The sequence below is a fragment of the Passer domesticus genome, chromosome 16 (genome assembly GCF_036417665.1).
Source record: "Passer domesticus isolate bPasDom1 chromosome 16, bPasDom1.hap1, whole genome shotgun sequence".
NCBI lineage: Eukaryota > Metazoa > Chordata > Aves > Passeriformes > Passeridae > Passer > Passer domesticus.
This window is the reverse complement of record NC_087489.1, coordinates 4,636,320-4,743,749: the sequence shown is the minus strand read 5'-3', so window position 1 is coordinate 4,743,749 and position 107,430 is coordinate 4,636,320. Positions and strand designations below refer to the sequence as shown.

At 49.9% G+C, this 107,430-nt stretch overlaps 5 protein-coding genes and 1 long non-coding RNA gene across 13 annotated transcripts; 5 read left to right on the top strand and 1 right to left on the bottom strand.

Annotated features, from left to right (window-relative positions):
- Positions 1 to 2,249: 2,249 nt before the first annotated feature.
- Positions 2,250 to 30,516, top strand: LOC135282191 (uncharacterized). The gene is made up of 9 exons (XR_010348488.1): positions 2,250 to 2,315; positions 2,416 to 2,501; positions 11,860 to 12,620; positions 13,095 to 14,857; positions 23,356 to 23,510; positions 25,245 to 26,005; positions 27,785 to 27,909; positions 28,799 to 29,021; positions 30,158 to 30,516. It is a non-coding gene; the product is annotated as an uncharacterized LOC135282191 (long non-coding RNA).
- A 3,864-nt stretch (positions 30,517 to 34,380) lies between these two features.
- Positions 34,381 to 41,471, top strand: SLC32A1 (solute carrier family 32 member 1). Of its 2 annotated transcripts, XM_064391479.1 has the most exons (3): positions 34,381 to 34,655; positions 37,757 to 38,517; positions 39,321 to 41,471. In XM_064391479.1, the coding sequence occupies exons 2-3, from the start codon at positions 38,146 to 38,148 to the stop codon at positions 40,506 to 40,508; spliced, it is 1,560 nt and encodes a 519-aa protein (XP_064247549.1). In that variant the 5' UTR covers positions 34,381 to 34,655; positions 37,757 to 38,145; the 3' UTR covers positions 40,509 to 41,471. The 2 variants fall into 2 exon arrangements, with proteins under 2 accessions (XP_064247549.1, XP_064247548.1); XM_064391478.1 differs by lacking the exon at positions 34,381 to 34,655 and having other exon boundaries at positions 37,705 to 38,517.
- Positions 41,472 to 45,102: 3,631 nt separating this feature from the next.
- Positions 45,103 to 64,152, top strand: SGK2 (serum/glucocorticoid regulated kinase 2). Its single transcript, XM_064391580.1, is given in 16 exon segments — positions 45,103 to 45,228; positions 45,230 to 45,472; positions 49,209 to 49,362; positions 54,543 to 54,612; positions 55,792 to 55,849; positions 56,294 to 56,343; positions 56,916 to 56,973; positions 57,559 to 57,642; positions 57,948 to 58,079; positions 58,908 to 59,020; positions 59,500 to 59,536; positions 60,086 to 60,172; positions 61,436 to 61,531; positions 61,802 to 61,957; positions 62,320 to 62,409; positions 62,617 to 64,152. Coding segments are annotated over 16 exon segments (1,695 nt in total). The 5' UTR covers positions 45,103 to 45,117; the 3' UTR covers positions 62,773 to 64,152.
- A 421-nt stretch (positions 64,153 to 64,573) lies between these two features.
- Positions 64,574 to 73,369, top strand: IFT52 (intraflagellar transport 52). Its single transcript, XM_064391335.1, has 13 exons — positions 64,574 to 64,829; positions 65,686 to 65,773; positions 66,027 to 66,156; positions 67,031 to 67,106; positions 67,195 to 67,266; positions 67,603 to 67,729; positions 68,291 to 68,377; positions 68,649 to 68,717; positions 69,328 to 69,482; positions 70,497 to 70,584; positions 71,734 to 71,842; positions 72,336 to 72,481; positions 73,060 to 73,369. Exons 1-13 carry the CDS (start codon positions 64,711 to 64,713, stop codon positions 73,105 to 73,107), a joined length of 1,314 nt encoding a protein of 437 aa, XP_064247405.1. The 5' UTR covers positions 64,574 to 64,710; the 3' UTR covers positions 73,108 to 73,369.
- Positions 73,370 to 75,526: 2,157 nt separating this feature from the next.
- On the top strand, positions 75,527 to 92,253 carry MYBL2 (MYB proto-oncogene like 2). Of its 6 annotated transcripts, none has more exons than XM_064391333.1 (14): positions 75,527 to 75,626; positions 79,490 to 79,583; positions 80,693 to 80,764; positions 81,135 to 81,227; positions 82,834 to 83,054; positions 83,212 to 83,368; positions 84,112 to 84,381; positions 85,593 to 85,979; positions 87,409 to 87,548; positions 87,812 to 87,911; positions 88,497 to 88,610; positions 89,129 to 89,245; positions 89,399 to 89,545; positions 91,530 to 92,253. In XM_064391333.1, the coding sequence occupies exons 3-14, from the start codon at positions 80,708 to 80,710 to the stop codon at positions 91,656 to 91,658; spliced, it is 1,932 nt and encodes a 643-aa protein (XP_064247403.1). In that variant the 5' UTR covers positions 75,527 to 75,626; positions 79,490 to 79,583; positions 80,693 to 80,707; the 3' UTR covers positions 91,659 to 92,253. The 6 variants fall into 6 exon arrangements, with proteins under 6 accessions (XP_064247403.1, XP_064247402.1, XP_064247401.1 ...); XM_064391332.1 differs by lacking the exon at positions 75,527 to 75,626 and adding an exon at positions 77,652 to 77,738; XM_064391331.1 differs by lacking the exon at positions 75,527 to 75,626 and adding an exon at positions 77,675 to 77,812.
- LOC135281959 (uncharacterized) lies at positions 75,794 to 77,664 on the bottom strand. Of its 2 annotated transcripts, none has more exons than XM_064391336.1 (2): positions 77,518 to 77,664; positions 75,794 to 76,842 (listed from the first exon to the last, which is right to left on the bottom strand). In XM_064391336.1, the coding sequence occupies exon 2, from the start codon at positions 76,790 to 76,792 to the stop codon at positions 76,040 to 76,042; it is 753 nt and encodes a 250-aa protein (XP_064247406.1). In that variant the 5' UTR covers positions 76,793 to 76,842; positions 77,518 to 77,664; the 3' UTR covers positions 75,794 to 76,039. The 2 variants fall into 2 exon arrangements, with proteins under 2 accessions (XP_064247406.1, XP_064247407.1); XM_064391337.1 differs by having other exon boundaries at positions 75,794 to 76,813; positions 77,518 to 77,626.
- Positions 92,254 to 107,430: the final 15,177 nt, after the last annotated feature.

The window sequence follows — 107,430 nt, the reverse complement described above, 5'->3', positions numbered from 1 at the left end:
ACCAAGGATTAGTGACTTCTGAAGGAAGAGGAGCGGTGGTTCAAGATTTCAGCTTGAGGAAATGTGTCCATATCCCGTGAGAAATCCCCTTCCCACCCCTCAGCCCTGCTCAGCTGAGCTCTGCCCAGCCAAGAACAGCAGGAATCCAGCCTGGATCTTTGGTTAAATCACAACTAAAAGTGTTCAATAGTGATGAAATGTGGCATGAACCTCTGTGAACTGTTTAAAAGCAGTGCAGCAGCCTGTCCAGCAGTGCTGCTGGAAAAGCAGGGCTTGCTCTCCTACCCAGACACAAAAAGAAAGGGGGAGGAGGATCCCAGCAGCTTCAAAAAGCTTCCAGAGCAATTATCTGAGGAAAACACCAGTTTATCAAACTCATTCCACCCATTCATCTTCAGTAGTATCAAAGTGCTAATCTCTCCCATCCCCAAGGGCTTTTGTGATTGATCATTACACAGCTCTCCCCTGCTCAGAACAGAAGCCCGGGATTTATTCTGAATGCAACTGTATGTTGTGCTGAGATAAGGGACAGAGCATAAAAGAATCTTGCAAATGCTGGTTAAACGTAGTTGTGGTTGAAGTGGAACTGAAATATCAAAATAATAATAATGATTTTTAAAAAGTAGATTGCCTTAAGTATTTGCAAAAATATCATCCTCAGAGGAATAAGTGAAGCTTCAGCTCTTGGAGGGAAGTGTCACAAGTAAACACATTTCCTGGAGCAAAGTAAGTGACAGCAACTATTGTAAATAAAATACAACTGCATTTGATTAAATCTATTTCTTTACCCCTGTGCACTCCCCAGTGCTGAAAACAAGACAAATGACATCAGTGGTTTTTCATGCTGGGAGGATGGAACCCTAAAGTTCTCTCCAAATGCTGTTTGCACATGAGGGCTGCACAGGTCTTCATTGTGGGGGGAAAGAGAGGCTGAAGTTCAATGTTTTAAGTCACTGGAAAAGAAAATGCACTGCCTTACCAGCTGGGAAAAGGCCTGGGCAGTCTCTAGTCCCTCCAGTCTCAGGTTTGTATGGGTTTTTTGCTGTTTGTGGTGGCAGACACCCTTTGCCAGAGCAGCTTTGTGCTGTTGTCCTTCCCCAGGACAGCGAGGAGTGGTGACCTCCCCTGCCAAAGTCCCTCCCCAGCACCTGGACCTGGCAGAAGTCACTGGGCTCAGGGGGTTGAAGCCTTTCCCTCCACTCTAAGCTCTCTTCTGTAGCTCTGGCCAGAGCTGATCCAAAGAATGGGAGTGGAGGAAGGTATTCCTTTTCTCCTTAGTCCTTGGAAGGGAATTGGAAGTGGTGGTGTTTGCATCTCTGTGACCATCTTTGTCCTCTGCTCTTTTCTGGTTGGTGGAGTTGCAGGGGTAATTACCAGGGGATAAAGCAGGAAAAGAGGAAGAAACCCAACAGAAATGCAGGGTGTGGGTGTACCTCTGTGGGTTGTGTGTAATTTTGTTTGTTTTTTAGGCTTTGGAAGAGACACAGATGCACACAAGTTCTGCTGCCCTCTCCTCACTCATCCCAAACCTTGCTCTTGGCAGGCTGTAGTAGAAACCTGCTTCAGAAATTCCCTATCCTGTGCAGGATGAGGAGGAAAGGTTGGTTTTTCCCTTGCTTCCAGCTTTTGCCAGTGTGTCCTTTCTGTGCTGGAAGGGTGAGGTGAGCCCTCCGTGCTGGATATATTTCTTGTTTGCCAATGTGTGTGGATGGAAGCTCCAAGCTGAGGATGGACTGCTCATGCTTTGTATTGAAACTTAATCTTTAAAGCCTTACCCAGGGTTTTAGAACTCCCAAAGACTGTGGTTGTCCATAACCCACTGGTGTCACCTCCCACCTCAACTTTCTGCACATTCCCAGCCAGTGCAGGAGGAAAGGGCCACCCTCACCTGCCCTGGTGACTCTGGTTAAACCTTGCCTGGACACAAGCACAGCCACAAACTGGAATAATTGCCTTTTACTTACAACAAACTGGCAGAGCTGTCTCAGGGTTTCAAGAGAGACAATTAAAGATTTTACATTGTTTTCTTCAAAAGGAGAAATAGACCTGGGGGTTCCCTAATAGTCCTCCTGATTCTGCATCCCCCTCTCAGAGCATGTTGTTGTGGGTTGCATTTATTATGAGCCACTTATTATCCCTAATTATTGAGCAGGGGGTAGGGCTCTCGGTAACAGGCAGAGTTGTGACTTGATGAACACTCAGCTGTCTCTATTTAAGATAAAATTACTGTAATTAACAAATCGATCAACCCTACTTTCGCTTTGCCTGCCTGGGACAGAACAAATGGGCTAAATGAGACCTACTTAGCACAAAAAGTAAAGAAAGGGGTTTGCAGACCTCAGGATACACAGGCTCAGAGCTTTTTTTGTCACACACTGCTTTTAATGGTAATGTCACATAATTGTCTCTTGTTAGGCAATTTTGTCTCCGAAAAAGAGGCACCCACGCTGCACTTTGTTCAGCTCAGCCCAGCAAGGCAGAGTCAGCGGGTGAGCAGCCAGGTGGGTTGTTTGGTTAAAACCTCCCCCTCCAGCAGGGCTGGGTTGGATTCCCTGGGTGCTGTGCTCACTTGTGACTCATACCAGGCTGTTTGCAGAATTTATGTCTTTGAGAGTAAGGTTGATTCCTTAGGTTGTCTTTAGTCGAGCAGATGTCACCTCCTCCAGCTCCCCAGCTGCTGCTCCTCACGTTGCTTTGGTGTCTGAGGGTATCTGTGCTTTTAGCTCCAGGAATCCTCTCAGCTCCCTGGTGTAGGAGACACTCATCCCCAGCCCTTCTTCCAGAGCCATGAGCTGTCTGAGAAGCATTTGGTGACAGGAATTTGTCCCTCTTTATCAGTTCCTCGAGGTTGGGATTGAAGGCACTTGAGATGGGAGTTCATGTTCAGACTCAGGTATTTATTATTTCTTGTCAGTGAAACAGTCTCACTACCATGAGTTCTTCAGCCTTTCATTAGCAAGGCACAAAATGGCCAACTATCTTTTGTTACAAGGTCTTTTAAGACTAAACAATCCAATTAAGAAAGGACACCTAGATTATTTTCCCTTTTAACCCAATAAGTGATCTCTGGAAGCATGAAATGCAGACTTTCTGTCCAATTACAGGACATCACCCAAACCCATGAAGAAGAAGGAAGAAGAAGGTAAAGAAGAATAACCTGCCTCCACCCTAAAACCTCCATCTTGCTTCATATCTATTTCTATATTCTAAAACCCCCAAACTCTTACGTTTTCTACCCTGTGATATCACACACTTCTAACCAACTACACACCCATAATCCCACTGCTATCAATCAATTTTTGAAGTCTTCTCCACAGCCTCAGGTCAAATGTAGTGCTCTCTTTTGAGTCTGTGCCTTTCAGCACAGAAAGTTAAAAATTCTCAGCATCCAGGATTCCAACACCTCTTGAGGCTTTTGTGGTGTGTCTGTCTCTCTGGTAAGCTGACACTCCACGTGCTGTCACCTATCCGCCCTGCCTGGCCACGCCAGGATGGTGTCACATCCACACCTCTGCTGAGGGTGATCCCATTAAGGAGGTGAGATGCTCCAAGGAAATGCTCTGTTTCACTGTGTTCTGCCCTGAGGGAAATGAGCTGGGAAAGAATAGGTCTTGCTGCATCTGGAGAGGGTCTGGAGCACAATATGGGGAGCAGCTGAGGGAGCTGGGGGTGTTCAGCCTGGAGAAAAGCAGGTTCAGGGGGGACCTTATCCCTCTTTACAACTACTGGGTATGATGTAGCCAGGTGGGGGTTGGTCTATCTTCCCAGGTAACAAGTGACAAATAAGAGGAAATGGCCTCAAGTTGTGTTAGAGGAAGTTTAAATTAGAGAGCAGGAAAAATTTCTTCACTGAAAGAATGGAACAGGCTGCCCAGGAAAGTGGTGGAGTCACCATCCCTGGCAGTGCTCGTGAGATGTGTGGAGGCAGCACTACAAAAGGGGTCTGTGTCAGCCTCGGGTCTCTCTGGAGGATGAAGCTGCTGCTCCTGCCAGCTGTGGTTGTTCTTGCTGTGCCAACTCACCTAGGTTTGCCTGCACGTGATATGTGGGGCCATCACAGAAACATTTATTTCAACAGATTGTTAAAAAAATAATCTGTAAGTGCTTCAAGGAACTGAACTGCTTAACCCGGAGAATTGTTTTCATTCTGGCCCTCTTTGTAGGGCAGAGGGAGTTCATCCTCCCTGTCCCCACACCTGCAGGCAGCAGTGAGGTGTGATGGGGTATTAGGGCAGATATGGATAAATGGCAACCGGAGTGTGTCTGCCTTGACCTGTAACACTGGTGGCTCAGCATTTCAGAGGGCCTGCTCACCACTGCCTGGTTCTGTGGCTCTCTCCACTGTGGGGCTGCTCTGCTCTGCCCCGGGCATCTCCATCCTGCTCCGGAGCAGCCCTGGCCGGGAGGGACAGCGAGTGGCTGCTGTGGCTGTCACATAGGAGCAGGGAAAACCCGTGTTGAACCGTCAGAGGCAGAGCCGGGAGCATCTGAAAGCTTCATTAGCCGGGCTTTGTTCTGACGGCGCAGTCAGGCGGGGAAATAACGCCGGGAGTGTTATCAGCCCTGTGCAGGAGGCGGTTGCATAGCAACCCCGATGGGGGGACCGGGCCACCAAAAGAAACACTCATTTTCTTCAATTTGGAGGCATTTCAAACCGGAGTTCATTGCTGATGGAGGATTCGCTTAGGTTTGACATCTCTTAAAGAGATGGCAGCTAGTGTTGGCCTTGTTTTAGCATCATGTGGGTGCACACTCACCAGGTAAATGAACGAGAAAACCCAGGTTTTGTTTGGGTTTTCACATGCTGGTTTCTATCCCTTTGTCCTGCTGGGGCTTGAAATGGGATGAGGATGGGAAATTTCATTGCTCCTTTCAGGCCTGATGTGAAGGCACCTCCAGGGAGCCCTTCCTGGTGCCACACTGGTTACTGCAGGTCAGGAGGGTGACCATGGTCCCTCTTCCCTCTGAGCCCTGTCCAGAGTAAAGTGCAGGAAGGGCAGGGTTCTGCTGCTGCGTCTCCCTGCCAGGCTGAAGAATTGGTCAGACTTCACAGAAACCACAAACGTGCCATACCCGTGGGGCTGTTAAGGAGAACTGGATGTAAGGAGAGGAAAGAGATTCATCAATCTGCTTTTGTCTGCACCCAAAGATGTTGAGATTGAGGCAAACAGAGGCTGCACAGGCCTGTTTTGAAGGGCAGAATAATTATATGGTGCAAGTAAGAAAGAAATCCCAGCTCTGAGGGGGATTGCCAGGCGTGCAGGGTGTGCAGGTAGGGCAGGGCATCCTGTGGTCTCCCTGTCCTGCTGCAGCTCTGGCTGTTTCACACAGAAGGGGCTCAAAGAGCTTTTTCAAACTTTAGCTTTAGTGTGAGCTGTGCAGTAAAAGCAGTGGTGTCGAGTCAGTCTGCCCTGGAAGAGAAACTGGGATGCCCAAACGTCATGTCCCTAATGGGTTTGTCTAGATTTTGGTAGAGGCATTCACATGCTCCATGTGCCACTGGGTGATGAACCTGGCTGTCCAAAAATCTGTGTGGATTTGCACCCCTCACCTTGTCCACTCCTCTCTGGTGCCTAGAACACACAGGGTGTGCCTGAGTACCCCCAGCTGGAAAGATTAATTGGGAATTAACAACTACAAGATATTTATTGTGCTTCTGTGGCCCCAAACAGTAATGTGGAAATCCCTGGTTTATTCTTTGTTCACCTGTTGCTGCCTGAATTGCCAGGATGGGCAGGTACCAGCAGGAGGGTGCTGGCACTGGCACTGGGATCCTGGTGGAGGAGAGATTAAATGAACATCTTCTGTGTGGCCTCACCTGCTGAGAGTGTGGAGGCATTTTCTGCCACTGAGCAGCTTGTGCATCGAGTGACAGCAAGCCCAAAGAATATTATTTGTACATGGAAAACTCCTTTCTTTGGTCTGTCCTCTGACTTCAGCCTTTCAATATTGAAGAATAATACATCTTCCCTTCTTATTAAAAATTCAGTTTGAAGACTGATTCAGATTAACTTGGGTTCTCATTGTATTAAGCACTTTAGGAAAAAAAAAGCCATAGAAGCTCAGGATGTTTATGAAAAGCAATTTCCTCAATGCTAGGCAGTTTAATAACTCCACAGCCATGGCATTCAGGCTCTCATTTATTTTAAACTGTGTTTCCAAACTGTGACGGGTCAATAATAAATAAGGCAGGGTGACAGATTTTGTGTGGAAGGGAGCTAAAAGGAAAAAGACACATTCAGACAGGAGTGCAGAGAATAGTGTGGCTCTTGGGTCTGACAAATTAAAGGCTCATTTGGAAAACAAATACTTCTTATAATCAATATTTCCCCATCGAACTATTGAGAGCAAGTGAAATTTTGGAGCTATATACAACAAAAGAGAGAAAATTCTGATCCTCTCTCATCCAGAGTGTTTCCTTGTAACAGTGAAATTATTCTTCTTCATACTGGTCTGGATCTTGCCTTTAATCAAGTCCCTGGTGGAAGGAGACACGTAGCCCCAGGCAGGCTTTTGCACCTGAGACCTCCAATCTACTCAAGCAATAAATACAAACATCACAGAGTGTTTCAAATGACTTGTTAAAATATTGGAAATCAGTACCATGTAGGAAACAAAGGGAGTTAATAGTATTTGTTGAAAACACCTTTTACAAACCACGTGGGACACCGAGCAGGTCAAGTGGAATGTGTAGCAACATTCACCCATCTCCTGCTTCCCTCTGTGGATATTCAGGCAGAGGTTTTGGTGGGTTCAGATTTTGTTATCTCCCCTTGAAGCCTGGAAGATGCAGAAGAACTGAGCTGAATTCCTCTGTGCTGTGTCCTACTCTGCTTATGTGAACTTTGGGCTCTCCAGCTCAGGAAGGGCTTTTCCTCTGCATATCCCATGTGCAGGGCAGCAGGTTCAAAATGTAAATAAGCTTCAAAAAGCTGGAATACTCAGATTGTTGTTAGTGTACAGGGACTGGAAAATTGATTTCTGTTGGTCACATACCCTTTCAGATTCCTCCTGGTACAAAGATACCCCCTTCTCTGTGTGAGGCATGAAGTGCTGTGGATTTTTCCTGGATTATCCAAATATTGAACTTGATTAAACTCAACAGATGTATCTGTTGGATAACTTCTGTGAGTAATTGGGCAGGGAGGTTATCTCTGCCATTCCCACCCAGCTGGAAGTTGGACTGTGGCTGGTCAGGGAGCTGAGCTGCTTCTGCTTTTATTTTGGTTAAATGGAATATTTATAAATCAGGTGCTCAGTCTGAGTGTTTATTTAAAAGTCCTAACATTTTCCTTAATGTTCCTGAGTGCTCACTCATTAGAAGCTCACACTGTGAGCCCTTAGGAATTCATGAGATGTTTTCTGTGTCAGGGTACTTTAAATAAATCTCACAAGTGCAGGCTGCAGGGCCTGGGTAGATGAACTGCTCTGAACAGGCTTCCCACACTAACCTTCCCCTTCTCCAGCTTGGCAGGAGGAGCTGCACCAAAATATTTTGCCTGTTGGTAATTTTGCCTGTGGAATTTCATATTTGAAACTGAGGCTTTGGTGGTGGTCAGGATGACACTGGAGCTGCAGGTGATGCTGTCCCCAGAGGTGAATAATGGAGTGAGCTGGGGTGGGTTGGGTCTGGCTGGGTGTCAGATGTTCCCTCAAGCTGCTCCATCACTCTCCTCCTGCTGGGCACGGGAGAGAAGATTCAGCAAAAGGCTTGTGGTTGAGATCAGGGCAGGGAGAGATCTCTCTCCTTTACCACTACAGGAAAAACAGACTCGACTCAGGGAAATTAGTCCAGTTTATTACCAACAAAATCAGAGCGGAGTAATGGAAAACACAAACAAATCCTAAAAATACCTTCCCTCCACTCCCTCTTTTTCCTGGGCTCAGCTTCACTCCTGGATTCTTTCCCTCCTCCCCACAGTGGGGCAGGGAATGGGGCTGTGGTCAGTTCATCACACACTGACCCTGCTGCTCCCTCCTGCTCTGGGGGGACTCCTCACAGTCCTCCCCTGCCCCATCACGGCTCCCTCCCATGCAGACAGCTCTCCCTGAGCTTCTGCAGGACTTGCCTTTCCCACAGGCTGCAGCTCTCCATGAACTGCTCCAGGGTGGGTCTCCCAGGGGCTGCAGCCCTTCAGGGACCCCCCCAGCATCACAAGGGCTGCCCCAGCACGGGCTCCCCTCTCCATGGGGGCACAGGTCCTGCAGCAGCTCTCTCTCAGTGCTGCAGCACTTCAGTGAGGCTGTGTGTGAGACCGACACCTGGATCCTCAGAGAAACAAACCCCAGCTCCTGAATGTCTCAGGAAGGTCAGGCATAAAAATATCTCCACCCCTGCCTGCTTCCTCCCTCCTGCCCTGAAGCCCACGATCTCTCTGACCCAATGAGTCAGGACTGTGGGCAAGGATCTCTTCCATGAGAGTGCTGCAGCTGGCAGGGTAATGAGACAGAAACGTGATGGACCCTGAGCTGCCATCCCCTCCTCTGCCCCTGCTCAGTGCCCACACACTGCCCTGGCCCTGTGGGCACCTGCAGCAGGAGGCAGTGATGCACAGGGACACACTTCCCTCCTCTGCTGCTCCAAGGACTTGATTTTGTAAAGCTTCCGTAAGAAAAGTGCTTACACTGGCAAGGATTAAGTGGGAAGAATGTGTTATGCCTCATCCTCCTGCAGTCCTGTCCTCAAGCATGTCTCTGCTCTCAAAGCCATTTCTGAGTCATCTCTTGATGGTTTGGCTGCAGGGGCTGACCAGGGGCTGCCAGGGTGTCCCAGTGTGGGGAGGAGGGATGCCTGCATTGCTGCATCAGTGACCACAGCCTGCATTGCTGCCTGCTGCTTGGCTGCTTTTGTGTTCCCTTGATTTAAAGCCATCCTGCAGCATCTGGGGATTCATTTTGCTCAGATGTGCTATTACATTTTGTAAGATTTGTAGAGAGTGAGAATTATCATCTAAATTCATCATAATATTTCCAGGCAAAGATTGTGGGTGGGTTTTTTTCCTTGTCTGTTCATGTTTTGGCTCACAGAGGATTTGCTTTCTATCTGGGTTTGGAGGGACATGATTTCTTTGTTTGATTTTCCTTCCCAAATATCCTGTCAGCTGCATATTGAAGAAAAACTTCTGTCTGAAAAATAGAGTCATACCTTATTTTAGGCTTCCCTGCCCTAATCTCCGGTCAGGTAGCTGGAATTGTATGTAAAAATGATGGAGACAGGAGATAATCCACCAGTCTCGACAGTCTTCAGCCCTGGTGGTGATGTCCCAGCTGTTTCCAATCTTCACCTTGCTGGAGAACCCATTTCCATGATGATAATCATTTGTCAGCTTTTAATCTCCCAGTGCAGATGTGACAAAATAGTTTCATAATCCGCTTGCGTGCATCAGGCTGCTCACTTCTATTTTGGGAGAGCAGGGCTGACTAATGTACAGCTCTGGCTGATGGTGTGTGACACTGCTGTGCCAAAGGCTGTCACGGTGCAGCAAACGCCTCCAGAAAGGGGGTAAGTGCAGGGAGATTTTAGTATCAGTTGGAAATTCAAAGCAAAACCATCACACAAACCCGGAATTGTGACTCACAGAAGTCGCTGTGGCTGTGCAGTCACCGGGGCAGGGCAGGGCAGTGACATCCCCTGCTGTCCCTCTGCAGCCTGGCCCATCGCAGGGCTGGAGGGAAACGTGGGCCAGGAGCAGGGGCTGGGACTCTGCTGCTCCACAGGGGAGCAGAGCAGGCTGGGGCTGTCCCCTGCCACCAGGAATGCCAGCAACCCCCAGCACCCACAGGGACAATTCTGTGAGTCACTTGTGGGATGAGAAAGTGGAGGGATAATGGGGAGCAATTTGAGCATCTGAAGTGTGCTTTGCTTGTGGGAAGGGGACAAAGCACTAAAATCTAATGTAGCTGCATTGAGTGTGGGGGAATGTTGGATTATATGGCTGAATATTCCATCATCACTTGCACACGTGGCCGTTTGACTGTGTGTGCTTATCTGATTTGCTCTCATTAAAGCTGAAAGACTTGTCCCAAGTAAGAGTCTAGACATTCAATTGTTCCTAAATAACCCAGTGTGTTTAATTTAAAAAATAATTAAAACTTCAATAAGTCTCAATGTGTCGACAGTTTAATATGAAGATGAAATGTGGCTGAAACATAATCAATATCTTGATCAATCAAGGAATTTAGTTTTGGAAAGTAGCAGTGAGCTGTACAGGGGGAAAATGGCAAAGCCCTCATTGTCTTGAGAACATATATGGTTAAATCAGAAAGTTGGTAGGAAGAAAATTCATTTTCCAATTGTGCCTCGTGAACCCACTAACAAGCTTGTGAAATGTGTGCATGGAAGGTCCTGACAACATTGTTTTCCTAACACTAATAATACTTAAATATAAGTAAAGATGAGAACTAGTCCAAAGCAGAGTCCAGGCATAAATCCTACCATTTATCATCTGTGTTCTTCTGGAAACAAGAAGTGACTGGCACACATGCTTAATTCAAACTAAATAGCCTATAAAACAAGTTCCCTAAGGCTAATAATAATAATAATATCAGGAGAAATGAATATAAGGATGATGGAATACAGGATATGCTGAGAAGTGAATATGGGATATAGATACATATCATGGACAGGCTGCTGTTTATGGTATGCTGGGAACTCCAATCCATCATCTGACCAGAGAATATAATGCAGTTAGAATCAAAAAAGATGCCTCTGTCTGAAGCAATGCATGGATGTTATAAACCAGCAAATGCAAATAATTTATCAAAAGCAGCGAGCAGGCCAAAGTAGAATATCATCAAGCAATAATTCAAATCACAGCTGTGATTATGAGAAATAACCTTAAATCTGCTATTTAATTAATATTAAGCTCCTGACACCCTCTAGGATGGAGCACACAAGCCTTCTCAGGCTAATATGATAATAGTCAGAGAAAATATTATGTCCCTTAGAAATTTCAGGAAGGGCATTAACCATGGGAGGCTCTCAGAGCTGTGTGTATAAACCATATTCTCTGCACCCAAACACTGCCAGCTTTCCTGAGATCAAACATTCCTTGTGAGAGACCCCAGCTCAGGCTGGGGCAGGCTCTTCCTCTCCTTAGGGGTCCCTCCTTGGTGTTGCCCCATGGCTGCTGTGCATCCTGATCCTTTTTGCCTGCCAGGGAAAAAGAGAGCTCCCCTGTGAGACCTTGCTGAGCAAGGCTGGCTGCAGCAGCTCCTGCTGGCTGAGGCTTGGTTGCCTCAGTGTGGGATGAGGGTGCCCAAGCGAAGCACTGAGAAGAGATCCCAGAATGGTTTGGGTTGGAAGGGCCCCTAAAAGCTCATCTCCACCCAACCCCTGCCATGGGCAGGGACACCTTCCCCTGGAGCAGACTGCTCCAAGCCCTGCTGATGGTCTGACACCCTCAGAGCCCAAGGAATGTGCAGAGAGGTGGCTTGCACTTGCTCCCAGAGCCTGGGTGTCAGACACAAGCTGATCCACATGAAGCTTCTCCAGCCAGGTGCAGATAGAAATATCTTGTAGTAGGATTGTGGGTTTGCTTCATTAATGGAGTGACTGACTCCTGTGCCTGGGAATTGAGCAGCTTCCTTCACCTTCCCCAGCTTTGTGAGAGTGTGTGTGTGTGTGTGGTAAATGACCTTTGGAATGAAAATATTAACAGAAAAGGAAAACATGGTTGTAATTTATGAAATGTTAGCCCAGCTGCCTCTGGGGGGGAGCAGACCTTTCAGCCCTGCACGCTGATACATTGCTGGGTGCCTGCATTGACACAGGTGCATTTAAAGAGTCAATTAGGGGGAAGCTGTGTATTTACACAGCCTGGATTCATTTCACTTTTTGGCAACTTTCTTTTTAAACAGTTGAGACTACTGATGCTGCTCAAAGAGGTTGCTTGTTGAGAAGGGACTGGAGGAGGTTCCAGAGCAAGGAGATGAAGCCCAGACCTCTGGTAACAAAACATTTGGATGATCACTGCACCTTGAGAGAACATCAGATTGGACAGCCCCTGCCTGTGCTGGTGCAACTCTTGATGGTGGGATTTGGGTCTTGAATGTTGGCAAATGGCTGCAAATACCTGTCAAAGTTCCAGGGCTGTTTTCTGCAGGAGAACAACCGAAGTGGGTGCTCTCTTGGCAGTTGTTTTGTGCAATTTGATTTCCTAGGTAAAAACCCCGAGTTTCTGTCTTCATTACTGGCCAGGTGCTTCCACATAGGGCTATTAAAACCTTAAAAGACTCTCTTTGAGGCTGATCAATACAAAATGAAATGGAGGAAAATTGCTTATTGCTGAGGAAAATGCAGCACTGTGAATAACAAGGAAGAAAATGCAGCTGAAGGCTCAAATTGAATCTCTATTATGCCTGTGATTAAAGATAATGTGCTACGAAAGGGGACTACTGCAGGGTTTCTGTGCTAGGTTGGATGGCTGAAAACGTGGTGATTGTGGTTGCTGGGCCCTCATTGGCCTGGGTTTGATATCTAAATTACAGGGCTATTACCCAGAAATGGGTTTGATGCTCTGTCTGAAAGGCAGAGCCCCTCCACAGCCCAGCTGGCTGGGGGCACTCGTCCTGCCTGGGGCTTGGAAACTCTGTCTTTCTATTTTCCTTGGCAACTCAGGGTTTGTATCTCTTTGCATAACAGTTTTGGGGCTCTTTTAAGAGGCTTAAGAAATTAAATGTGGATAGGTCCTTCCAGTCACCTACATTCCCATGGAAACTTCCAGAGAGTTCATGAGGGACTGCTTTGTTTTAAAGCTGAGAATTTTTCTTGTTTATTTTAATGAAGTTGATGTGCTTTATTGATGAGGGTGATATATGGAGCGACAGCACAAGATTTGTGGTGTTTTCCAGAATAAACTTTCATGTTTATAAGTAGCTGATGATGTAAGCGATGGTTGAAGATTTGTATTTGGCAAACTTAATTACATTTGAAATCAGTTTGGGTTTGAACTTGGGAGAAACTGCTTTCTGTTTAAAACAAAACTATTCTCTAGGATGAGAAGAAGATTTCAGTGACATGTTTGTATTTAGTAAGCTCAAGGCACTTTTCACAAACTTCAGAACCATTCAGCATCACAAGTTGTTTTCTGCAGGAAATCTTTGCTGCTCTGCATCCTCAGCCCCCACAAGCCTGATCTGGGAATTGCTGCTATCAGCTGCCTGCAGCGTCTGCTCCTGGCTTATCTGCTCCTGGCACAGAAAGGACACTGACAACTGCTAATCAACCTCGAGCACACAGATCTCCCTGAAACATCAACAGCATCTGCACTGCTCCCTCTTCTTTATTTCCTTCTCTTCTGACTGGAGGGGGGAACATCCTTTGCTGTCTGCAATCTCCTAAGCTTAAAAATTGGAGCTCAGTTAATTATGCTTATTGAGCTGCTGCATCTGCATTTAGCTGAACCTTAATTTGAAGAACATAGCAATTTGAATTTGGAGGTTTATGTTGCCCACCTAGCTTTTAACACTAAGGCCAAGTCTCCCTCTGGCACCAGTAACACCAGTGTTTGTACTGGTGCTGGGTGGTGTAGCCCTGCTTCCAGCCCCTTTAATTTTGGGGACCTGCTGCAAATATTCTTTCCTTGGAGCTCCAACCTGGTTGCTGGCTGGTTGGTGTCACCTCTGGGCCAGTCTCTCTGTTAGTGCCAAGGGGTTTTTTGGTGACCCACAGAACCCAGTCAGGACCACTGTAGGTGCCAAGGGGCTTGTGTGACAAACTGCTCCTCAGCAAAGGGCAAGAGGTAAGATGCTCTGGTGACATCTACATCCTCTGCAGGAGGACAGGCCAAGCTGGGATTTGGTCTGTCACCCACACAGGTATCTTGGAGCTGACCAGCTCTCTGACCTTGGTGTTTCTTGGATTATTCAGTAAAAAAACCCACACAAACAAAACTCAGATTTTCTTTCAGTATTCCTGTCACCACTCCTATTTCTCCTGCTGCTCTGGCTGTCATTGTCTGTGACATTAATATCCCGGTTGTCATCAGTGCACCAAAACATGGTGGGAACAGCAAGTGTTTCTGCAGCAGTGTGGAGGCAGGAGAGGACTCAGGGTCCTGGGGACTGGAGGCATCTAGGGAGGGTTTGGCTGAAGAACTTAAACATGTGTTTGGTGTTTCTGTGACTTTACTGAAAAATCACATAATGTGTGCAAGGCAAACCTCCAGCTCTAAGTTCTGTGCAATCTTTACTGCCCTTAAAGGAGGAAAAGAGATCTGAAGAGGAAGGTGCAGCTGGTGGCTCCAGGGCGGAAAGGCTCCAGTCCCTGGTAGTGCAGCACTCTCCAGCATGGCTTGGGTGATGTTCAGCTCCGTGGTGAGGACAAGGCAATGACTCCTGCCTTGTTCTGTGGCTCTTGTATGGCTGGTCCATGTGCATTTCCCAACAGCTCTCTGTGGCTGATGGAAAAGCCAGTGTGTGTCCACAGAGAGGTTCAGCCTGCCGTGTTTGGTTATTTAATGTGAGCAAACAAGGTCAAAGATAAAATAACTCCCCCTCCCCCTTTCACAATCCTTCTACTGTAATTTTTTAAGAGCCAGCCATGTGTGAGATCAGGCAAAGGTTAAATTGTCAGGCTCCCTTAGCAAAGGAGAGGTTTGACTCCTAGCCTGAGGCAGGGTTATCTACCCTGAGCTGTTACATTGCTTGTTAGATCCTGCTTTTTCATAGCCAAAACACATCCACAGCACAGCCCCACTGGGTGCTGGGTTTAGTCAGGCTGTGTTAACCTGGTCTAACCCACCCTGGTAACCTGTAACCCAGAACTCATCCCCCTGCAGGCTGCTGGGGGCTGGCATTGCACTTTTATTGGCTCGTGCCAGGAAGAAGTGTTTTGTTTCTCTGCCTCCAGTGTCTGGTGAGTGGGGACTGGGGATTGTTAGAGGTATTTTCAGATTTATGCTGCTACAGATGGACAAAGCTTGTGCTTCTTGTGTTGTGCACAGGGCACAGAGTAGACTCGTGGCATGGCTGTGAGTGCTGGCTGATTGCCTCTGCTTCATCAGGGAATTGAGAAAATTTAACTCCCATTGCATAAGTTCACCTTCATTGAAATTTATACAGATACAACCTGGAGGTGTATTGCTGTGAGGGGCTGCTGAGGGGGAACCTGTAACAGCAGATTTTGCTGGTCCTGGCAAGCCTTGAGGTGGCTTTTCTTACACAGAAAATGAAGTTGCAGTGCAGTAAAAACTGCATTGCAGCTGCAGTGGGGACCCATCCATCTGGACCATCTGGCAGAGCCAAGAGTGGCTGAGCCTGCAGGCTCAGGGTCCTGTGACACACAGAGGGCAGCCATGCATGAACAAAAGCACTGCTCATTTCATCAGCAGGAACAGCCCCTAAACACAAGGAGGATTCTGCAGTGACAGTCATTTCTGTGAAATCTATTGCAGTTAATTCTGCCCGGTGAGGAAGGCAGATCTCACCTTTACCACAGGCTGGATTTCTCTTGACCCAGCATAGGTGTTGCCATGCTCCATTTTCAGGTCCCTCATCTTGTGATGAAGGGTTTCTTTAGCCCATCCTTCCAGATTTCCTGAATATGGAGTAGAATCAAGCAGGAAAAATTGCAAGAAGTCCAGAAATGTTGCATCAGTCTCGAGTATCCAACAGACATTGGGTGGTTTAATTTCTACCTGGTTCTTCTAGGCATTCCTCTCTAACTAATATACTCATAAAATCAATATTTTGGTAATCAGCTCCCAACTGCTGTTACAGAATAGCTCCAAACTTCTTTAAAAAGCCAGCAGACCCATTTTTATGTGTGTTATGAGTGGAAATGTGTTATGAGAGTTGCAGTGGAAATGTGGACAGTGGTACAGCCACAGCAGGTCAGGGTGAAAGCCCATCCCTGTTTCAGCTGACGTTGAGACATTGATAGGGACCTCATGGGTGATTTTCTGCATTCTGGGTGCCAAATTAAAATATCTACCAGCCCAAAAGAGTCAGTATTTAAGGTATTTAAGGCATGTCAGTGTTTAAAGTGGATTTTGGAATAAAGTGTAGCTGATCTATACTGGCTGGATGGGTCTATAGGTTGGATGGCACTTTGAGCAAGCTCTTCTAGTGGAAGTTGTCCTTGCCCATGTCAAGGGGGTTGGAGCTAGATGGTTTTTAAAGATCCTTTCCAACCCCAACCAGCCTGTGATTCTCTGACCTTTCTTTCCCTGACGTGGGCTGTTTGTTTCTCCAGTGTCTCTATGTCCCTGCAGACAAAAAACAATCTTTGCTTTCACGTTGGGACTCAGATAAACAAAGGCAGCAGCAGCAGCCCCCGAGAGGCTGGGCTGTAATTGAGGTTATTAGCTTTGCTATTTTTCAGAGCACAGAGCAGGCTGGCAAGAAGCCAAGCCTTCCCTGAGCAGGCAGCATCTCTGCTGCTCCTGCAGCCACTGCATTCCACACCTCCTGCTTCCTCCCCAGCCCCTGCTGCCTCTGCTCTCTCTTCCCCACACTGCCAATCCCCTGCTCACCAGGGGGCTTTTCAAATGGTAGCGTGTCTGGCTAAAAATAAAATGAAATTTTAATGACTGCAAAATATGCCCCTTTTCAGCCAATTGCTCTCTGGAGGAAAGGGGAGGGCTGGGAAGTGGGGGAATGCCCAGGGGTTGGTGCAGGGGTTGATGCCTCTCACCTGCTTTACTGGGGTGGTAGGGAGGAGTGAAGAAATAGATCAAATTCTTTAATTAATCATTTAAAAATTCATTTTATTACCTTGTGGTGTTGTGGGTGAAGAAAATTTGCTGGGAATAATGTTTTTGACTCAGAAGTGGCACATGCAAGCTCATGGTTCTGTGCATACAGCTGCAATGTAACTGATACTGATCACAGAACGTGTTCTGGGCTCTGACCAGCACCTCCAAATCTGCCCAGGCTGGGGCACTCTGGGAGAGCCAGACTGGCAGAAACTCCTGAGCACCAAGCCAGACCCTCGTGGTGGAGTCCCATTGGCACCCCTGGACCTTGTGGGTGGTTTCCAGAGGGAGCTCAGTGCTGCAGAGCCTGCTCAGTCTAGGGAGAATCTGTCACTGTCCCCCAATTTTTCCCACGGGACAAGACAGTGTTATAACACTTGTGGTTTTGTTCACTTATCCACATTGCTGAGCCACTGCGTGGCTTCCTCACCTCCCTGAGACCAACACCTCCCCTTCTCTCCTGGCAGTACTTGTAACCTATTTAAGAAATTATATGGAGACACTGGATTAACCTGTAAATCAATAGTAAGGCAATATATTTTACCAGGATGGGGCTGGGAGGGAAAACAGCCACGGGTGCTATGATCCTCACAGTGTCTCCTGCAGGAAAAAGCCTTCCCTGTGGCACTATTGTAGCATTATGATGACTTTCCTCATGTGAAATCCTCCTCTGGGGATTTGCAAAGCCCAGAACTTTCTGCTCAGAGTTGATAAAAACCTTTCCCTGCCTGTACATCCCTGCTCAGAGGGGCACAGAAAGCCTCAAGGCTGGAGCATCAGAGCTGCTGCAGTCCTGGAGCAGGATGGGGCACCCCAGGAGCTGAATCAGCCCCACAGCACCTCACTGTGCTGGCTGCTGGGAAAGTCAGAGGGAATCCCGGGGGTTATCCAGCCTCCCTGGCTGCTCCTCTGCCAGGTACACGCTGGCAAAATCCCAAGGGTGCAGCTCAGCACAAGCAGCAGCCCTGTAGGGGACTACAATCACATCACCCTGCTGGGATTCCCCTCTTTCCTCAAGAAAAACCCCATCATCACAGTCACTTTTTCATCCTGTGTTTGCTCAGTCAGAAAAGATAAAGGCACTCATTATTTTTATGTGCTGTGACTTTATAGATGAATGTGACATTTCTGACTGCCATAGTTTGATGAGGAAAAGAAGGTATTGACATCTAAAAATTAATGATGGGTGCTTTACAAATGTCTGGATGCCCAAAAATAGCTGCAGAAGGCAGTGCTGCTTGTACATTTTAAAAACAAGAATGAGCAATGAAAGCACTCCCAGAACTGCTCGAGGGAATAGCAGACTTTTCATTTAAGGCTGTATTATTTAATTGGATAATCTGATTAAATATATAGGTTATGTGAGGACCTGATGCTATCCCCTTTAGGAAGTGCTGTATATAGACAGAAATAAAATAACAACCAATTGCATGGGAGGGAGAGCTGCAATAAATGCTATTTTTGTTCCAATTGCTCTGGAGAAATTGGTGGAAGATGCCTCATGCTGCTATGTTGTTAAAAGAGCTGCTTTCTCCCAGATGAATCAGTTTATGAACTGTAGTGAATTGTTGTAGTGAATTATTTTGGCCTTTGCCAAAATAATTGATTAAGTCAGAGCCATTGATAGGGGGTATTTTGTTGGTATTTCCATGTTTTATTTATCCTGTGCTTGATTTAGATACGCATGTATAAAAATGCCAAATGTACGTGCCTTGCCACGGCTGTGCTGCATGAATGGGTGTCAGTGAGAGGTGCTGGAGCTGCCCTTAGATCCCTGTGGTTCTGGGTTTGGAAGCTGTCACACTGGTCCTGGCAGCTGAGTAAGCTGCATGTATTTCACTCAGCTTTTCCTGTGTCTGAGCAGGGGATTTGCCATAGCCTGTGGCTGGCTGTTTATTAGCATAACTTAATGGCTGGCTATAAATAGAAATGAAGGGAGGTGCAGACAGAGACTTGCTTTACTAACCTGTCTCTTGGGCCCTTGCCTGTGATCTTCCTTTTTTTCTAGATTTTCCCCCCACTTTTTCCACAGCGATAAATAGTTAAAACGCAATTACAATGTTAATTTGTTGTGCTAATGTGCTGCAGCAGGAAGCCAAAGGGAGCTGCTGACAAACTGGAGAGCCAGTCAGCTCCCATTAACCACCCAGGCTGCCGGGGGACTCCTCTGCCGCTGAAAACCGGGAAACACAATCAGCATCTTATCGAGGCTGACACCGAAAGTGATGCAATCAGCTTCAAGTGTCCCACAAGGACCACGGCACTGAATAAAGATAAAGCCACTCAGCCCTTTCTTGCTTCACCAGGGTCATTGGGAAGGGAAGGATGTCATTAACCAAGCAATAAATCTCATTCCTGAGGCTTCCAGTTTTGGTTTTCTCCCCTGCAGCTCTGGGCTGCAAGGCAGGGGATGGCACCCAGCTCCCCTTGTCCCTGCTTGGAGGCACCTCTGCCTGTCCAGAGGGAATCCTGCTGGGGGCAGGTCAGGGCTCCATGGGCTCCAGCACAGGCTGCTGTCCTTCCCTAAAGTCCATCCTTCTTTCTGCTTCTGCTGCTGTGTTATCCAGGGCTTCAGTCCCCCTCCCACAGGGCTTTTCATGGCTCTCCTCTGCCCCACCAGCAGCTGGAAGCTGTCCAGACCTCCCAACTGGATTCCAGTGCTCCTTAACACCTGGTTCTCTAAGGGACAGCAGGTTTTTCATCTCATCCCTGTTTATCTGACACTCCAGGTTCTCTCTTCGCATCTTGTGAAGATGGCAAGAGGCAGAAGTGTTGTCTTTTCTGTTCTTGAAACTGGAAGGGTTTCTCCTGCCATGGGCAGAGCCCAATTTGTGAATTAAGATCTGAAATGCTTTTCTTGTCTTGAGAATGATCTGGCTGCTGCTGTTCTTCCTATGGGGCCTAAACCACTCTATGTGTGTTTCAGTGCTCTCAGCACATGGAAATTATATATATACCAGAGTGCTGGTAGGAATGCTCAGATTTTTCCCTTTGGCTAATATGCCTATTCCATTCCACCTCTCCTTCCTTATGAATGCTTACAAAGTACAGCCTGCTTCAGCAGCACCCCTTAGAATTTATTGGAAGACCAAACACAGACTTAATCAAATACCTTTTTGGTCAGGTCTTACATAAATAAGTAAACCAGTCTCCAAAGCAAATGATTTGCTGGTAATAGAAAACTATATTTTTATTGCAGTAGCTGGCTTTTCAGGGAATTAAAACTCATTAGCCTCTACCATTTAGGGGGGAAAAAAGCTTTTAAACATCAATTTAGAATCCATTTACAGGCTCTCTCAAGGCCCTGTGTTACCACGTGGATCCAGGGTTATGTCTTCTTAATAAAATACTGGGGAAAAGTGGAAAAGCAGTTGGTGAACTGGAATTTCTGAAACATTTCCTTCTTTTTTTAAATGAAAATATATGTTCAGATGCTAAATTACCATTAAAACAAAACAAAGACAAACCAAAACAAAACCACAAAAAATCAAAAACAAAAAACCCCACCAAAACTCAAACCCCAAGCCTAACAAAAAACCACCCTCACAAACTGTTGTAAACAGGAGAGAAATAGAAATTCACTGCTAAAATATGCAAATGATGTAAAGTTCAAAGAGGCCAAATGCCATATTCCTGTTTGTCATAGCCCTGGCCTGGCACAGTGCTCAGTGCTTGCAGAGAGGGTTCATGAAAGATATTAGCATTAAAATTAATGTTATCAAGATAAAGAATATTTGCTTTTCAAAAACTGCTCACTAAATGTTAAAGATCTACATTGGCATTTCACAGCCTGATACTCTGAGACCTGATTTTTGAGTAGTCCAACTCCTCCAGTCTGCAATTAAAGCCAAGTGGTTTGGATTTTGAAGACACCAGAGGTGGGAGAACATGAAAGTCCTTTGAAAAACCAGGAGCTGCTGAGTGCTTTGAGCTGATTACACAGCCAAGCACTCTGCTGCCAAGGTGAGGTGGGACTGATGCTGCTGTGTCCTACTGAATCATGGGCAGATGTATTTATCAGTGCTTGACAAATCTGGTTGCTCTATTGGCCATGAAAAAACAGCCTGTGGGGAAACATGAACTCATCATTGAGAACAGTGTCTACCTCAGTGCAATGAATGGAGCTTGAGGCCACAGAGTGAACAGCAGAAATGGATGCTGCTGCTGCTGTACTCCTCCTGGAGCAGAGTCCTTCCCATGTGAAGCAGGACTTGTGTGCTGCCATGGGAGAATACAGGGCATGGGGAAACTTTCCAGGGTAGAGATGAAATGAAGTTAAAATTTAGATTGGATATTTAAATGTGGCAGGAAGTGTTTAAAAAATATTAGTGAAGACCATCTACCAAAGTAGCATTTGCTCCTCCTAAAGGAGCCTGGAGAGAAGGGCACTGTAAATAAGTCAATATATTCCAGATTTACAGAGATCATGCCTTGAGGGAGCTCCATGTGCCTGTGCTTTCCCCTTGTTACACCTCATTGTGAAGCCTTGGGTCCTTTTCCCTCTATTATCCTCACACTGATGAGCTCATGCTGCTCCTGTAGGTTCTTTTACAGTGTCAAAGGCACCTCACACATCAGGGCTGAAGACCAGGATCCAACAGCAACCCTTCCCCCTGGTGAACTTCATGAAATCAGTGATTGCTGACACAGTGTTGGTGTTTTCCTACAAACTGAGGGGTTCACAGCCTGAGCCATTCCAGTGCTCTCCCCCCTCAGTATAAAGTTTTTCTTCATGTTGAGGTGAAATTTCTTGTATTTTGGCCATTGCTCCTCATCCTGTCACTGGGCACCATCTTCTGACATCCCTTGGAGATGTTTATATGGATTGATGAGATCTCCTCTCAGTCTTCTCAGACTAAACAGCCCCAGTTTATTTCCCCTCATAAGGGAGATGCTCCAGACCCCAAATCACCTTTGTGACTTCCACTGCACATCTCCAGTAGCCCTTTCATGTTCTGAGGAGCCCAGAACTGGACACAACAATCCAAAGGTATCTTTTCATGTGATTCTTTGCTGTAAAATCCTGTTCAATGGTAGTATATCACCACTGCCAACAATTTTTAAAGAGTATTTCTCATTATATATAGATTTAAATACTTTGCCATATTTGCCAAAGGAGACAGATTGTTAAAGGCCAGAAAAACCCTCTCCCTCTCTTGGCACTCCACAGGGCCACACAGCTGGAGTGAATTTGAATATTATTGTCTCCAATAAAAAAAAAATTAAACTAATTTTAGGAAAAAAATTAAGGATCAGGATTTTCCAGTAAGCCTAACTCATGCCTGCCCTTTAAAATGTTATAAATAGAAAAACATCATCAACAAACTCCTTCACTGTGCAAGAGCCTAATTTCTTCCTCTCCGCTGGGATCTGGTGTGTTTTTCAGTCTGTCATTAATTGTGCTGTATTGTGAGCATTTTCTGCTTCACTAGTTAGTCAGATAGGCAGCAAATGGAGTCAGCTCTAGGTCAGAAAACACAAAAAGCCAACTCCTGCTGCCTCCCAATCAGGTAGGGATATTGAATTGGCCTCCACATAATTGAAAACATTAGCAGGCTGGACAATAAGCCAATTCTTAAACACACGAGCATGAAACACAACAAAGAGGCAAGGTCTGAAATTGCCAATGAGCCTGATCCATCTGCCCATGAAAGCATTAGAATTTCCCCCACCTCTGGCAATGGGATCAGAGTAGGGTGCCTGGAAAGAAACACCAAGGGCCCAGTGATCTAAAGGTAGAGATCAAAATATTTAACTTCCCCAAAACTGTGAACAAAAGTAGGCTTAGCACTGCCAGTTTTTGAACAGGAAGGCTGAGACATAGAGAAAGATTTGGGGTATTTTGCCATGTTTTTAAAAGTGGATGCATAAAACCTTTTTCTATGTATGAATAAACAGGCACATCTTGCCCAGAGCATCTCCTTCCCTAATTTCTTGTCTAGAAGTTGCCTTTAGCCTCTTTCCAACAAAGAGAGGAGTTCTGAAAGGCAGAAAAGACCCCTCTGTTCCGTGGTGTGCCTTTCCCAGATGCCACCTCTTATTTAAACGAGACCTGGACCTCCAGCTTTCCTGGATATTGTGGTGTTTTCACCTTGGCTAAAAGCACAAAAGCTCAGGGATATCGCCTGGTGCTGCAGACATGATACACACAATATTTGCTGGCTGGGGCTTCATCCTAAAAAGAGCCACACCTGAGAATCAGACATTGGCCACTGAATGAGTGATGGACACGTCTTAGCCAGCCTCCCTCTTTTCCAGCTGAGGAGATAGCACAGGCTGACCCTTCTTCCCCTGGACAGTCTGAATGCTAACCAGGGGCTCTGCAACAGGGACTGCAGAACCCAGTCCGTGTCTCTGCTGGGCACAGGCACAATTTGCAGTAGCTGAGTGTGTCCCTGCATGGGGCACAGAAGTCCCCTGGACCAGGGACTATTTGGATGCCTGTAGGCAAGAAATATCCCTGGGTAAGCACACAAATATTCTGTGCAGGATGTGTAGAGGAAAAACTTCCCACGTGGATAGCTATGACCTGCCTTTTCTTAGCTTGCTTTTTTTTGGTTTCATTGTGTGAGTCAGTGGCAATGGAGATCACTCGGCCACAGGAATGTGCAGGAAGAGAGGTGACAGTGCCTTAAAATGCTCTGCTGTTTATTTACAGTGTAATGAAACTGGAGGAGAAAGAAGAGGCTCCAGCTCACCTGGGATGTGCAGGGAAATGGTGCCCTTGGGGATGGGCTGCTCTCTATGGAGTATTTCAAACTCCCACTGAGGCTCACCTCTGCTGCTAAATGTGGGGAAGGGAGAGACAGAGAGGTGAGTGCTCACCACATCTTCTTACGCAGACAATATTTTTTTTCTGAGGCAATTATCATACTGCTTCCCCTCAAACATCAATTTGCATGTTATGCTGTAATATCAGGCCTGCAGGCCTGGTCCCCACTGTGGATGCTGTGACAGCAGCAGCCTACACATGCATTTTAATCAGAGCCCATTGCATGTGCTGCCTTCCATGTGTCTTCTTGTATAAGAAATGCAGAATAACAGTCGTGGCTATGCAAAATATATAAGGAAAGGAACTGTACAAGCTCATGTGACACAGCTTCCCTTATCAGGTGAGCAGCACTGGCAGCCACGTCCTCTGGGACCTGTGAGATCAGGGATGGTGACATGCACTGAGCAGAGGAGATAAGGCAAGGAATGATTCCCTGTTGCCTCCCACTGTTTCACTGTCTCCTATCTACACAATCACAGCCCCTCGCTCTGTGTTTGCCCAGCGTTTGGCACTCGGCCCAACAATACCCACCCAGCGTATCAGCAGCACAACAGAATGTTCCAAATCCAGAGCTCCCAGTCGGCCCCGCTCGACCCCTCTGAGAGCTGTGAGCCAGTGCTGGCTGCTCCTCTGTGACTGACCCAAAGGGCAAAGGGACCTCCTGAGCAAAGGGCAGCTGGAACTAGCGTGGATGGATGGATGGATGGATGGATGGATGGATGGATGGATGGATGGATGGATGGATGGATGGATGATGGATGGATGGATGGATGGATGGATGGATGGATGGATGATGGATGGATGGATGGATGGATGGATGGATGGATGGATGGATGATGGATGGATGGATGGATGGATGGATGGATGGATGGATGGATGGATGATGGATGGATGGATGGATGATGGATGGATGATGGATGGATGGATGGATGGATGGATGGATGGATGGATGGATGGATGATGGATGGATGGATGGATGATGGATGGATGATGGATGGATGGATGGATGGATGGATGGATGGATGGATGGATGGATGGATGATGGATGGATGGATGATGGATGGATGGATGGATGGATGGGTGTTGGTGAGTGGCTGTACCTCCAGTATCTGCCCAGGAACCTACAGAAACTGCCCTAGAGAGAGTCTGAGGACCTAAAACCTGAACCAAATCACACTCTGCTGTAACTCCACAGGGAGGAAAAATTAATCTCCTGTAGCCACTGTATTCTGTATATAATAGATGAATCTGTGTCAGCACTAAGGCTGCCAGGGCTCAAGGAGGGCTTGGACACTGCTCTCAGGCACAGGGTGGGATTCCTGGGGGTGCCCTGTGCAGGGACAGCACTTGGACTCAATCCTCATGGGCCCCTTCCAGCTCAGGAGATTCTTGATTCTACGTGCAGGACATATGCGTACATTTCTCCACCTCCACGTTTGAAGACAATTCATTTTATTACATCTCAGGAAATAAACTTGCTTCTTTCATAATGCCGTACTCTGCTGAGGGGGGTGTGCCCATTCAGAAATTGCTCTTTACAACCTCAGGCATTGTTTTTTGCTGATGTAAATCCCGCGTCAGAGGCACGGTGCAGCAGCTCTGCAGCCTCACCGTGGGCACAGAGAAGTGCTCCAGCTGTACAAAGCACAGCTCAGGGAATGCCTCATCAGGCACGGGAGAAGCACAGCGGGTTGTAAACGCCAAGCTGACGAAATCTGAGCGAGGTGTTAAATGTTCAAACAGTAAAACACATTTTAGCTCTTGATTTTCTTCAGATTCACTCTGCACGTCAGAGGTGTGTCCCAGTTCCTGAGAGCAGACGGCTGGGGAGGAGGAGGGGGAAGCACGGCTCTTATGTAGGTGAGGGCTTGAATGCCACCGGTGACGGCAGCAGAAATCCCTGGGATGCAGCAATGGGAATGGGGGATGGGAACTTCTGGAATCAGCTCCTTGGGATGCTGCTGCTGCTGTGCTACTGCTCATACAGCCACAGGGGTTGTGAGGATCACAGAACAGCTGTGAGCAAGCAGCACAGGAACAGGGGTCACCTGCATCGAGCTTCAGAGCAAACACCTCACAGGGATGAAGGAGGCAGTTCACACCGCTCGAAGAATCGTGAAAGAAAATTACTTTCAGGCTTTGCAACAGTTTCAGAAAGGTGAAAATGAATCTGTGCCTCTCCCCAGCTCTGTGCTGTAAACTGACACCTTTAACAATGTGCTTTTACTCCTGGTGCTGTCACAGCTGAGGCCCCTCCACCTCTCCCTGCGTGTCATGCCTGTGCTCAGGTCCATGTGGGAGAGCATTTGCCGCCTCAGCAAACGAGACAGCTCTGCTGGCAGGGGAGGGAGCTTTGTGCTTTTACAGGTGCTGTAAATTTGATGATGACCCTGGCCAGGAGTGAGAAGAGGACCCTGCCTTGTTTCCAGTGACAGGTTTCACTTTGTGGGCAGTGACCCTCCATCCTCAGCACATCCCCATGTGTGCTCCTCATGCAGTGCTTGGGGTCTGACCAAAGCCAGCCCTCAGCCCCATGGTGAGTCTGTCCTGGGACACGATGAGTGGAAAAGGCTGAACTTCCACTGCTGATGGAGGACGAGGCACAGCAGCAGAAAAATCCCCTCTGTTGTTACAGGTGTGTCGAGCTGGCCCCACATCAGGGCACTCCTGCAGAGCCCCCCATCCCTGGAAGTGCCCAGGGCCAGGTTGGACAGGGCTTGGAGCAAACTGGAATAGTGGAATGTGTCCCTGCCCATGGCAGGGGGTTAGACTGAGATGGTTTTCAGGTTCCTTCACACCCAAACCATTCTGTAATTCCATGAAAACAATATTTTCTGTACTATCACTAAGACTTGGGTCCTGGCAAGGTTCTGTGTGTGTGCTGGCAAAATAGCATTGGTACTACCTGAAATTCAAAGGAAACAATCTCAGAGTGATAAGAAACCTGGAAAAAAACAGAGAGAAAGATACAGAGTTTGATCATAAAATAAAACTTTAATTCTTATAAAGCCCTAAATGAGACACAGGAATGGCAAATATTTGTTCTGCTGCTGACCTTCTCAGGCAAATAGCACACCAGGCCCTGTGGGGCTGGAGGCATCGTGCTGCTGGGGAAGTGAGAAATCACCAAAAGCCAGAGAGGGCTGTAGAGAACCAGCTGATTACTCAGGGGAGTCAAATTCCAGCGCAGTAAGAAGTCCTTACCTGGATGAATGTGTCCAAATAACAGACATATTTTTGCCATTAATTTTTGCTGTTGGAGAGAGAAGAATTAATTTCCAGTGTATGTCTGGAGTTGAAATTCAAACATATTTTCAGCATATGTATAATTTCCTGCATATGATTGGTCCTGCTGTCTCAGCTAGAGAATAGATTTTAGTATTTTAAACAGAAAAATTATCTTAAAATTTTTGGTAGGGTTTTCCATTCCATCACACTAAGATTTGGTGAACTCTGTGTCTTCAAGGGCACAGTACTGCTGTCACGATAGGGAAAGGTGCTCAGTGGCACAGTCACAGAACCACAGAGCGGTTTGGGTTGGGAAGGACCCCGGGACCATCTCATTCCCCCTCCTCCATGGGCAGGGACATCTTCCATGAGACCAGACTGCTCCAAGCCCAGCCCAGCCCGTCCTTGGACACTGCCAGGGACAGGATATCCACATATTTGTTTTCAGCCCCAAAAGTGATTTTTTTTTGCTCCTACCTGGAGTGTGTGCCTGGGGGGCTGGCACCAGCCAGCCAAGCAGTGCTGGCTCTGCTCTGCCCAGCCTGGAGGTTAGGACAGGCTTAAGATACAAAGGGAAATACTACCCAGGAGATGAGCTACAAAATTAACCCCTGGCTGATGGGTTAACAGGGAGAGGGGTGGGTGTGCTGCTCCTGGCTTCAAGACTCTTCCTCACATCCCTCCTCCTCCTCCCGAGAACACCCCTTCCCCGAGCCTGTCTCTGCTGGGGCAGCCGATCACCTCGGTAATGATGCCGTTTGTGACTAATCTTCCCGGATTAAAAATGAACTGTAGCTGCTGCAGCTTCCACCTTTGCCGCATAGCAACGAGAGCAGAAAGTCAATTAATTACCTTCTCGCTGGAATCCAGGGGCCCTTTCGTCCTGGGCTCAGCCGAGTGTGTAATGGAAAAGAGATGGAGGCAGGCTGCAGCTGGCCAGCTGGGAATTGCATGACAAAGTGAAAGATGAGCTCTGGCAAAAAGAGGAGAGGAAGGGTGCCGGGGGAAACCCTCATCCCATAGGTTCATTAAAAAAAAGTAAGATGCTACTGATTACACAATTATTGACTTATTTCCCTGCTTTCAGCCCTGGTGATGGTTCTGCAGACAGCCTGTGTTGTTGCAGGGCACCACCTGAGCTCCTGGAGACACGGAATTTTCTTCTCTGACACCTCCCTGCTTCAGAACTGGGCTTTCAAGGAGTTTATTTGGGTAATAGTCCCTTTTTGGCTGCTGTTTCTTTGGGGAATGGTCCCTTTTGGGCTCTTGTAGCCTCTCACATTGCCCCAGAGTTTCCAGCCAGCAGCTGTTTAGAGCTGGTTTTGAATGTGAGTGTTTCACTGCTGCTCCTGGTGGCTTTCTGTGGTGAAGGTTAATGGGAAAATCATTCTAAAGATTGAACTTCCTTGAAAAGATGGAACTGATGGGTACAAAGTGAGAAGCCATGGGTGGGGATCTGAACAGATACTGGGTTTGACTCAGCAGGAGGACATGCTGCTTTTAGCAGCTGCTCTGGAGACAGGGGCTTGTAAGGTCACCCTCGGTCCTCCCAGACAGGACTCTGTGACCACTGCTCTGTTCTGAGGGAAACTGGAAAAGTGAAGGAAGATAAGGACTATTTTAATGTCCCTTTATCAGATCTGACAGCTTGAGAGCCCTGGGTAATTGCCTGTTAATGAGAGCAAATAAATGTTACCTCTGGCCCCTGTAGTTCTGCTGTGTCACCCAGGTCACCTCGCAGGGGCTGGGAGAGGGGACATCAGGATTGAGACTTCCTGGGGAAGGAAAGAAGGGACAGAGCGAGGGAGGAGCCTGAACTGGGACGTGCAGGAGCCTCCAGCATGGCTAGTGGTTGGGCCATGGGGTGAGGAGGGGTCTGTGTGCAGGGCTCTGCTGCAGTGACAGCCAGCGAGGTGACAGAGGGAACGTCAGGGAGAAATTTGACATCAGGCGCCAGGAAGGAATCCTGGTTTGTAGGAAGGATCAAACCTAGAGAAACCAAGGAATGTGAGACCCTCTAGTTTAACTTTCCCTCTGGGCACGTCTGTCCCGTTGTCAGCTGGGATGTGAGCTGAACCAGGCTCTGGTGATTTATCTACAGTGACAGAGCTACAGCGACGGAACTGGAACAAGGAAGTTTAATCTCTGCCCTCCTGCACAAGTGGGAAATTTGGAATCCCAGGCTGCCCTTTCCCCACCAGGGGTTTGTGCTGTGTACAGAAGTTTTTGGCAAAAGTGTCCAGCTTGAATGGCCAAAGACCCTTGCTGTGGCAGGAAGGATGTCAGCTCTTCCTGGGAAAACTGAGGCTGCTGTGCCCAGCCTGGTGAGTTCAATGACATTTGCAAGCCTTAGGAAACAAATCTTGAGGATCTTCTCCCTGATGCACCACCAAATGTTTATTTAATAGCCAGTCCTCAGGTGAGGTGTTTCAGTATGGGCAGAGAGTTGTGAATCACAGTCCTGCTGTGGGACAGCAGTGCCCTCTCCTTTCCCAGCCTTGAGTCTCCTCTCACTCAATGTTCTCACGTGGAGAAGGAGTAACTTTAAGTCTCATTATTAACCTCATCTGCAGTTTACATGCGTGCAGGGGGAGGTAATCACAGAGCTGCCTTCCCTGCTGTTCTCTTCCTGAGGTTTTATACTCTCCAAATTTCTTTTTGTCATAAATCAAATTAACTAAATTGCTTAAGAAGTACTGTTCTATTAAAAGCAAATAGTGCTGTGATGCCAAAAGTTTATTATGAGAATGATGTTTTTAATAGCAATACTTTGGGATTACAGGCTGCTAAGTTCAGAGTTTCAGAGTTTGAAAGTTTAAAGTCTGCTTAACACTCCCCTGTGAAATAAATATTCTGGTATGTATTTACAGAGGCCTGCAACATGGTACAAATGGATTAAAAGCTATAAATGTGGTTCAAATATTAATTATTTTACTTGCTGAAGACCCTTGGATCCCCACAGAAAGCTGTAGAGATGTCTGAAGTCTTGGTGGTCCTGAGTGGGTTTGGGAAGCTCCTGAGCCACAGAGTGAGCCCAGCTTGCACACTCATGCCCTCTTTCATGGGATGCAGTGATGCACTTCAACAGCTTGCCCCTTTTCTTAGGAGCTGTGCCAGGAGGAAAGAGGTGTGGGGGAGCAGCAAACCAGCACAGCGAGGCTCCCCAAGGTTTCAGCTTCCTTCCTGCTGGAAAAGCAGCAGCAGGGGAGGGTCAAGCCCCTCCATAACCTGCAGGGTGTCCCACAGGGATGCTCCACACTGGGCTGGGCTCCTGGAGTGCTCAGTGCAGGGTGCTGCTGGTACCACGAGCATCTCCGAGCCCTGGGCAACCACCCTGAGCTGCTGCCCTCAGCTCTCTGCGAGGATGGAGGCAGTGGGCAGAAATGCTGCTTTAGTGCCCAGAAAGTTCTTATTTGCAAGTAATTTTTAATCTCATTTCCCTTCCTCTCTTAATTCACAGGCTTAAATTAATGGAAAGGCAGAGAATCTGTCCCTGTAATACACATGAAAGAGACCCTCAGGCTCCTGACAGAGCAGAGACTGGGTGAGAACCACCCTGCCTGCACCTTGCCTAGTCCTGGGCCCATTTCTGCCTCTTATGGAGCCCAGCATCCCACCAGGGAGTGACCAAAATCCCCACAGGATGTTTGCTGCAGTGGTAACCGGTGAAATTTCCATTTTGCTGAAATATTTGCTGTGTGTCAGTGTGAGCTGCACAGCTGGGCACTGTGCTGCTGTGTCACCAAAAATACATCCTCTGCTGTTTCCAGCTTATGGTCTGTTCCCTCCTTATTGTCTCCTGGCAAGGGGTAATTTCAGTCCTGCCCTAATATCTGTTCTCTTTCTGTACATTATCCTAGATGAAAGAAGAAAGACTCCTCTGCAAAGGTCTGGTCTTCTGCCTGTGGGGTTGCTGCTGAGACCCCCGAGGCTGGCTGGACTCCTCTGGTGCCTCTGGACAAAAAACTCACTGCTGGCTTGGTCATGAGGACAATAAATATTATCCTGCCCCAGCTTTGCTAGTCTGAAGTGCTGACAGGAAATCTTTTCAGGCCAGAGTATTTGAGAATCTCTGTAGAAATGCTACATTTAGGCTGTAATTACTGAGTGCTGTCCCCGTGAGTGGCTCTGGGGTCAGCACTGCCTGCAGTGTGAGCTATCCAGGGTTATGATGGGCACCCCTGCAGCAGCAGCAGATAAAGACTCTGTGATGAGCTGACCTCTCTGAGCCATGTAAGACAGAGGCAGGTTCTGCATTGCTTGTGTTGGGCACAGGTAACTGCATTTCCCTGTCAGGGCTGGCTCTGCCCCGTGCCAGGTGCCCCTGTGGCTGCAGACAGCCGGGCACTCACACCCTGCCTGTGCTCCAGTGAGTTTCCCAGCACTGTGCACTGCACTGCTCACACAGGCACAGTGGGATGATGAAGGGGAATGATGTGTGTGGAGCTTTCTAGCAAAAAGAGGTTTTTTTCTTTTTTCTCTTCTTCTTCTTCTTTTTTTTTTTTTTTTGTTTTGTTTCTTTGCTAGAAGCAGGACTCTGCCTGCAGTGCAGAGCACAGGCAGTCGAGGGGAGTGCAGCATCCAGTCCTTGCCCACAAGCAGCAGTGTCCCCTCAGCTGGCAGTGGGCATGCAGGGGACACAGGCAGCAGCACGAGGTGAGGCTTTGGGTCTCCTCCTCTCCAGCAGCACAGAAAGTGTTGCTGTGGGCTGAGCTCCCCTTTGGATCAAGCTGTGATGTACCTTCCTTTCCCTGTGGCTTTCCTTGGGACCTACAGCAGCTTCACGTGGTGCTTTTCTGGGCTCAGGTTTTGACTGTATCCTTTACATGGAGTTTATTTTTGGTCTCTAGGAAAAAAAAAAACAACAACAGATAAATGGACGATATCTGGGTGCAGAGGCTGCACATCCAAATCCTGCTGCTGGAAACAGCAGCCTCCATGTGTGAGGCTCCACAAATTGGTGTGGGAGTCATGTTCAGGGAGCCAGCTGCAATTTTGCCAGTAACTCCAGTCCCTGGCTTAGGTGAACCTGGCTTCTGTCACTCCAAAACACTGAGAGGGGTCCTGTTAAAGGAAGATACACAAACCTGTGCCTGCTGCCTTGCCTTGTTAGCTTGGCTGAGCTGTTGGGAATATCTCAAAGCAGGATTTGGGATTCCCCAAATTGCTCCTCTTGGCTTTTGGATAGAGCTGGAAGATGTTTGCAGGAGATGCGAGTGACTGTGTGTTGCTGACCTGCTTTTGTCAGAAATAGACACAAAAAGGAGAAGGCAAATGGACAGATGGGGGATGGAGCAGGCTGAGATTGAGCCCTCCTGACAAGAAACACCCCAAGGCAAGCTGGCTGCTGGCCGGGCCTCTGCATGAGGAGCCCTTCCCACAGCACACACAGATTAAACAAAATTAAGAAAAAACAGCATTAGAAGAATAAAAAAAAAATATATAGATTATATAAAAAGTCTCCAGTACTGGGGCATCATCTGACCACAGGGAGAACTTTTCTGTACAGACCATTCACCATTTATTACAGCCTCTACAGCTGCAGCAGAAGAGATTTTTATTTGAAAGTTGACATTAAAAATCTTGGCACCTATGAAGTGTGCACCTTCCTTTCCTAGTCCATGGTCATTTCCTGTGAAATACAAGAGCATGTACATATATGAATATTTAATTTGACAGTGATGAAGCTTTATATATTAAGTCAATGAAAATGCTGTTAGGCTCGTGGGAACAATACTACGGAGTAGTGAGTTGGGAATTTGTTACCCAGTGGCTACCACTTAATTTTGATATGAAGCATAAAGACAAACAATGGGTTAAATTTATTTCCGACTTATGGAAAGTGTTTTTGGGAATGTGTTGTGCTCAAATTGCAAATTAATTTTTAGTTTATAGGTGGTAATGGTTTATCAAGACTCTTCCCTCTGGGAAATGGAAATCACAGCAATTAATGCACAAATTTTATCCCAAATTACAGATCAGAAGTTATTTATTTTGCAAATAGTGAGGTTAAAGCAAGAAAGCATTTTTTAGCATTTTTTTTTACATACCATAACATTTTCTTATCATAATACACATTAATCTAAAAATTTTATATTCCCAATCCTTGATATGTGTGGTCTTTTTTTTTTTTTTTTTTTTTTTTTTTTTTTTTTTTTTTAATGAGTCTGTAATTTAGGCAGCCATTTTGTGTGTTTGGTAAAAAAAATGAAATAAAGAGGGGACATCCACTGCGGGCTTTCTCCTGGAGACTGCCTTTGGATTTCACTCTGTTGTGGTTATTTTACTGCAGAGTCTCTGCCAGCGTGGCTGCTGCTGTCTTTGTCTGGAACACCGGACTGTGGATCAGCCACACAGCCAGAGCACAAACCCAGCAGCAGCTTGTGTGATCCTACATCCAGAGTTTTCACTGCGTGCTTTTTGCTGCTGGTGAGCTCCAAACACACTCGAGAGGGAGAACCCAAGACTTGGGACGTTCAGGGCTTGGGACATTCCAGCAGCCTCCCCTCCCTTCCCCTCCCCTCCAAAGCCCTCTCTCCGTGCACCACGTCCCCACACCGACGCCTTCTCCTTCCCTACCCGAAATTCCCAGAGCTATTAACTAGGTCACGGGAGCTGGTCCCACTCCAGCAGTTTATCTAATTGCCTTTTTATAGAATATCGTGCAACTCTTCATTACCCTGTCAGAGCTGCCGGGCGCGGTGGCGGCGGGGGATGAGGAGGCAGAGGAGGGATGAAGGGCGCTGCTGTGCAGCCTCTCCTGTGCATCTTGTGCCATCGGCCCGGCCACAAACCCAGGAGCTGCTTTTGGCGACGGCTGCAGGAAGGTGGAACGACTTCCACGTCCTGGGATCCCCTCCCTAGGTGCTCATGTGCCTGTGCAGAGGGGTGGCTGCTGCTCCAGGAGCGCCTGGGCTCACCTGAAAGGGTTCTGTTCTTCGGGCAGGTGTGACCGCGGAATTTTCTTGGTGCCCCTCAGCCCCACAGCTGGCAGCTGTGCTGGAGGTGCCCTGCACAGGTTACAGGGGTGTGGGAAAAGATCGTGGCATAGGCCAGGAGTCTGAGCAGGAATCAGGGGTTACACACCTGCATTTGGACAGCCACTCTTTTCCTGAGTGTTACAGGGGAGGATGGAGGTGAACGTTCAAGATTTGCACACCCCCTTTTTCTTACGGTCACAACTTACAGTCTAGTGTGTTTACAGCAGCTCACAGCCCCCCAAAGCCCATGAGAACCAAATTCTTTGCAGCTGGGAGCCTGACTGAGCAGCGAACTTTGAGTGATGGCCATCCTGCTCCCAAATATCTGCACCTTCATTCAACTGGCACCGCTCTGTGCTGCCCAGCAGCCCGGAGAGGGGCAGGTGGTGAGGGATTTAGAAAGACAAAACACCCAGGACTGGCCTTCCTGGCTTGCTTTAAATGATTTTTGAGCACAAATTGCTCTTTTCCCTCAGTTTAACAATCAGAAGACCCAGCCACAAGCCTCACGAGCCTGGTCTGCAGAGATAAGGCAGAGTTGCTCCTCGGGCTTGGATGTGCCTGGGGAGCACGGTGGGGTCTGGACGAGCTGCTCCCCGCAGGAGCGGGGCTGCACACCCCTGGGGCTGCTCGGGGGGGTTCGGGAGACCCTCAGCCCGCCCCGGGGAGCGGCTCAGGGAAGGCAGAGAGTGCCAGAGCCCCCGGCTCCTGCGCTGGCTGCGGCTCGATCGCGGGCTCGCTCTCGCCTTTCAGCTTCGGCTGAAACGATTCGCAGCTCAAACGCCCCCCTGAGAGCCGCTAACCTTTGGATAAGGTTTGGCACCATTATCCTGCTTGGGTTAATTGAGAGTTAGGGAGAGCGCAGGAGTGACGCGGCTGCCTCCATCCGTCCGTCCGTCCGTCCGTCTGTCTGTCCGTCCACCCGCTCCTCCAGCCTTCCCCGGCGCGCTGCGGGCAGCGATGGGGAGAGAAGCAGAGGTAAATGCCCCGACCCTTCTCTCCATCTCTCCGGGTTTTCCTCTCTTCCTCTCCCTCTTTCTGTGTCCCGTAGCCCTTCCCCCCCGCGCCCCCGCTCCTGTTTTTGTGCTTTCTACCCGATTTCAGCCGCCGGTAGTAATTCGGGGGAAGAAGGGAGAAAGTCTTTTTATTTTTCCAGCTGCTGCTACAGAAAATCTTTTTCTCCCTCTCCTGGAAAGGGGCAGGAGCGAGCCGGCGTCCCGGAGGCAGAGGGACCCCGGGTGGGTGTTCCCAGCCGGGCAGGGGCTCCGAGGTTCTCTCGGAGAGGGGAGGGGGTGCGGGCACAGCGGCACCCCGCTCCTGTGCCCCTCCGAGCCCCCTGACCCCCTCAGCATCCCCCGCAGTTCCTCACTGAGCTCGGGGTCCGGCGGGGCTCAGCTCTGCGGGCTCTCAGCTCCAGGGTCCCCCGGGCAAGGAGGGAAAAGGGACCCCCGACCCCGGGCATCCCCGGCCGGAGGAGCTGCCGAGCAGGAGGGTCCCACGGCCCCCGCGGGGCAGCCCTGCCCCGGGGCGTTCTCTCCGCAGCGACCCCGAGCTCCTGAACTTATTTTCAAGCTCCCCGTGGCTCTTTTTTTTTTATTATTTTTTCCTTTCCTTGGTTGGAGTTTTTGTTTTATTGGTTTTTTTTGGGTTTTTTTTTTTTTTTTTTTTTTTTTTTTTTTTTTGGTTTTTTTTGGGGGGGGCGGGGGTTACTGGGTTTTGGTTGGGGTTTTTTTTGGTTTGGGGTTTTTAATGTTTTTTTTGCTTGGGTTTTTTTTTGGTTTTGTTTTGTTTGTTTTGTTTTTTGAGCGGTTTTTTTTTGGGTTTTTTCGTTGTTTGGTGTTTTTTTGCTTTGGTAGGCTTTTTTTCTTTTTCTTGTTTAGCTGGTTTTCTGTCAGTTTGGGTTTTTTGTTCCCTTTTTGTTTGTTGCTCATATTTTTTAAAATATTATTATTTATTTTGGTTAGGATTTTTTTTTTCCTCTAAGAGGTATCTCCCGAGCCCGACACATCCATGACATTCTGGATGCTCAACGAAGAGCCAAAAGCCCATTTCCTCCACTCCTGGCGTGATCATGGGAAGGCTTGGGTTGGAGGGACCTTAGAGGTCAGCTGGGTGGCTCCCAGAGGAACCCCCTGCACTCCCTGGCATCCAGGGCTGCGGGCCGGGGGTGCGGCGTGATGCCCGCTGGGACCATTTTGGGTCTCCCAGCCGAAGTTCGGGGGTGCCGGGGCAGGGGCACGGATGCGCCAGGGCTCTTTGAGGAGATAATCACGCACCAGACAGAGATTTGGATGCATTTTCGTTCCTTCTTCCCTGATGCCCCCTGCAGCCTCCAGAAACAGAGCTCCTTCACGCCTTCTTTCATAACGAACTCGTCTTAGGATGAATTTTTAAAAATGATGTTAATAAAAAAGAAAAATAAATCGTTGGATTAATCCCTCGCCGTGTCGGTCATAGCACTGGTTTTCCCGAGCTGTGAAGAGGCGAAACGGCGGCCGAGGGCAGCGGTGACGGCCCGAGAGTTTCGATTTCGCCCCTTAAATCCCGGCCCGTCAAGACGCTGCTAAACCCGGGGCGCAGCCGTGCCCCGCTCGGCTTTCGCGACCTATCTGTGCACTCACATGTAATAATTGCCACGCAAAGCCAAGGATGCGCCACGCTCAGTCGCCCTCCTCCTCCGCTGCCATAAAAAACCCACATTTTTGGGGGGCTGGCTGCAGAAACAGCTCGTTCATCCCCGCACCGGCAGCAGAGACCCCTTAGGGGTACAGCCCTCACCGCGGATATTTTAGTTTTGTTCTGTTTTTTTGCGCCCTTCAGCCTCTTTGCATCCCATTTGCTTTTGGATTGTGGCTGGGGAAAAAAATAAAAAGGTTTTTAAGAAGGTGATTTAAGGGTTTTTTCCTAGGAATTGGGGTTTTTTCCCCCATCTCTGCTCAGTACCGCATCCCACCTGCAACCGCAGCCTGGGCGCTCCCTGCCTACTCCCTCAACAACGATATTAGGAAATAATGAAGTGGGCTCTTTTCCTCCCATCGGTAGTAAAATAATGTTCTTTTTTTGCCTTCCAAAACCGCAAAGGAAAGAGAAATTCCTCCCTTCCCCCACCTTTTAAAGAGCGTACATACATGTACATATATATATATCTATATATATAAATATAATTTTTTTTAAACAACGATTCAAAGGCTCTCCCGCCGCAGAGGGGACGTGCTTTCCCACACACCGCCCCCGAATGCCATCGCTCCCCCTGCCACTCTCCACTTGTCTGTGCCACAACACAGCACCGGGATTTCCCGTTGCCGTTGTCGGCTGTGTTAGCCGCTCACCTCGGAAAAAATTAAAATAAATTGAAAAACGTAAGGCTTTTAACTTACAAACTAACATAAGCGCTTGGAAGCAAACCGAAAATATCGGTATTTTGTTTAAAGAAAGGAGCACCTCAGTAGTGGCTGGAGGGGACGGAGAGCTCTGCACGGAGCATCCCCGGGTGGGTGCGGTGCCCCCCGAGGCCGGGCGGTACCGCTGCGGTGCCACCCGGCTGCGGGCCCCAAACGAGACCTGCGCCCCTTGTCCCGCCGGTTTTGGAGCTCTCTGATCCCAGGAATCGTTAGGGAGAGCTGAGCCCTCGCTCCCCGTGCGCGGGCGGGCACGCACAGCTGTGTCCCCTGGGCAGGGGCCGCTGTCCAGGCCGCCCCCGCCTCCGAAGGGGCCGCGCGTTTTGGGGGACAGAGAAAAGAAAAAGAAGGGGGTACGAGGAGGAAAATCCCGTTAAGAACCTGTCGAAAGCCGCCTGTCCGCCTCTCCAGCGGAGCTCTTTTGTTTCTCAGTGGGGAAGGGGCCGGCGGCCGGGGCCTGCGGGCGGGTGCGGGGCAGGTGCGGGGCCGGGCGGGCAGCGCAAGGGATGCGGAGCCGGGAAGGGGGGTGGGGTGGGGGGGTCCCGGGCTGCGGCGCTGCTGGCGGGGCCCGGCGGGCGTGGGTGGGGCGGGGGGAGTGCGGGGGGCTGGGCTTGGCCGGGGAGGCTGGTACCTCCCCCAGAAATGCAGCAATTCTCTCCCCTCTCCTCTTCTCTCCGCGAGGTGGGCGCACTGCGATGGAGACGCGGCGCGCTCTGCCAGGGGCTTGCTCTGCCCGTCTGGTGACATCCGCCGGCTGCTGACAGCCCCCATCCCGCCCGACTCGCCCCCCGATCCCGCCGCGGGGCTCGGCGGAGCGGCGCGGAGCAGCGCGGAGCGGGCGGCGGGGCGTGCGGGCCCGCTCCCCCCGCAGCGGTGTCATGCCCCTGGGCACCCCGGCCGGGAGCCGCCCGCTCTGCGCCGGGACACGGAGGTAGCGGCTCGGAGCAGCTCCCCGCAGCCGCCCCTCGCCGGGCGACCAAATCCCGTCCGCCGCCCCGCCGTCCGCCCGCCCCGTCGGGTCTCCGCATCCCCGAGGGTCCGCGAGCAGCGGAGTCACCAGAGCCGCCGCCATGGCCACCCTCCTCCGCAGCAAGCTCTCCAACGTGGCCACCTCGGTGTCGCACAAGTCCCAGGCGAAGATGAGCGGCATGTTCGCCAGGATGGGCTTCCAGGCGGCCACCGACGAGGAGGCGGTGGGCTTCGCCCACTGCGACGACCTGGACATGGAGCATCGGCAAGGGCTGCAGATGGACATCCTCAAGTCCGAGGGCAGCGAGGAGGGCGGGGAGCCGCCCCTGGAGGGGGACATCCACTACCAGAGGGACGGCACAGGGCCCCTGCCGCCCTCCGCCTCCAAGGAGGCCTGCTCCGAGCTCTCCGGGCAGGGCAAGCCCAAGATCACGGCATGGGAGGCGGGATGGAACGTCACCAACGCCATCCAGGTACGGCCGCCGGCACCGGGCAGCGCTCCCTGATCCCGGCCCTGTTACGTGCTCTGCATCTCGGGCAGGAGCAGTGGGCTCATTGCAAACCGGCTTCGAGGAAAAGGGGGAAAGGGGAAAAAAGGGGGAAAATCCAGAAATAAAAACAGGTGAAAGATAGAGGAGAGTAACAGAATGGGAGGAAGGAATTAAAAGGAAAAACAGATTTTAAAAAAAAGGAAACTAAAACCCCTTAGCCTGGCTTTCTGCTTTGCCCCCCCCTCAACCCACCCCCGAACCAGGCACAGCGCCAGGGAGGGGCCCAGGCCTCAGCCCAGTCCCGCTGCAGATTCTGACCCCATCAGGCTGCCCCAGAAGGGGTCACAGGCAAGAAGGAACAGGAGGCCCGGGGGTGACTGGGCTGGTGGTGGGGCTGCACGGGAGTGGGCCCAGTTGGGCACCACAGAATATCCCCAGCTATGGAGGTCTTGGTGCACTGAGGGGCTGGGGACAGTGAGGGTAGAGACTGGAGCAAAGCCCAGGCACCCAAACCTTGCTCGCCTCTTGTGGGTGCTCGGGGGCGCAATGACGCGGGGGTGACAGTGGGGGTGGCAGTGGGGGTGGCACGTCACAGGGACACGGGTGCGTCACCGCGCGTGGCCGCGGCTGCGTGGCGTGACTGTGTGACCGCCTGCGTGGGTGCCGTGGTGCGTGGGCAGACAGGGAGCACACACGTGACCGCCGTGGTGCGGCTGCGCGTGCTCGGCGTGGGCCCGGGCCCCTCAGAGATCCAGCAACATGGTTTCCATTTTGTCTCTTTCTAGGGGATGTTTGTTCTGGGCCTGCCCTATGCCATCCTCCACGGTGGATACCTAGGACTCTTTTTAATAATTTTTGCTGCAGTGGTTTGCTGCTACACTGGGAAAATCCTTATTGCCTGTCTTTATGAAGAGAATGAGGATGGGGAGATAGTCAGGGTGAGAGACTCCTACGTGGACATCGCGAACGCGTGCTGCGCGCCCCGCTTCCCCACCCTCGGGGGCAGAATTGTGAACGTGGCTCAGATCATTGAACTGGTCATGACCTGCATCCTCTATGTGGTTGTCAGTGGGAACCTGATGTACAACAGCTTCCCCAACCTGCCCGTCTCCCAGAAGTCGTGGTCCATCATTGCCACGGCAGTGCTCCTGCCTTGTGCGTTCTTGAAGAACCTCAAGGCAGTCTCCAAGTTCAGCTTGCTCTGCACATTAGCCCACTTTGTCATCAACATCCTGGTGATCGCCTACTGCCTCTCCAGGGCACGCGACTGGGCCTGGGACAAAGTCAAGTTTTACATTGATGTCAAGAAGTTTCCCATTTCCATTGGCATCATTGTCTTCAGCTACACCTCCCAGATCTTTCTGCCTTCCTTGGAGGGGAACATGCAGAACCCCAAGGAGTTTCATTGCATGATGAACTGGACTCACATCGCAGCTTGCATCCTTAAGGGACTCTTTGCCTTGGTCGCCTACCTGACCTGGGCTGATGAGACCAAGGAGGTTATTACAGACAACTTGCCATCCACCATTAGGGCAGTAGTCAACATTTTCTTGGTGGCCAAAGCCTTGCTCTCGTACCCCTTGCCGTTCTTTGCAGCTGTAGAAGTCCTGGAGAGGTCCCTTTTCCAAGATGGAAACAGGGCTTTCTTCCCCAACTGCTATGGGGGTGACGGGCGGCTCAAATCCTGGGGACTCACCCTCAGATGCGCCCTGGTAGTTTTCACCCTGCTCATGGCTATTTATGTCCCCCATTTCGCCCTCTTGATGGGTCTTACTGGGAGCCTCACAGGCGCAGGGCTCTGTTTCCTGCTCCCCAGTCTCTTCCACCTCAAACTCTTGTGGAGGAAGCTCTTGTGGCATCATGTCTTCTTCGATGTTGCTATTTTCGTTATAGGTGGTATCTGCAGCATCTCTGGGTTCATCCACTCTTTAGAAGGCCTCATAGAGGCTTTCAGAACCAATGCTGAAGATTAAGGAGGGGCCAGAGTCGGGTGCAGGAAGAGAATTGCATCGAACATCCACATAGCCAAATAATTCTGCATCCCTTTAATGGAAAGAGTCATTATTTTCGTTACGTGCATCCAACAAATTCTATGTCATAGAATCTGCAAACTAAGGAAAATAAGAAGAGATGAAAGTGCTCGCCCTGATGTCTTTTTAAATAAGCTCAGATTTAAATATATTTTTTTGTTCTTTAGATTTTTTGGAAGGAAATTATCTGGTGCCCCACCCCTATCTCCTCACTCGTTGCCTGAAGCTTGGCCCCCCACAAACGGCCTGTTGGGAGACAGTGGCAGTTTTCAACACTCCTCACAGATATGCAATTCAGTGTTTCAGGAGCTGAAACACAGGTGCCGATCCCACGGGATTGGGAAGCAAACCCAACACAGGGACCTTTGTTTGAACACTTTGAGAGATGGATGTAGACGAGACCCCGATTGTACGACCAGCCCAACAAGCCCAAGCAGCGTCTGACGATGGTGATGCCGCTTACCTGCAATGTTTACACCGTAGTCACATAGATGTCAGGACTGCTCGATTCTTCCATCCGAATCCACACCGAGGAACGGCGCTTCCCATCAAACACAAATGTGTTGCCTCTGGTTGAAATCGCAGCCCTGGAGTCCACTTCTCGGTGACTTATGTTTCGTTTTGTTTTAACAATTGTTATTTTTAAATTATGAAAAGCTAAAAATAATAATAATTAATAATAATAATAATATATGGTTGGATTTGATGTCGTTCAGGATTACAGGAACAAAACTACGACACAATTCATTCTGTGCAATCTACCAGATCCGTGGAGCTGTTTCCAATGTACGTGTGGTGTCATTGTGGTAAATAAGATGAAAAATGTATATCAGAAAAAAAAAATCTATCTTTAACATATAATGTGGTACATAAATATATGGAACAATAAAGAGAAAACATAGATGACGAGGCTGGCCTGGTTCGTGGGGGGCTTGGAGGAGCAGGGCAGGGGCAGAGGGAGGTTCATCCTCCCCGTGTCGGGGCTACAACACATCCTCAGGCTAAGGAGAGGCAGCGATGATTTTCCAAAGGTGGCATTCAGCTGTTTGCAAGACGTAGGAGACATTTCTGGGGAAGAGGCTGTCTTCCAGCTGGGGGTGGCAGGGCTGCTTCCACCCCCTCCTCGCAGTTTTGCTTTCCCTCGTAGTGCTCAGACTCCAGGGATGGGAGTTTGCAGATGCACCCCTAGATTTTATTTTTTTTCTTGTTAAAGAGGGGGGGAAAAAATCCTCTCACAAACAAACAAAGGGGGAGAAATAAACGAAATAAAAGGCTGGGTGTACCCCTGGCTTGATCCAAACTCACCAAACCCTGCCCACGGGTGCGGAGCGTCGGGCTGATCCCCTCTGCGGGCAAAGCCGCTACCGCGGGGGAGGTCAGCCCCACACTCCAATCCTGTGACCGAAAACAGCGCGATTTACACCATTTTAAAACCCACGACAACTCAGTGTCCATCCGCTGCCGCTACACAGCGAGGATGAGGATGGGGGGACGCACCGGCAGCGCTCCCGCAGCACAGGCACAGCTGGGGTTCCCGTGGGATTCCTATTATTGCCCCCAAAACACGTCGAGCCCCGGTAGGGCCGGGATGTCCCCCCATCTCCCCCGCCGGTCCGGTCCGGTCCGGGGTTAGCGGGCAGCTCCGCAATGCGGTACCGGGGGCGGGACGGGGGTGTTGGCACAAGCTGGGAAAGGGGATGCGGGCGGGAGAGAGGGATGTCCCTGCCCGGGGAAAAACGCATTTCGGGCGATTTTCTGGGCAGCTTCCGAAAGAAAAGAGCAGGGGAGCTGTGGGGTCCGTGCCGAGTGGGGAGAGGGTGGTGTGGTGCCGGGCGTGGGTGAGAGTGGGGGGCATCGTGGTGAGGCTCCTGCCCCCGGATTAGCCACATTTCCCTCCCTGCCGGCGCCCTTGCCTGGGATATCCAGCAGCGTCCTACCCCATTCTCAAACTCATCCCCATCATCTTCATGCTCACCCCTGCCTCCATCCTCACCACTTTCATCCTCATCACCCCTGCTCCCACCCCGGTGCAGGTGACCCGTGATTGCCGCCCTGCCGCAGGCACGGACAGCCCGATCCGCGCCCCCGCGCCGTGCGCTCCCCGCCCGCAGCCCGCCCGGAGCCGCCACGGCGGCCGAGCGCCCTCGCCCGACGGCGAGCCCGGCCCGGAGCACCGCATCCATCCCAGCCGGGAGACGGGATGAGCCCGGCCCGGAGCACCGCATCCATCCCAGCCGGGAGACGAGACGGGCCCGGCCCGGAGCACCGCATGCACGCGTCCGAGATGAGGGGAGCCAGCCCGGACAGGGGGCTTCTCTTCAGGGGGGCTCGCTGCTCTTCTGCCCTGAGCGCTCTGTTCCAGCTCTGCTTTCTCCCCAGGGCAGTGATAAAGGGCCAGAGCGGGAGGAGATCCAGCCCGTCCCCCTGCCCTGAGATAACCCCCTCGGATCCCGGAATAAGTGGAGAGCTGAGGTTGCCTGGCAGGTTAATACAGTGCTCTGCACATCTGGTTTGTACACAGGGCTTTCAGGGTGTTTCTGTCTCTGTGTTCCCCACCAGGGGAGCAAAGGGACTCATGCCATGCCATGCCATGCCATGCCATGCCATGCCATGCCATGCCATGCAGCAGCGTGGCAGCTGGCTCTCCTCTCCTGCAGGCAGCTGCTTGAATCTGGACGCAGGATGCTCACAGACTAACGTGTCCTGGTCCTTGTGCTTTACAGGGGACAAAAGTTCATTGTTTCAGAGTATGTGATGATGGAAACTGTTTTACAAAGATTTAATTTTGCAGAGGTTTTAAAGCTAATTCAGCACTTTTCTCCCTCTTCCCCTTGAGAGCAGAAGTGGCCCCTGCTGTACGTGGGGCTGTAAGATTTGTGCCCTTTTTGTGACAGTGAGGGGAAGGTCGGGGATCCTCACTCCTATCTCCTAGGACAAAGAATAGGGAAGCTTAACCAGAGGGTTCCCTCAGCCCCCGCCAGGGCACCTCAAATCCCTGAGCTCCCCAAGCTGCTGTTGCAGGGAGATGCCCCGGCCAGAGGAGCTCGGTGCCCCGCTGCCGCCGGGCAGCAGGCGGTGCGGCTCCCGGGGGTCACAGGGCAGCGTCTGCCCCGCTGCACTTTTCAGCTGTGGCGAGGCCAGCGATTTCCCAGCGAGCCCCAAAGCGCTTTGTCTCGCTGTCAGCTCTGCTCGGCGCTTCCCTCCGCGCTCCTGCCGGGAGCCGGCGCTCCTGGTGGCTGCGCTTGGGAACGAGCCGGCCATAAGCAGAGGCTGTGTCCTCTAAACTTGTCCGTGGCTGGAGCGGACGTGGCTGTTGGTGCGACACTTGTGCCTTGGGCTGGGAGCACGGGCAGCCCCTCCAGCCCGTCGCACAGACATTTTGATGCTGTGGTGCCTGTGGCAGCCTTCGTGTGCCCAATGCTGCTGGACATGTGCAGCCCCGACAGCAAGGGACGCAGCAGAGTGAGGAAAATAATCCCAAAATAGCAGCAGGTTTAACTTGAACAAAGCAGAAATCTTCTGTAAACCCAGTGCGATGTCAGAGTCTGATCTGTGCCCCAAATGGTTTTTGTCTGTGCTTTGTAGCTTCTGGTCATATGCTGCAACAATCCTCTAAACCTTCTCACTCTGAAAACCAGAAAAACAAAGGCCCTCTCTGCACTACCAGGGAACGGATTTAGTTCTCTCTGTGTCTTTATAGTTCCTCAGACACAATGGGGACCTCTATTTGGGCTCGTTTCCTGAGACATGAGGGTAATACCAAATCTTTGCTGAGTGACACATCCACACAGTTGTTCCTCCCAAAGGGACCATCGGTGGGAGCTGGGGTGAGGTGAGGGCTGAGCCCACTCCTCCCTGTGTGCAGAGGGCAGGTATGGCTCTGCCTCCTCCCCACACATGGAGCCAGAAACCTTGCCTGTGGTGGCAGCTGGATATCTCGGCCTCATGCACTTTGGATACTCCATATCACATATTCCAGGCTATTGAAAATGCTTGTTTTGATGGTGGCAGCAATGTTCTCCATCAACTGGTTTTGTACATTTTTGGAGTTTGTTTTTCAGGTGAGGAGCTGGAGGCTTCACCAGTGACTCCACCAACACACTCGCCTGTCAGGCTCTTGTTTGGGCCCCCACACAGGGATGTGTGACCCCTGGTGCTGCGCTCCTGCAGGGGGGAAGCAAGAGGAATGGAGCAAACTGGGGAGAGCATGGAGGGCAGTAGATTTTGGCTCTAAGAGTGCTCCTCTGGGCTCAGTTCAGATGTGCCCATGGGTCCTCCTTGGATTCTCAGGTGGTTCTTCCTCTCTATGAGTGGCCCAGGATCCACAGAGCAGGTGACACACAGGGGGCAGAAGGGAGGTTGTAGGACTGTCACACCTGCACAGATCAGGCATGTAAAAATCCCTGGATTTCTTGCCCCTCAGTGCTGCCAGAAGGCAAGGCTCCCTCTCACCCAGCTCCTTCCTGTCTGCCAAGGTCTGTGGGTTGCTGGGGGATTGGCAACAGGTCCTGTCCACAGCCAGGAGGTCTTGCTGGAGTTTGGGAGGTGACCCATGCCTCATTACCTCTGCTGGGACCCAGCATGTGACCCAGCACAGCCTCCGGCAAACAGAGCACTTTGTTCTGACCCTTTGCACTTCCCTGCCAGCGAGCTGCCCTCTAATCCCCCCAAGGAGGGATTTTCCTCTCCCACCCCAGCTCCCTGTGCCTTGGTCCCCTCAGAGAGCGGTCCAGGGTAATAATTTACTGCCTGCCACAAGCCACTCCTTCGGACTTTTCCTTCGACCTTCAGACTGCATTGCCAAAATAAAAACAACGGGAGGGAGAGAGGCACAAGCTGCTTCCCACGGCGAGAGTGCGGCAGTGCCCGCCAGCCCTGCTGCTGGATCCCAGGAGCCCTGTCTGCAGGTAATGCCCCTTTGCTTTCTCTGGGAAGATTGAGACTTTCCCTTCTTTTAATGACTTCCTGAAGCCCTTCAGGAGCAGCAGAGGGTTTTGTGAAGGACTCGTTCCTTGCTGCAGGAACCTGGCTGGCCTGTGGAAGAGCTGCTCCCCAGGGCCAGCAGCTGGAAGTGGAGGGGGGTTGAGTCCCAGCAGTGGGGTTGTTTCCCAGATGTGGAGGAGTCCAGAGAGGAGATGAGCAGCCTCCTTGCTGCCCCCAAAACGAGCTGGGAAAATGTCTGGCATTAGCTGTGCCTCCCCCAGGAAACTTCCATCAAAGGAACTTCCATCACTCTGCTTATCCCTGCAGCCCCACATCAGCTGGGTGGGCTCCTGTGCACAGCACCCATGGCACTCCTGCTCTGGGTACTTTCAGGAGCTGGCAGATCAGCAGAGACCAGCTGTGTGTCCCCATGCTCCTGGGCCACCTGCACATGGAAAGGAGCCTTGGGCTCCACTGGGATTTGCAGGCAGCACCAGAAGGGTGAAGTTTACACCACAATTTTCAGGTTGTGTTGTTTCCTGTGTGGTCTCCTGGGCTCTGAGAATCTCTGAGGCTGGGCCTGGTGAAGCTCAGGGATGTCCAGCAGACTTCTAATGCCAGAGCATTCCCAAACCCCTCTCTGGCAGGACAGGGAGGGCTGTTCCTGCTCAGTTCCAGAGCCGGGGAACAGAGCTGGGCTTGGCAGATTTTAGGACAGCTCTGCAGCTCTGCTGCTCTTGCACAAGGGCTCACAGGTCTTTGCAGTGCCTTGAGCCCAGCTTGGACTGGGCTGCTCACTGGGGACAGTAGGTAGAACTCTGCTGGAGACAATCTCTGGCTGTGCCAGCTCCAGTTCTTCCCAGCATTTGCAAGTGGATGAAAAGGGTTGAAAACATGGATCCCACGCAGTGGAGCTGGAGCTGGCAGCCCTCAGGGGAGCCATTCCCAGGGACACTGCACCACAGCTGCTCCTGGTGAAGGCAGGGCTGTGCCAGCAGCCAGGGGCCTGGCTTTGGGCAGGGCAGCTCTCAGAGCCACTTCTGAGCTGCTGAGCCCTGCTCAGCCCAGCCAGGAACCAGCCTCTCTGCCCGTGTCCCCACCAGGGGAGCACATCTGGGGCTTGAGCTCGGGGTGGTGGCCCTGTGTCACACTGACCTGTGCTACAGGGGAAAAGAGAGATTCACCCCAAAAACCAGGGTTTGGGGTTTGGGGTTTTTTGGGTTTGTGGTTGTTTGTTGTAGTTTTCTTTTGTTTTTTTTTGTTTTGTTTTGTTTTGGTTTGGTTTGGTTTTTTTTTTTTTTTTTTTTTTTTTTTTTTTTTTTTTTTTTTTTTTTTTTTTTTTTAAGGCCTTCAAGCACAGGCTGTAATGTGTCCTGAAGTGCTGCTGGGAAGGAGAAGAGGGGACAGCAAGCAGCAAGGACAGTTGAGCCTTTTGCAAGGACAAGGTTGGGCAGGAAGGGTCACTTACAGTCAGACTGCTTCCAATGGTGTGTTATTTATTCACTGAGAGTGTGCCTACACTTGAAAAGCACTTGGGAGCAAAAAAAGTCCTAGCCACCTAATTTTAATGGCAATAACAACCTCAGGAATTGATTCTGCAGAAAAAGGAAAGTCTTTAGCAGATTTCAGTAAGATTCTGCCACACTCATATTTACATAAACAGAGACACAAAAAGTGGCAAAAATTGTTCAAACTCGCCTTAGCTGTCCTTTGGAATAAAAACTTGATACCCAGTGGCCTCTGCTTATCTCCTTTTTTCAAAACATGGAAAATATCCCAGCACTTATGTGAGATTCCTTGGCAAAATCAAAGGCCAAGCCTCAGGCAGAGTCCTGATTTTTGAAGCTGAAAGAAAAATGTTGAGGGAAAAAAAAAGAGAAATAATTTAAAGAGCTGCAATGGTCACCAATAATCTATTTATTCTTTCATGAATCTTCCTAAAAAGAACAAATAGCCTCTGAGCTTTTAAAAGAACATCCTATCCTATCCTATCCTATCCTATCCTATCCTATCCTATCCTATCCTATCCTATCCTATCCTATCCATCTTAGCTCTTACCCAGCAGAGATAACTGAGTAGCCAAATATTTTAGGTCGCCTTCCACTGCAGATCCATGGTCTCTTGCTTTGTGCTTTCTAAAGAAGTATTTGTTTTTAGCCTTATCTGGACTTTCCCTGCAATTCCAGTTGCTCAGGACTGTGTGGTTCCACTTCAGTGACACTTTTATGATTATGGTTATGGATATTGCTAGACAGGGAGATTAGGAATATCTTCCCCTGTAAAATAGCATATGGAATGTTGTAAAAGAGAGAGAGAGAGTACTTCTCTGTGTGTAGAGACAATGGGCTGGACCTGTTGTCCCCGCTGGATGTGTCCTGTCCTGGAGAAGCTGCAAACATGGCTTTGCTGGGATGGTCCTTCCTGGAGGGATCCAACCCAGCCACAGAAAGACCACACAGCCCTTGACCCTTTATAGGGCTTGGGGAGGAGAAAGGAAGGTTCCCTCCCTCGGGAGGAAAGAAGATGTTCCCAAGAATAGGTAATGTCTGGAGGCTCTGAGCTGTGCAAGTCCAGCTGAAAAAAATCCCTCTTAGTGGCCAGAGTTTGCTCCCCATGGTCTGGCCAGGTCCAGGCAGGAGGTGTGCACAGAAGGGGTTAAATTGCCTGAGATCTGCTCCTCACCTTTGAACTCAGGTCCAGCCAGAGGCTGTCCTGGCACAGATGTGTTCTCTGGAGGGCAGGGAAACAGCAGCCAGGCACAGAGGAGCAGCAGTGCTGGCAAAACCCAGCCCTGACATCAGCAGCTGCCCAGCTCCACCAGAATTGTTTAATTTTGTCCAGGAGTGTGTGAGTTCCGGGCAGGGGAATGGGCCAAGGTCAGTGCTGCTGTAAGGGGGCATGGTCACCCTGCTGGCACCTGCAGGGACACGTGCCTGTGTGATGTGTGTGCCCTAAGTGCTCCCACAGTCAGAAATCTCTTCAGGGTGGCACTGATGTGTCCTGCCATGGGCACTGGCCATGATGGGTGAGGGACAAGAGATGCCAGGGGCGGACTGGCTGTGGGCACACAGGACAGGGCAAGGGCAAAGCCTCACCTCTTACACATGGGGAGGGCAGGAGGCCCTGCTCATACCTACCAGTCCCATTCCTGTCATCATAGTGACAACTGCTCACCCTGGTCCCCTCTCCAGGGAGAGTCACAGGGCTCCCCACAGCCCTTTGCAGCTGCCCCAGGTGTCTGATGTTGAATTTCCAGGGAGGACCTGCCCTGCACTGGGGATTCACTGGCGGGCCATGTGTCCCTGTGCTTCCAGGGAATGTTTGCTCCCGTGCCAGGAGCCACCAGTGTCAGGGCAGTCACCCTGGGTACAGGTGGGGTGAACTGGTTTCAGCTCCTCAAAAGCCTCTAAACTCCATATCCTTTTCTGACAGCAGAAATACATGGTTTTACCAGGTTTTGGGTAAATTTCTTCTGTGTTACAAGAGCCAAACCTCTCAGATCTCTTGCATACCCTCTGTCTACCAGTCCCAAAGTGCTTTGTCACTGGGGTGATGGCAGAGACCCCCAGTGATCTCCATCTCCACCAGACTGGGTGGGTGCTGCCCAGACGAGGGTCAGGAGCTGTCCCAGTGTCCCAGAGCTGTGGCTGGCTGGCAGCAGCTAGTGCTGCACCCAAGGACTTGTTTCTACTCTCACTCCTGTGCCCTTCACCTTTGCAGACAGAGGAATATCTGTGTGCTCTGCTTCCCAAGGACGCCTGGAGCCAGCAGCTGAATTCCTGCCCCAGCTGCAAGGAGAGGAGATTATTTTGGCTGGCTTATGTTCTTATGGCCTGGATGGAGCCCTCTTCCACTGCCCTGGGCAAGACAAAAGGTAATGCTGCTGGGTGGCACGGTGCCACTGAGCCCTGGGCATGGTGAGGGCCTGGAGAAGGCTTCCCCGTGGTCTCCCACAAGTGCTGGGCTGCAGAGCCCTCCTGGTGGGCTCCAGCCAGGCTCAGTCTGCCCAGCAAGGGCTGCAGGGAGCCTGGTTCCCATGGAACACTCACAGAGGTGGCAGCTTTGCCTCGCACACCTGGCCCTGTGTGACACCCAGCACTGGAGGGTCAGTGATCCTCACCGAGGGGGTGGGGTGGACAAAACTTGACCCAACATCACTTTGTCCATCACTAGCTGTCATCAGATTAGGTGTTTTATGCATTTGAGCTGTTAAAATTTTCCCTACAGGATCCTCCTGCTTTGTCTTCTTTAGATAGAAAGTGGGTTTTAATTAAAGATAACTTTTTAAATGGAAATTAAAATCAAGTAGATTTTGTTGATAACACAGAGATTTTCATTAAAGAAACAAAAGCAGAAGGCACTGACTAGAAAATGTAAGTTAACTCATGAAATTATTCTGAAATTTGACCATTTCAGTGCAAGTGGAGGCAAAGCTGGAGAAAATAAAAACAATGGATATTCTTAAAAGATGTCAATGTTGATAGCTTGAGAATATTTGTTGAGCAAAAAATCAGGTTTTGACCTGAAAGAAGGTAATATTTCCAGCAAAATGCTGCTCCCCTCTCTCTTTACACACCAAACACATCAGATGTTCCTGATGATCTCCCCTGGTAGCTGCAGTCTGGGTGAGGGGCCCATCCCACAGTGGCCTGCCCTTCTGCTTCCCACAGGGAATGCTGCCACAGTCTGGCTTTTATCTCCTTGCACCCACCACTGAAATTGCTCCAGAAGCTGCTTTCCTGCTGCTGCAGCTGCATGCAGGGAGATTTTAATAGGAAACTACAATGGAAGCAAAAAGGGACTGTTTTATATTTAATGAAGAGAGAGAAGACATCAGCCCTTCTCCCAGGTCTCCTTTTGCTCAGAGCTCAGTCTCTGGTCTCTCAAATCTCCAGGCTCCCCATGTGTTTATGTTTGCAGTTAGTAGTGCTGCAAAGCACCAGCCTGGCTGCAGCCCTCCAGGGTCCCCAGGCCATTGTAAAAAGCAGTTTCTTCAGGGTTTGACCTGAACCAAATGCCAGTTTTGACCTTCCTCCAAACCACTGGACAGAGGAAGAATTTCCAGCTGACTTGTAAAAAATTATTCAGAACACCTGAGCTGCCTGCCAGGCTCTAATTTGCTTCTACACACCACCTGCATCTCTTCCTCCCCACCCAAAACTCTCCCTCCCACCTAAATTCTCACTCCTTGCATACAGCTAGCAGGTGTTTCTTCATCTTTTGCAGCTGGTCAGCTTTTCCTGCTCTTTTTAAAGTGCTGCAGTGAGGCACGAGCAGTAGCATTATCACTCTGAGGAGTTGGGGGTGGTTGTGTTTAAGGGCTAAATGAACTGCTGCAGGAAAAAAAGCTCTTCCCCTCTGGGTTTTAGGAGGGAGCTTTGGGCTCCTGGCCTGACAGGGCAGGCAGAGAGGGGTGGCACAGGGATGGGGAGTGTGGGGAATGAGAGGTCTCTGTGCTCAGTGGTTGTGGATTGCTTCCCATGCTTCAGGCCTCAGCCTCTGGGGGATGTGCTCCCGGGTATGTTTGATGACTTGTTTTCATTGAATTATTTTTCTGCGAAGTGCTTCAAGCTATAGCCACCTGCTGTTGTCTTTAAGTTCTGCATGTAGCTTTTCTCTAAAATTTTGAGGGTTTGAGCCAGGGCTGCTTGGCTGGACTCCTGCTCTGTTTTGCAGTGTCCCTGGGGTGTAGGGAACAGGATCTGCAGGAGAAAATTGGACAAGCCAAGAGGTCTCCAGAGACTCTCTAAGAAAGCTTTCTGAAATGCAGAAGTTCTTCAAAGTCTTTCCTAACCTCTTCCTGGACTTGCTGTAGTGTCTCAATGGGGATGAAAGTGGAGTTCAGTACTAGCTTGCAGCTATCTCTTAGATCTGTAGCAGGGGAAAACTCGAGCCTCTTTTTCTCTCCTCAGTAGAAGCACGTGTTTGCAGGAATCCTCCCTCCCTGCTCCTCTCTGAGCTGAAACTGGGGCATCTCCCCCTGAAGCTGAGAGCAGCCCCTGTGCTGGGTGAAACCTGTGGGCTGCTTTTGATGTCCTTTCCTCACCCCTGCCCCTCCAAACCCTGAGCTTCCTCCACCACATCACCTGCTGTCCCAGCTCTCCGGGCCTCTCCAGGCTGGCAGGCAGCCCTTCCCAGAGCAGGAGGGGACGAGGGACTGGCTCGGAGGGGTTTGCAATGTAGGTTAGGCAGGGAAGGCTGCCGAGAGCGGTGACATCAGGGAGGAGTTGGGAGCAGCCCGCAGATGACGAGTCTGTGAGGTTGTGTCTCCGTGCGAGGTACGCCTTGCATTAGTAATGTGTTTGTAGCAAATAACGCTGGGCTGGCATGGGAATGTGGGTCACCACTGCCAGAGCCGTGCGAGGAACAGGGAGCTGCTCGTGCTGTGCTGGGAAGCAAACGTATGTTACTGAGGGGTGTGTGCTGGGGGGAGATTTAGCTGCAGGAACTGCTCCAACTTGGAAGTAGCAGCTTTCTGTTGTGTGAGCGGGTGCTTCCTGCCTGGGGGTGCCTGTGGCTGGGAGTTGGGGTGAAATGGTGTTTGAGGAGGGGGGAGTGGGGTGCAGGGGTCTGTGTTCGTGCTGTGTGATAGTCCTGTGATATTGGGACACTCCTGGACTTGCTTGTCAATGCTCTCTGTGGCCCTGGCTGTGCCTGGAGCATCCGAGCAGGCATGAGGAGGGATGCAGCCGGGCATGGATAACCAAGGATTCCAGCGTATCTTCGTGACCTATTTCTGGTTCTGTTGTTCAGTGTGTGTGCTCAGGAAATCTTTCTGCTTTAGGGGGGTAGGGTTTGTTAGTGATAAGGAAAAGCCTGCTTGACTGCTTGTGAGATTTAAACCACAAACTAACCTGGTTTGGAAGGTGGATTTGGGCTGGGGAAGGTGGCTCTGAACCTGAATAGGAAGTGGTGGTGTGGGGATATACACATCCTACAAATGGGTACGGTACTTCAGTGCCAGAGACTTTAACCTTGGAGCAAGTCCCTTTAAAGAAAAAGCTGTGTTGGAAAAGGCTGCCCTTGGTCAGCAGGGACTTGTTGAGTGGCTTCACTTCCAGCAAAGAGGCACTGGAGCAGAACAGGGCTGGTGGAGGGAGGCATGAATGGGCTGCCAGGCTGGAAGGAGCTCCTGCCTAGCTGCAAGTTGCTGAAACAGGCTTGTCCAAGCCCCTTGGAGTGAGTCAGGAACTTGTCCCGCATCCTGTAAATACCTCCAAGACACATGGATGTGTTTCCATGGCTTGCCCATGTGCTCTCCAAGATGCCCAAGCTGTGATATCTCCGTCTGTGCCTGAGTCATTATTTCCCCAGAGTCTGGGACCAGAACAGTGGCAGCAAGGTGGCCCTGAGGCCAAACCCAAGCTTGTGGGGCATCAGATTTGGAGGAAATGGGCTGTACCACCTGATGGAGCTGCAGGCAGCGAGCAGGAGTGAGGTGTTAGGTTGGGTTGCTCTGGCCAGAGGCTCCTGAGCAGGGGTGGGAACCTTCACTCCTCTCCCTACTGCTGCCATGTGCAGCTTGGGGCATGCCCACACCCACCTGTGTGCCCTGTGGCAGCCTCCTGCCAGGCCTGGATCCTTCAGGGAGTGTTGTCTGCTCAGAGACAGCAGCAGTGGTGTCCCTCTGCTGTGGCCATGGATCTGCCCAGCCTGTCCAGCAGCCTGTGAGCAGACACAGCCCTGAGGCAGGTGTTGGGTGACCTTCAGCAGACCTGGGAGAGCCAGGCTGTCAGGGAAAGGACTATGCCCAGAGGGAGGAGATGGGGCTTGATCTGTCTGGGTGCTGCCTGCATGCTGTCCCTGCTGGTGGCTGCCAGCTGGGACAGGATCTTGGACTTGCAGGGCAAAGTATGGACAAGGTCAGGGGCTCAGACCAGCCTGATGTTGTAAGTTCTGTCTCTGCATGGTTTGTGGGCTTTGCTTTAAATTCCCTTTGCTTTTCTTATTCATTCAGAAACTCTAACCTCATAGCTTAGTTTTTTGGCTGTTCATCAGAGCTGCCCCCAAATCCCAGATCTGCTGGTGGGGCCAGCTCAGGGGCTCTCAGGAGTTCCAGGATTCCCTGCCTGGCAAATCCAAAGATCCATGCAGGAAGGGCACTGTTATGGGCTTGTTTGCCTCAAAACTCATTGTCCTACAAAACCCTTGCCCAGGGAGATGGGCTCTGGCAGTTGGTGCTGCACATTCTGTGGTCTGTAGAAGAGCTATTCCAGGATGACAGCTTGCTTGTGTCTACAAAGCCCCTTCTTTTTAGATGGAAAAGGAAAGACAAATTTCTGTGAATGTTTTGATTCTGGCTTTCCCTTCAGTGGCAGAACTGAGGAGTAAAACTGAGTCTTGAAATAATTTTGCTATTTACTCCTAAGCAAAACAAGGAACTCCTCTGTACAGGCTGCACTCCTTGGACTTCCCTCTGCCTCAGCCTGTGCAGCAGGGAGCAGGCTCAGGGCTTCCTCTCTGTGAAGGGAGAGGTGATGATGATGATGAGTGGTGGCAACAGCCTGCACAGCTGAGCAGCAGAGATGCTCCATGGTGGGAATCCCAGCTTCTGGCACTGGCTATGTGTCCTTGGGCGAGTCACTGCTGTGATGTGTGTGTGCTGGCTTACCTCCTGCAGGGCCTGAAAGGTTTCATTCACGTCCCTAATTACTCGCAGAGCCCTGAATGGAAGGGACAGGGGATGTGCCAAGTGTGTGACGTATCCCAGTACAACCTCATCCTTGTAAGCACTCTCCTTGTCCCCACTGGGGACACAGGGGTGGCTCAGAAAGGCTTGACAGTGGTGCTTTACCCTGAGTCCCCTTGGCCACCAGAGAGCCAGTGTTTTGTGGCACTCATCCCTGTCCTGTGAGCTATTGAGGGCTCCTGGTGAGGCTGGGAGGGAAGATGTCCTGGTTCCTATAATTTCCTGGTTATTTTGGTATGTGAGTGGAAGGGGGAGGAGGGCGGCTGTGGAGAGAAGAGCAAGGTCAGTGAAGAACAAATGTGCCTCTGTGCACTTGTGATCACGCTGCCAGCTAATCGGCTTCGGTGCTCCAACTTTGCTCACAGAACTCATCAAGCACGGCCGGGAGAGGATAGAACAAACCATCAAGGCCTCTGGCTCCAGGCTCTGCTCATAGTGAGTATGAACCCTCCCAGTGGGATGGGAGCCCTTTAACAGCTCGGCTGATAACCCCTGTGCTGGCTGGCTGGTGGATGGAGCTGGCTGGCACCGGGCAGATGTGGGCAGTCCCTGACACAGCTGCCAGCATCCACTGCTGCCCGGCAGCTCCTGCCATGCCCAGCCTGGCTGTGCAGGAGGGGTTTCTTTGGGATGGCTGGGGGTCTGTTCCTGGTGGTGTGTGGGGGCAGAGAGTGGCAGCACCCACAGGTGAGATGTGGGGAGGCTGGTGGGGTCTTTGAGCCCCCTTTTTGGGAGGGGTGGGGCAGAGGGTGGCTGTGGGGATGAGAACCTTCAGAGCCTGAATGTAGTGTGGTGGGGCTGAGGGGGGGGTCTAAGCTCTCTGGGGCAGGGGAGAAGGGAGCAGAGTTGTTTTGTTCATGTTATCCTCTTAATTCTGGTTTTGCAAAGAGCATAAATGTACCCTTAAAACCAAAGGGAGGAATCCCTGAGGCAAGGCTCCCCCATCCCCAGTGATGCCCAGGCAGGATGGATCTGAACCAATGAGTGTTAAAGTCTGGCTTCTCCAGCCCCAGCAAAAGCTGCACCAGGCAGACAAGGGATCTTTAATGCCTCTGCTCACCAAGCCTTCCTGGCTGCCATGGCAGCTCCTCTTCCTTGCAATGTCAACATCCCTGGGCTGCCCTGGTCTGACCTGGCCTGGGGAGTGGCCTCTGGCTGCTGCCAGCCCCCTGGACCGTGGTGCCTGGACCTAGCTGGACTCTCCTGGCTGCCCTGTGGGGATACTCACTGGGCTGCAGCATCCCTGTGCACTGGGGAGGGGGCTGCATCTCTGCCAGGAGAGCTGTGACTTCACCTGGCCTGGTGCTGTGCTGCTGCTGATCCTCATGTGCTTGTGCAGCTTCTGTTATTGTGAGTCAGGGGCCAATATTAGATAAGCTTGTGCAGCCAGGAGCCCTGATTCCCTATTCTCCTGACAGCACACACCATTCCCTGCCTCCCCAGAGTGCTGCCCATCCTTTGGGGGCAGCAGTGCTGGGGAGCTCAGCTGAGCCCTCCTATGATGGAAGGGGTGCACACACTGGGGCTTGCACTACTCCCCAGCAAGTTAATGGTGTGAAGCTGTTTCTCTCTCGGATTTTGTACTCAACACTGACTTCCTCTTCTTTTCCCAAGTGCTGAGCGAGTTGTTTTTTTAATGGATCGTTCCCGGAGCCCAGACAAAAGCACCCAGGTGAGATCATGGCTCTGATCAAGCAAATCCTCACCTTTGGGACAAAGGGGGCTGGTGCCTTTAGATGAGAAACAAGAAGAGATCCTGTGTTAGCCAGATGGGAGTCTTGCTGCTGCCCTGTCCTGGGCGTGATGCTGGGTGGGGAAAAACAGCAGGGAGGCCCTTTTGGACAAGGCATGATGTTCCCAGAGTCGGGACAGTAAGGTTCCTAGGGAACAGGAAGACCACGTGTGTGTGTACGTATCCCCTTGTCTTTGGGAAGAGAGAGGCTGCAGCTTTATGGTGCTGGATGTGCATAATGCCATCTAAAGAGACCTTAAATGTTTGCTGAAGTATCCACTGCTTGTTTATCAATGGCTCTGTGTGAGGGTTGCTGTGTTGAGGAAGGGAAAACCCAGCCTGCAGCATAGTCCTTGTGACTAAAATTCTTGTTACCTTCTCTAGGCTTCAACTCCAACTGAAAACATCAACCTTGGACCTTCTGCTAACCCCAAGTAAGCTCCCTGCAAAGCCAGGTAGGGAGTGGAGTGTGAAGAGACTTGGTAGGGGGATGCAGATGGTCCCTATGTGTCACAGGGTGGTGTCTGCAGGAGTCTGGACAATTACATTTCTTTAACATCATATGTGCCACCAATGCACCAGCTTCCAAGACTAAGCTGGAGCTGGTACTCACTAAAATCATCCTTTCCTGGCCACATCTGTAGCCCCTTGTCCCTTTTCTTTTGAGAGGTAGTAAGGGAAGGTCTTCCTTGTCGCTGCTGGCTTCCTGGCTATTTCTCTAGAAACAGGGATAAACTGTATCCCCTGTGAGGGCATCACTCAGTCCTTACAGGAGCTGTCACAGCTGCTGCCTTCAGCCCCTGGCTGCTGAGGGGTTCTTGTGCCCTGCAGGGTGCACTGACACACACAGTGTGAATCCTGAGCAGGACGAGGGTCACCCACCAGCGCCCTTTAATCCCTTCCACAAACACTCGTTTTTCCAAGCAGGAACTCTGCTTTGATGGTGGTGTTACTGTTGCGTGTTTCTCTCCCAGAAACATTAACTTGTTTCATTCTTGCCCAACAGTGCCAAGCCAACAGACTTTGACTTCCTGAAGGTTATTGGCAAAGGAAGCTTTGGCAAAGTAAGTGGGCTTGTGCAGGTGGGCTGTAGCTGTTTGGAGGCAGCTTGGCAGGAAAATGTGTTGCTGAAGGAGTTTCTGGCTGTGTCCTTTGCTTGCACCTCTCCTGAGGTGTTTGGCCTGACTGGGACTGAGATTAAATAAAACCTGAGACACTGTTATTAATAGTCCATTCTAACTTTAAGGTACTTCACCCTCTCTAAGGACTGAAGAGTGAGGAGTTTTATGCTCAGGGTGGTGGTGGTAAAGAGCACTGCTTGAATCAAAATAAGTTTCAGACTTGTTCAGCAAAAATCTCCAGAGAAACCTGGAGACAGGCAGGATTCACTGTAAATGGGACTGGCCCCAAATGCCCCAAAACTATTTCCTATTGGATGTCTAGGGGATATATGTGGAGATATTGAGTGCTTTTCTTCTGGCAATGAAAAAGTGCCGGGAATTGAGAGGGCTGGAGTTTGGTCTTTAAAACCCTGCAGCTGGCCCTCTGAAGGAGTTTTCTGTGTATAATCACTCACGAGAGTGTTGAGCTAATGAGGACACACTGACCAAGGTGAGACAGACAGCTGTGACCAGCACCTTCTGTTGCAGGTTCTCCTGGCCAAACGCAAGTGTGACGGGACTTTCTATGCAGTGAAAGTCTTGCACAAGAAAACCATCCTAAAGAAAAAGGAGGTATGTCTGCTCTCCTGGGCTCTTCTGGAAATTGTGGTTGGTGTATGGGCTCTCTGGGTAATGCAATTGGGGTACCTGGCATTCAGGCAGGCAGTTCACATGTTAAACATGGATTTGTTGTGCCATGAGAACAAAGAACAGAGATTAATTAGGTCAGATAGGAGGGAGTGGTTCTCTTTTTGGGGCTGGAAATGACCCTCGAGGGCTCCCAGCTTCCACCTGCTTTGAAAACAGCAGTGAGCCCTTAGGGCAGGCTGGGCTGGATCCTTGCCTGAATCATTAATGCTTTGTCTACTTTTTGATAGCAAAACCACATCATGGCAGAACGCAACGTGCTCTTGAAAAATGTCAAGCACCCCTTCCTTGTGGGACTCCACTACTCCTTCCAGACCTCAGAGAAGCTTTACTTTGTGCTGGACTATGTAAATGGAGGAGAGGTGAGTGCACTTCCAGGCTTTGTTTTAGTCCTTTTTGGTCCTCCACAAGCATGCTGCCTTATTTAAAATTATTTCTTGTCAGAAGATAATGATGTTGAGGGATAATGTTGTTTTGACTGCTGGCAAGGAGCTGCCAGGAATACCTGGCAGGATACCTCACCTGTAAATTGAGTCAGGGTCTTGCTGGCTATGACCTGAGTCAGATAATTTCCAAAGTAAAGATTCTGAGAAAAGCGGGGGCATTTTAAAATTCTGTGGAGAATGTGGGAAATACTGGCATTGGTGAGGTTCAGGGAAACCCCCTTGTTGGCCAGCTCTGGATCCATGTCTAGTGCTTAGGGGTGATGCCATTGCAACTTTCTAGACTCTTTCTGTCCTGTAGAAGTGTACTTTACTCAGATGTCTTTCTGTGCCATCTGAAAGTGGCTGGGAGATGCTGTTAAGGTGGATATCTTGCCCAATTGAGTTAATGCTGGGGACCTTTTCATGTTCAGCTCTCTGCATGTATCACTTCTCATGGCCATACTACTACCACTGTAATCAGCCTGTGGGTTGTAGTAAGCTAGGAGCTTAACCAGGTCAGCAGATGATTGGTGGGGGGGAGGTGAGAATTCTCCCCAATTAATTTTTGTGAATGATGAGGAGAAATGAAACAATTTTAAGAAAGATGTTTGGATTGTTTAAATTCACTTGGCTTGGGCTTTTTCCATGCTATTAATGTGCTACCTGCTGCAAATCACTTTTCAATTATGTAGCTTGCTTTCAGCCTTGCTCCAGATTAGCCTTCATTTATCTGGAGACATGATCAACCCTCTCACCCTCCCGTAGCTCTTCTTCCACTTGCAAAGGGAGCGCTGTTTCCGTGAGCCCCGGGCCCGTTTCTACGCTGCAGAAGTGGCCAGTGCCATTGGGTACCTGCATTCCCTAAACATCATCTACAGGTAAGGCAGGGGCACCAGGCCTGCCCAGGCAGGGGCTGCAGTGTTGGGGGGGAAAGGGATTCACTGGGGAAGTGAAATGCAGGACTGGAGTAGCTGAAGAATTTCCTACCCTAGACAAGGCTGTGCTGCTGGCACTTCACCCTGCAAGACCTGATGGGTAATAAACCATTCTTTCCCCTTCCCAGAATCAGTCTGAGGGTATTAAGTTAAAAGACATAAAATAAACCTGGCTCAATAAGTAAGAAATCATCTCTCAGTAACAATTTATGCATGGAAAAGCAGGCTAACACCTGATCCTGTGTGAAATGAGCCTATTTATGTTTGCATGTATTTGTACTGATGGGAGTCTGCAATTTGGGAAGATCTTGGTGATCTGCATTGGGAGGCATTGTTAGCTCTTGTTCTTAACTGAAGCAGTTTCAGATCCATGTTTTCTAAATATCTGGCCAAATCTGCTCAAACAGCACTTTGTCTTGCAGGGATTTAAAGCCTGAGAACATCCTCCTGGATTGCCAGGTATATTCACAGCTTGGGCTGTTTTCCTGCTGGCTTTAAAAACATCAGGACCACAAGCAGAGGGCAGTGGCTTTGCAAGCTGGACTATAGCTGATGGCATGGCATGGATTTTGTCTGTCTGCCCCACTGCACTGCTGTGCAGATCCTGGAGGCATCAGTGGGCTTGCCCTCTGAAGAACTGCATGGTTTTGGGGCTCATTCCCAGAAGCTGGGACCTGACCTGTGGGTGGGGGTGAAGAGCAGTTCACTGCTTCAGCTCTGGTGGTGACTGTTACATAAACTGGGATAAAGCAGCAGAAAATCACAGCAGTGCTGGAGCTCCTAATGGCTATCTAGCTGTAGAAAAATAAAAAATAAGAAACTGAGACTGTATATTTTTTCTACAAGCTCCAATACCTGTACTATAGGATGATCATAATGGGAGGGAGGTGAGGAAGATGAGCAGTGGGAACCAACCCCCACATGAGATGTAATGTATAGGCAAATACTTGGAAGTCCTGTCTCCTCTCCACAAAGCGTGGGACAAGCTAAAGTTTCTCTTTTCTTTAGGGACACATAGTATTGACAGACTTTGGACTCTGCAAAGAAGGAATGGAGCAAGAGGAGACAACTTCTACCTTTTGTGGCACTCCTGAGGTACTGCATGTTCTGGGGCTTTGCTGAGACCTGGGGGCTGGAAACCTTCAGGCACTTGATGCTCTTGCTCTTGGGCTTATGTGACACCTCAAAAAATTATGGGCTCTCTGAAGTTGTCAGCCTGAAGCTGGAGTTCAGATAAGGCCTTCCCTACCCAGCAGACAGCTACCTGTAACAACACAGCAATTTTGGAGTATGAACGAGCTATTGGGGCAGGAGTTCCTGCACTTGGAAATGGCCAGGCTTGTGAAAATAGCTGGGGAGGTGGAGAAAACCTTGTCCTTGGGAGCAGGATGTTTACCTGCTCTGGGACCCCAGCAGTGCAGAACAAGGAGCCTGCTGGTACTGGCATGCACAGGACCTTGCTGTGCTCTCTTGTGTGTCCTTGGTGCACGCAGGAGCTGCACAATGCCCTGTGCAGAGGAGGGGACCAGGCTCCCCCTTGGAATGCAAACACTGCTCAGAGGGGAGGAAATGCCTTTCCTCCAGTGCACTCCAACTGGTTTTCGTGAAAACCTATTTCGTCTGACTTCTTGGAGGCTTTTTTGCCTGCTTCTTACTGAGCCTGGGGATTTTGGTAGCACTTCAGCCTAGGTAATTTACCTGTACTGCTGCTTTCCCCAGGCAGCTTGGCAAAGGGTCTGTAAGCATGACACCTTTCAGCATTCAAACTCAACAGAAGTGGGCAAAAATTTCTCCCCTTTTTCAGTGTGGTTTCAGTTATGCAATAGCACAGCATGAACCAAGCAGGAATGTTCGAGCTTTGTTTTCTAGTTTTGGTGTGTGTTGGTCTTTTCCTGTTCTAGACAGAGCCGGATAGTACACAGAGGTAATTCTGTGGGAAACTGTTCTGCAGACTGCTCAGTTTCTTGCCTGCTGCGCCTCGATGGTGGCTCTTGGTAGTTTTGCTGGTTTGGACAGACTTACTGGAGCTGAAAACTGCAGCTTTTTCAAAAATACAGGAGTTTTTTAGAGGTGTGATGTCTCATAGTGGGACAGGATTGCTGGCTGAATTGTGGCAGGTACACAAATGGAGAAGTCCTCTCAAGGAAAAGAATGTCCTGTAGCCTGCAAGAACACTTTGAGGGCTTTGGAAGGTGTCTCTCATCCCCATTGCTCCAAAGCAGGTGGAGAATTTATTAGATAATACTAGGAAAAGCATCTGTTTATTCTTAATGCATTTTCTCAACTTGAGCTGCAGCCAGGTTTGGGCAAAGCCTTTCCTTTACAATTTGACTCCAATATTTCCTTCTGACTTCCCAGTATCTGGCTCCTGAGGTGCTGAAGAAGCAGCCCTATGACAGGACAGTGGACTGGTGGTGCCTAGGAGCTGTCCTCTATGAAATGCTCTTTGGACTGGTAAGTTTGGAAATGGGCTGGTTCACTTCACATAGCGGAATTTGATTTGCAAAAGCTGTGGTGTGAGCCTGGTCTGGTATTCATGAGGTACTTGATAGACAACTAAATCCTGAATTAACGATCTGGTCCAGTCCTACCACTGCCCTTTTGAGCAGAAGTGTGGCAGGTTTCCCTCATCTAGCCACTGCAGGACTCATTTTGACCTGCAGTGTGTGGCTCCTTCTGGTAGCTCGTGTTTTACCTGGCTGCTTCTCCTCTCTTTCAAATTAGCCTCCTTTTTACAGCCGGGATGTGTCTCAGATGTATGACAACATTCTGCACAAGCCACTGCAGATCCAAGGAACCAAGACTGTGGCAGCTTGTGACATCCTTCAAGGACTTCTCCACAAGGACCAGAAGAGGAGGCTGGGTGCCAAAACAGACTTTGTAGGTGGCCTTCACTATGAGCAGGAGGGAGACGGATGGGGAAATCTTTATTCTGAGCATTTCTTTCATAACAGCTCTGCCTTGGAAAAACACTCCCACACAGTCTGTCCCTTCAGCCTCCTACAAGGGACACATGGGGTTGACTTGGATTTCCAAAGGGAGAGGGGAGTGGCCAGCTAAGGACACCAGTGTGTGATGGGTCATTTCCCTTCGGGGGATTCCTGAACCAGGACCCTCCTGCATTAAGGATTTGTGGATTTGAGTATGAGGGAACTTCCAATCAACCACTTAAAGCTGTGAGATCAGGTGCTGGAAAATGAGTGTGGCAGAAAATTGATTTTTCCTTCCTGCTTTCTGTACAGCTTGAGATAAAGAGCCACGTATTCTTCAGCCCAATAAACTGGGATGATTTATATCACAAGAGGATTACCCCACCATTCAACCCCAATGTGGTAAGTGGGTAATCCTGCCTGTTTTACAGACAGGATCCACTCCAAATATCTCCTGCTGATGCTGAGGGTTCTGAGGTGTGGGTTGGGACCTGCAGATGCAGTAGTGACTGCCTCTTTGGAAGAGCAGCTGTGTTGGGCTGTGTGAACACAAGGGTCTGGTTTGGGTCTGCTCCCTCGATGATTGCGTGTCTCTGCTCCTTGGCTTAGGCTGGCCCAGCTGATCTGCGACACTTTGATCCCGAGTTCACCCAGGAAGCCATCTCTGCCTCCATCACCCGCACGCCTGACCTCGCAGCCAGCAGCTCCAGTGCCTCGGACGCATTTTTAGGATTTTCATATGCACCAACTGAAGAGGACATTTAAGTTTTACAAAGGCTTGGTCAAGCCATATTTTAAATGAATGGGGTTTATAGGTTTTTTGGGTTTTTTGGTTTTGGTATTTTTTTTTCCCTTTTGAGAGGTTTGGTACTGTCCTTTGCTCATGGTTTAAGGAAATTGGCACTAACACACTAACTGGCTGGGATTGAACAGAGCTCTTAATTTTTGCTGTTTGGTGGATTTTCTCCCTAAATGAATGTTTGCCTCCCAGGGAAAGTGGGACACGGACTATGGTTCTCCCAGAGTGTCTTGTTCTCCTTGGCAGAGTTGTATTCACTCTGTGGCTATATTTATGGTTGAGGTATCTATCATCATTCACATCAACAGCCATGTCCCTGGAACTGGACACGTTTATTTTACTTTTTTTTTTTTGTGGACCTATGCTCAGCTATGTCCAATATCCTTCTCAAAGCCCTCAACAGAAAAGGAAACTCCTCACACCACCATGAACAGTGACTTCCTTCCTTTACATGAACTTTGTCACTCAAGCTGCTCATCCTGGGCTGAGTGAAAAACTGTTCATCACTTATTGCTGCAAAGGCAGCTGCAGATATGTAAGTCCTGAACTGCACTGTGGCCTTTCACACCGGTCTGATCCTCCTCAAAGTGAGTGGATTATCTTTCTGGCCCAGGATTGGGATGCTACTGAAGCAACAACGAGGCTGTGATGGAGAAGACAATGTGTGGGAGGAAAATCCCAGATCAAGGGGGGGGTGGGAAGAGAGGCTGAATTGCTTGGAAAAATAAAAATAACTTTATAGCTGAACTCTGGCTGGGGGTGAGGGCTGCTTTCACAGCATGTGCTTGACTTGCCCCAGGCACACCAACACTACTGTGATGAGCACAGGGCAGTGAACAACGAGTGGTGGCCATGCTCCAGCACTCACCTGAAAATGCCCATCACTCATGTGGAACAGTTATTTATTCTGCCTTAATTTAAAAGCTGGTGTATTAATTGAATGTCACTTCCCTTTTTTTTTTTTTTAAGCTGTTCTGTGCTGTTGCTGTGGGGAGGAGAGGGGGCTCAGAGCAACACAGGGATAAGCAAGGGGCTTTCTAAAAGTTGTGTGATGCTCGTGCTGTGGGGAACCTTGTGCTGGTACCATTGTGTGTTTTGATTTTTTTTTTTTTTTTTTATCAGGCTCTATCTTGTATATGCTGAAGTCATTGGAAATATGACATGGTTTATATTAAAGTTGCAAACACTCATGTGCATCTCTGGGTGTTCTGGACAAGAGGGAAGGAGGCTGTTTGCCTTGTGCTGGGCCCGAGAGCACAGGGCTGCAGGTGGAAAGTCACCAATGCTGCTGGGTTTAAATTAAAGAGGAATTCCATAATTTAAGCACATACAGAATCATGTAAGGGTTGAGGATCTTAAAGGCCAGAGGCAGGGATACCTTCTACTCTCCCAGGCTGCTCCAAACCTCATCCAGCCTGGCCTTGGGCACTTGCAGGGATGTGGCAGCCACAGCTTCTCTGGGTAACCTGCGCCAGGGCCTCCCCACCCTCACAGGGAAAAACCTGCAGCTGTCAGGATTGGGGTTTTTGATTTTGCTTGTGTCTAAGGCCCGGGAACGTCAAGAGGGGTTCAGGAGCCCTGACAGGCGCGGACCGGGGCCAAGCGCCCGGGCTGAGGGCGGGCGGGAGCGCGCCGCCCTGTCCCCGCCCCGTCAACCCCCCGCCCTCCGCAGTGGTACCGCCCCGCCCCTTTCCCTGGCGGGGAGTGGAGCGAACCACTGCGGCGACCTCTGCACTCAAGGGGGGGGGGGGAAACACCACCCGCGCATGCGTCCGGTCGGCGCGTTGCTAGGGCGCGCGTGGTGACGGCGGCGCGGCGGGGGCTCGGCGGGGACCCGCGGGCGGCCGGAGCGCTGGCGCTGGCCCGCTGCTCCCCAGAGCCCTCCGGCAGCCCCGGGGGAGCCTATGGAGAGCGGCCCGCGCAATGCCATAGTGTTCAACGCCTCCAAGGGCGAGAGCTTCACGCCGGCCGGCGGCTACAAGGCCCTGCGGAAGAGGCTGCGCGGCAGCTGGAAGGTGCAGAGGTGAGGGGCGGCTCTCGGGGCACGGCGAGCCGTGTGGGCCGCGCTGGGCACCCGAGTGGCCTTTGGGGGGTGTGTCGTGAGCTGAGGCCGCTCTCTCGCCTTGGTTGCGCCCTGTTGCATCTTCTGCCGCTGTGGGATGCTGTGCGTGGCTCTCGGGAGCTACAGCTCACCTGTAGGAGATGGGGTGTAAGCTGGAAGGATGAAGCTCCTCGTACAGGTTTGTGAGTCTGTCCCGATTTGGAGTTTGGGACAAAAAGACAGCAGGAGTTTTGTAAATGGTGCTGTTTATCTGATCGCTGAAAAACGGCATGGCATGGAGCTGATTGGGAGAGGATATCAGGGAAAGGTTCTTCCCCAGAGGGGCTGGCACTGCCCAGGCTCCCCAGGGAATGGGCACGGCCCCGAGGCTGCCAGAGCTCCAGGAGCGTTGGGACAGCGCTGCCAGGGGTGCCCAGGGTGGGGCTGTTGGGGGGTCTGTGCAGGGCTGGGGCTGGGCTCCATGGTCCCTTCCACCTCATCTAATTCCATGAAATGTGGCCAGGCCAAAAAGAAGAAAATGAAAAATAGTAGGAAGCTCCTCAGGTGCAAAGTTTAATAGCAGCTGTGACAGCTTGCAGCAGTTCTGGATCTGCCACAGTGCCTTGTCAGAGGAGCTTTACTGTTTAGCTGGTTGGCATTTGTAAGGATTATTTTTGCTCAAGTTGTCAACTTTAAACCCAGATAAAAGGATGCAAAGTGACTGAAGTGATTTGCTTTGTGTTCATTTGCAAGTCCTTTATAAAAAAAAAAAAAGGAAAAAGTTGTGGTTCAGGATTATATGCAAGAATAATGTGTGTCTTTATTAATTTATTCATAGCTTAAAAGATGAGATCACTTCTGAGAGACTCTTTGGGGTGAAATTATGGATTACAGCAGGACCAAGAGAGAAGTTCAGTGCTGATGAGGTAAGAAGTCAATAATTGTTTAAAAGCATATTTTAAAATGTGCTTAAGTAGAAAAGAGCAAGACAGAAGACTTTGCTGTAATGCTGCTTTAAATGACTTCATATACATTGGAATTTGAATGTTTTTCTTATAGGACAAAGTTAAATGCAGGCAGTCAAAATAATTTCTCTCCCCTCATCTCAATATAACTTCAAGCAGTTTTGTGGGTAGCTTCTCATGTTTGTTTTTTTCCTGGCTCTTTGTTGATTTCTAGTTTTCCGTTCTGAAGAAATTCCTGGAGGATGGTGGGGCCATCCTGGTGATGCTGAGAGAAGGTGGAGAGTCCCGGAATGGCACAAATATTAACTTTTTGTTAGAAGAATATGGGATCATTTTCAATAATGGTAATGGGGCTCACTGCTACCTTTAGTCATCAGTTTGAAAATTGAAAGAGCAGGTTTAGCCTTTGTGGATACAAGCCAAGCAGCTCTTTCTCACAAAGTATCTTTTGGTCTAAAAGATTTTTTTTCTTTAAATCTGCATGCACATGACAAAGTAATATTGGAGCACAGCAAAGGCTTTCCTTGGACAGAGTACATGGGCAACTTGGCCATTTCCATTCCTTTGCTGTAGTTGTTAGTTTTAATTTACTAAAAAAAAAAATTATTGGGAAATTTCTTGATTAAAAAGCCATTAATTTAAAACATTTTTCCACACATTTTGAAGGATTGCATCACTTAATGCTCACACTGAATAAGAAGTGGCACTTTTCTTTAGCAGACCAATAAAATGTCACTCATTAGTTTTGTGCTGCCAGTGTGGAGAAAAACCCCAACAACCCAAGGCAAGTGTGTGTCAGTGTACATAAAATATTTGGGGTCTTTGGTGGCTTTTCTAGACCATGCATCATTTTTGCATCAGTAGGACTCAATTCATCAGGTGTTTGGAAGATGTATAAAAAAATAGAGTTGTAAAAGTCGGTACAGGCTGCTTTAACTGGATCATCTGTTTGTCTCTTTTGCTTTGCAGAAGATGGTGATGTGTTTAACTTTTTGTGTTTTTATTTGAATTTGCAAACGGATTCCTATCCTAAATCTATTCTGTCCAAAACGAAACAATAGTGAAGGCTGATTTCAGTTCTTTTGGTAGCCAAATGGCAGCTTTGTGGTGTTAGGAGCAAACACCCAGGGAATCCAAGAGCTAAACTAATTTTTCTTTGCTAAATCTAACACATTGATCAGCTGAGATGTCAATTTCTGTATTTTTTCTTTTTGCAAGATGCTGTAGTACGAAATGTGTATTACAAGTACCACCACCCAAAAGAAGCACTAATCTCTGATGGAGTTTTGAACAGGTAAATATTTGGGGTATGTGAATCTTCACAGTAAACTCTTGTAAACTTGGATTGTTTTCAGTAAGGTTTCTTTTTCAATATCTCGTAGGGGAATCAGTGAAGCTGCAAAGAAAACAGTGCTTGAGGCAACAGATGAAGATGGAAGGGGCCATGACTCTCAGTAAGTGTTTTCTCTGAGGAAACTGATGTCAAAATGTGTAGAACACCTCAGAACTGGCAGGTTTGTGATTAGCAGCAGTACACAGTGCTTATGGTGAGGTTTTCTAATGCATTTCTTATGTTCTTGTGCTTCTTAGGTTATATCTGGAAAGGAGAATCTGTTTAGTAGAGCTTGGTAACCTCTGAAGGAGCAGGAGGGATAGGTTTCAAAAGGAATTACTGTTCTCATGACCAGATCTTGTTTGTCTCTAGTCTATGGGTTTGAGTTTGAATCTGTGAATCTGTCCAGCCTGCCTGGTGCATGCAGGTGCTTATGGAATTCCTGTATTTCCTGCAGAGCTCTCACCTTTGTTTATCCTTTTGGAGCCACACTGAATGTGATGAAGCCAGCAGTGGCAATTCTGTCCACAGGGTCTGTCTGCTTCCCTCTCAACAGGCCTATCCTGGCTTTCTATCAGCATGAGGTAGGAGCTGCCTGGGGCCCTCCCTGCATTCCCCTGCCCCACACAAACATTGTGAGTGGATCTTTTGGGGGTGCTTACAAACCCACCTCAGTTTTTGGTACATCTTCAAACTCCAGATGAGCCCAGTGACTCCTGACTCTTTTTATGGTAAACTCCTTTGCATGGGGCTCAGAGGAGAATTAATGAGATGGTCAGCAAAGATTACATATTTTTGGTTGACTTGTGGATATCTTTAGTTCTTTAAAGTTTTGGGTTTTTTTTTTCTGCTGTTTTAATAATAATCTTGCTTTGTAAGTATAGCATATTGAATTCCAAGGTTCTCACTTTGGAACCAGTAGATTTTTCATGTCTTGTTTTACTCATCCACCCCTGTTAATTTATAAAAATAAATTCAGAAAATTAGTAGTAAAGAGTTACAAGCACAGGATTGATATTGTTAATGAATATAAACAAGTTAACACTGTTTATTACTATGTGGAGAAGTAATGCAATGCAATAACAATTGACTCTAAAACTATGATTTGGAAGGAATTTTTGCTATATTGTATTCTTTGTTGGTAGAGTAAAGGTGGAAAGATGGCAGCCCTGGGATCTTCCCACATGTTCAATGACCAGTATTTAGATAAAGAAGAAAATGGTAAGATCATGGTAAGTTTGAGTTTTTTGGGAAAAAACACCCTGTTGTATCTCCACAACATTTGCAAAGTACTCCAGGCTCAGCTTCATTTTAGAGCAAGACAGTTATGAAATGGATTCAGTATAGGAATTCTCAGCCAATACTAAGAGATATTCTGTGGTTTATTATCTTATTTTAAATTTTTTTCATGGTATGTTATTTAATAGATTTAATAGAATATTTAAGCATAGTATGAGATTACTTGGATCCTCCTGAAAGTAATTGAGTTTTGCCCTTCCTTAGGATGTGCTTTTCCAGTGGCTCACAACATCAGATATTCACTTAAACCAGATGGATATGGAGGACCCTGAGGTAAGAGAGATCCATCCCAAGGAGGTGAAGAACAGTGGGATCAGCCTGGTCTTGGCACACTCTGTTTAGCACAGAGTGGCTAACAGCAAGATGGGTGCTGCTGTTGTTGCAGAACCTTTATTCGTGGTCTAGGATTGAGTAGACAGATGGCTCAGTGTAAAAATTAATGGTACCACTCAGCCTTAGATTGCTTTTCATCATCAGATATAATTTGTGAAAGTGTCTTTCCAATTTGCCCATGTTTATGAGATGGACTGAGACAAGAGGAATGTACAAGAAGGAAAAGCAAATTTTCTGTATGTGAGTGGGGATCAACCTGTGTGTCAGTTTTAGTTGTATACAAATGCTGTTTTTATTTGGAAATATCTTTATGTGATTAAGTTGCATACTCTGTGTGCATAAAAACCAGCAGTTTTGCACAGTTGATTAGTGAGCTGTCTGTTTTAAAGAATTATCAGAAATCCAAATAAAGCACTCATGCGTTGCGCAGCTTTACAGCTGAGAGTTACTGATCTAGTGAGCTGCACTGCAAAGGGCCATACCTGGTACAGAGTGAAATAATTCTGGGTTGGCCATTTCAGATGACAGGGGTGTGTGTCTGTGTGTCCAGATTTCAGACTACACCGTGCTCCCAGACACAGCCGCGCTCTCCGAGCAGCTGCGAGTGTGCCTGCAGGAAGGAGATGAGAACCCCAGAGACTTCACAAAGCTGTTTGATACATCCCTTTATCAGCTGGACACAACTGCCCTCCCTTCAGTTATCAAGTCAGCAGCTGTAATTTTCTTATTACTTATTTATTTATTCATTCTAGTTGGTGTTCTGCATTTTCTGTTTGTGCTGAACTGTGTCTCCTCAAGAGCAGGAAGGACTGAACATTTTGAATATGAATATACCAGAAGATAGATTTGTACAGTGTGGCAATGATGTTTTCTCTTGCTTCTTGTTTTAGCTGTAGTTTCTGGCCCTCTTTTCTCTTTTTTTTTCCTGACTACATGAGATTTATTGATCTGATATTTTGGGAACTGTCTGCAGTGAAGCTGGGCATCTTCTGGAGTGATAACTGGGAACTGCTCATTTTTCCACTTTTGAATTATTTGGCACTTACTGAAAGCTACATTTCAGTCACCTTTGCATTTCCCAAAAATTATGTTTTGAGGTTTACCAGTTGCTCAGTTTTACCACCTTGTGTCACTATCAGTTTTGTCCATCATTACTCCCCTGTTGCCCAGATCATGTCGGAGCACTTGGAGTAGTGGCAGCTTAACACAGATTCCATGAAACTCCACTCTTCTAGGAACACTTTTTCTTCTTACTCTGTATTTCTTGTATTTTCACTAGTTGTGAATTCACAGGAGGATCTCCCTTCTGACCCCATAGCAAACACTTTTTTAAAAAAGTAACTATTTCTATTGACTTCCTTATAAACTTTTTTGAAATCCCAGTTCTGCTTGTTTTGTGCTGGATTGCTTTTCCTTCATCCGTGTTCATCCTTCTAAAAGTTGATTGTAGAATTGAGCTGTGATTTTTTTAGTCACCTTATATATCCACCTATCATTGTCTTCCCCTCTCAGAACTTTAATTTTCTCACTGTAGAAGTTATTTATTACTGATCTGTAGTTCTATGAGGTCCTTATAAAATGGACATCCCATTTTTTTGTGCTGTTACGGTGCAAAACTTTGATGCTGGTGTGTTCATCAAATCCATCGCTATAGCCTGCTAGTGGAAATAGTTGTGGTATCACTTTTTCCCTCATACTTTGAATTTTTCTGTGCTACAGAGCTTATGAAGAGCTGAATATGAAACATGAACCCCTCCAACTCATTCAGCCTGAATTTGAGACTCCACTACCTGTCCTTCAGCCAGCTGTGAGTAATTTTCTTGCTTGTACAGTACAGGGAGAACCCTTCTCCAAGAAGGTTGGACTTGATAATCTTGGATGTCTATTCAAAACTTAATAAGTCTCTATATAATTTGTTTCATGCAAAAACTCTGTGTGTCATTTCCATGGCTCTGTAGAAGTAGTGAGAAATGCTGTAGTAATAATTAATCACTTGGGAGTTGACTACACTGCAGGGACCATCTTTTAGGAAAGAGCACGCATTTACACTTCTAATTTATTAAAAGAGCTTCAAAATGTAGTGTGTGGTACCAAAAGAGAGTCCTTGTGTAGTGAGCCTTTGACTGAGTAGCTGCTCCAGTCCTGTGAGGTTCTGGCTCAGCCTTCCCAGTGAAAACAGGATGTGGTATTTGAGAAAGCTGTGGTGGTGAAGGTGCTGCACTGTCTGCTGCCAGGGAGGAGCCAGTCTGTCCTGCTCTGCCTCCATCTCCCACATCCTCAGGGGAAGCAGAAAGTGGAGCATTGGTCTTTTACAGTAGGAGCTGATCAAACTTTAACCAGCAATGTTTGGGCTGACAGCACCAACACGAGCTATGGGGGTGTCAAACTCATTTCAGAAGGCAGGAATCTCTGAGTATCTGAATTTTGCCATCATTGTTCCATCCTGCTTTGCCCTGGCCACTGAGAAAGCATCACTGGGATCCTTTAGAGCTTCAGGAGTGCAACTGAAAGTGGTGTCTCATTCACTGCTTTTTAAAAACCCAAGTCCAGCTTGTGACATAAATGGTACCTGCATGAAACAGAAAGTATTCTGACCAGAATTGATGTCAGTATGTTTTCAGGGTGAGCTGTTAGGGCCAGTTTAGTTCCTCAGCTCTCAGCCATCACCTGGGTCTCATGGAGCAAAACTGAAACTGCAAATGAGAATGTCTACTTGTGATGCTGGGTGATAATTCTGGCATACGTGTGACTAAATTATTTTGGAATGTTCACTTATTTTTACAACATAGAAATGAAATTTTCAAGTGGTGGCCCTTGGTTCAGTGGCTTTGGAGTTGCTTTTGACTTTTTAAAGGATTTCTTCAAGTCCAATATAAGTTTAAAACTGTTGTCTTAGAGATCTATAAAGTGTAAGAAGAATATGTGGCAATCAACTGTGCTGCTTTTTCTCTGCAAGGTTTTTCCACCTGCTTTCAAAGAATTGCCTCCTCCTGCTCTGGAACTGTTTGACTTGGATGAAACTTTTTCCTCAGAGAAAGCACGTCTTGCAGAGATCACGAACAAATGTAAGTGGAGCAGATTGCACATTTAAAATAAAACTCCAGTTTTTTATAGAGGAAAATTGTTATATTTAATTTTAAAGCATGGACCTCATTTGGGAAAATCTACTGCTCTTATCCCGGTCTAAGAAATTGAAAGGCTTTGGAATTTAATAGTGCGAACCTTATGTACCATGACGTTATATTTTGTCTGCTACATAACATTTTATCCTGCATCTGCCTGCTGTTTCCTAAACTGTGCATAAATTGCTTTGTGCCATCTTGCTGATAAATTTCACATCCTTTTTATGCTTTGAAGTTAAAATGTTAAGATTATTCTCAACATACAAAGATGAGCAGGTACTCAATGCAGGAATACATCATGGCTAGGCCACTGAGCTTAGTGATGGAACTGAACCTCCCAGGATGCCAACAGCAAATGGAGATTCAGAGCAGGTTTTTGGCCAGCTGCTCCAGATGTGTGACACTCACGTGCCTTCTTCCCTGGATGCTCGTTTAGGCACCGACGATGACCTGGAGTTCTACGTGCGGAAATGCGGCGATATCCTGGGAGTGACCAGTGAACTCCCAAAGGACAAGCAAGATGCCAAATATATCCTGGAGCACATCTTCTTCCAAGTGGTTGAGTTTAAGAAACTGAATCAGGTATTTTTAATAAAATTACAAGTGAGAAGTTGGTAGTAGCATCAGTGAGGGTGGTGTGTCATTGTAGCAGCTACACTCGTCACAGGCAAGAGGTGATGTAAGACATTAGCTGTGCAATAAATGAGACCAGTGAAGTGTGAGCCACAGTACTTATGGCTCTTAATCTCCATAAAACATGTACTGCTCAATTTATTAAGTCTCTCATTTATTTTAATTGGGGGATTAGTACATGCAAGTGTAGTTTGTAATTGCAGCTAAATCCAGTTCGTTACTGGTGCCTGAGTGAGAGCAGGGAGTCCTCAGGAGTGTTCAGGGCTCTGGCCAGTGCTGCAGTGCAGAGGTGACCAGCATTGTTCCTCAGGAGCTGCACTGAAATGCAGCTGTGCTGAAAGAATTCTTCATAGCAAATTTCATACTTCAAAGCATGTTTGGAGCATATTGGCAGAGCAGCAGTTTGTACTAACATGAATTGCCCATTTCACATGTAATCTATTTAAGCCAAAAATCTTACAGTTCTACCCTGTTGTTAAAACTCTTTTTTCTTCTTTTTTTTTTCCCCTCCTCTTCCCTTACTTAAGGAACACGATACTGACCCAAGTGAAGCTGGATTCCAGAACAGTACCTGAGACCTGGCTTTCCCCAGTTTGAGATAGACCTTTTAGGGAAAGTATATTTTTCCATTTTTGAAGTCTCTCTTCTCAATGTATTGATTGGGACTGTCTCAGTAGTTCACTGGATGCTTGGATCATTTATGTGTGGTAGTTCAGATAATTAATGCCTTCTGGGGAACTGCTTGTATTTCACAAGCAATTTCCAAAGAATTTCTTATTTTTCTACTTCTTTATTGAAACTGTAATTTTTTAATATATTAAAAATATACCATGAAAATGTGTTTTGGGTCCTTCTTTCTGGCTCCAGCATTTATTTTCTTGTAGTTAAGTCTTACTCTTGGTTTTCCTGGTGTACATGAAATCCTTAATTGCACTGTGAGAAGGGTTGTTATTTTGGTTTGTGAACTGAGGACAAAAAAATAGAGCCATAATTTTAACAGGAGCTGCTGAAAATACATTTATCACCCTGAGGCAGCCTCCTTTTGTCTCTCTGCCAAAGAGAACTAAGGAGAGGTGAGTTTGTTACTCTAGAAAGAAGACATTTCTTCCAAGGGAGGGGAGGATTGAAATTAAGCAATAATGACATTATTGTAGATTACTGCCTCACAGCAGACTGGAACTACAGAATTTTAAAAAGAGAGGACAGCACATGGATGAAAACCTTAAGATTTAATGGATCATTATTAAGAAACTGTGATACTGCACAGAAACTCATGAATATTTTTATTTCCATTTATTTGATATCTAGCCCACTCCCTGAGGTAGTGAGTTCAGTAATGCACAGGAGTGGAAATCCAGGTTAAATTCATTGACCGTAAAATGTTGAAGATCAGTGCACAGCAAAAACAGAGTCAAGGAGATCAGTGGTGAGAAGAAAAGATTTGTCAACATCATCAACACCACACCTCTATTGTGAGGACATTTTTTTATGTATTAACCTGGTGAAATTGCATTATAAAGCTTTTTTTGACTGTCAGTCTGACATTCAAATTGTTAAATTCTTCTCCCACTCAGGCCTTCATGACTTCTGTGTTTTTACCTTGCTCTGCCATGGTTTTTAAAATCAGAGCTGCTTTTTGCAAATAATCTGTTTGTCTTTTTATCTCCCCAAAACATCTTTTTATTTTACATTTCTTCATGCTTCACGTAGCATCTTGGCACAGGTTTTTCTAAAGGAGGTGCCCCAAAGCTCCTGCCCAGTTGAGATGTGCTAATATAATGTCAGCAGAAGTGGTTGTATCTCTTCCTCCTGCAGCCATTCCTTTTTCACACAGCACGTTGGAAATTTTTCATTTATTCCTCTGTTTTCCTTTAAGGCCGTGGTTGTGTTTGTCACCCAGAGCACTTTGTACATTCCAGCTCCAGATTTACACAACAAGCTTAATCTCTTCTCCTGTGCAGTATCAATAGCAATCAGTCAACCAGCACAGACTGCAGCTGAACCAACCCCCCGAGTGCTCCTCTTGCTAATTTTAGCTCGGGTTTGTATTCTTCTGGGGTGTTTTTACTTCAAACTGTAAATAACTTTCTGTTTCCCAGCCCTCTTTCAAGATATTTTGTCGCCTGTTCCTGATGTTGTAACATGGTTTAAAAAAAGCCATGTGAGCAGCCGGGGGATACGAGCAGCTCCCCTTTTTCTGAGTGCCTCTGAGCCCTCTCTGACAGCTGAAGAACAAATGGATATTTTTTTTACTAGTGTGAAATACATGTAGCTCACATCTCTCTTTCAAAGCTGTCCCTTTGGCCCTCTGGAAGTATTTAAACTTACTTTGTAACTAGAAACACTTTAGTCACGGGAGTGTGATACATGTAAAATTTATGGCTGACTGACAGAATTTCAAAGCAGTGCAAGTGGGTGAGTGCTTTTAAGAGGTGAGATGAGGTCAGGGGGAAGCCAGGTTGGGCACATAGCTCCTGAGGGAGTTTATATATTAATGAAATTATTGCTGTGATTCATAAAAGTTGGTTACAAGCAACTCTTGATGCTTTCCCTTTTTGTCTCTGTCCTGTCATGCAGCATAACTCATTACCCCTTAATCTTCTCCTAAAAGAAGAGGGGGACAGTACATTGGTTATTCAGCAAACCATAAATGTCCTGAAAAGTGGCTTTAACAAGTTCCTCCTCCCTTTCTTTGCTGTAAGCAGAGACAGGAGAGGAACATCAGGATTGTGTGAGCGGGGTGCGATCTAACTGGGGAGCGTGAAAATCTCTAGTGTGTGGGTGCGGTGGCCTGGGCTCCTTTCCTGCCCTCGGAGCAGGGGTTGGATGCGACAGAGGAAATGGTCCCTGCGCGGGGGCCGGTGCTGGATTCCCGCGGCCACTTCGAGCAGTGACACCCTGCATGAGCAGGCCGGGGGTGCCCGGAAGCCGCTCCCCGCTGCCAGGCTGTGCTTTCCCGGTGCGCCAGGAGAGGGATCCGCGTCCCCGGCCGCGCTCCCGGCGGGCAGCGCCGGCCCCGCAGCCATGGCCCCGGGGCTGCAGCCGCGTCCCGCTGCCCCTTCTCCGCCGGGAGCCGCCCCGACCCCTCTGCCAGGTAACGGGGGCGGGCGGGCGGGGGCTCGGGCACGGCCAGCTCGGAGCATCCTGCCCCGGGCGGTGCCGAGGGGCTGCGCCCTCTGGGGCTGGACCGGAGGCCGGCCCGGGGTGTTTAGGGGGCTCAGCTTCAGGCCGGGAGGGCAGCGGGAGTCAGAGACCACCAGCAGAGGGACATTTGTACCTTTATTGTGCTAATACAAAACAGAGGGATCGGGAGGAGGAGGAGCCAGCAAGGCTGCGGCTCTCGGGGGTGCCATCACCAGCCCAAACATCCCCCAGCACCAGTGCCGACTCGGCCACCCCAGGTGGGCAGACTGAGCTTGTCACCAGCTGCTGCCATCGTCTTCTGTGCCGCAGCGTGGATGAGGGGGCAGGCACCCAGCAGCTCCAGCTGGAGCCGGGGCAGCAGCATCACAGAGCCTGGTGCAGAAACACAGGGACAGCGTCAGGGTCACCCGGCTGGGTCTCCTGGATGGCAGACCTGTGGATGAGCGTGGGGTGCTTCTTGAAGGCACCAGGCCAAGCCAGAGGAATCACCACAGGGGTCTCCAGGGATGATGTGTCTGGTTTGGAGCATCCCAGTAGGTGTAATTCCTCAGTGCTGACATCGAGGGACGTGCTGGTGTCCACAAAGGATTTTATGGCCGAGATGTCCCACCTGGGTGCTGGCACTTTCCCGAGGGCTGACATGTCTCCAGTCAGCTCAGAGCTCTTGAAGAGCAGGCTCTCCAGCGGTTTGGAGTGCTTGTCTTTCTTGCAAGGTGTCGAGGTGTTCTGTGATGCCACGTTCATCAGACAGCCACCTCTGCTGGGGTGCTCACAGGACAAACCAGACAGCTCAAAGGTGGCCTGGCCGTGGTGGGCCTTGCAGAAGCAGACAAGACTGGGGTCAGAGATGCCCTGGGTCAGGCTGTGCAGCTCAGTCTTCACACAGCTGCTCAGAGACTCCACCTGCTTGACAACACACAGAGAGCTGCCACTTGCTGTGTTGTCCACATCCACAGGAAGCTCCCAGGTGTCATGTTTGGAAGCACTGCTAGAGTCCATGTAATAGCTCACCACAGGAGAAGAATAGCTATGGCTGGAGGAGCTGGCCAAGAAGCCATTTTCCAGGATTTCCTTTCTGGTCAGAATGCTGGTACTGTGCCTCTGGGTAGACAGCATGGTGCAGAATCCAGCAGCTCTCTGGCTTGTGGAGAGAGATCAGGATGACCCTGTCAGGATAAACCTGTTACTGCTCACTACTATTCACCAATGGATTACAGGCTTACAGTAGCAGGACTACTCTTGGCAAAATCCTGTCTCAGTCTTGCAAGGAGCCGAGCAGGATCCAGGACACATAGGAGGGCATCCAGCCTATCACTCTCTTTTAGGGTAAAAGAGTTCCACCACAGCCTGCAAGCTGCTCAGAGGTCATAGTGGAATCTCCCTGAAGTTGTATTTTTTTCACCTCAGCCTGTATATCACTACTCTTAGCTTTGCACAGGGGATGGAGGCATTTTATCCTCACTCCTGCAGCCAGAGGGCCACTCACCCCAGCTAGAATTGAGTTCCTTTGAGAAGGAGGCACCAAAAGCAGGCTCTGGCTAGGATGGGAGAGGTTGAGGGGCAGCTCTCATCTTACTTTAAGTCCTGTGCATGATAATCCTCACCTCCAGCTCACCCAGGACTTCCAGCTCCTTCCTGAGGAACTGGGTAGGCCAGGGAAGGGGATGGTCATACTCCAAACCCAGCTTTACTCTGACTGCATGCTAAACAGTGAGAAATAGCACCTGAATTTACTGTAAAGGGGCTATATAGTCAGTCTAGAAGGAAAGTCTTCTTTAAGAGACTAAAATCTGCTTTTCTTAGTATAAATGAAGGAAGGAAGAAAAGAAAATAATTAGTACCTTCAGCTCCTGTAGAGACCCTTTGCTGTTCTTGACCCTTTTCTACTAGTGTTACTTGCAGCAGTTTTATAGTTCTGGTAATCAATTAACAGGCTGATTTCCTAATTAAGCTAGTTTGGGAGAGGGAGGAGCTCCTATTACCAGGCTGATTTCCTAATTAAGCTAGTTTGGGAGAAGGAGGAGCTCCTGTTTGCTGTTTGTTAAGCACAGGGGCAGTGAAGGTGGGCCATGGCTGACTGAGGGAGGTACTCTGTGGGCTGGCTTGTGGTTGTCCTGTCAGTGGGTCCTCAGTGAGGTAACACTTTCCTTTAACTCTTGCTTTGTGTTGATTAGGAATATCTACATGTACAGACCTTGTATTGATAGACAGCATATGTTGGAATATTTGGGCAATGTTCTCAGGCATGGGGTTGGATTGTTGTGGCTGTTCTGGGTAGGGCCAGGAGTTGGACTTTGGTGATCTTTGGGGTGTCTTCCAGCCTAGAATATTCTGTCATTCTGTAACATTTGTGGTGTTCCTGCCCTGTATCTGGGGCTGCTGTAACTGGGGGGGGGGGATTCAGGTCAGTTTGGGGGTGGAAATTTGGGGTCCCATGGGGGGACTCAGGTCAGTGTGGGGGTGGAAATTTGGGGTCTGATGTTGGGAGGGTGTGAATGGAGGGCATTCTGCATTGGCATGGGGGCTTTCCAGTGGTTTCAGGTGGATGTGGGGGTCCTGGGAGTCGGGTCCATGGGGAGGTGGATGCAGATGTGTGGAGGATGGAAAGGAGTAGTCATGGGTCAGTGCAGGGGTGGGTGAGGGAGTGTCCTGGGTCAGTGTGGGGGATCCCAGTGGTTTGGGGTCAGTACAGGGGCAGATGCAAAGGCATCCCGGGGCCAGTGCTGGGCTGGATGGGGAGGGTTCTGGGGGTCCCAGTTGGTGTGGGGGTGGACGAGGATGTTCCCGGTGGGGCTCGCATCGATGCGGGATGGATGCGGTGGGTCTCGGATCGGTGCGGGGTCGGTGTAGGGGTGGATGTGGGGGGGTCCAGGATCAGGTGGTGTGTTGGATGTGGGGACTCTCGGCAGTCCCGGTTCGCTGCTGAGGTCCTGGGGCTGGATGCGGGGATCCCGCAGGATGTGCCGAGGTATGTGGGAGGCTGGATGGGGGGTGTCCCGGGTGGATGCGGGGTGTCCCGGGTGGATGCGGGGATGGATGCGGGGTGTCCCGGCTCGCTGTGGGCTCCCTGAGGGTGCCGGGGGCGGGGCGGGCGGGCGCCCTCCCGCGCGCGCCTCTTTGTGCGGGCGGGAGTGGCGGCGCGCATGCGCGGCCCGGCCCCGCGCGGGGGGGGGCGCCGTTGGCGCGAGATAGGAAAGCGCCGCCAGCGCCGCCGCTCCGGACCCGCGCCCTCAGCCCGGCCCTCAGCCCGGCCCGGCACAGCCCGGCCCGGCACGGCACGGCATGGCTCGCCGCGCCCGCGGGTGAGTGCCGGCCCCGCCGTGCCGGGGCTCCCCGTGCCCCGCGCTCCCAGCCGCGGGAGGCTCCTCCCGGCCGCCCCGTTCCCGCTCGCCGGCCGGACAGCGGGATGCGGGCGGCGGCCCCGCGGTACCCGCGCTGGGACATCCCCGCTCTGCCCGCTCGGGAGCGGGGGGCCAGCGGGCGCTCCCCGCAGCGCTCCCCGCGCCCCTTTGCGGCAGCGATCCGGCCGCTGCTGAGCTGTGCCTGGGTGCCCCGATGCAAAGTCCACCCCGAGGGACAGAAGTGGAGAGAAATGGAAAGAAGCGCTCTGTCCTCTGCTCTGGGCGGAATAAAACTTGCCAGCTGGCGCCTAAAGCGGAGGATCTCCTTTCAGTCTGGGGTGGGTGGGTGTCAGTGAGGTGGGGCTCGGTGCTGGAAGGGGGAGATCTGGGGTTCTGCTCTGTATGGTGGAGGTTGCTCCCTCTCCTGCTTTTTTACCAGGTAGAAATGATAATTTTCCTTTATTCCCCCCAGTGAGGACCAGGACGAGCCGCATTACCAGGATACCGATTTGGATGTGCCGGAGCAGCGGGATGGCAGGTGCAAAGTCAAGTGGACGCCGGAAGAGGTGGGTGAGAGCCTGACATTTGCCGAGAGAGGTGCTTTGGGGTGGTGCCTCTGGCATGGCACCCTGGGCTTCGGTGACTCCACCCCAGCCCTCACCTGCTGGCCACGATCTCACCTCCTCCTGCTGGAGAGGACCTTGTGTCTTTTGTACTGAGCTCAGGCCTGAATGAGGCTCAGAGGTTCAGGGGAGTTTGAAGTGTAGCCTGAAGAGCAAGAGCTCAAACATTTTTAACTAAGCCTGTGAGCACTGAGCAAAACGTCACTGCCTGCAGCACTCCTGTGAGCACAGAGGAGTCCAGATGATGGCTGAGACCTCTAACAAGCTGAAATGTGCAGTGGAAATGTACTCCTTTTTCTGGAGAAAAACCAGGGAGTATTGAGACTTAGGATCATGGCTTAGTCATCCTGGCTAAGAACCTGAATTTAACTGGGATATCCTCTTCCTCCCAGCTTCACTATCAGTTTTGTGCCTTGTGAAAACTATAGTTGGGGTCAGAACACCAAGAAAGGTGGTATTGTGGAGGGATCAAAGCCTTGGGGTTCATGTTGGGCTGGGAATAATTTCATTATAGACCTATCCAGAGCCCACAGACAAGGATGTCTCTAGTAGGCTTTCTGTGAGCTGTAGGAGTTTTCATACCCAGGCTATAGCAGGGATCACAAAAGAGATGCTCTAGAGCCCTGTAGCACTGAAAGACAGAAGAGCACTGGGCAGGTGGTGATACACTTTAACCAGTGAGCTTTCCAGGCCAGACAAAACCAGTGGCTGGGCTGGGAGATGGGCTGTCTGGTCAGGAGTGTTCTGGGGCTGGATAAACAGGCCCTTGGCCACAGGGTTTGACCAGACTGTAGAGGAACAAAGCTGAATTCTTATTTTGTACTTAATGTATGAGCTTGTCCTGGTACAGAGTTCAGAACCAGTCTGTTCCAGTTGGGCTCCATGTACTGGAGGGCTGCTAAACACTGGTGTGAGCTGCCTTCCTCCCGTGAGCACACAATGCCAACAAAACCTTGACAGTTCAAAACATCTAACTCGTTCTTTGAACGTCATCAGCCCTGTGGTGTGTGTTGCCTCAGTGTTTCTAAAAGTGGATGTTTTGTACTTTGCAGGATGAGCAGCTGAAGATGTTAGTGAGCCATTATGGGCAGAATGACTGGAAGTTCCTGGCCAGCCACTTTCCTGTGAGTGACCCCATGCTCAGCTGGGAATCCCAGTGTTTGCATGTTGCTCATTCCTCTGTCTGTGCAGTGGGAGTCTTTTCTCACTCTGTTCTGACTTCATAGCTCCAAGCTGTGAAATGGGGCTGCTTCAGGGCAGGGAGACCTTCTTGCACAGAAGGCTTCCCAGGGTGAGTCTGTTGGAGCTGGAGTGAGAAATTGAGGTTCCTGTCCCTGTGCCCTGGGCCCAGGACCTCCATATGTGTTTTCTGTGTGATTCTGCAGGTGTTCTGTGGGACAGGCTCTGTGTTACGGGGACTGCTGTCAGTTTGGGGGGTTTTTGGGCCTCTGGAGCCCCTGGTCTAACACAAGGCTGTTCCCATCCTGTTCCCAGAACCGCAGTGACCAGCAGTGTCAGTACCGCTGGCTGAGAGTGTTGAATCCAGACCTGGTTAAGGGCCCCTGGACCAAAGAGGAGGATCAAAAGGTAAGTCAGGGCTGAGAGGATCAGAGTTGGACTGTCTCTGTCTGCAGAGAGGGTGGAGATGTCAGACCCATCCTTAGGTGTTGTACACTGCATTTGACTGTTCCCTGTGGTGGTACCTGTGAGAGCAGCTCTGTCTGCCCTGCCCTGAGCAGCCCAGGCAGCCATGGTTGGGATGTGATGTGATGTGATCTAGGCCTCTCCAGGTAAACACCTTCTCCCTTTCACACAGTGCTGCTACAGTAGGCTGCCAAAGGAGAGAGCTGAAAAGGGAATTAATTCATCTGCCTGCTGGCAGGTCTCCACCTGGCCTGGCCAGGTTGGATCTAAGAGAAAATAAAACTGGCATTTCCTGTGCCACTGTAGGCAGGCTGGAGTGGATGTCTGAGGTTGGCTGGGTGAATCATGACTTCTGTCAGCCTGTTTCTCTGCTGAATCCAGAGTCAGATGAGAGAGGCCAGCTCAGGCAGACTCATCATCTTGATGTACTTAAGAAAAGTTGGAGTGAAACCCAGATTTTACCAAGGTTTTCTGGTACAGAACATCCTGGTTTGGCAGATTCTCTGTAACACTCCTGCTCCCCGACTTCTTTCCCTTTTGGTCCCATTATGTTTTGTCAAGCCCTAAGGAAGCTTCTCCTGATGTTGTTCCCTGTTCTTACAGCAGAGTAGTTGTTCCCTGCTTTCCCCTTCCCTTTGCCTTGTCCTGACTCTGCCAGCCTACCCATCCTGGCCAGGCTAGGCTCCAGCTCTCTCCTCGTTGCTTTGGCCCTGCTCCTTGGCCTTAGTTTTGCATCTTTGGTCCATTTTTCTGTGCTTGAAAGGCAAGAGTCTGCAGCAGGGACATTTGTTACATGAGCATCACTTCTACCTGCACCTTTCAGCTCAGCACAGCTGACCAGGGTAGAAATGTTCTTTCAGAACTCTTCAGCCAGGATTTTGGTGGCTGAACATCACAGATTGTTTCATCCTGACTGTGCCCTGGATATTTTAGGAGCCCAGAATGGATTCAGTGCCCAGAAGCATCTGTGCTGGGGCTCTGGCAGAAATGACAAAGCCCTGGGTGTAGGGTAAGGCAAAGTGGATGGTTCTGAAGTGAATTTGGATCTCTCCCTGTGTGTCCTGGTGCTGTCAGGGCATGAAGCTGCAGCCCTGTCTGTCCTGGGTGTACCACACTGTTAAAGGAAGCAGCAGGCCAGTGCAGAACTTGATGTCACACAGCCAGGTCCTTGGAAGTAGGGAGGGCAGAGGAGCCTTGGAGCAGGTGGGACTTGGCCTTTGTTCAGAAATGGGAATGTGTTTCTACATCTGGGCACCTGCCAGTCTCCACCCCATCTTCTGTCAGGGGTCATCTGCATTCGCAGGTGCCCTGTGGCAAAATGTCTGCATGGAAACAGCCTCGTACAGAAAATTGGGAGAATCATTGCTCTCATGAGGGGTGGAACACCTGATAGCCCTGCTGGTTCCTTCCAGCTTGTCCTCCAAAGGGGCCTTCCTTTGTCTGCCCTTACCTGGTCCCAGGAGAGGTGAAGAGCAAAGCCTGAAGATGACTGTACTGACTTTCCCCTCCTTTATTCCATTTCCTTATTTCCCTCCCACTCTCTCCAAAGGTAATTGAACTGGTTAAAAAATATGGCACCAAACAGTGGACCCTGATAGCCAAGCACCTGAAAGGGCGGTTAGGGAAGCAGTGCCGGGAACGCTGGCACAACCACCTGAACCCTGAGGTGAAGAAGTCCTCGTGGACAGAGGAGGAGGATCGCATCATTTTTGAGGCCCACAAGGTCCTGGGGAACCGTTGGGCAGAGATTGCCAAGCTGCTGCCTGGGAGGTAGGACCCCTTTGCTACTGCTGCCTTCCCTGCGGGGTGGCCTGTGGAGATCTGTGTGTTAGGCTCTTGGAATGGGGCTGGGGAGTGTGTTGGAGCTGCTAGCTGTGCTTTAAAGCTGCTGTAAGTGATGGTTTGTTCCCTTCTGCTCTCTCTGCAGGACTGACAATGCTGTGAAGAATCACTGGAACTCCACCATCAAGAGGAAAGTGGACACGGGGGGTTTCCTCAATGAAACCAAGGAGTCCAAGTCTCTGTACCTCCTTGTGGAGGTGGATAACAAGGAAAGGAAAAGTCAGACGACAGCTGAGAGCCAGGTACTGCACCTGCAGCAGGCAGCTGGGTCAGTCCCTGCCCTGCTAATGCATTCCTGAGATCTTCATCCACCCTTCTGCTGCCTCTCACTGCCTTTTCCACAGCCTGGTGTCTGCACAGGCAGTCTGTGCCTTCCCCAGCCTCCCAGATCTCTCTCTCCAGGAGCTAGAGGTGTTATGGGAGCCTGAGTGTGTTATCCAGGCAGAGGACAGCAGTCTGCTAGAGCTGTTACCTTGCAACCCCAGAATCAAGTCTGTCTTAGACACTGAATATTCTTTTGGCTTCATTGTGCTCTTGCTGGTGGGAGGAGGAGGCTGCTCCAGACAGTGTGTGTGTGGGAGCAGGGTGAAGAGATACTGTGTTCCTTTCCTCTAAAAAAGGAAGCAGGGAAGTGCACCCAGTGATTGTTTTCATGAAGACAAGACATGTAGTTTTTGAAAGCAGGGTCCTGGTAAATAGAAAACATGGAACTAGTGCTACAAGTTCAGTTTAAGTACAATTTTCTCCTGGGACACTGTTAAGTGAAATCTCGAATTAAAGACTCCTGTGCTTGTTATGTTGCATGAACTCCTTAGGCAGTGTATGGAACAGAGCAGTGAGAGAGAATGGGGATGTGAAACAAACCCAGTGGCAGGTAGGAGAGTGGACAAAGCTGAATGTGTCCGGGTGCTCTTTGTCCCCAAGGCTTGACACTGTTCCCTTGCTTTCTGCTGATATCTGGCCTTTCTTTATTGTATGTGCCAAGAATGTCCTGCCGAGCTGGCCAGTGGATATCTCTGAAATAAAGGAAGAAGATGTCAGTGATGAGGAAGTGACAGGTGTGCAGGAGCTGCCCTTGGAGCTGCCAGCTGCAGGAGTGGCAGAGCAGAACGTGGAGGGGACCCCAGATGATGCAGTGCCCGAGGATGGCACTTCGTTGGTTGAGTCACCGTACAAATGGGTTGTTGAAGCTGCCAACTATTTGTACCCAACTTGTGCCCCAGCCCTCAGTGAAGCTCTGGACATGATTGAATCTGTAAGTAACAGACCCTTGTTCCTCCAGTTACTGTTAGGGTGTTATCCTCACCCTTTTTATTTGAGTGAACTTACTGGATCCCCTTGATATCACCCTGAGGAGGACTGGGTTTGTCATTGCCTTGCAGCCTCCCCCTGTCTCTCTCTTCCAGGGCTGGATTAGACCTTTCCAGCACTGCCCCAGTATTGCTGTGGGCTTGTAGCTTTGGCTAGCTGGATGTCCTTGTGCATGGGCTCTGCCTGTGTGGGAGGCTGTAAGTGCTGGCAAACTTGATTTCAAGCCCTTCTTTATCAGCCAGAGTGTGCCCAGCTCTCCTTTTAGTAATGGTTCAGGCCCATGGCTGCCCTTTCTGTCCTGTCCTGGGGTGGGATAGGACAGGACAGACTGGGAGTAAGCCAAGCCCCTTATACTATTCAGGACAGACCCCTTCAAGGTGGCATAATTGCCACCATTTGCTTTCAGTGGCGGTAGCTTCACTGAAATTAGTTATTTTCAGCCAGTCAAGCAGTGCTGAGGTCCCCTGGGTGACAGAGGCACTCCAGGGTGGGAGGCTGGCTAAAATCAGCAGGGCACTTTGCTGCCATCAGAGGGAAGTTGCTTTTGCAGCCCCCAGCCTGCCTGAGGCATGAAGGAGTCACTTTGCCTCTGTATAGCAAGATGGTGTGCCTGAGGCTGAGCAGCACATCTGTGGGCCCTTGGGGCCTGTTTGTGTGGTGCTGGGTGTTGCTGGGGTGGAGCTGTGAAGCAGCTCATTTCTGAACTGGTCTGGTTAGTTTTAATCTGCTTTCAGCTGTGCAGCTTACACCACAGCCCCTTGCCCAGCTGTACAGGTGTGCCCAAGACTGTGGGTTGCTTTTGGGTGGTAGTTGCTCCCTTCAGTCCCTGTCTGCAGCCCTCTGCCCTGCTGGTTTTTTTGTCCCCTCTCTGAGGGGGTGCAGCTGTTTGTGCAGCTGTGCTGTGAACCAAGCAGGGAAACCAGCCTTGCATAAATAGAAAAACCTGCCCCGTGCACAAGCAGCAGCTCTCAGCTGGGTCAGATCCCTGCTCTGGCTCCAGCTGTGCCTGTGGCAGAGGAGAGCAGGGCTTGATCTGTCCCTGGCCAGGCTCCCAAAGCTTGGTGCCATCTCACATCCCCATTTATTTCACCTCCCAGTTCACAGTCTGCTCAGCTGCCACCCTGGGCTGTTGCTGACGCTCTCCCTTGTGTGCAGGACCCAGATGGGTGGTGTGACCTGTCCCAGTTTGACCTGCCCGAGGAGCCCTTGGCTGGCAGCAGCAGTGGCAGTGCCAGCCTGGCCAGACCAGCGCCCGGCGAGGCGGCCCCGGCGCTGCCCAGCGTCACCGAGTACCGCCTGGACGGCCACACCATCTCTGACCTGAGCAGGAGCAGCAAGGGAGAGCTCATCCCCATCTCCCCCCACGCCGAGGGCAGCTTTGGCACCCCGCCCTCGGTGCTGAAGAGGCAGAAGAAGAGGAAGATGTCCCTCTCGCCCGTCACGGAGAATGGCACCAGCACCAGCATGTCCTTCCTGGACTCCTGCAACAGCATGACGCCCAAGGGCACCCCTGTAAAGACACTCCCCTTCTCTCCATCTCAGGTATCTTCTTGCCCTAATGTCATGTATGCCCATCACCTCTGCCAGCTTTGTGCTCCTCCTGTGCCAGTGTGCAAAGCATGTTCCTGCGCCAAAAGAAGGCTCAGAGCTGCTTTCTGGTGCTGCTTCTCTTCAGTGCTGCCCTTCCTGTGGGAGCAGCAGCCTGTGTCTCCATCTGGGAGTGACTGCAGTTTTAAGAAAGCCCAGGTCCCATTGTGAGGAAGGAGCCCCATCTGCATACCAGGGTGTGATAGAGTGTGCACTGCTGCTGTCCCCAGGGCATTGCTGTCCCCAGGGCATTGCTGCCCGAGCTGTGGGCAGCAGAGTGGCAACAGTGAAAACTTGTTTTCCCTGTCTGTTTGCAGTTCAGTCACACAGGCTGGGCAGCAAACACCTTGTCCAGGGTGTGCCTATGAAAATGCTCCTGGCCTTGTCTTTGTTGCAAAAGGGACTCGGGATCTTTCAGCCTGTGCTGTGACTCCCACAGTGTCCACACATCTGGTCTCCAACACATCACCTTGGAGCACTGTGGTGGTCAGGCCCATGAGTGTCTCATGTGGAAGTGGTGGAGTTGTCTATAAATCAAAAGAAGTCCTGCTGTATTCTCCAGTACAGTTCCCACTGCAGCTCTCTTGTCCAGACCCTCCCCAGTTGTGCCTTCCAGGCTTTTATTTCTGCATTTCTGCAGCAGAAAACATCGGAGAGGTGCTACAGGAGAGTCCAAAATGGAGGTTCAGATGGATTTGAATGAAAGCTCAGCACGAAGAAGAAATCAGAGCAGGACCCATAATGTACAGCTCTGCAAAGTGTAAAAGGCAGGAATGTGTGGAGTGAGTCTGAGAAGACAAAAGTGCATGCCCTGCCTCAAACTGAGCTTCTGCCATCAGTGAATGTCACAAACAGTTTTTCTCTTCCAAGAGGCTCTTGGGTACAAACACTGTTCCTTATGGGAGTAGAGCTGTCCCTTGCTGGCTGCTGGGAAGTCAAACCCTAGAAAAACTAACACAGCTTGTTGTTTTCTCATAGTTTAAGCTGAAAACAGCTTAGTGCAAGACCTGTTAACTTGTACACTTTGTGTGGCATGGACTTCCCTCATGTTTGGCAGCCTGAGTTAGAATAGCTGGGTGAGCTGGGATTACCAGTGCAAGGAGAGACTTCTCTTCCACTCTGTAGTTGGTAGCTCTGATAGTTGTATCAGCTTGTCCCTTATGGGAAATGATTGATCTTTAAAAGTGTGAGACACCTTCTGGCAACTTTTGTGCGTGCCCATGTACAGAACTGTGGGTCTGTAACCCACCCTGGTTTGGGAGGGTTGTTTCTACTTCAGGGTTTCCTTCAGAAACTTTTTTTTAGGAAAAAGTAATAGCTTGTGATGCAATGCTGGGCTGCTTGAGACTGAGTGTCTTCAGTTTTTCTTTCCTGTACTGTGCAGTTCTTGAACTTCTGGAGCAAACAGGATACACTGGAACTGGAGAACCCTTCCCTGACCTCCACGCCTGTGTGCAGCCAGAAGGTGATTGTCACCACCCCACTGCACAGGGACAAGACCCCTCTGCTCCAGAAGAACTTAACGTAAGTCCTCCCTTTTCCCCATTCAGACACAGCTCTCAGTACTTGTCATGGTATTACTGAGAGAGGGGCAGGGCAGGCTGGGGATTTCCTTAAATCACTGTTTTCTCCCCCAAACCAGCTCTTCTCTGAGCTGCAGGGAGCCAGTGTCCAGGCTCACTGGGGGCACACCAAGTGACCTATGTTGTGCTCAGCTGCTGGGTGGGTTGTGGCCTTGTGTGGGTTACAGCCTGTCTGATCCCTTGTGTTCCCCACTCTGCTCCCAGGTTTGTCACACCCGATCAGACATATGTGGTGGACAACACACCTCACACTCCCACGCCTTTCAAAAATGCCCTGGAGAAATATGGATCAATTAGACCTCTGGTAATTATTGGGCAGGGCTGTGCCTTGTGGGGCTGATGAATGCAAATGAGACACGGGGTTGGGAGAGGTTGGGCAGGGCTGAGAGCAAACTCTTATCTGTGCCAGAACAAAGGGGAGTTTGGTAGTGCCAGGCTGAGAAGGGAGGGGTGAAGGGGACATTGTCACAGTGATCATTTCATTGTAAGGAGCTGCAGGATTTTAGATCCTCTTGTAAACCAGCTGAAAATACCAAAAGCTGCCCATGAATTAGGCTGCAATGCTTGCCTACTGAGGACCTTGAGGAGCAGGGAAATGATCTGCCTAGGCTTCCCTGAGGAGCTGGGTCTCCCAGGCCTTGTGTGCACACAGGTCTCCTGATGGCACACTGGGGTTCAGCTAAGTCCCTGCACCTGGAGATCCTGTAAATCCATCAGGCTAGCAGAAAACTTGTAATATCTTTTCCAGCTGGGAAGTAAATAGGTTTTTGTGCTTGTCCTCCCACTTGTGGGCTCTCCTGACCCCATTGTCCCTTGAGGGAAATGCTTGTAAGCTTGCCCAGCATAGAGATTTTGACTGCCTTGTGCTCTCTCTGCCTTTCTACCCCAGCCCCAGACTCCTCACCTGGAAGAAGACTTGAAGGAGGTGCTGCGAAGTGAAGCTGGCATTGAACTCATCATAGAGGATGATGTGAAACCTGAGAAACAGAAGAGAAAACAAGGGGTGAGCTGGCTGTGCATCCAGTACCAGCTGCTAAGCTGCCCTGTGCTCTTAAGGAGTGTTTTGGCTGCTTTTATTCATCCTGCTATAGGTGCCAAAATGTTTTTAGCCCTGTGGCTGCTCTCTTTTAATCAGCAAGAAGTGCCTGAGGTTAAGGCCTGCTTAAAGCACCTCCAGGAATGTCCTGGTTTATGCTGAGCTCAGAGCTTCTTGGCACACTTGGAGCACCTGGGGCAAGTTGGGCTCTCAGAAGGCTGTGGGATGGCATGAAAAGTCTCAGTTTCCTGGTGGCCTTCCCTTCCTACTAAAAGCTCCTCCTCTAAACTGGTGGCTCGAGGTGCCAGGAGGGGGGCACTGGAAGCTGCTGTGCCCTGTGGTGGGGAAGGCTGCACACATCTTCCCCCTGAGGTGCTGGTGCCATGCAGAACTGGGGTGCTGTGGCCTTGGTGTGGCCCTGGGCCCTCAGGGTGGCACTTTGCAGGGTGTGTTTGTGCTGACACTGCTGTCCCTACCTTCCCCAGCTGCGCAGGAGCCCCATCAAGAAGGTCCGGAAGTCTCTGGCCCTGGATATTGTGGATGAAGACATGACACAAAACCTGCCTGCCCTCCCCAAGACTGTGTGTTTCAAAAGAGCCCAGGTGAGGGGTTGTGTGCTCACAGCAGGGGCAGAGCTGGCTCTGCTCTGAAAAAACTCTGCAAAGCAGCAGTAGCAGCCTGGAGCTGCCTTTGAACAGCCCATGTGGATGAAGGGCTGGATTTCTTCTTTCCTTACACTTTTTCTCCTGGTGCAGCCTGTGAATTTCCTGTCAAGGTCCCTGAACCTGTCCTCCTCAAGCAGGAAGAATGACAGTGGTTTGCTCAACAGAGCCTTTGTGCAAGTGCAGCCAGAGAAAATGTCCTACAGGAAAATGCCAAGCCATTTCAGGCCACCAGCACCGGTAAGCTCTGCAGCAGCCACTGCTCTCCCAGGCAGGAGTTTGTGTGGCAGTGCAGCCCTTGTCCCTTGAGGAGTGAGGGATGGAGCTGTGAACTGCTGCACAGGAATCCCTGCACTGTCAGGTCTGCCTTTACACCAAGGCTGGGAGGTGCTGAGCCAGAGGTGTCATTTTATGTTCCTCAAAGCCACAGCTGTGGCCTGCTCAGCATGTTTGGCCCTGGATTTCCTCATGGGAATTCTCGCCCACCAAGGAATTTGGATGACTGCTCTGGCAGTAAAGTAAACCTTCCTTTTTCCAGTGGGCACTCCTTGAGTGGACAGCAGCAAGCTGATCTTTTTTTGCTTTTCAGGGCAGAGCAACTGTGAAGTGCTGTATAAAGGTTAGACAGGAAGGTATTTCCCACCCCTGTGCTTTTAGGGTGTTTTTGGGTAGTGGGGAAGGCTGTGTGCCTTAGGCAGCACAGACTGGCTTTATCCTGCTTTACCCTGACTCTGTGGCAGTGCAGAGCTCCAGTGGCAGTGTGGCACCTTGTACCTCGTGCTGAGGCTGGTGCTGTTACAGCAGCTCTGTTCCTCAGCTCTGCACAGCTGGAACTGGGTTGTGCTGGAGTCACAGCAGCCTACACACACCCTCTGGGGCATAAACAGATCTCTCTACAAACTCCACCACTCTCAGGCAGGATGCCTTCATGGAGGGGTACCCCTATTTGCTGGGCTTAGAGCTTAGATAAAGTCTAAATGTAGCTTAGGTAAGGGGATTTGGACCATAATTTTGTAGGTGTTTACTTGGGTTGAGTCACTTGAGGTCTCTGGTAGCTCCAGTGGGGATGGAAAAACGTGCTGTCCTTGTTGGGGGGTTAAACTGCAGCTGGGGGCTCCTGTGATGGTGTTTTCCCATCCCAGGAAGGTGCAGGGTTGTCCTCAGGAACTGCAGTCATGGGGGATCTGTCCCTGCATTAGAGCTGCCTTGTGAAACCTCTTTCTTCTGACAAATAAATACCCTTCAGCCAGAGTGATTCCTTCTCCTTCCCAAAATAAACCCTTCTTAAACACTTCCATTTCTCCTCCTGTCCTCGCCAGGGCTGTGTTGCTGTGAGAGCTAATGGCTCTGTATAAATAAACTTTGGGGGTGACAGGGAGGCAGCTGCTGTGGAGACAGAGTACAGGTGTGCAGTGACATCCCACAGGCAGCAGGGCAGTCTGTGCTGCTGCTGGCCTCTGGGGTTTATTGTGCTGCTCTGGTGCTGCTGGCAGGCTGTTCATGATTAAGGAAGCTGATCCAGCTCTGGGCTGAGCCTCAGTGGGCCCAAAGCTGTGGCTGTGGCCATCCCAGAGCCCTGGTTCCCTGCAGTGCATGTGGACGGGTATTTCCAGTTCAGGGCACTGCCTGGCTCCTGGCATTCCCCACAGGATCCTCAGGGGCTTCCTGGAGTGCAGAAACACCTCATGGGTGACCTCTGTGCATGCAGAGACTGAGGCACCCCTGGGTTTTGGCTCCTCCCTTGTGCTGTAGGACCCTGCTGCAACTGAAGGCACCAGATTGCTGTTGAGGATGGCATTTGGTCAGAATAGACCTGGGCTCCTGTAGGAGTTGAACTGGTTGGCAATAAAGTCCAAAGCTGTACTTGAATTCCTTCTATCATTCTGGAATCTCTTCCAGAATGTGTGAGTTTTAATAATTTCCAGTGAGTTTTAATAGGTTTGTGCTTTTTTTTTGTCATGAGGCACATAATGGAAAGCCCTGAAAGGGATTGCCTTGAAATGGGGCACCCACCTGGGAAACTGCTGACCCTAAACCCCAGAAATGACCACCTCAGCTGTGAAGAGTAACTGGTGGTGGGCAAGTTTCTCCTGGTTGTGAGACAGGTTCTGAAGTTTTCCCTTGTTAGTTTTGTTTATTTTTGCAGTCTTGTAGAACAGGATGTCACAAGATGTTTGTCCTTGCCCTTGACTGTGTTGTACACATTCTTTCTCTTCCTCTGCAGATGACCAGGGCTTGGAAAGCAGTGGCCTGTGGTGGAACTCAGGACCAGCTCTTCATGCAGGAGAAAGCTCGACAGTTTTTGGGCACATTGAAACAGAGTCACACATCAAGGACCTTAATCTTATCATGAAGGATTGTTCTGCTTTTTAATCTTATTTTTTAAACCTTTTTAATCAGTGGAGGGGGAACCACAGGAAAAAATATCTTCTGCCAAGCCTTAGTATATGGGAGTGGATTTTTTTTCCCTTCAGTTCCCAGGTAGATCTACATTATAATAAATTGGGCTAACTGCTGGCTAGTGTGTGGAATGCAAGCTTTGGGATCATTATGGAAAGGCAGACAAGGGAGGCTTGAAAAGCTGACAGCAAGACCTCTCTCTGCAAGACCTGAATTCTGGACAAGTGAAAGCAGCAGCCGTGTTGCACCTTGGAGCAGCAGGTGCTGGAGACTGGCCTCACAGCATCCCTGGATTCCTGCTGCTGCTCTGGTACCTCAGCAATGCCTTTGTGCAAGTTCCTGCATGCCTTGAGTCTCCTTCCTGGCTTTCTCCAGGGGGATGGAGTGTCTCCCTGGGCTGGAGAAGGAGGAGGGAGGGTGTGGTGCTGGGGAGTGCCCTGTGCCTGGAGCCCCTTGCTCCCTGTGGGGCTGCTTTGTGCTGCCATGGCTCCAGCAGGGGCCTCTCCCCACAGCTGTGCTCCCTCTTCCAATAAATGATGGTGCTCACATCCCTTGGGCTCTGCCTCTGTCTCACAGCACTGGGGGAAGGCAGCAAAGAGCTGGTTTTTGTGTGGGCCCTTTGCTCTCCTGGCAAGTTGCTGAATTCCTGTTGGCTTCTCAGCAGGGAGGAGAAGGGAGGTTCCCCACACACACACTCTTATCAGCTGTTCCAAAGTTTTGGCTTCTTTATGGGCAGGTGCCACCCCGTGTTTGAGTCAGGGTGGTTGGGATCCCTGCAGGGGTGGATGGAGGCTGGACGAGGGCAGCAGGAGTGTGTGATGGAGCTGAGCCTTTGTGTTGCCCTTCCTTTGGAGGCTAAAGTTGCACCATGTAGCCACTCCAGTGTGGGAACAGTAGCACTGCCCTGGTTTGAGGTACAAAGGATGGAACGTGGGGATCTTAGCAACATATTAACTTTGCAATTGGAAAGGTGTTGGGAAAGCTGCAGAGCAGCTCCACAGAACAGGAAGAGCTTTTTGAGTGAGCTGTGCTGTGCTTTCCGTGGCCAAAGCCAGCCTGGCAGCTCTGCCTCTGGCTGGGGCTGTGCTCACAGCAAAGGTGTGCCCACCCCAGAGTGGGAAACCAGAGCTGGGCTGTACAAATCTCATTTCAGGTTGTGGATTATGCTGGAAATAGAGTAAAAAAATCCTTACTGACAAACCTGTTAATAAAACCTTGGATCCTGGGAAATGAGGGAGGTTTAGAAACCCAGCTGATTTTTCATTTTTACAAGCTCGGGGCCAGAGCAAATCCATGAAGTAATTTTTATTTCTGTTTCTCGGTGCTGCAGTGTTTGCTTTGGAAAGACAGCTGGGACCACTTGTCTGAAAGCCTGGCTTTAGCTGCTCCCATTCTGGTGTTATTTTAAGAAAAATCGTCATAAACCCATCCCTCTCTGCTGGGGCTTTGGTGGGCTGGGCTCTTCCTGCACTGGTGACAGTACAAACCCAAGCCTGGAACTGCAGTTCCTTCCTGGAGCTGACACGAGCTGGGAGCTCTGAGCAGGCAGGGTGTGCAGGAGGATAAATCAGGCTGTGAGCCTGGCACCTCTGTTTGAGAGCTGCCCCCAAATTAAAGGAGGATGAGGCAGAATAAGCTGCTTCTCTGAGGCTGTAAATCCAGGCAGTGCAGGCTGTCCTGCATTGCAGAACATTTATGGAGAAAGCTCAAGGGGCAGAAAAATACCAAGGTCTGGCATAGATGATGAGTAAAAAACAGAATTAGCTTTTAATTGGAAAAGGGAGCTTTTTCTAGTGTGGAGGTTGCCAGTGTGGTTTGATTGTCCTGGGGCCCAGGAATAGACATTAGTGAGGTAAAAATTGTTCCACTTGTTTTGTTTTGTTTTCCCTGAGAGTTAGGATGCTCTGCTTTCTTTCCAGTAAAAGTCTCATGGAAGTTGAGCTTCATGCTGGCTGTGGAGTTTCTGGGCTGGAGCTGGAGACCTCTCTCAGTCTGAGGCTCCCTGTCCCTGGCTGATGTCCCTTGAGGCCTCTGCAGTGACACAGAGTGGCACAACCTTCATCCACAAAGGGAAATCTGGATGTTTTATTTAGTTTTAAATGAAATACCAGGATGAAAGTGTTCCAGGAGTGTTGGCTGTGTGTGGGAGGAATCCCCTCCCATGGCCCAGCTTGTTGCACAAACCCCATGTTGCTTCTTGACTTTAAAGTTTGTCTTTCTGTAGTTTGCATTCCACAACAGATCAGATGACTCCTTCGTTGAGTCCAGACATGGAAAAAGGTTTTAAAAAGGATTTTAAAAGGATTTTTGAAAGGATTTTTACCAGGAGTTGGAAGGGAATATCACAGCTAGAGCTCCAGGGTTGTGTCAATGTCTTGACTGCTAGCAGGACATTGTTTCCAGCTGGGACAAGCCTTAGAGAAGCTGGGAAGGGTAAAAATAATGGAGTGAGAGAGTAAAAAAGGGCATCCATGTTTTTTTATTGGCAATCTTACTTTGGATGGAGCCTGGTGGGGCTGAGGGGCACTGGGCTCACACAGCTCCATGGTCAGCAGTGTGGGAGCTGCTGTGTGTCCCTCCAAGGGCTCTCAGCTGCCGGGCTCCTTCCTGCTGCTTGGAGGGAATTCACAGCCTTTTTATCTCGTTTTCACAGCTAATTCTGCTAAAGCCTGTGCAAACAGCAGGTTGCTTACAGGGGACTCTGGTTCCACACCCACGGGGAGAGACATCTGGCCATGGAGGAATGCAAGCGGTGAACACAGAAATTCCTTATATTTTGGGCATTTCTTGCATCTGAATAAAATACAATAAAAAGACAAATAATGAGGCTCAGCTATGTAACAGGGTATAAAACCAGCCCTGGAAAAGCAAGGGCTTTGTGAGCATGGGCTCCATGTTTGTATTCCAAGGCTTTGGAGCTCCCCAGGTGTTGGCAGCTGTGGCAGGAGATGCTGCTGACCTGGCTGCAATTCCTGCAGGGCCAGCCTGGCCCTGCTGACCTTTGATGGCTCCTTAGTAACAGAGGAGAGGAAATTCTCCATTACAGGATCATTAATAGCTCAGTATTAGCTCCTCAGTGATGTTCCCTGGGCTTTATCACTGCTCAGTGCTGGAAAGGACCCTGCGATGAGTGCAAGGGGCTGCTGAGGTTGGGCTGGGGAGTCCAGGGCTTCTGCTTTGCCCAAAAAATGCTTTGATCCTGGGGATTACTGACAGCAGCAAAGTGCTTCCTCTCCTGCCTTTGCTCATGGCTTTTATTGAGTAGTTGCTCAGCAATAACCATGTAAAATTTCCCATGTGCTTTTTTTGACACCCTAACCTGTGGGTTTAGAGGTTTGGGAAATTAAAAGGATGATTCTAGCTGGGCAGGCACATGCTGAGGATTAGATGAGGAGCTCCTGGGTCTTGCAAGAGATGGAGACCACTTGTGCTAAGAGCTGGCTGCAGCTGGACAGGAAAATAACTGTGCTTTGGAAAGTTAAAGTCCTGCCTGCCCCTGTTTCTGGAGTGAGAAAACTGCAGTTCTTCATCTCTGCCTGAGCAGAATAATCAAATATGAAAAGATGGTACTAGGTCAGGGGAAAATATTTTCCTGTGGAAACCAAAGGGTCCAGGATGAGGAAATAAATGTTTTCACTGAGAAGGTGTTAGGAATCAGAAATTTCAAGGAGTTAAAACCCCTGCTGTGAAAAGACTCAGCAAAACTACCCAGGGGACAAGCACAGGGTCACCTCCCCTGGCCATGGGCAGCCTCTGGCCTGTACCAGTGTGGCTGGCAGTGGCCAGAATAGCTTGTGAAAGGCAAATCTAATGCTTTATAGCAGGTTTGTGTTTGTAAATGCTTTATGTTTGGTTTTGTTTTCCCAAAATAATAAATAGGTGCTGTAGGAAAATAAATAGATGCTGCATTCCTAATCCCCTTACAATTTTTCAAAATTTGTTCAGTTTTGGAAAGCTCACTCAAAGCTTTGACTTTGAGCAAGGCAGCCAGTCCAGGGAATGGGATGCCTTGTACAACAGTGATGTCTTTAAAGATGGGGTTTGGGGGTTTTTTTGGGGGTTTTTGGTACCAATGTGCTGTGCCCAGTTCTGAGTTCAGCCAGGGGCACTGGGCTGCTGAAAGTGCTTAATTCAGTCCACTGGGAAAGGGAGAGCCCAGAGCCTGGCTGTGAAAATAAAGTGAGTTATCTGTAATTGTACAGGAGGTAACAGGTGCCAAAATTGCTGTCAGATCTGCAGAAAAGGACCAGATAAGAGGAAAAAATTAATAATTTTAAATTCAATTCTGCTGATGTACTGGTCTATTCCCAGGGTCAGTGTAAATCGAGGTTTGAATTAAGCCAAAACAGCCCAGTTAATGTCTAAATCTGCCATTTCTCAGGCCCTGTGCAAGCAGACAAACACAAAATCAATATTTGCTCTAACTGTTGCTAAGTTTTCTTTACAGATTAATTTCTGCCTAATAATCCCTGCAGCTGCAGCTCTCTGGAGCCCTCCCTGCCATGTCTCCTGTCCTGCCCTGTGGCTCCCTCCAGCCCATGGGGATGTATGGGGACTCTGCCTGACCCCCTCCTGCAAAACCCACCCTGCTCTGCCTTCGGGGCTGCACCCAGCGTCCTTCCTTTGCAAGGGATGGATGAGGGATTGAGGCTTTCCTCAGTGAATTTGTGGATGACACTGAGCTGGGAGAGTGTGTTGGAGGGTAGGAGGGCTCTGCAGAGAGACCTGGAATGATTGAATGAAGTTTAATAAGTCCAAGTGCCCAGACCTGCATTTTGGTCACAATAACCCCCTGCAATGCTCTAGGCTGGGGATGGTGTGGCTGGACAGTGCCCAGGCAGGAAGGGACCTGGGGGCACTGATGGACAGCAGCTGGACACGAGCCAGCAGAGTGCCCTGGTGGCCCAGAAGGCCAGTGGCTCCTGGCCTGTGTCAGCAATGATGTGGCAGCAGGAGCAGAGAGCTCATTCTGCCCCTGCACTGGGCACTGCTGAGGGCACACCTCCAGTGCTGTGCCCAGCTCTGGCCCCTCAGCTTGGGAAGGACATTGGGACACTGGAGCACATCCAGAGGGGCAGCGAGGCTGGAGAGGGGCTGGGAACACAAACCCTGAGAGGAACCCCTGAGGGAGCTGGGGGTGCTCACCTGGAGAAAAGGAGACTCAGGGGTGCCCTCATCACTCTGCACAGCTCCTGAAAGGGGCCTGTGCTCAGCTGGGGCTGGGCTCTGTCTGCAGCAGCACTGACACAGCCAGAGCACACAGCCTCCAGCTGTGCCAAGGGAAATACAGGTTGGATATTGGGAAGAAGTTTTTCATGGAAAGAGTGATAAAGTTGTGGCATGGCTGCCCGGGGAGGTGGTGCAGTCCCCATCCCTGGGTGTGTTTAACAAAGCCTGGATGTGGCACTGGGGGCCAGGGTTTAGTTGGGGTGTTTTGGCTGGGTTGGACCTGATGATCTTGGAGGTCTCTCCTAACCCAGTGATTCTGTGAATTCTGTGTGAATTCTGTGAAGTCTGTGGAAGGAAATCTTTTCCCCCTCTCTGTATGTCAGGCATCTTTTTCCAATCCCACGCCGTGGCAATGCAGCTGGATTAACACCAGGCAGAGCCGTGTTGAGCCAGGAGATGGTTTTGTCCCTTCTTTAGAGTATTTCTGTTTTGAAGGTTTATTCTCTGCTCCTGCCGCTAAGGGGGAGTGTTGCCACGCCGAGCAGCAGCTGCATGAGGCCGAAGCAGCGCATCCTTTCCCTCCTGGCAGCTGCTTTTCCCTCCCGGAGTGGTGGGAGAGGCAGGAGGGAAGCAGGGATGGCCGCAGCATCACCCAGGGGAGGGCAAACACCCTCCTGCTCGGTGTCAAAGCGGGGAGTGACCCGAATTTCAGGCCCAGCTTGGACAATAAACAAGCTCCATCCTTTGTAGCCACATGGCTTTGACATGGGCTCAGGCACTGGGTGATCCAGGAGGCCCCAGGAGGATGGACACTGCTGAAGAGTGAGCAGGGCATGTGGAGGATGCAGGTGGGTGGAAGGACCCCCGGCTCATGAAATGACCTTTCCTGCTACAGGAAGGAGTGGATGGAGAAGAAGAGAAATGCCCCAAACTGCCTGTGGAAAGGGTCCCTCCCTGCCTGAAGAAAAGAGTTAAAAATGGGGCTTAGAGGCTCTCTGGGGTAGGGCAGGTCAGGATCTCTGTTCTGGCAGCTTTGCTGTGCTCTGATGCTTGTGTCATCACTGCTGTGCTCAAGATGACCTCAAGGTCATTCCCCTGCCCTGTGAGAGACACAAAATGTATGTGCAGTTCAGACTTTCCCTCCTTAGACCCCCAGTCCCTCTGCCCATGAACTGCAGATAACCCCCCCTTCATCTCTTTTTTACCTCTCCCTGCACAGGGTGTTGGGATCTGCAGATGCCAAACACGCTTGTTTATGGCTTGCTGGTGTTAGAATTCTGAATTTTCCTTAAAAATATGTTCTCTTTTTAGTTTCTTACTTCACTTCAAATGTCATCCTTTTTCTCTTCTTCTTTCAGGGCCACCCAGGGATTTTATTCACAGAATTGGAATGAGCTGCAGAAGGGATAAAGATCATTCATGGGAACCTTGAAAGAATTGTCTGAGCTCTATGAAACGGAGATTAAAAATAAAACAGGGAGGTGAAGCACAGGCTCCAGCACGAGCTTCTTATAAATACTTGTCCATGAAATCAAGAGCTCTTCCCACCGTGCTGATGACCTGCACAGGGAGGAGCTGCTCTATCCCCCTCAGGAGTGGGTAAATAGGAGCAGAGCCCAAAGGCAGGGAGACAGCAGGCTGGAAAACCTGAAAAACGTTTGTGCTGCTTCCTCCCTGGGGAAAGGCACAGGTGAGCTCTGCTGGGTGTGGTTTCAGGGCTGTGGCACTGGCAGGGAACTCCTGGGGAGGGGAAGGGGAGAAGGAGCAGGAGGAGAAGGAGCTGGAATCCCTCGCTGCCTGCAGGCACAGCTCGTGATGCTTCTGGTGCTGGTGTAAAAGGAAAGGTTCTCTACTGCCTGGGAACCTCCTGGCCAAAGCCCTGGGGCTGTAAACTCCCAGCCCTCAGCCTCTGTCCAGGCTGCTGTTTCTGACTCTTGCATCCTCCCATCACAATATTCCCACAAAGCACTTTCCTCCAGACTGGTGCTCTGGGTATTTCCCAGCTCCAGCCCAGCCAGACCCCAGCTTGTGCACCCAAAGCTGGGAAATTCCAAGGAGAAAGGCCTGATCTGGTGTTGTGCTGGCTCCCTGTGCCCAGGCAGAGGCTGAGGCCGGCGAGGATGGCTCGTTGAGCTGTAAATGCTGGGAGATGCTCTTTGGTGCTCTCTGTCAGCTGGCCCCATGCAGCTGGCCCTGGTTTTGGGTCAGGGAGGGATTCACACGAGGTGTTTATGTCAGAAAAGCCACTCTGAAGCACAACATGTTTGTGTAGCTCCTCCTGTTGCCTTTTCTGGGTAAGTGACCTCGAGAGGTGTCTTTAAGATAAAGTGAAGGGAGGTGAGCATTTTTTCAGTTTGATAAAAGGCCATGCTGTGTCTGTCGTGGGTGTTTTGAGCATTCTGTGGCTGGCTGGAGACATGCTGAGTCTCCTCTGTTATCAGGACAAGCCACATTGAAACACAAAACCTTCCCCATCTCCCTCACAGTTTTTTTTAAGATTCCAGTTAGATGTTTTACTGGTGCCCAGCAGGCTGTTCTCCTGTCCTGCTCCTGTGGCCACAGCGCTGGGCCAGGGATGATTCCAGGGCATCAGAGATGGAGCAGGAGCCAGGTCAGGGTGGGAAGCTGGTGAGAGCACAGTGGGATGATGCAGTAAGGACAAAGGGCTTCAGCTCTCCTTTGGACAGGAAGGCAAAGCTCCTGTTTCTAAGCATAAGTCCTCTTCCTAGGAAGAAGAAAAAAAAAAAAAAAGGAAAAAAAAGCCATTTTAGGTATTGTTGATAAGGAATCAACTAAACTCCTCTTTTCTGGGTCCCCATCTCTGCAAGAGATCACTCAGCTATTCAGCTGAGGCTTAGCACACGGGGCTTTTGAAAACATCTTGCTGCAAGTGCTTGGAAAATGCTATCATTTAAATCCATAATAGCTCTGTTAGAAAACCTGCCCCAGGCATTCACATCAGCTCCTGGTGGGCTGTGCGTGTGTCTGGTACCGCTTCCCATCACCCCAGCCATGAATAATGTGAATCCAGCACAACACCAGCCTGCCTGGGCTTGTAAACAGCTCAGGCCACGGGCAAAAAGTGATCCAGCCTGCCCAGGTGGGCTCCCAGCCAAGGCTGGGGCTGTGTGACACAGCCTGGTGCCCTCCAGATGAGCTGGGTGTGCTCCCATCTGCTGCTGCCCGTGGTCATCCTGCACCCCCCGGGGTCTCTGCTGGGTGGTGGGAGAGGCAAAGCAAAGTGGGAAGGCACCAGGGTGTCCTTTCCTCAGGAGAAAGTCAATTTCTGGAACAAACCTGGGAGCAAACAGCTGGGTGCCATCAGCTCTGTGACACCCAGCCACGTCCATGGCAGGAGGTGTCAGCAAACCCTGACTGTGCTGAGCTTTTGGTGGCAGCACTGAGGTTAAAGAGGGAGCTCTGTTGGACCCTCTGCTGATGCCTCTGTCTGCTCTTCTCATAAAATATGGATCTGGGAGATCTGGAGCGCTCTGCTGCAGTTACTGAAATGCTTTTACATCATGTATTGCTTGCTGCTGCCCACACACTCTTCTGAATAATCATCAGTTTCTTCTATAATTACGTTTATTGCACGCTTGCTATGGTGACATATCCTGCACTGAGGAGTTCCAAGCTGGAATTCTGCTCTGGGGACACAGCCAGTTCCTGGGGTGCTGAGGGGGGCATGGGAGGGAAATCCTTCCGTAGCCTCTCTGTCAGGCTCTCCTGCCCAAGATGGCATCACAGCAGGTAGCCCAGAAATTAATAACATCATCATCTTTCTTGTGTGCTTTGGTAAGCAAGCTAATTAATAATGATGGGTCAACAGTTTTTAGGATTTTAGGATTAGCACCAGGTTTAGAGGAGGATCATGTGCATGTCTGAGCTGCAGTGTGCAGATGTAGGCAGGTGTGTGGCAGTAAATGATGTGTGACCCACATATTAAAGTAGTTTTATTGTCTTTAAAAAAAAAAAGTTTATGGACTTAATCCCCTTCATCCACCACCTGCCCTAGTTTATCCAATCCCTCTTATTTAGGATAAAAATAAGACTTTGGTGTTATCAGGTGACTGATGGCTTTGGGGTGAGATGAGCCAGCCCCCAAAGCCCCATGGTATTTTATTAATTGCTTGCCTTATGTGCTGCAGGGGTGATGACTATTCCTAGGGAAGCTTCTCTCCACCTTTTCTGGGCAGGGGCTGCCCTGCAGAATTACAGTTGAGGAGCTGGGGACATCTCCCATCCCGACAGACTCACAGAGGGCCTGTCCTGCTTCTCCCACCTCGGTTTTCCTCCACCTCCAAGGAAGCAGCCCCAGGGCAATGAGCAGTGCACGATGAGGGGTGCATTTAGCAGCACGCTGTGAGTGTGGGCTCCCTGCCTGCCCTCCTGGAGCCCACCTTCCTGCAGGGAACCCCTTCCTGCTGGGAGCCCCTTCCTGCTGGCAGCCCACCAGCCCTGCACACAGTGTGCTGTTTAACAACAGGGTAATCAGCCCATAAGCTTCTAATTAAAATATAAGTATACTGCAGTGAGAAGGGGCTTGTGTGATGGACCTTGAAATGCTCTGTTTGCAGAGCTGATGAGACACTCAGTGCCCTGCAGCTACTCTGTGCTGCACAGATAGGAGCCTGAGGGCTCCCCACTTCTGCAGGCTCCCTGTCCTGGTGGCCCTTGTGTGTTCTGCTTCTCCCTGGGGCCATCCCAGGGGCTGCAGCAGCGCTAGGGGTGAGGTCTTGGTTTAGTTTATGCTGAAATGTTGTCTGAAGGTGTGTATGGTCAGTTTGGGGTGAGTGGGATGATCCATCTGCTGTGGGGAGCAGTGGTGGGGTGTGACCCAGTGGGGACAAGGGGGTGGCCAGGGAGCTGCAGCCCCTGGTGGCCCTGGGTGACTCCTCCCTGCTGCCCCTGCTGTGAGCTGAGGATTTGCCCACAATCCCTGCACGTGGAGGTGTGGGGGGCTTTGGGGTAATGGCTGCCTGCCCAGGGGCTTTGAGATAATCAGAGAAATGCAGTCTCAGGGGATTTGTGTAATGGGCCAGACCCTGCAGCCCCTGCCCTCCCTCCTGCCTGCCCACGGGGCCTGGGCAGGTCAGCATTTACCCAGGTGGCCAAGCCAAACACGGGCAGTGCCTGCTGCACACTGCACACGAATCAGGGCTGAGCTACAGCAGTTAACTCCTCCTAAAATGAGCATGGAAAGAGAGGACAGGAATGAGGTCTTTGGCCTGCCCTGCAGACCATGGCTGTTGCCTTGACTCCAGGTTTAAAAACATCCAGCCATTTTCCCCTAGTTTTTCCCATCTCCAGACAGTTGCACCTGTTCCGAGTGCCTCCTTCCCTCCAGCCTTGATCCTGAAGCAAAGTCTGAGCTGTAGAAGTTGTTGGTGCTGGGGTGGATGTGGTGACAGGAGCCCAGGGTGCTGCTGAAGCTTGGTGTGAGTTTTGGGTCAGGAGCTGGTGCAGGGCTGTTCTGTGTGAGGCTTAGTGCAGTTCTCACAACAGCCTTACAGGGCAGAGAAATAAAGTGAAATGGGGGGAGATGATTGTGGGGATCTGTGCTGGGGATGCTGGACCCCCCTCTTGAGCTCTAATGGAGCAACACATCCATTCCTCTGTGACAGGATAGAAATTAAGGCAGAGAAACCCCTGGGGAGGCAAACTTGCTTTCCTGGGAATCATTTCCACACCTGGGCACTGAGATGCACAAGGTTCCTGGGCTTGAAAGGGGCAGCAATTGCTTTTCTCATCCTTGTCTTCTGAGACAAGCAGCACTGGCATGTGGGAAGAGGTGCTCCAGCTTTGTTTTTATTTGCTGAAGAAGGGATCTTCCTGCAGCTGCATACTTAATGGCTTTCTAGGGCCATTCATTAACCTGACAGGTCGACCAGCAAACCCAGAGCAATGATTCCACCTGCTTGCCATGACGTCTCTTTTTGCCCCAATAAACCTTCCCACTCCTTGCAGCTCAGCTGATGAATCTGCCCTGAGATGCAGGGAAAGGTATCTCCACAACAATGAATCCATGTCAAAAGATTTGTGAGCAGCCAGCCGAACAATTCCAGACAGAGAGACAGGAGAAAGAACATCATTCCCGAAAGCACTGCATTATTGATTAAGCATTTGTGATCCATAAAACATAGTAAAACCATGGGGCTGGCTGCAGAATGAATCCTACCAAAAAAAAGGTTGCCTTTTACTGTCTCTGGTCCTCAAGGACGAGGGTAAAGTAAGTTTAGTACCAAGCAGGAATTCGTTTGTATAATAATGGTTTTTGATGACTTGCAAAGGTTATTTTATGATTAGCCATCTAATTATAGAATGGCCAACAATTTCATCTTATCCAAATCTGCATCAGCTAAATTATGAAATGCCCTTGTTTTATGCAAATTCTGGAAATATTGCTTCCTTAACCTCCCAACCCTGCTGTCTGTCACTGCTTGTGTGGAGCATAAATCTCAGGGCAGTGCAGAGCTGGATTCAGTGGCACACAGAAGAGGGTGCATTGATTCCAGGGGAGCAGGGGCAGTGCTGAGCGATGGTGGAGCTGCAGCACGGGGCAGATGTGGGCAGATGTGGCTGTGTAACCCCATGGCATTGCCCCAGCTGGGCTGCCCTGCCTGGGGGGCTGCTGGAGCTGGCACAGGGAGGTGGGAGAGTGTTCCTAGGGAATCACTCAATCACTTGATGGCCTGGAGATGTGAGATGTCCTTGCTCTCAGGATCTGCACACTCCATGCTTCCTGGCCCTGTGAACCATAGAGTGGTTTGGGTTGGAAGGGGCCCTAAAGACCCTCTTGTTCCAGTCCCACTGATATGGGGACACTGCTCTCAGCTCAGGTTGGTCAGGGCCCCATCCAGCCTGACCCTGAGCCTTTGCAGGGATGGGGCAGCTTCTCACAGCTTCTCTGCCAAGAACAACCCCTGGTTTCTCTCTGCTTTAATTTCTTCTGGTCAGTTGGGGTCAAGAACACCTTTCTCTTGGGTCTGAGGAGCATTGCTGAAAGGTCCTACATTAATGGGCCATGAAGCACAAATTCCTCCTGCTCTTGTTCTCTCACAGCACTACAGGAAGTGAGGGCAGGGGAAACTGAGGCACAGGTTTGCTGTTCTTCAAGGTGGGCACGTCTGAGACTCAGATGTGGGTGGGCAGGGGACTGGTCAGAGCTGCTCTAGAAACATTGTGTGTGTTTACTTTGTGGCTTCTTTGCTTGGAAGAGATGCTGACTCCTCATGCCTGAAATTTGAGAAGCAGGGATGATAGGAACACCTTTTATATATTTTTTTCCAGTTTTATAAATGATGAAGAAAAGGAATTTGTTATTTCAGACAATCACAATTCTCGAAACCAGAACATTTTGGCTACTCCTGGAGAGGACTCTTCTTCCAAAGGATGCAGCTTTAACCAGAGCACCAGAGAGGGCAATACTGAAATAAAACAGTCTGAGACTGGTGATTGTGTAGAGAAGAACAGAAACTCCCTATGTGTTTTTCATTCCCCAGATCAGGTGTCTGGGAGCTTTTTTGGCCAGTATTCACCTTCCTGTTACAGCAAGCCTTTAATGATGGGCTTGTGCCCTGGGACAAGCCAGGCCTGGGTGAACTCCTGAGGGGGAGATGGTGAGAGAAGAGGAACTGCAGCAGGAATTAAGAGCTTGTCTGGGAAACCCTGGAGAGTTTTGTAAGACTTTGGTATGATCCTTGTAGATCAGCTCATGATCCTGGAAGGGCTCACAGAAGAAGTGGGGATCTGCCATGGTGAAGATGGAGAATCTCTGTGCTGGAGGCAGGGAGCGCAGAAAAAGAAGGGGAAAAACATCAGGAGAGGGAGAGGAAAGGAGGATTGTGAAGATTAGGTCCAATTAGTTACATGCACTTTAAACATCAGATCCTATTAAACACTCCTGGTTTAAAACCAGGCCCTATTATTTGGCTGCAGCTTCCAGACAAAGTCCCGTTAAGTGGAGCTGCTTTGAAATCCAGGGCCTCAGACACAGCCATTACGGAGATCAGGCCCATTAAATATATTCAGTTTGAAGATTAGGTCTGGTTATACTCAGGCAGTTCAAAGCTGGCCTCTAATTAAGCAGAGGCGGATGGGGAGCTGGAGCTTGAGGGGAGAGGGGGACCTGTGGAGCATCTCCTGTTCCTGCAGCTCCTCCCTGGTGGGAAGGAGACCCTGGCCAGCCTTGGAGTTCCTTCCCACCCAAGAGGGTGCTCTTGGTCCTGTCTGCCTGTGCTGAATTACCCCAAATGCATTTTCCAGCAGGAAGGGAGGGAGGGTGGTCTCCAGGATGGTGGAGATGGAGACTTGAGGCATCAGAGGTGAACAACAGGGGGCTGAGGGAATATTGCTGGCTGGGCTGGGAGCTTGAGAGATCAGGGGAACTAAAAGGTGCCCTGTGCTCCCCTCAGTTTTTATTCTGATTGAGAAATATGTCAGCCTGCAGCACCTGAACTCTTTGTGCCTGGAGAGGACCAGGGCTGTGCCCCAGGTGTTGTTAGGGGCATGGGGAGGTAATCCCTGGAGAGCCCCAAAGGATTTGGGTGCTCAGCTGTGGATTGCATGGAAATGTGGGCACTCACCTAGGGGCACTCACCTGGGGGCACTCACCTCTCTGCTGGGACCAAAGGAGCTGTGCACGGCTGGGGTTTGTGCTTTGGGTGCTTGAGGACCCCTCTCCCAGCAGGATCCTCCCTGTTCTGCTGGCCGTGATGGCAGCCCGGGGACTCAGTGGAGCTTTTCCTGTAGGATTGCACAGCTCCAGAGATTCCTTGTGTGGGTGCTTGCCTCATTAACGGGAATGGCTCAGGAGCAGATCCCAGCTGTGGGGTGAAGGGGACAGAGATGGCATCCAGCCCAAACCCTCTGCCCAAGGCAGCACTCCCTGCCCTGGGGTTCTGACCCCACCAGTGCCAGCCCAGCCCTGCTGAGCCCTGGCTGCAGTGGCTCATTCTGCAGCTGGTGGCTGTCCTGCAAGATGCCATCGACCATCCCTCCTCAGCCCTTTCTCCACACGTTCACTGCTCTGCTCTGCACTCACAAGGTGTGATGGGCAGAGGTGTGACAGCACCAGGGGTCGTTTTCTGCCTGGTCCCCACATCAGTGCAGGGCAGTGAGGAGCCCCTGCGTGCTCTTACACACATTACTGGCATCATTGTTATTTGTTTCCAGGGGATTTATTTGGTGCTGCTCTTGGTCCTGAGCCTCAGATCACTTTTAATTAGTGCTGGGTGCTTTTATCTTTGATGGAGAGAAAGGATTTTGCCATTTGGACTTTGGCATATGAAGTATTAACTTAAATATATATATTTAATTTTTGTATTAAATATTATGTAGCAGCACAGTATTAATATTAAAACTTTAATACAATGTAAATGTCAGACTTGCAGTGATAAAACTTAAATGAAATATATTTATAATGTATTTATCTCTGTTTCACTTGCAATAGCAAAAGATTTTTAAGTCAAACCAGATTCTTTTTCACTTTTCAATAGAAAAAAAATCTACAAGAAACCATTCCATTAGAGGCTGTTTTGATTTTTTGTTATCACTTCTGATCTCATGACTCGAGGACTCAGGGCTGGAATGAGTGCTGAGGCTGCAACCTGAGGTGATGGATGGAACGCTGTCAGCTCCCATCCTTGCTTGCCCTTATCTCTCCTCTCCCCTCTGTTCCTGTGGTTCCCAGGAAGGAGATCCGTGCTCCTGGCCCTGCCTGGTGCTCTTGTGGCCCAGCTGGGGCCCCACAAGGGCCAGTGGGAGGAGAGGCTGCTCTGCAGCTCGGCCAGGCCAGAGCAATCCAGCAGCTCCCTGGGACCCGAGCTGGGCTCAGCTGCCACGGGCACATCCCAGGGAGCTGTCCAAAAGCTGTGGCAAGGAGGGATGTCCGGGATCCTGCCTGGTGCCCGTGGTGGCAAGGGGAGGGAAATGTCCCCAGGAGTGCAGGGAGGGACAAGGGGAAGCTCAGAGCCCTTCACAAACAGCAAAAAAGAGACAAAAGAGAAAAAAGGGGTAGAGGAGCTGCCCTGCCCCAGCCTGGCCCATCTCCTGATGCTGCTTTTCCCTGGTCACTCAGCCCTCAGCAGCAGAGGAGTGGAAGAGACTCCTTCCAGCTCCCAGCTCTCCTTCTGCTGGGAAGGGTGAACCTTCAACCCTCCAGGACAGCGCTGGGGAAAAACTGTGAGGGAATCCCTGGGAGGCTGAGGGGCAAGGCTGAGGAAATGAGGGTCTGGGGTCCCTGCCCTGCCCTGCCAGCTGTGCTGGCCCTGTCTGGGTGAGCTGAGCTGCTGAAGGGCTGTAGAAATGTGGCTCAGAGTGGGGTTGTGGTGGCCCAAACCCTCTGGATCCCTCTGCCACAGCAACAAAAAGTGCTTGGGAACTGGTCCCAGCAAGACAAACTGGCTGGCCCTGTCCCCATCCTCCTGTGCTTTCACTTCCAGGTTTGCCTCAGGTGTGCATTCTATCATATTCTATCACATACTCTACCCATTCTTAACAGGCTGTGCATTCTGTCCCCATCTGTCAGAGCTGGGGCAGTTCTCTGCTGTTCATGG

Bases quoted from the DNA above. Each gene is read 5' to 3' on its own strand.
- SLC32A1 (XM_064391479.1), top strand. From the start codon at position 38,146: ATGGCCACCCTCCTCCGCAGCAAGCTCTCCAACGTGGCCACCTCGGTG. The intron at 38,518-39,320 runs GTACGGCCGCCG...GTCTCTTTCTAG, and splicing joins ACGTCACCAACGCCATCCAG to GGGATGTTTGTTCTGGGCCT.
- IFT52 (XM_064391335.1), top strand. From the start codon at position 64,711: ATGGAGAGCGGCCCGCGCAATGCCATAGTGTTCAACGCCTCCAAGGGC. The intron at 67,267-67,602 runs GTAAGTGTTTTC...TATTTCCTGCAG, and splicing joins GGAAGGGGCCATGACTCTCA to AGCTCTCACCTTTGTTTATC. The intron at 68,378-68,648 runs GTAAGTTTGAGT...GCCCTTCCTTAG, and splicing joins AAGAAAATGGTAAGATCATG to GATGTGCTTTTCCAGTGGCT.
- LOC135281959 (XM_064391336.1), bottom strand. From the start codon at position 76,792: ATGCTGTCTACCCAGAGGCACAGTACCAGCATTCTGACCAGAAAGGAA.
- MYBL2 (XM_064391329.1), top strand. From the start codon at position 78,959: ATGGCTCGCCGCGCCCGCGG. The intron at 78,979-79,489 runs GTGAGTGCCGGC...TATTCCCCCCAG, and splicing joins ATGGCTCGCCGCGCCCGCGG to TGAGGACCAGGACGAGCCGC. The intron at 87,912-88,496 runs GTAATTATTGGG...TTTCTACCCCAG, and splicing joins ATGGATCAATTAGACCTCTG to CCCCAGACTCCTCACCTGGA.